General features: G+C 45.4%; 3 protein-coding genes across 6 annotated transcripts; 1 reads left to right on the top strand and 2 right to left on the bottom strand.

The window, feature by feature from the left end:
* Window positions 1-11,070: 11,070 nt before the first annotated feature.
* COPS7B (COP9 signalosome subunit 7B) lies at window positions 11,071-34,644 on the bottom strand. Of its 3 annotated transcripts, none has more exons than XM_043578164.1 (7): window positions 34,429-34,644; window positions 27,815-27,992; window positions 24,014-24,089; window positions 22,581-22,669; window positions 20,717-20,919; window positions 18,547-18,652; window positions 11,071-12,503 (listed from the first exon to the last, which is right to left on the bottom strand). In XM_043578164.1, the coding sequence occupies exons 2-7, from the start codon at window positions 27,974-27,976 to the stop codon at window positions 12,345-12,347; spliced, it is 795 nt and encodes a 264-aa protein (XP_043434099.1). In that variant the 5' UTR covers window positions 27,977-27,992; window positions 34,429-34,644; the 3' UTR covers window positions 11,071-12,344. The 3 variants fall into 3 exon arrangements, with proteins under 3 accessions (XP_043434099.1, XP_043434098.1, XP_043434100.1); XM_043578163.1 differs by lacking the exon at window positions 34,429-34,644 and adding an exon at window positions 29,866-30,255; XM_043578165.1 differs by lacking the exon at window positions 27,815-27,992 and having other exon boundaries at window positions 34,429-34,643.
* Window positions 34,645-34,672: 28 nt separating this feature from the next.
* Window positions 34,673-92,482, top strand: PDE6D (phosphodiesterase 6D). The gene is made up of 6 exons (XM_043573377.1): window positions 34,673-34,769; window positions 34,967-35,258; window positions 83,820-83,908; window positions 84,519-84,644; window positions 85,369-85,474; window positions 87,369-92,482. The coding sequence occupies exons 1-6, from the start codon at window positions 34,673-34,675 to the stop codon at window positions 87,448-87,450; spliced, it is 792 nt and encodes a 263-aa protein (XP_043429312.1). The 3' UTR covers window positions 87,451-92,482.
* A 10,081-nt stretch (window positions 92,483-102,563) lies between these two features.
* Window positions 102,564-107,707, bottom strand: PTMA (prothymosin alpha). 2 transcript variants are annotated; one of them, XM_043578161.1, is made up of 5 exons: window positions 107,271-107,707; window positions 104,453-104,524; window positions 104,090-104,183; window positions 103,513-103,586; window positions 102,564-103,317 (listed from the first exon to the last, which is right to left on the bottom strand). In XM_043578161.1, exons 1-5 carry the CDS (start codon window positions 107,313-107,315, stop codon window positions 103,270-103,272), a joined length of 333 nt encoding a protein of 110 aa, XP_043434096.1. In that variant the 5' UTR covers window positions 107,316-107,707; the 3' UTR covers window positions 102,564-103,269. The 2 variants fall into 2 exon arrangements, with proteins under 2 accessions (XP_043434096.1, XP_043434095.1); XM_043578160.1 differs by having other exon boundaries at window positions 104,090-104,186; window positions 107,271-107,512.
* Window positions 107,708-113,797: the final 6,090 nt, after the last annotated feature.

Here is a 113,797-nt window from a genome sequence, read left to right as displayed (position 1 = left end):
GCAACATTCCACCTCTTGGGTTACAAAAGCATTTGGGGTGTTTGCCTTATACTTCATGAAGCTCTTTGTTTTGTGTATTTTTCTGTATCTCTATTCCAAAACAAATGTTGTAAGTACAAAGATTTAAAAAGGAATATTAAAAAATTGATGCACGTGTCACATAACACCATGGTACAAAATAGTGCGCTTTGAGAAATGTTGAGCTTTTCCATAAGCTCGGGTAATGAGAGGCACTAAAAGCCACCTTGCCACAGGAAAGTCTCTCTCAAAGATCTCTGTGCCCATCTGGACTGGGTGGACTTCATGGTGGGGGTAGGGAAGAGTACAGCAGGAAAGTGGCGTCCGTACTGGACAGCCTGGGCAGCTGTCCAGTGAACGCAGTGTAGATGGGGTGGGGCAGGGAGGGAGGGCTCCCACCTAAATACATCCTAAGCCGTGCCTAGCAGATGCAGCTGAAACCCAAGACCCTGTCTCAACCACAGCATCTCCTAAGCGGCCCACCGGGCTCCTGCAGACCTGACCAGGCCAGTGGGGACGGCCAGAGATGCCACCACCAGCTTAAAATCTTGAGGCACGTGGAGACCCACAGAACAGGGACTCGGAGGCATGGACCACTATTGTGGTAGAAACCTCCTAGGATATCTGTCCAGCTGTCATCCCCGTTTATGCAAGAACTGCATCCCCATCCCAGTAGACATGCCTGAACTATATGATCCTGTCCTCCCCATCACAGCTGATTTGACCAGAGAGGAACGCCCCATGCTGGAGGCAGTAGACCCCCTGTGGTTTTACTGTCCAGCATTTATTTCCCCTCCCACTCGCAGCAGCACCTCAATTCTTTTCAGACACCTCCTGTCTCCCATGTGGTCAGGGGATGGGATGGTCTTATCTCTAGTTTAAGTTTAAATAAAATATCCCTATATCCAAGTGTTCAAGGAGCATTTAGGAGTCCAGGAACAAGCCAATCAGTGAATGTCATTCCCTTGGCCCTGTGATTGGTTGAGGGATAGGCACTGAGGCTGGTCCAGTTAGAATGAACCTTACAACTCCTGTAGGAAATGATGAAATCCCCCCAGGCCCTCACTTCTGTGTCACATGCAGTGAGGATGAAAGGTCTAGGACTGCCGCAGCTTCTGTTGACCTTGAGGGAAGGTGCCTGAGAATAAAGCCAGAACTCAAAAGTATGCAGAGCCATGGACATTCCAGAGAAATGGAGCAAGATTTCTGATGGCACTTTGAGCCTCCGGGACCAGTTCAGTCATTCCTCTGGATTTTATTACATGAACCATTATTCCTCCCTTTTTTTTTTTTTTTTTTTTTTTTTGAGAAAGAGAGCATGAGAGTGGGGGAGAGGGAGCATGGGGTAGAGAGAGAGAGGGGGAGACAGAATCTCAGACTCCACACTCAGCACAGAACTCAACTTGGAGCTCGATCCCACGACCCTGGGGTCATAACCTGAGCTGAAATCAGGAGTTGGATGCTTGGGGCGCCTGGGTGGCTAAGTATCCCACTTCGGCTCAGGTCATGATCTTGCGGTTCGTGAGTTCAAGCCCCGCGTCGGTCTCTGTGCTGACAGCTCAGAGCCTGGAGCCTACTTCAGATTCTGTGCCTCCCTCTTTCTCTGCCCCTTGTCAGATGCTCAATGCCACCCACGCGCAAACTGGCCTGGTTTGCAACAGATTTTCTGCACTTTGCAATGGTGTGTATGATAGGAATGTTATGGCTGAAAGTAACAGAAAATGCTAACATATGACTTAAACAAATATAGGTATACTATTGCACAAAACAAGAAGTCCAAAAGATGGTGTCTAGGACTATTCATATAGCTCAGCAATGCCATGCACACACATGAATGCATGTAAAAGTCATGGCACCTGAATAAGGCCTGGATTGTACCAATATCAATTTCCTAGTTTAGATACTGTGCTAAAGTTATGGGCGATGCCAGCACTGGGGGCAACTGGGTGAAAGGTACATGGGGTCTCTACTTTTTGCAACTACTTCTACAGCGGTATTTGTAATTATCTCAAAATTAAATGTTTTTCAAAAGAAGACATGTAAGTGCATAGATAATTCTGCGTAAGATTTCAGGGCTTCCTATCTCCCGGAGGCTCATCTAGCTCCTGGAACAGCATTCACAAGTCCCCTGCCCTTCATAATCCCACTTTCCACAATCGTCACCAGGCCATCCCTATTATGCTGCTTCAATTTCTCAGTGAGACTAAGAACAAGACAGCTCAAAGAGAGTGCCTGGCATACACGACAGTGTATTCAACTACCTTTCTGGAGGTTGGGGTGGACATCTGTGCACGCGTGTGTGCATATACACACCCTTACTCTGGCAACAACCTGGGACTCACAGTGCCACAATGACAGGAAAAGTGCCTTCTGCCTAAGGGCTCCTGGAAGTCTCCTACCAGACAGAATTCATTTACCACTCTGGGACAGAGTCTTGGCCTTTAAAAGTCATCATCTTGTTCCAAACCCATCCATACACTTTCAGACAAATCATTCACTTTGGATAGAAAAGTAACCATCTTGTCTAAGTTCCCCCTGAACCCATTGACGCCAACACCCCAGGACCCAGGATCTGTCAAAAACAACACTGTTAAGGTTCAGGTTTCAACACCATGTCTTCAGCACCCTGGTGCACTGCTGCACTCTGCTGGTGACTTCTAGGTAGTACTTAGAAATCCTAAAAAAGCAATGGCCCCAGTGGAGAAATGAAATAAGGGACAAGAACAAGAAAGTCACAAAAGAAGAAATGCAATGGGATAATCAGCATATAAAAAATATTTACCTTCACTGGTAATTAAAGAAATTCAAACTATAACGTCAAAAAGATACTATTCCCCCTTAATCAGATTGGCTATAATGGAAAACAATGGCAAGGTCTAGTGCTGTTCAGGGCTTGTCCCACGAGGCACACACAGAAAAGTACTCAACACCAGCAGGGCACCCTCTGAAACCACCAGGGCTCGGGCACCCTGGCACCCTGTGGTGAAGCTCTGGCTCGCACAGCTGGACAGAGGTAAGTCGGCAAGGCCTTTTGGGGGAGTTTGGTTCTATGTACCAATGACCTTAAAAATTCCAACTACTCTCTCAAACATTTCACCTCTAGGAATTTCTCCTAAAGAAGTCATCAGACAATTGAGTGAAGAAATTATAACCAGAGGAGCCAGTCTTCATATTGCCATGTTCTCAGACAAGATGCCCTCATTCTTCTCCCAGAAGTGAACCAGGCAACCATTTCAAATGTAAACACTGCTCACCCAACCCACCCCCCCACACACACACAAAACTAGAACCAAGCCTGTGGTTCCTTTGAAGCCGACCCCCAAGAGGCTGTTGCGTGAAACCTTTCCCCACACTCACAGTAATGGGGCCGGTTTTTACCTCTTTTACTCCTTTACTGTCTATCTCTGCACGAGAACAAAAGCTCTGTGAAGTCAGATGTATCCTCTGGTTCCTTCACAGCACTCAGAACGTGCCTGACACACTGTAGACAAACAATACTTGTCGAATGAATGAATCTACAGGCATCAGGCACGGTCTGGAAGCAAGACGGTGAATAAAGGGGACTCGCTGCTCTTTAACAATGGCAAGTGCCACCCACCCTGGAATTGTGTTGAGTTTAGGGAATTCTTTTCTTTAACAGAGATCTAGGAAGGCAGTTCTACAGACCTGCTGAGAGCAGACACCGCACCATTTTCTAGCTGTATGACCTCAGGTCGTGTCACCTCTCTGACCTTCAGTTTCATCATCTTAATAAAAAAATAATGATGCATGCTTCAAAAAGTTAATGTCAGAATTGAATTATGTGATCCATGCAAAGTGCCAAACCAAGTGCCCTGAACAGAAAAGTTATTCAATAAATGTTATTTGTTAGTAGTCTTCCTTACTGCTGAGAATTTGTATTTTTCCTTGAGAGATGCGGAGAGAACAGCCAAGAAGATCGAGGCCTCAGCACTGTACTCAGGTAGGCAAGGCCAAGTTCTCTGCAGAGGGGTGAAGAAAAAGAGGGGATCATTGAATGTCCGAGGAAGAGGTCCCCAAGGAGAGCATTACCACGCGGATGAAGGCAGGCTAGGAGTTCCGTGGGGTAGGAGGGAGTGGAGGCCCAAGGGAGCCAAATCAGCATGGAGGAACTGACCCAGGCGGATATGAGCCAACACCCCACCACCCCGAAATGCTAGGTGAAGGGGACAATCATCAAAGACAAAGGGCTAGTATCTGTTACATGCCTATAAAACTCTACATGAATAGGGAGATTTTTCACATAAATACTGCATGACCAATTGTCCAATGGCTATACAAATTGATGCATTTACATCATGGACAAAACTAGGGCCTAGCACTATTCTTGCTCGTATCTCTTCCAATTAGCTAATGCTGAGTAACAAGCCACTCCCCAGCCAGAAGCCTAAACAATAGCAGCATTTACAGACAGTACTCGATACATGATAATTCAACTTACGATTCTTTTGATTTTACAATGGTGCAAAAACAATACACTCTCGGTGGAGTGTATTCCAAATTTTTGATTTGGATCTTTACCCACGGCTAGTGATGTGCACTATGATCCTCTCATAATGCTGAGCGGCGGCAGAGAGCTGCAGGCCCCAGTCAGCCACCCAATCAGAAGAGCTAAGGGGCGCCTGGGTGGCTCAGTTGGTTGGGTGACCAACTTCAGCTCAGGTCATGATCTCATGGTCTGTGGGTTCGAGCCCCCTATCAGACTCTGTGCTGACAGCTCAGAGCCTGGAGCCTGCTTCGGATTCTGTGTCTCCCTCTCTCTCTGCCCTTCCCCACCCCTTGTGTTCGGTCTATCAAAAATAAACAAACATTAAAAAAAATTAAAAAAAAAAAAAAGAAGAGCGAACAACTGATATATACAACCATTATGTTTGTCATTTTCACTACAGTATTTAATGAATTACATGACATAGTCAACACTTTATTATAAAATAGGCTTTGTGTCAGATGACTTTGCCTAACTACAGTTAATGTGAGTGTTCTGAGCACGTTCAAGGTACACTAGGCTAAGCTATGATGTTTGGTAGGTTAGGTTTTTTTTTTTTAATGTTTGTTTTTGAGAGAGAGAGACAGAGTGTGAGCAGGGGAGGAACACAGAGTGAGGGAGACACAGAATCCGAAGCAGGCTCCAGGCTCTGAGCTGTCAGCACACAGCCCAATACGGGGCTCGAACTCACCAACTGTGAGATCATGACCTGAGCCGAAGTCGGACGTTGAACCAACTGAGCCACCCAGGCGCCCCAGTAGGTCAGGTGTTTTAAATGCATTTTCAATTTATATTTTCAACTTACAATGGGTTTATCAGGACATAACCTCAATATAAGTCAAGAAAGATCTGTACCGTGTTTTCCTCACCAGTCTGCCATCTGTGAGGGCTTGGCAGGGACAGCCGGTCTCTGCTCCAGTTGACACGAGCCTCCAAAGTTAGGCACTGGAATTACCTGAAGACTTGCTCATTCTTAGGTAGCACCTGTACTATGCAGATGCCTTGGCGTCTTGCTCTCTCCCTTCTTCCCTCCCTCCTCCTGCTCCTGCCCCTAGGGGTGATCTCCTAGCAGGGCAGCATCAGCAAAGCCAAGGATTCCAAGGCATGCATCCCAAGAAAGAGCTAGGGGGAAGCTGTATTGCCTTTTCTCATCTAGCCTCAAAAGACACCCGGCCATCACTTCTGCCACAGTCTATTCAATAGCAATGTGTCACTGAGATGGACCCATTTTCAAGAGGAGGAAAATCAGGCTCCACCTTTTGTGGGAGGAGTAGCAAAGACTTTGTAGACATACTTTAAAACCACCACAACATGGAAAGATGTTTACAATACATTAAGAGAAAAAAGATTACAGAAGAATAGGAACAGCCTGGGAGAGCAAGAGCCCCTTTGCCGTCTATGTACACCCAGTCCTGGAGCCTGAAGCTGACCTCCCCCAGCCTCCCAGAGGTACAGCCATGCCTTAATTTCAGGCGCCGTCTGAGTGTCAGGTCTGGATTTATAAATCCCAGCTCTGCCACATGGGAACTCAGAGCTCTTTCCTCAGTAGTAAAACCAGAGTAAAACCAGTAAAACCAGAGTAGTAAAACCAGTAGTGCTCACCTTACAGTTCCTGTGAGGATCCAGTGAGCTACCCGTGAGGAGCGCTCACCTCAGCACCCAGAACACAGGCGCTAGCTGCCCCACCTGGACAAGCCTAGACTGACGCAGGCCTGTGCGCTGGGAGCCAAGATCCTGCTGAACGTTTTGGGGCAGCGACAGGATGCCATTCTACGTTCCACTAGCTCCCCGCGACAGTGCAGCGTGCCTCCACCTTCCGGGGCTCCAGGTAACCACAGCAGCCGCCTCCACCCACACCTGCCCGAGACCGTGCCTCTGCCAGTTCCTGTGGCACAAGCACCGCGGGCTGGGGAAGGCCTCTCTCTAACTGAGCCCCACGGAGGCATGAGAAGGGATTGTCCTTCTGCTCCGAAGAAGCTCATGGTCTAGTTGGGGGGGGGGGGGGGGGGGGGGGAAGGGACAAATCAATCACAAAGGACTATAATGCAGGAAATAGGTGGGAACACCAAAAAAGGAGTAGGGTACCAAATGGTGCAACTGGGGATTACCCCTGGCAATGGGAGCTTTCGTGGATGAGCGTTTGCCAGGTGGAGAGGGGCAGGGGAGGGAGGAAACCCAGACAGAGCAAACAGCACAAAGGTAAAGAGGTCCAACGGTGCAGACGGGCATGGTGCTTTCTGAGCCACAGAAGTTCAGGAAGACTGGAACATACTGGGTGAGGAGGGGAGGGACACGTGACAGGGTCTGGGTCCACAGCGTGAGGGGGCTTCTCAAGACCAGACAGAAACTTGGACTTTATGGAGGGGATGCCATGTAGTCTGCAACAGGGACTACTTACTTGAAAGATGACGAGGGAGGTGGCGAGAGGCTGCACTCATGGCAGGAGAAACTGCTGCCACAAACAGGGAAGGATGGAGAGGCTGAAATTTATGTTCTCCCCAAATCTGTGTTGAAGCCCTAACCCTAATGTGACTGTACTCAGGGATAGACTTTAAAGAGGTAATTAAGGTTAAATGAAGTCATAAAAGTGGGGCCCTAATCTGATATGACTCGTGTCCTTACAAGAAGAGACAGAGACAACAGGGATATACATGCACAGAGGAGAGGCCACATGAGGCCACAGTGAGAAGGGGCCCATCTGCAAGCTGAGGAGAGAGGCCTCAGGAGACGCCAAGTTTGCCAACACCTCGATCTTCGACTTCCAGCCTCCAGAACTGTGAGGGAATACATTTCTGTTCTTTTAGCCCCCAGTCTGTGGTATTCTGTGATGTCAGCCCTACAAAATAGTACACTTGGCAAATGGTAGGCACCATTTATGGCCTACCTGAGTAGAGCTGGAAAACGGCACGTACAGATGCCCACTTGGCCGCTGACCACACAGGTTGGCAGATGGAGTGGAAGTAGATTGGGGTGTTAGGCAATAGACATGGAACCATGGGAATGAGTCACAGAACTGATGGAGAACGTACAGAAGTAAAATAAGAAGGTCACCATGGAACCCTAGCAAACGCCTACAACTAAAACCAAAGGAAGAGATGCCCCTGAAAAACATTTAGAACAGGCAGGAAAACACAAGACAAATCTAGAGACAGGCCATGAACACTAAGAGAACACTTAAATAAGTGAGCTCAACAGTGTCAACTGTAACATAGAGATGAAGGCAGATAAAGACTGAAGTGATCAGGGAGCTGGAGATCAATGGTCTCCTTGACGAGAAATTCATCAGCAGGTGGTTCGCAGTAGACATCACGTGGCAAACAAATGTAGGTGTGAGGAAGGAAGTAGAGACAGGGTAGGCAACTCTCCAGCCTGACTGTCAAATAGAAAAAAGGTGGTGGCTGGGGACATCAGGTTCAGGGAGAGTCTCTGAAAGTATACAATTCCTCATCACACACAGCCATTAAGATGAAAGGCGACAGAGGCAGAAAACTCCAGGGACGAGAGAGGCGGGTCGATACAGCACAGGTGGACGAATTACACTCACATGGAAGGAGGGCCATCCTTTCCACTGCGGTAAGAACAAAGGATGTAAGGCTGGAAGGTGGGGAGACCCTAGTGTTTTCTTTCCACTACAAAGCCGGAAAATACAGTCACCCGCTGAGAGTGACGGGTGATGGAATAAGCTGCTTCAAGAGAATGGTGAAACTCGAACAGCTGTAGGCCATGAGCGTGTGCTGCCTAAGGACAGATGTTGTGATGGCCCAACAGCTCTGAGGACTCAGTTACATTTAGAAACAATAGTGCAGTGGCACCACCTTGCAGTCGTGGGACTTCTCCAGCAGCAATAGTAGGCGCTACATGAGTTCTCAATCTCTTCAGATTTTCCTGTGTTTCTCTGCCTGTGCTAAGATTTCTTCAGGGGCATCCCTCTCTTCCTTTAGTTTTTTGTTTTTTGTTTTTTTTTTTTTTTAACATTTTTAAAAGTTCTTAATTTATTATTTATTTTTGAGAAAGCGTATGTGAGCAGGGGCAGGGCAGAGAGAGAGGGAGAATCTCAAGCAGGCTCCGTGCTGTCAGTGCAGAGACCAATGTGGGTAGGGCTCGAATTCATGGACACTGTGAGATCATGACCTGAGCCAAAATCAAGAGCTGGACGCTTAAATGACTGAGCCACCTGGAAGCCCCTCTCTCTTCCTTTAGAGTCTAGCTGGGGGTGTTGCTAGGGTTCTGTGGTGACCTTCTTATTTACTTACATACCCTCTCCATAAGTCCTATGATTCACTCCCATGGCTCCATCCCAGTTCTTATGACTCGATAGTCTTGGAAGGTAACTAGATGAATGCATAGTGGGGTCTGGCTAGGGAAAAGCAGTATAAAGACAGGCATAAATGACCCCAAGAAGAGTTAGGCTGCACCCTATCTTTCCTTTCCCCATCACTTACCTCCTTGTGGGTTTCAACCTTAACTAAGAACAGTTCTTATCCCTAAAAGACCCAACATTCCCTTTTGATAATAAACAGTTACCACCCACCTTTACTGTCCTGAGGTCAAGTCATACACAACCTGCCTAACAAACATAAAGTTTAAAAGATCCTTTTTAAGGTCCTCAGGATAACGTAAAGGAGACGCAAAGTTAAATTTCTAGTAAAAAAATAGATTTCAATCTGTAAATCTCAAGCATAACTACAAGAAAAGACTTAATGAAGTAGTCAGATGCTCATAGCTGTATACAGAATCCCCAGGAAGATACCGGTATAATCACAGAATGACCAAAGTATGCTATGCTCAAAATTCAAAATACATGAGTATGCGACAGTCCTTCAGGTCCAGTAAAAATCAATCAATTTTCAAAAAAATGTTTGAAATCTCAGGCTGTTAGAATATGACTCTAATTCTAACAACCAGAAGATGGTTTGGTTTCCAGCAACCAGCACATCAGACAGAGAAGACAGCAAATACATCGTACATCACAAGCTGTTGATCATCTTAGTTCTTTGGTCATCACCCCATTTTCTAAGGCTCAGAAACATAGGGTGAAAAAGAAATCTACCATCAGTGGTGGCCATCTCAGACTTACAACATATGAACAGTCTATACTGGGGGCTTTGACCACCTCCCTACTGCTTCCCAAGTAGGAACCAGAATGTGTCTCGTTTGGACAGTAAAGACCAGAGGACTTCAGGAAGAAAGAGCTGAGGCTTAAAGAAGGTGGTTAGAGGCACTGCTGCCAAGCTGACTCTGCTTAATGCTGCAGCGTCTCCAGCCTAAGATGTTGCCCTGTTGATGACGACACTCCTTCTAACACTATACGTTAAAACCTTCTGGTTATTTCAGTCCAAAGCCCAAGCCTTCACAGCATGGCAAGTGGGAAACCCAACAGAGCAGTGAACATCCTAGCTCTTCCCACCATGCCTGAAGACCCACCACCATCCTCTCTGTGTCCTTGCAAAGTGGCTAAGTGGGTTTGGGAAGCAGAGGCTGTGGTGTGTGGGGTGTCACTTAAAACAAGATGAGCCCTCGGAGGAACAAGGAGGAAAAGGATGCCAAGGGTCTGTCTGGGGAGCGGACAAATTTTAGTACATGTGCTGCTGACACAAGCACTGGGGAGCAGACGCTAAATTAGAATGTACCAGAGAGAAGATGGCGGGATGTACGACTCAGATCTAGGAGTCTGTCTGCCACTTACATCAGGGTACTTCGAGTCTCTGAGTCGCCATTTTCTCATATGGAAAGTGAAGATGACTGTGGTAACACTTACTTACTTACCCTTTACCGGCCGGAGGAGACTGAGTGGAAAGTATTCAATGGCTTATTGTACATGGAGACACTTTACAGAGCACTTGACAAATGTGTTCTAAGTGCTGCTGTTACCATCTTTAAGTAAGCAAACAGCAGACTTGTGAAGATGAACCTAGAGCTCCTTAGGGCCCTGGGGCAAACATTTCACACAAGTCAAGCCAGCTTCCTGGTCTACTTGCCAGTGGGAAAGATAAGGATGAAAGACCACCTGCCAAGACGACAGTGCCTGTTTCAGGTATTGAAAGAATATCTGTAAAAACCTAAGAGGCTGGAAGGTGTTTCTGAGAAACAGATAATGTTTCCAAAGATTTCCTCAAAATGTGTTCCACTAGCTATTACCAAGAATTTGGAGAGATCAACGTGGGAATAGGTTTCCTCACTCAGGCCTCTTCTGAGACCTTAAAAATGAATTTCCAGTGTGGATGTGGGATAGAGGATGTGTCGTATTTATTTAATAACAGAACCCCTTTTCCACAGAGCATCTGTCAGGGGTTTCATGGAACATACTTTGAGAATTAAACTCTCCAGTCGGGCACAAGGTTAGGTGGGCACACAGACCAGCTGAAAAGGGAAACGAGAATACTTCGCTGACATTCAATCCAACAGTCAACACCTGCTGGACAGTTTGGAAAAAGGAGAAACCCATTTTTTCACCATGGTACTGAAACAGTGTCACATTTTCCCTGAACCACCCTAATTCCAGACCCTCAAGATCCACCAGCCATGCAACCCCGCACTCCACAGTCACATACGTTAAATCTACACTTTTATTTTTTGTTCTAAAATGTGCTTTTACTCTCAATGAACTTGAGTAAGTCAGTCCAGGACCACCACCTCCCCTTTAAAAACAACAACAACAACTACAACACACGCACACATACACACATGCCACCCTCCAACCAGGTGAAAAAATCCCCGGCGATTAGTCTGTAACAAATATTGACACGAAGGGGAAAAAAAGCATGTTGAAATGTATTAGAATCAGAACCTGTACAAAAAAAAAAAAAAAAATTAAAATATAACCTGAAACAGTCAAGTTCAGAAAGGCCAGTCAAGTCCTTTTCTCTTGCCAGGAGAATGCCGTCATCAGAGGGCTCTGGGTCATCAGCCAAGGAGGGGCAGAAAGAGAGAAACAGAAGCAGCAACAGGTCCTTCACCAGACAGAGGGGCCTGGGCACTGCCATCCCCAGCACGGACACAGCCGGGAGGGATTAAAGATCTCGGGAGGGCCAAGTGTCGGCAGACAGTCCCGGGTGGCAGCTGGGGCCTTCGCACCGAAAACCAGTCTGAGTGGTCAGGGGCAGCAGGAAGCGCGGCCAGCAGAGAACACCAACCCGGAAGAAACTTCTGCCACCCAGCAGACCCACAGCGCCCTCCACTGGTGCTCAGATTCCAGAGGTTAGTGCTCCCAATGGATGAGAGATTGGAGCTGGGCTTAAGAGGCTGAAAACCCGCAGGTTTAGTAAACATAGCCCAGCATCACATCCCTCCGTGGCCTGATCGGAGCTGCCAACAAGGGATAAGGCAGGAGAGGGGAAACAAAGCATTTGATACCTGGCTAGAGATCACCTGCACCAGTGTGGGAGCTGTGGTACATGGGCTGGAGAAGGCACACCCCCCTCCTCACGCAGAGGGGCCTCCTCCGCAGTCATCCCTGTGGGCCGGCTAAAGCTGCCTCCGGCTTATGACCAGCCTGACAAAATGACATGGAGCAAAAGAAAAACTGGGAGGGAGACAAGCCCTTACACAGAGACGAGAACCTCCTGGAGGAAAGCTGGGCAGTGTCTGACCCTGTTGGGATGGCATCAGTGGAGCCCCTGAGTCTGAAGGAACTGGGGGAGGAGGGAGTGGGTGAGGGAAGGATTAACGGTTCTTCTGGAACAGTACCAACAGGGTGGGAGGCGCTGGTGAGGGGACGGGCAGGTCTGGAACTCACTGAAGGTAGAGAGGGGAGGAAATAGGCCCTTGGTGTCCCCTCCCCACCTGACCCAGGCCTGGTGAGTGCCAGCTGCCCCAGCCGGCCCTAGTGGCGGCTGGAGACCAGACCTTTCACTTTGGACATCTTCTTGGTGGGCTGCCTCTGCTCAGCATGAGGGGGACACTCCCGTTCAGCCAACTGCTGCTCCATCTCCTGAGCCGAGGAGGAGGCGGTGGCTTTGAGTGTCTTCTTAATGTTGGTAACCTGGAGGGAGACACAGGATTAAGGTGCTCAGCCTCTAAGTGCCAGAAACTCACTGAAACCTGTTCTCATTGTACTGGGGGCCACCCAGGGAAGAAACCAGAATCCTCTGCAAGAAAATCTGAGATTACCTTCAGAAACCCAGATGAGGAGAAACAAGCAGGGGCCACTCATAGAAGATACGTGGAAATGAATCACGCAAAAAAAGGAACTAACACTTTCTTGGTTGAAAAGAGGGAATACGGGGCGCCTGGGCAGCTCACTCAGTTAAGCATCCGACTCTTGATTTTGGCTCAGGTCATGATCATGTGGACAGCATGGAGCCTGCTTGGCATTCTCTCTCTCCTGTCTTTCTGCCCCTCCCCCTGCTCACTCGCTCTCTCCAAATAAACAAACTTAAAAAAGACAATGAGAGAGGATAAGCCAGTGGAAGTGGACCATCTGACAAAGAGGTACAACACACCAGGTTAAAACGGCCTTAGAAACAAAAAGGAGGTCCCAAGAATGCAATAGTCAGCTCACCACTGGCTCATGTATGAAACTAAAAATACTTTCATAGGAACTCTGGGAATACAGCTCCATGAGCCTTCTGGAATAAACAACTAGTGGATGAAATTTAGCCAACCAAGTGACAAATGACGAAAACACAGCAAAAGGACTGACAGACAAGATTACACTAGGTTTCAGCATACCTTTCTTCACTTAACAAAGGAGGGCTCAAAAATATTTAAGCAACTTCTGAACATTTTCCACATCGGAATACATGTCCTTGGTAACATCTGCGTATTGTTATAACGAATGTGCTACAATTTTTAAATTAGTTCCCAGTTTGCTTTGCACTTAGGTATAGCGCTGCTATGAACAGTCTCCTATGTTTACCTGTTCGTACTTGTGTGACCAGCTCTGGAGGGCATATTCCTAGAAGTGAGCTTTCCAGATCAAAGGGTTGGCATATTTTACATTTTAACAACTATCGTTATCTTGTGGAAACTGATTGCACCACCCTGTACTTCTACCAACTGTGTCCTCCTGTGTCTGTTTATATACACATTCCCCAACAGCTGTTCTGAAAGATCTTTATGGGGCGCCTGGGTGGCTTGGTCGGTTAAGCGTCCGACTTCGGCTCAGGTCATGATCTCATGGTCTGTGAGTTCGAGCCCCGTGTCAGGCTCTGTGCTGACAGCTCAGAGCCTGGAGCCTGTTTCAGATTCTGTGTGTCTCTCTCTCTCTGCCCCTCCCCTGTTCGTGCTCTGTCTCTGTCTCAAAAATAAACGTTAAAAAAAAATTTTAAAAAAAAGATCTTTTATGCTTTTGCCCTTCAGCCAGATGAGAGGAAGAAAAACGGGAGGAAAAGCATTGGAAGGAAGAAGAGAAAGTAAAGATGTTTCCCCAGTTTGACGGCCCCCATGTTTTCTGGGAAGCAGGCCTGGCTTGCTATAAAGAAGGGAATTGTCGGGGTCAAAAGTTCTCAGCAGTTAGACTACCAGGAGCTGGAATAGGAGGCAGTTCAACCCAGAGACGAAACAATGCTGTGACTGAGGCCAACACCAGGCTCTTGCAGATCTATCATCTGCAGAATGAGCCTTGACTAGATTAAAGCTCATCATTTATTTTGGTTTTTGTTGTTGTTTTGTGATGAAGGAACAGCCACGCCCTAAACTGATGTCACCTTGATCAACATTATAACCTTTCTGAAAGGAGGGTGAACAGAGGGCTGTGGGCTGGGACACTGAAGACACAGGGCAGCCTAAGTCAAGTGTGGCTTCGTCCTGTGTCCAGTCAGTCCAAGACATGCCATCTCGAACCCCAGGCGGCACACCTCCCAGGGCGTCACTGCCTGCTTTGGGATCTCTTGTTCAGGAGAGTTACTTGGGGATAGAGTAGAAAAGAATCTGAAGCAAATGGATGGCCTGCCACTTTTATCTTGTAAAAGAGATATTTAGGTTTTGTTTGTTTTATTTCAAGGCGTATTTTGGCTGCCAAGGTAGGTCCACCAATTAAACCTGTTGTGGCCACGTGGAACAATCAGGACAAGTCCACTTCCTCTTTCACAGAGCCACCCTTCAAGTGATGGAAAACATCCCAATGACTTGTCTTTTTTGGCCTAAATGTCCCTGGCCCCTTCCAATTTTCTTTGAGTAGCTAGTTGGCAGGCCATCACATCTCATTTACCAGATGACCTGGAGTTTGTCAAGCCCTACAAACCATGGGCCTCAGAAACTTTCAAATGGGACTGTACCCGCTAACAAGACTACAGCCTAACTCCATCAGAGACCTTAAATATTCAAGCCAAAGGAGGGAGAAGAGCCTCCTGGGGAGGAAAACTTTTGGCTGTGGGGCAAAGGTGGACGAGAGGAAGCAGAGTCACAGCTGGGAAGGTCAAAGATGAGGAGAGTGGGGAGTGGTGAGAATGAACCTCCAGGAGGAAGCAGGGGCACCCTGTACTCTGGCAGCCGCCAGACTCAAGATCCATCACTAACTTAACCCCCTGGGATTCTCTACAGAATGGAAAGCAGCTTACTTTGCCAAGTTACGGTTTATCACCTACATGCCTAGAACACAGCCTATTTTGTGAATGTAGCAAGAGCTATACGCTGACATTCCATAGAACATCAGACATAAGCACATTCAAATATAAAGAAAGATACATTCCAAAAATCAAATATAAATGAAAAGGTGTTTCGTGTTGTTTCAACTAATCATTACCTCCCCTCCAGATTGTTGGCTGTGAGATAAGGAAATAGCTCACAATGTTAATGTTCTATCTCCCCCAGGTATGCTGGAATTGTAACTAATATGTATCACTTCTGTGAAAAGCAGAAAGGAGAGAAGATTCCTAAGCAGTTTATGATGGGACTGACTTCATTAATAGGGAAGGCTCTCAAAACTAATATTCACCAGAAAAAAGCTGCTGTTATAAGATTTGGGGGGGGGGGGGGGACATCAAGTTTTTCCCTCTGAGAACAAGCAATCTAATTTAAGGACAAATAAAAGATCAACTTAGTTGAAAAAAATGCCAAAAAAAGTTGGGTTAAGGGTAACAGAAGCATAAGTACAAGCAGAATATCACAGAATTACACATTCATTCTTAATAGATTTGTTTTCAAGTCAACAAACTGGGATGCCTGGGTGGCTCAGCGTCTGACTTTTGATTTTGGCTCAGGTCATGATCTCATGGCTCCTGGGATTGAGCCCTATCGGGCTCTGCACTGACAGCATGGAGCCTGCTTGGGATTCTCTCTCTCCCTCTCTCTGTCCTTCCTCTGCTCATTCTTGGATGTGCACGCTCGCTCCCTCTCTCTCTCAAAATAAAAACAAACAAACAAACAAAAAACAGCTAGCCTTCCATGTGCCTTAATCTGGGGAATGATCAGTAAGTATCCTACACAAATTATGCATTTACTGAATGGAAAACTGACAAGGCTCTGGGTTTTGACCATGTTCCTTCTCTCCTCATACTGGTCTGTTCCAGGTTTTCTAAAAGACTGTTAAGTCAGTAGACTGTTTTAATTGGTGGTGGAAGTGGCCTTGGTATTTTTCTCAAATTTCTTTCTCTCAAAATTTAATTAAATTATCACCGCCACCTGGTGGCAGCATCAGGCTCTGCCAGCAGGAGTAACCTCAGCTGTGGTTTTCCAACAAATCCATGTGCACAGGTCCTTTTTTTTTTTTAAAGTTTATTTATTTTGAGACAAAAACAGAACACATGAGTGGGAGAGAGCAGGGGGGAGAGGGGGGAGAATCCCAAGCAGGCTCCATGCTGCCAGTGCACATCCTGACGCGGGCTACATCTTTGCAAACCGTGAGATCGTAACCTGAGCCGGAATCAAGAGCCAGACGATTCACCTACCTAGCCACCCAGGCGCCCCTCTCTTTTTTGTTTTAATATCTGTAATTTAAGGAACCCACACTGTTCTCAAGTATTGGTCATGGCCCAACATTAGTCAGTGCCTTCTTTCATCAGATGCCATTTGTCACAGAAATAAACTTGAACCACTCAAAATTCTAAAATTAATATCATTCATTTTTGCTAGTGACCACACTCCAAGCCCACCACCTACCACACTATGAGCAACAGTCTGGGCACAATGGGGCAGCCAGCTACTAACCAGGTTACAATATGGTTTGCTTCACACAGGCCACCCCAAGTCAGGTGGGCACGGTTCACCTCCAAACCTCAAGTTTCCACGGTTTGATTTACAGAGAAGTATCAAAGATAGGAGAGAGTGCTCAGCCCTTCCTACTTTGCTGAGACATCAATCTCAGCTCAGAGAAGAGGTCACCATATTTAAGAGGGGAATTATACAGATTAGAGAAACAGCAGGCTTTCTATCCTAATTGTATATGTTGTTGGCTAGTGCTAAATTAAATGTAGTTCATACTTCTATGGCTAGAAGTAGGGTTAAAAATTAATGTACTGAACCAATTCACAGACTTGGTAGGTATGTACCTACAAGCATGTAGGGGGCTGTGTGTATCCAAAATAAATTTGTTCTAGTTCATGAAAAGTCTAGTTCAGCAGTCCACCGACACACAGGGTGTACCAGAAATATTCAGTACAACAAACATTTCAGCACCTACTACGGGTCAGGCATGTGACAAAGAGATGGTCTTACATAGACAAGAGAGGTTTTATTTTCAAGGAATACATATAACAGAGTAAGGGAAATCTTCAAATTCCACGAGTCCCCCTTTGAAACCTGACTGAGACTGGGTGGCTCAGTTGGTTAAGCATTCGACTTCGGCTCAGGTTCATGATCTCACACTTTGTGGGTTCAAGCCCCATGTCAGGCTCTGCGCTGACAGTACACAGCTTGCTTGGGATTCTCTCTCTCTCCTTCTCTGTCTGCCCCTCACCCACTCACACTTTCTCTCTCTCAAAATAAATAAATAAACTTACATTTAAAAAAAAAAAGAGGAGCGCCTGAGGGGGGCTCAGTCAGTTAAGGGTCCGACTTCTGCTCGGGTCATGATCTCACAGTCTATGAGTTCGAGACCCACATCATGCTATGTGCTAACAGCTCAGAGCCTGGATCCTACTTCGGATCTGTGTCTCCCTCTCTCTCTGCCCCTCCTCCGTCTGTGCTCTCTCTCTCTCAAAAATAATAAAAGAAAGAAAGAAAGAAAGAAAGAAAGAAAGAAAGAAAGAAAGAAAGAAAGAAAGAAAGAAAGAAAGAAAGAAAAGCACAACTACATATTTCTTATGTTTCTTAAGTACAACTCTGGGTCCCATTCTGCCATACTCTTGGCCACCTGATTTATAAAACCCATTAAATAACATTAACACTTCAAGCTCCATCACACTAGAAAAGGACTTTCAATGCTAAAATGTTTATCTTATGGGCTCCAAATTCTGAGGTCTCCCTACAGGTGTCCCGGCCACAGGCACACAAACTCCCATTAATCCAAAGGCTAGAGCCTATGTCTTTCGGACAGGTTAAAAGTGTCTGGAACAACCAGGTGTCACTAAAACCACAATCACACACTTTTAACTTCACTTGCTTCTCATCTGCCAAATGTTTTCCCTTTCTTCCTTTTTCAATATGAAATTTATCATGCATGTCAAAAGGTTATCACACGTATAGTTTAAAGAATAAAGTGGACACTAAAAAAAAAAAAAAAAAAAAAAGAATAAAGTGGACACTGTGAGCCTATCACACGGCTTTAAGAAGCAGAACAGAACCAGGGCCTTGAAGCTCCATGCGCCCCTGCCCCTGCCCCCTCCTCCACCCCGCCAGCTAACCACCATCCTCTCACCCATCTCGAAGACCTATCCCCAAACTCGTTTCTTTTACTCCACAGCTGCAGAATGCATGTGTACTGCGGAAGGACAGCATTCTCCACTCTCCAAGCCTGCTCACCCTCTGGTAACCAGGAATCAGAAAGGAGATAGAGAGCATCAAAAGCAGGGACCATGTCATACTCATCTCTACCCCACTAGCCCAGTGCCTATCTGTTGGTGACTGTTTCACCTACGCCAAGAATCGCAAGATGAAGGAGCAAACAGGGATACCCTGGAGCAAGTAACAAATGTTCTCTTCCTTACCTCGGCCTCTACCTGCTGCTGAGTTCGGCTATGGTTCTCCTTGTACTGGTTGGCTCTCAGAACTTGCTGCTCGATGCCCAGCAGAACTGCTTCGCAGCCATCACACCTACAAAGGAGATAACGGGCTCTGAGCCACAGAAAGGTCTGGGAGCTCTCCACCAGCCTCCAAAATCTCCCTCCCTAACCCCTTATGGGGACTTCCTTTAACACCCTGTCTGCCAAGGAGGGCTCTTGTGCTTCACGCCTTCCAAGACCAGTGTTTCTGAATACAAAACACAGGGCACCTGGAGACAAACACGGAGGATGTGGGATGGTTTCCTAGAACACAGCTTGAATTACAACCTTTGTCTCCAATGGGAAAGGTTTACAGAATGTGCCCTTAAAGAGATTAGGACAGCCCTTACAGGAAGAACAGATTCACCGCTTTTCTCAAAGGAAATAATGATTTTCTAAAAGCCTCCCATTTTAAAGATTGCCCCTCTCCTCAGAAGTTTGTTACTTCCTAATTGCCATCCCCCTTGTTTCATTCCCCAACTTTTTATTTTGAAAATGTTAAAACCTAAAAAAAAAAGTTGAAAGAACAGTACAATACCCATTTGCCCTCTACCTAAAAGTCAACAGGGGCAAACATTCTGCCATATTTGGGGTACTGTTCTACCTAACAATTTTAAATCTAACTCAGTGCTTTAACATAAGCTTTAAGAACCTGGACTGGCAAACATCTTGGGATGGGGTTAGGATGGCACCTCTAGGTGGAAACACAGTGAAGCCAGACTATGGATGTGAGAACGGTGTCAGCCATCTCAAAGATGGAGTAAGAGCCAACACCGGTAGGGCTAGAGGCCTGGATTGTACTCCAGCTAGAGCACTTCCACACAAGGGGCGTTTTCTAAGTTTTTTTCCCCATTTACTCTGATTGAAGACTTTTACCGTATTTTGAAAGTTCCTGCCTGTGTCAGGAAGGTGTTTGGGGTCATACCTGGGACAGAACCTGGGGTAAAGGGTGGACGACACATACCCTGGGTTCCAATAGTAGCTGAAGGAGGGAAACTTGGGGGGCTCTGAATGTGGGGTGGGGGTGGGGAGTCAAAGCTGAGCCATTCATGCCTGGAAAGTTTCAGTCTGTTTTAAAGAAGACAATTTCAGGGGTGCCTGCGTGGCTCAGTTGGTTAAGCATCCAACTTCAGCTCAGGTCACGATCTCACAGTTCATGAGTTCGAGCCCCATGTTAGGCTCTGTGCTGACAGTGTAGAGCCTGGAGCCTGCTTCAGATTCTGTGTCTTCCTCTCTCTCTGACCCTCTCTGGCTCGTGCTCTGTCTCTCTCTCTCTCATAAATAAATAAACATTAAAAAAAATTTTTTTTTTAAATGAACAAAAAAATAATAAAGAAGACAATTTCCCTACCCCTTGCACAAAGCTTGAGTGCTCTGCTTCATGATCTCCAACAACACCACATGCCTGCTTGGGGACATGCTCTCCTGACCTCCAACTACGCCCTAACCCTGCCCACCTTCAAAACTCAGCTAGAACCTCTTCTCCAACTAGTTCCATGTAGCTTTGTAAGCTCCAAATCATTTCAATAACTCCATAACAAATCCTTCTAGAACATGCAAAGCTATTGCAAACATCAAATCCTATTAACATAGAAAACATGCAAAAACAAAATAAAATACAGAACATGCAAACGCCCCCTTCTTTTTACATACCAGAAGTTATCAAACAGTCTATGTGTACATCTTGTGTTCCAACTTAGAATAACCCATTCCTTGTCCTCATGATCCCTCACAATGTTTTGCCAACACTAGCCCAAGGTTACTGATGCCGAACATGGGTTCTCTTATCCAAGGAATCTGATCAACACTAACTTCCTGAGCTTCATCAAGCTCAGAGGCTGAGTTTGCAAAGCACTGGATCCACGTCAGAAGCCAGGTCTCAGAGGCTCCAGCTGCCAAGACTACCATTCAATAGTCCCCCCACTGCAACAGGACAACCAAGGCCCTGGGAGGCCTGCAGTGACTCCTGCTGCCACACAGCTTTAGTCACAAATGCAGCCCAACCCCCTGGCTTACTGTCCCAAGGCTCCAGCTCCTGGGCAGCCCCAGCTGACACTGGAAGACATTTCCCCAAGCAGAGGCACGAATGGCACACCCCTGCTTCTTTCAGCCTCACCATTCATGCAAGGTCTTGACAATATTATTGATATCCTTCTTTCGGATGTCACGGCCAATGCAAAAATCCACTTCCAGCAGCTGGTTTCTCTGGTCCAGCTTGCCCTGGATGATGTCAGTATAGACAGCCTCAATGATGAGGTCTTCCAGTTCCCGGAGATTCCGCATCTCCAGGTCCTTCAGCAGCACGGAGTAGGGGATACACTGTAGATAAAGCCATGTGATATTTACAAAAACTGCTGACAAGCACTAAAGAAAATGCAGGTGTACACCTGCCTCGGGGCTTTGGGAAATGCAGTCTGGTTGTAATTATTAACATCTATGGCAATAAGACATGGATAAATGACCTGTGAGACCTATAGGATCCAAACAAGACCCAGAGCCTCTAGGATTGCATTCTCCTAGATTCTCTACCCCTGGACTTCACCCAGACTTTAGCTTTCATGTTGTGAAGCACTCTTAGAAAGTGTCCGAGACAAGAAAGGGAAATACTCGGTGGGTGCCACTCTGCCACCTTCTGGAAGCTTGCAGACTTGACATAAAATGCCAGATCATCAAAAAACTCCAAACAATTTCAGACACTGGAGAGAACTGGCTGCCTGCCCAGGAAAGCACAAGCAAAAAACATTTGCAAGCTAACATATCCACCTACAGGTAGCTAGTGGGTACTGCATCTGTTTTCTCAGACTTGCAACCAATGTCAGTGCCCCAACAACAGTCCCTTACTGGGGTACACCAACATCTTGCCTTTCTCCAAGACAACTGTGTATCTAAATATCCACTTTTGTGGACACATCACTACTAGTATGGAAATTAACACAGCAATCAAATCTGCAAAATCAGACAGGAGGAAGAGGTATATAAAAAAGAGAGTAACAGCAAACACTGCTAGGGAGATTTTTAATAACTAAAGGTATAGATGGGTTTATAATGACAGGTTGCAGAAATAGGAAAAAAAAAAGTTACTCCTAAAATTTGCTACACTTGGGAAGTCCATGATCAGGACAAAAAGAAAGATCAGGTCCTCATTTCCTAACAAAACAGCCATCCCACCTGAAATGCCAGGCTGAGAATCAGAAATTTGTGACTAGACCAGGGAAAATGATCTCAGCAACTGAAATGGCAATGCAAGAACAAATCTACATCTCTCAAGGTCAATCACAAAGGGGAAATGTAAAGGGCAAACCTCTTCTGATGGCAAAGCACTACAAAAACTTTGACAGTTATGCCAAGGTTGGGTAGGGAGCCAAAATCAACTATAAATTAATGGAATCTGGATCTTCTTTGTTAACGGCTATGAGAGCTGGCTGCAAGGCCTTTTCTAAATTGAGTGGGGCAGAGACCTCAGAGAGATGATGAAGTAGTTTTCTTACAGAAGGTTAGGGTCTAAAGATAGCATATAACGCAAAAATCCAGCTCAGTATAATTAACCTTGACAATCCCCAGAAGGCCACATATTAAAAACCTAGTCTCAGTAAGTCCAACAAAGCCAGTTTTTCCTCCAGCACTGGCACAATTCACTGTGCACTGAGCAACAGATGGAAGTGGTTAACCTGCCTTGAGATGTCCTGCTGTTTGAAAAACTACGTCTCCCTTTAGTACAGCAAAATGCTCACACGGAGTGAATCACCACAGCATGCCAGAACTGAGACCCGCTGATTCACAATGTCTCCTGGGCATACTTTTCCTGAATGAAACGGTGAGTAGTTGTCTAATTGTTATCTTTTCTTCTTTTGTCCTTTGCCAAGCAAATTTTATGCATTTATGACATGACTACTGTGCACAGCTGGCAGCTCGCACACTGATGCCAGTGCGACACCCGCCTAAGGGTGAGGAGCAAGACAGGAAGGAGTTCAGGACTGTACCTTCATTCTCGACGCCAAGCTCACGATGGTAAGGTGCTTCAGCTTGTTCTGCTGAGCTGTGCTCAATTCTGGCAGGCTCTCCTTGTTGGCTGCTCAGCCCCACCCACCACAAAAATCAAGACACAAAATAAAATTAGAATTTCTTTACCGAACAAGCTTACCAACTCCCCACATGAAATCTTACTATTGATTCACTGTCATGACTCTGCACTTATTCATGAGACAAATGTTCCACGAGCACCTCCTGTCTTCTTTGAAAGACCATGTGCTCCTGAAAAGCCAGGCATGAATGCACAAAATGACAGGACAATCATCTTAATCTATCTGTGCCCTTTGTGACATTCAACCAAGCTCAACATGTCTTCACTGGGAATCTGTTATGTGCAACGCACTGTCCTAAGTGATTCAGAGACGTCAAGGATAAATTAGATGGGCTTTGTCAGGGCTGCTGCACTATACAACCCCAGGGATAATAACCACCAGACTCGTGCAACTCAATGGCCTTGGACTTGTCCTCGGTCTTACAATCAAGTATTTCAACAGCTACAAGTCCAAGACAGAAATACTAGAAGAAAGGTACAAACCACCAGAAGAGAACCAGAGAGTGAGGAGGAGGAGGAGAGGCAGAAAGGGAGAGAGAGGGAGGCAGGGGAGAAAAGGAAAGAAACAGAAAGGGAGAGAGCAAGTGAGTACAATCACATTGAGGAGGTACAGGAAAGGAAAACAAAGATGGAATTTGAGATGAGCTTTGAAGACTGGGAAAAATTTTAGTAATAACAATAATAATAATAACAGCAGCAAAGGCAGCAGCAAAGACCATGTGTACACACACACATGCAGTTAATCCTTCACAACGACCTCGCAAGATAGATCCCAAATGCCTTCAATTCCTTATCTGTAATCCTGGATTCCAAAAAGGTGAATCCAAACTGATTTTTTTTTCTTGAGCATGGTGCTGAAATTCATCTGGTGGCAATTGCTGACCTGAATTGATGCAGGCTTTTAATCCTACTTGTTGTAAGTATCCATTTGTTTAGCTGAAAAACTGAATGTGTTTTGACTACAGGTGCTGTCCACGTCTTGAAGCGTGTTATATAAAAAGGTATATGTGTATCATATTACCTCTTTAGAGTCCCCAAAATTCTAAATTCTGAAACATCTAGCCCAAGGAGTGCATGTTCAATTGGATTTTTCCCCGATCTTTCAAATTATTAGTAATCCAATCTAATTTTACCCCAAGTTGAGATAAAAATATTGACTAGAAGGCGCCCAAGACACCATCCTTGCCCTCTTTCCCTCGCCCTCCCCCAACTTCCCATTCCTGCTCACCAGTGCACCTCACAAGCCCACAAAGCTTCGGCCCTGAAATTTCTTGGAAACCAAATAGAGTGACATAAGTAAGAAAAGTCTTTGGAAGATCTTAACCAACTCACCTATGTAATCTGGGTATGTTCCATAGGCAAACAGGTTCAGCAACTGCAAATATGCAGCATTAGCTCCTTCTGCAAGCTGAGGAAGAAAAAAAAAAAAAAGAGTTCACAGACGTCCACCAGTCACTGCAGGGTTCAAGCAAAGGGTGATGATCGTGTGCCTCAGTTGACGTTTCACTAGATGGTCCCTGAGGTTCCTTCCAACTCTGATTCTTTGGGAAAAAATAAAATTTAATTTTAAATTTAATTCTTCTCTCTTAACAATACATGTTTTATGCACTGCACAGCATGCCCAAGTAACTACTTCTGTCTGTCCCTCTCTCTCTCTCTCTCTCTCTCTCTCTCTCTCTCTCTCACATACACACACACACACACACACACACAGTAGTTAGTGCTGGAAGCAGTGCAGGTTTTCTCAGGATTTCCTTGCCATTAAAACAAAGAGTGGAGCAGCCTTGTCTACATACCAGGTTGGCGGGTACAACACTAGCCACTATCAGTCCAACCTGAACAAGGTGTAGGGCAGGTTCCGAGGTTCGGGACCACGCAAGTAGAAGGAGCGCTAGGAAAGATTAGCACAGCATGAAATGCAACACAAGAGCCCAGGCGGGACAGGAAACCACAATATCAGGCAGCTTCAAATAAAAACGTTCACTAAAATTACTTATTCCTCACTAAAATGGCAAAGAGTCATCTGTGGAAGTAAAACAGAGATACTAATCTGTCTGGAACTGCTCTGCTCTGTTGTTGGTTAACGGGGTGTTTCTTTTACTTACAAATGTGTACCTGTTACTCCATAAACTCCATATACCAAACTCCATAAAGTAGTACCCAAGGAGTATTCTGTGGACACTGACAGTAATACTACTTAATTTGACCTATCTTTTTATTGGGACACCTGGGTGGCTCAGTCAGTTAAGTGTGCGACGTTGGCTCAGGTCATGATCTCTCAGTTCTTGAGTTCAAGCCCCGCGTCGGGCTCTGTACTGATGACAGCTCAGAACCTGGAGCCTGCTTCAGATTCTGTGTCTCCATTCTCTCTGTTCCTCCCCAACTTGCTCTCTCTCTCAAAAATAAACATTAAAAAAAAATTAAAAAGAAAATAAACTATCTTTTTATTTTACTTTATTTTATTTTATTTTATAAGTTTATTTTGAGAGAGAAAGTACGAGCAGGGGAGGAAGAGAGACAGGGAGAGAAAGAATCCCAAGCAGGCTCCACACTGTCAGCACAGAGCCTGATGTGGGGCTCAAACTCACAAAACCGTGAGATCATGACCTGAGCCGAAATCAAGAGTCGGTCACCTAACCAACTGAGCCACTAAGGCGCCCCTAACCATCTTAAAAAAAAAAAAAAAGGTTCCAAGAACTACATCCATAATTTCAGATCACTGAAAAACTACTAGTGTTCCCAGCTCACATACAGAAAAACAAACAAACAAAAACCAAACTGTGGGGAGATAGAGGTGATTTGCTCAGCACCCGCATGAGAACTCTCACATCCTAATAACCTAGTCTACCCTATCAGGGTTATCAAGAACCTCTTGAGGTCCTGAATCAGAGGAGGAAGAGATCATCAAACCTAGCCCCTACTCTTCAGACAGATGATTACAAAACTAACCCTAAAAGACTATTTTCTCTAGAGTAGATACTCCAAAACTGCTCCCACTGGCCTAAATCAATGTCTGTCTCACTTTAATTTCCATCCATCTCCTCTTAGCCAATCTTCCTTAGTTACAAAACCACCACTTGACATATTCATTTAGGCTTTTCATGAACCTGAAGGAACATATTACCCCTTTGTCATCTCTTCTGTTGAAAAAATGATGAGCTATCAAACCATAAAAAGACACGGAAATTTAAGTGCATATCACTAAGTAAAAGAAGCCAATCTGAAACAGCTACATACTGTATGATTTCAACTCTACGACATTCTGGAAAAGTCAAAACTAGGAAGACAGTAGAAAGATCAATGGTTGCCAGGGATTAAGAGGGGAGGGAGGGATGAAGAGGCGGAAAAAGAGGATTTTTAGGGCAGAGAAATTACGCTGCATGACACTGTAACGGTGGACACATGTCATTACACATTTCTCCAAATCCACAGAATGTACAACATCAAAAGTGAACCCTAATGTAAACTACGGTGTTTGGGTGATAATGTGTCACTATAGGTTCCACACTGGCTGGGAATATTGGTAATGGAGGAAGCTATGCATGTATGAGGGCAGGGATATATTGAAAATCTCTATACTTTCCTCTCAATTTTGTTGTGAATCTAAAACTGCTCTAAAAAATAAAATCTATTAAAAAAGAAAAACAACCTAGCTTTAAAAAAATTTTCTTCACAGGATTCCTTTTACATCACTGGTAAATTAAAATTTGACTATAACCCAACTGTGTGTCAAGCTATATATTAAGTGCTAAGGAAACAATGAGGAGCACAAGAGACCTTACCCTTACTGAGTTCACAGTCCAGCAAGCAAGACTGACATTAAATAAAAATTCACAATTAAAAAATAAAAGCGGCTCTTTCGGTCTCCGGCTGCCATAGGGAGACAAGATGATGCAGGTCCATACATCAGCAATGGACAGCCACAGGGAACCCCTCCAGTTTCCCAATCAAGAGGAACAGCAGATGTGCAGCAGTGAGTCCCACAGCCTGACGGCCCACACCTCTCCTACGAGGGGCTGATTCACCACAAGGCTGTGGACACGGAGCCAGCAACTGCCAGCCAAGGTGTCCTAGTGGTCAGGAAGTGAAGAACCAGTCGGCAAGAACCCACTACCTCCTATATGTGGACCACCATCGACAAGAATGCCGCCCTCAGCAGCATGGTGCACACAGCAAGGCGCACGCAATCCACAAGAAGGAGCACCACACAGATCTGTGTACGGCGGCCATCCGTAGAGCCAGCAGGCCGTCCACAGAGCCAGTGGCCATTGGCAGCGCCAACACCATCCTAGGCAGCCAGAGGGAAGTTGTGATGGTGAAGAGCAAGCTCACCCGCCCTCCAAGAGCTTCTGAGCACAACCCCCAAAGTAATAAAGATGTCACCAGACTTTTCAATTAGTCAACACAAAATTATCAATCAATAAATGTAAAAGTATCCAAAGTGAGAAGCAGAGATTGAAAAGTATAGGTTGCTTCACAACTGTTTGTTCTACCTGGTCATTCTTCACCAGTCTTCTCATTTTTAAGGCACAATAACCAAAATTAGATACCCAAAGTTTTAAGGACAATCAAAAAAAAAAAAAGTAAACAAAGCAAAAAGGACTACTTCCCAGCTTTTCATGTCATATTTTTTTTACATACCAACTTAGCATAACATTGTCCTTTTCATCAGGATAATATATTCCTTCTACAATATATTCCTTCTTCATGCCCAGCTCATTCAACAGCAACCATCTTCTGGTACGTATGTACCTGACCAATCTTTGTCTATATTTGCCCTAGAGGTTTTTGATCCCTGCAAATGCCTGAAACAACCTCTGTTAAATATCAGCCGGTGCTTATACTCTACTTTTCTTATTTATCAGGTTCAAATGGATTTTTCCCCTACCTTTCAAATTATTAGTAACCCAATCTAATTTTACCCCAAGTTGAGATGAAAATATTGACCAGAAGGAGCTCAAGACATCATCCTTGCTCTCCTTTCCTCCCCGTCCCCCAAATTCCCATCTCTCCCTCAACAGTGCACCTCACAGGTCCACAGAGCTTCAGCCCCGAAATTCCTTGGAAACCTGGAGAATCACAGGAAGGTTTAGATCAAAGAAGACAGAGAAATTGTTTGGAAACTGCTCTTACCTCCTGCACATTGGCCAGCTCCAGCAGTTCTCCAAAGACATACACTCCAGGAGCCTCCAAGACTTGGCTTATGAGAGCAGTGAGGGCTGAGCCACTGGTACCTTTGGCTAGTAAAATAAACTGTTCTAGGAGGTTACTTGATGGTTTCTGTTCACCTGCCATTCTCTGGCCTTGAGATCTGTCCAAAAGAAAAGTGTTTCAGTCATTCTTCCTTCTCCTTTGCAAAGTCTATGCTTATTTAATGCCAGATCAGACATCAGTAATACTTTAATTTTATAGTATTCAAAAAGAGGGGCGCCTGGGTGGCTCAGTCGGTTGAGTGTCCAACTGCGGCTCAGGTCATGATCTCATGATTTGTAGGTTCGAGCCCCGCATTGGGCTCTGTGCTGACAGCTAGGAGCCTAGAGCCTGCTTCAGATTCTGTGTCTCCCTCTCTCTCTGCCCCTCCCCCACTTGCACTCTGTGTGTGTGTGTTTGTGTGTGTGTGTGTCTCAAAAATAAATAACTAAAAATTCAAAAAGAAAAACAGCTCCTGAGTCCATATGCTACAGCCACTTTGTGAGATGGACAGGGTTCCACCCAGAGTTAATGGGATTTTGTCCTTGCTCAAAGGTTTGAAACACGTTTAGGAAAAATCACTTCATCCCCATCTGGCCCTCTCCCAACAGCAAGCAGCACCTTCTAAGCCCTTAAACCTGACCAGACCCAAAGAAACACACAGGAGTTTCTCAGGAGCTGTTTTATCCACCTCACTTACAGACTCTAGTTAAGAGAGAATCTGGCCCGTACACAGAGGCAGCAGATGTAAGCAAAAGCAATCAGTTACAGCTTTCAGTGTATCAATGGAATCCCACCTACAGCCAGATACAAATGAGGAAAGCCACAAAAAGCAGACAAGACCTCTCATTAAGTCAAAGAAGTCATTTAAGCATAGAAAAAAGGGGGGAAATCATACTGAAAGATAAGCAACATATTCAAACTCAGAAAATACATGCTGTGTAAGTCCATAAGGAAAATCCCTCTATTTGACTTCCCACTGCCATATGATTTTACCAAATATGACTTCAGAATTTGTACAAAATCTCAAGAAAAAGGTTTGAGAAAACAATGAAGATACTGTACTGCAATCCTGAAGATATCAGGGAGGATGGCCCCTCAATTGTACAATCCAATTACATGCTGGGTGTATGTGAATACACACTGCATACCTACACTGCAGGAGTCCTGCATAAGAAAAGACTACCCCTCCAAGAATGACACATTTTGGGGGTACTAAGACAAAAAGAAGAGAACAATTCCAAGAACTGTTTGGTGCAAGAGAAACTAAGTTTTCCTGTGGAGGCAGGCATAGAGAGCAGCAGCCCTTTCAGAGTAGGACAGAAACAATGATGTCGCCTCACTTAGGGTTACGTAAGAACGTCTCGTCGGAAACAGAAAAAGTGAAGTGCTAAGGGAATAAAAGTTGCTGAGGAGAAAAGAGGAAAGAGGAGAGGGATGGGGTAGGGTGGGAGAAGTCGGGAGAGAGGTGATGGTTAGGAGAGTAAAGAAAGAAAACCTCCCCTCCAAGCGGACACGTGTGGAGGCTGAATGGAAAGGCCTGGGGTGGAGAGGGAGTGGAGAAAAGACAGAAACTTCAGTCCCTCAAAAAAATTTCGGCCTAAGGCGCAAAGCCCGTAGGGGCAAAGAGGTAAGAAGACGCAGAGTCGCTTTTTTGTGAAGTGGGAGGGGCGGAGGAGGAGGGGAGATGAATTCGCGTCGTGGGGGGGCGCTATTTTGATGGACAGCAGAGGGGCAAAGAGGCAGCCTGTGGGGGTGGGGAAGCGAAAGCAGCCGCGGGTTAGGAACTGAGGGTCGCAGGCTGGGGTGGACTTCAAGAAGGACGGCGTGCTCCAGGCAGGGCCGCGGGTGCGGAGTGAGGGGCCGCGGGGCGCGCTCCCCGGGGCGGGGCCGGAGCGGTGTGGCCGCGGGCTTTCCTGAGGGCTGGCGCTAAGCCAGACGGCTGGGACAAGGCTGGCGCGCCGGGCTCCGCCCTCTCGCCAGCCCCTACCTACCCTCGCCACCTCTCCGTCCTCTCGGTCGCTGGCTCGGCCTCCCGGCGCCTGTCCGCAGGTTGTCAAGCGTCCATGATCGGCCCGGCGTCCGACGCTTTTCTGCCTCCGCCGACCCGTTGCCCTTGCGGCTCCCCCGGAAGCCTCCTGCCGCTGCACTCGAGTTCCGCCCACACTACGTTCCCCCCGCGGCGTAGGCGGCCTCAGATCTCCCGAGCGGCCTGGGCCTGGGCGAGACCGTCAGAGGCGGCTCGTAGCCCAGGAACCGGGTGGAGAGGAGTCCGAGGAGCGCAGCCTAGGGCAGTACTGGGGCCCAAACCGTCGCCATCACCATCCTGGGCCCGAAATTCACCTCTTTGGCCGAGCTACCCCTCAGGAGCTCCCTATGGCGACTGCGGCTACCCAGGGGTACAAAGACCTATTAAGTCTAACAACAGCTACCGCTTATTGTGCCAGGCGCGTACATTGTCTTGTTGAGTTATCAAAACTCTATGGCCTGTAGCAGTAATCCGATTTTTCAGATGAGTTAACAAAGCTTAAAAATCCAAAAGCCAGTAAATAGCAAAGGTTGCTTTGGAACCCAGGCTTCGGAAGCCAATGACCATATTCGTGACCTCTTCAGAATACGTTTTAAAATAAGCAAGAGACGGGTTGAGCCAACAATGGTTCTGTGAGCAAAATGACAGAGGTTGCGTTGCATTTGGCACTCAGCAACTCTCCCGGAAGATGGCTAAGGGATGCTAGGCAGCTGAACACTTAAGCTGGTTCCTTTAAAGTGTATACCACAGACTTTCAAGACTTGAAGAGCCCTGTTTGCCTTTGGTGAAATAGAGTGCAGAAATCAGACAGATGCAAAGGAACCTAGCACCAACTCACTGATCTATTCAAAAGAGGTCTTGTTCTAATTTCTATGTTCTGGAAGATTTATATAAAAGAGAAGACAAGGTTCTTGCCCTCAAACGGCTTCAATGTGGGGGCGCCTGGCTGGCTCAGTAGGTACAGCATGTGACACTCAATGTCTGGTGGTGAGTTCAAGTCCCACGTTGGGCATGAAGCCTACTTATAAAAAAAAAAAATTCAATGTGTTATGAGTATGCTAGAGAAGAGAAAGGCATCTTCCAGGCAAAAAGGCAAAAAAAAAAAATTTATTTTAAGGCAAAAAGTTGGCAGACCATAGTCACAGAGGTTTGCTCTGTGTAGCATACACTAATGCAGGAAAGAAACACGGAGTGCCTGGAACCCAAGGTTCAGGGGTGAGAAATGAGGGCTACAGACCCGGAGTCAGGTCATCAAGGGTCTTCTAAACCATATGCAAGGCACTATACCCAGCAAAAACCTTAATACAGCAAAGTTCCTACCTGGGGGAGCCCACAGCCCCTGAGACAGACAGACCTGTCTGGCTATGACAAACAGTTGCCATAGGCACCCTAGTGATACAGATAAGGCTCTCCTGCCTCTGCTCTGGGAAGAGGTGATTTGAGGCAGGGTTCTAGAGATGAGGCTTGAGTTGAGCATGGAAAAATGAGCAAGAAAATCACAAAAAGGGTAAGCCACGGAAAGGAGTTTTTATTTTATCTTAAGGGCACTGGGGAACTATTTAGGAGTTTTAACCTGTGAAGTGTGAATGATTGCCACTTTAGAATGATCACACTAGCTGCTATAGGAATGGATTGGCTATGCAAAGAGCTGGAGGCCAGGAAACTCTTGAGGGGATACAGTCTAGATAAAAGATTGTGAGGTCTTGAACAAAGGCAGTGGCAGTTGGGCGTGAAAAAGAAGGGATGTTGCTGGAGACATTTAGACCATAGAATCTATTGGACTGGGTGACCAGCTGAATGCAGGTATAGGGGAGGAGGATATTACCCAGGATTCTGGCTGAGTAGGCCAGACAGAGCTGTCTTGGAGGTGGTGTTAAGTGAATAGGGCTGCAGAAAAGAAGAGGCAAATTTGGCAGTGGAAGGAAAACAACTAAGTTCTGTTTGAGTTCATAAATATTCTGGCAGTGCCTCCACTTCCTCCAGAATAATGTCCAGACTCCAAGGCTGCAGTGAAAGCCCTTCTCAGTATGCTTCCCTCAACATTTCCAGCTTTGTCTCACCCCACCTTCCTACAGCCCAAACTCCAGGCCTTCCCATGCCCATCACAAGAGGTGTACCTTCCCTCTGACACCAGGGTCTATGCTGAAACTTGCTCTCTCTCTTTTTTTAAAAAAGTTTTATTTATTTATTTTGAAAGAGAGAGAGAGCGAGAGCAAGAGCGAGCAGGGGCAGAGAGAGAGGGAGGGAGAGAATCCCAAGCAGGCTCTGCCCTGCCAGCGTGCCCAGATGCCCCAGCTCTCTCTTCTTTTTTGCAATGCTCTTCTTTCATATTTGCCTGTTAAAATCCTACCAACCCTGGCGTGCCTCGGTGGCTCAGTCAGTTAGGCGTCTGACTCTTGATTTTAGTTCAGGTCATGATGTCACCACTGTGGGATCGAGCCCAGCATCGGGCTCTGTGCTGACAGCGTGGAGCCTGCCTGGGATTCTCTCTCTTTCCCTCTTTCTCTGTCCCTCTCCAGCTCACACGCATGCTCTGTCACTCGCTCACGTTCTCTCTCAAAATAAGTAAATAAACATTTTAAAAAATCCTACCAACCCTGTAGGCAAAGATTTCTTAAACTCAATGCAAAAAGGCACTAGTCATAAAAGAAAACACTGAACTATTGCACTCCATTAAGAATTGCTGTTTACCAAAGACACCAGTGTGAAACTGAAAAGGCAAGCCACAGACTTGGAAAAGATATTTGCAAAGCCTGTATCAGACCAAGAACTCCATACCCAAACTTTATAAAGAACTACAAATAAATAAGACAAAAAGCCCAAACTAAAGAGTGGGCAAAAGACTTGAACAAGCACTTCACAAAAGAGGACATTCAAATGGTCAAAAAGCAAATTAAAAGGTGTTCAACACCGGAGACATGTAAGAAAAAACTATAAGAGACCATATTTAGCCAAAATAGCTAAAATTAGAAAGACTGACAAGACCCTGTTTTGACAAGGATGAAAGACAACTAGAATTTTTTTACATTGCTGGTGAAGGCAAAATGATACAAACCCTTAGGAAAACTGGCAATATCTAATGTTGCTGATCATATGCATACTGTACAAGCCAGCTACTCCTCTCCTAGAAATGAGTGCAGTCTACAAAAAGGAAACCTATAAGAATGAGCATTGCAGCTTTGTTAATAAAAGCCAAAAGCTGATAGCTGACAACCTAAATACCCATCAACAGAATAGATAAATATTGCTACATACATACAATGGAATACTAGTAAGCAATTTTTAAAAAAAGGCTGTTACATATAACATGGATGAATCTCACAAAAATAACTGCTGAACAAAAAATGCCACTTACTCTACATACTAAATGATTACATTTAAATGAAATTCAAGACAAAACTAATTTGTGGTAATAGAAGTCAGAAGAGTGGTTTTGGGGGTGGGAGGATGCAGTGCTGATTGCGGAGGGGCACAAGGGTGTTAGAAATCTTGATTTGGGGGATGGTGTATACATATGCAAAACCTGTGCCCTTCCTGCATATGCCATACCTCATTAACAACAACAAAAAAATTCAAGAGTAAGTTTTTCAGCAGAAAAAAAATCCACCCGTCCTTCAAATTCAAATGCCACCTCCTCCATCAAGTCTTGCCAGCTAGAATTAATCTTTCCACAGCACCCCTGTGGCATTCCGATGACCTTTCCCTTAAGACATTTATTGAAGCCCATCTTAAATCTCAGCAGAGTCTCCTTTTTTTCCTAACTAGATGGTTATCTTCCTTGTGGCAGTGACAATGCCTTTCACTCTTTACCGGAAACCTGAAAAGGCTTTTTGTTGAATTACATGGAAGGAAAAATTGGTGGGTGAAAAGGGGACAGGCAGAGGAAGGAAGGCCTAGGAAAAGAGATAGGAGATCTCTAAGGAAACCTTAGCTTACAGTACAATTTTACCTAGTTCCTGAACTGAAATCACATTAAATGTCACCTTGAGCAACAAAGAACAAATCAAAACACCAAGTCCTTCCTAGACTGAAGATAAACATCACACTCCTTCACTTGCAGGAAATTCACCAAATAAATGCTTACTTAACCTCTGGGTATTTCAACCTGGATGGGGAAAGTTCACCAAGCAGAATAATAATCACATAGCCATGCTGCTAAAAATATCGCCACCTTAGTGTGGTGTAAACAGCCCAGACTGCGGATCAGGAGACTTAGGGCCGAATTCTAACTCTATCCCAACTTGCTGTAGCCGGTGGACAATCTCTGAGCCTCTCTGGGCCTCAGTTTCCTCACATGTAAAACGACACGGGTTGAATTGGCAAATTTTCTTAATATCCCTTCCGGTATGGATATTCTGAGTATACAATCGATATCTCTCCCAGTCCAACGCAGTAGCACACCAGAAACCCCTGAAAAACAAGTAAAAAGCGCCCCAGACCAGCAAACAAGCACAATTTGAAGGAGTCATTTTGTTACATTATCTTGCATGGTTTAATCAGTGTTTTTGTTTGTTGTTTGCAGTCTTACCATGATTTGCAGGAGATTTCTGAGTTCCATGTAAACAGATGTTACCTCTCTGTGGGCTGTCATCTTCTTCTGAGAGTTAACGGGGTCTTCCCGCCTAGTTTCAAGTCTCCGAATTCAGAAACCCCCAAGGCAGAGACGGTTTATGAATTTGCGCACACTGCGCGGCACACTGGAGTCTAAGTTACAGAGGAACGGGGTGCAGGGAATGCTGGGATTTGTAGTCCCTGGGCCTCTTTGTTGCGTGATGGGATCTGTGGTCCCCCGAGCACTCTCCTGGAATGCTGGGAAATGTAGTCTCTTTCGCATCGCCCAGTGCAACCTGCTGTCATCCCAGAACCTTAGTGTGCCCAGCGGCGGGAGCGGGCCCCTCGAGCCTCTGCAGATTTGAAGCCAATCCTCCGCTGGGGCAAAGTCTAGGCAACAAGACCTAAGGAACGATTTGTCCTACGGGACTTCCCGGGGAGGGCCCTTCCCACTGACGCTCGTCGTCCCCCCCTCCCCTCCGCGAAGCCGCTGAGTATTTCTATTGGCTGGTCAGGTTGCCAGTCGGCGAGGCGGGCTTTCCATTGGCTTCGGGGCGGGCACTCCGAGGCTAGGGGGAAGGAGAAGAGATCAGGAGCGGGAGCTGAGGGGAGGGAGAGGCCGGTCCGGGTCTGGCCGCTGCCGCTGCTCGCCCGAGGTCTCCAGGCCGGGCTGCGGTTCCGTCCTCGGCTCCTGGGCACCGTCTGCGAGGCTCCGCCGGGCCAGCGTGGGAGAGCCGCGGGCGGCGGCCGCCGCATCATGTCAGCCAAGGACGAGCGGGCCAGGGAGATCCTGAGGGGCTTCAAACTGTATCCGCCCGGGAGCGGGGCGGGGCCGGGAGGACTGGGGAGGCGGTCGCTCTCTGAGGAGACTGGCGGGGGGCGAGGGTCGCGCCAGGTGGACACCGGACGGGAGTGCGGCGGGAGGCGAGGGAAAGAACGGCGTCCATGCCCCCGGCGGGACCGGGCGCTGGAGGCGGGGCAAGGGGCGTCCTGAGGGAGGAAGGGGACGTTGACGCGAGCCCCGGGGGCTGGAGGCGGAGGAGACCCGGAATTGGGCTGGGAGAAGCGCGGAGCGTCGGACCCGGGCGTCGGGGAGGCCAGCTTGGCTCCGAGCTTCGGCCCGCACCAGAGGCCGGGAAGGGGTTGCGGCCGGCAGGGGAGGGCCGAGGGGGCGCGGTGGGCTGGCCTCGGAGCCCAGCAGCCCATTTGGCGGGAAGCACCGGGGGAGCAGGAAAAAGTGACTTGGAGCGAGTGACCTTGTGTGGGACAAATGCAAATGCTTGTGTGAAACTCTCTCGGGTTCCCCCATCCCACCCCACCCCACCCCCGCCTTGTTTCCACAACTTCTCTGCCTCACTTGTGGCTCCTTCCAGGACTGGAGCCGAGGAAGGTGGGGAAAGAGAAGTCCGGGATCGACCTTATCTTAATTCTGGCTTGGCCTTCTGAGGCATTGGATGGTGGCTGCTGCTTTTCTCAGCTTTTCACTTTTCTGTCCAGCGAAACGAGGACCCTAAACTTGTGCGTGACATGCCTTCAGGTGTTTGGGTTTTGCACTGGGACTCCTGGCAAAGGTATCTGCTGGGTCGCGTCGGTGTGGTTAACGCGTAGACAGGGTGGAGCTGTCCAGCAATTATTTGATTACGTTGGGGACACGGTAGGATTTAGCAGGATGTAGAAATCATTGCCTCGGGCCTGTTGTGGTGCCGCTTGTGCAGCCTGTCTCCTTCACGTAGTGAGGAAGCCTCGTGTTTTAACGGAGTGTTGGTCGGTAACCGTATGATGCGGATGAAAAAATGCAATGCCGTACATTCCAATTTCACATTTTCCTGCTGACCTTAATCTCTTTTTTTACATCCTGTGCCTACAATATGGAACATTCTTAAATTCCTCTCTCAGCGAAACTGTAGTCGTCCCTTTAGGTCTCCTCCCCTAACAGATTTGGCGGAGACTGTTCTCTGAGCCGCCTGTGTGTTTTCACAATGCCCACTTCAGCCCTGCAGATTTTAGTTGCTTTGTCACAGTCAGAAACCAACTTGGTAGTACATGTGAGAACAAGAAATGCAAAAAAAGTTGCAGGATGTTTTGGATGTACAAATGAGAAGTTTCACATGGAAACTGACCTGCTGTGCTTCCTTTGAAAAAACAGAGGGCATCCTCACCTATGCGTACTGCCATGCGTTGTAAACTTTCATACTTTTTTACGTGGTGAAGTTTAGTGACAGCCTCTTTTATAGCTTCATGCACCTTGTTTCTCTTCATAATGGCACCTAGGAGTAAATCGGGATGGCTGACGTGTTAGAAGAACTCTGACACAGATTTTATTTTTCCCTTAAGGAATTTGTATTGTTACTTAACAGGTATGCTGTAGACAGTAAAGCCAGAGACTGTGGAGAATTGGGAGATTTCAGAAGCAACGTTTTTATCCGATAGGAATTCATGTATTGCCGAAAACAAGAAAGAATTTTTTAAATGGCTTTCAGACAAAGCAGAAGGGGAAAGTTTAACTTCTCACCTCATTCTGGGCTCTTGCAGCTGTGAGAAAGAGGCTAAGGGGCAAATAGGGAAGAGAGTAGAAAGAAGAACCTGCGACAGCCCACTAGGAGGGCAGGTGAATTAATCAGTTCAATGATGACGCTGGTGTGTCAAGAAACAGGCTTTCAGAGAAGGTTTGACCTGAGCTGATTAAATCTCAAGGGAAGCAGCCACATAAAAAAGTTAGCATAGGACCAATAAGATGCCATCGTCTGGTACCCTTTGTTGACATCCGAGGATTAAGAGAGAAAAGGAAAAGAGTTCTAATATTTGCTAGTACCTTCGAGGAAAACAACCAGTATTTTAGTAAAACAAACTACCTGTTGCCCACCTTTTATTGGGTAAATTGTGTTTCTAAACTTTCCTTGTATCTGTTTCTGTAAGAGTTTTTTCTACAAAAAGAAAGTGCGGAGATATTCTCCTACTGACCGTGTTGACAGTACTCATTTTTCACATTGACTATGTCTTTTTTATTTTTGCCAATTTAGACAAATGAAATCTTGTTTTAATTTGTTTTTAATTTGTATTTCCCTGGGTACCTAGATCCCTGGACAGGCAATATAGCATGGTGCTTAAGAGTGATTCCGAACTGTAGAGCTATATGCTGTCTGCGTTGGAATCCCAGCCTTGCACTCTTGGTTGTGTGTCCCTGAGCAACTCCTTTAACCTCTGCCTCAATTTCCTCATCTGTAATCAGGGATAAAAATAGTACTTATCTCTGGGGCGCCTGGGTGGCGCAGTCGGTTAAGCATCTGACTTCAGCCAGGTCACAATCTCGAGGTCCGTGAGTTCGAGCCCCGCGTCAGGCTCTGGGCTGATGGCTCAGAGCCTGGAGCCTGTTTCCGATTCTGTGTCTCCCTCTCTCTCTGCCCCTCCCCGTTCATGCTCTGTCTCTCTCTGTCCCAAAAATAAATAAACGTTGAAAAAAAATTAAAAAAAAAAATAGTACTTATCTCATAGGATTGTTGTGAAGATTGAATGAGTTGATAGCTAAAGCATTTAAAAAAACACCTGATCCCTAGTAAGCATTATGTATTAGCTATTGTTAGAGAAGTTGCAAAATCTTCTGTTTGGCAATTTCTTTTCTGTGAATTGCTTGTTAATTTTCCCTTTGCCCATTTTACTTTTGAATTTTTTACTTTTCTTATTGGTTTATAGGTGTTTTTATTTTAATATCAATCATTTGCCTGTTCTGTATATTGCAACTATTTTTTATCAATGTATTGCTCATCTCCTTTTTTGTTAAGCAAATTTTAAATTATCATTTCAAATTCATCAATATTTTGCACATGGCTTTTGCATTTTGTATCTTAACAAGACTTTCCTGACCTTGGGGTAGTCACTCAACTCTCATTTTGCATCCATTTTTTAAATATTCAAACTGATAAAAATCATACAGATTAAGTGAATTGTTATAACTAAACAGATAAAACGAGACCTTCCTTATCCCAAGATTAATTAAATACTCTTTATTTTCATCTTTTTTTTAATGTTTAGCTCTTTAATCCACCTGGAATGTATTTACACAGATGATATGTGGTAGAACTCTAAGTTCTTGTGCAGTTTTAAAATAGATTTAGGGGAGCGCCGGGGTGGCTGTGCATAGAGCCCACTTAAAAAAAAATATTTAGTGGGGGGCGCCTGGGTGGCTTAGTCGGTTAAGCATCCGACTTCGGCTCAGATCATGATCTCACAGTTCATGGGTTCAAGCCCCATGTGGGGCTCTGTGCTGACAGCTCAGAGCCTGGAGCCTGCTTCTGAATCTGTGCCTCTCTCTCTCTGCCCCTCCCCTGCTCACGCTCTGTCTCTGTCTTTCAAAACTAAATTTTTAAAAACTGTAAAAAAAAAAGAAAAAGAAAAGAAAAATATTTAGGGGCACCTGGCTGGCTCAGTTGATGGAGCATGCAACTCTTAATCTTGGGATTATGAGTTTGAGCCCCACATTGAGTGCAGAGATTACTTAATATATATATAATCTTTACAAAGTAAATAAAATGGTATTTAAATTTTCTATTACAAACTCCAGCCACCTAGAAATGACCTTTATTGATAATTTAATACAGCCTTCCAATGTAGCTAATGTAATGTATTTGCTTTTATAAAAATAGAATCACAAGCATTTTTTAACTTACTTTTTTCACTTAATAAATTTACCATGTTCGTAATTTCCAAAGATAATTACTTTTAATTGCTTTCCATGACAAACATATCACAGTCCTCTTATACTAGTTTTCTAGGGTAGTCTGTGTAATGCACTGTTCTACCTATTCAAACTGCTCCTCCTCAAAATAAATATAATTGGTCCTTGAACAACATGGGTTTGAACTATATGAGCTCACTTATGCGACAATTTTTTCAATAACTACAGTATACAGTATTGTAAATGTATTTTCCTTATTTTTTTGCATTTTCTCACAATTTTCCTTTTTTTAAAATTTTTTTTTAATGTTCGTTTATTCTTGAGAGAGACAGACAGAGCTTAAGTGGGGGAAGGGCAGAGAGCGAGAGACACACACACACACACACACAGAATCCAAAGCAGGCTCCAGGCTCTAGGCTCTGAGCTGTCAGCATAGAGCCCAATGCGGGGCTGTAACTCACCAACTGTGAGATCATGACCTGAGCCAAAGTCAGATCCTTAATTGACTGAGCCACCCAGGGGCCCCTCTTATGACTTTCTTTTTTTTTTGTTAAATTTTTTTAGTGTTTATTTATTTTTGAGGGAGGGGAGGGGCAGAGAAAGAATGAGAGACAGAATCCAAAGCAGGCTCTAGGCTCTGAGCTGTCAGCAAAGAGCCCTATGCGGGGCTTGAACTCACAGACCTTGAGATCATGACCTGAGTGGAAGTCAGACAGTTAACTGACTGAGCCACCCAGGCACCCCTCTTACAATTTTCTTAATAACATTTTTTCTTCTTGCCTTACTTTATTGTAAGAATATGGTATATATTCATATATATAAGAATGGGTATACAGTGTATATGCTGTGTGTGTGTGTATATATATATATATATATGAGTATATACCATATTCTTATATGTATATAAGAATATATGCCATATTATTATATATATATGTGTATATATATATGTATATATATAAACATATGAAGCACGCACTGTTTATGTTGTTAGTAAGGCTTCTAGCCAACAATAGACTATTAATAAGTTTTGAAGGGTCAAAACTTATATACAGATTTTTGACCGTGAGGAGAATTGATGCCTCAACCCCTGCATTGCTCAAGAATCAACTGTACAACTTTATTAATATCAAGAAACTGACAGACTACCATAAGAAAAATTATGCTTTTATGATTTTATTATTTTTACTCCATCTGGAATTTGCTGTGGTCTAAGGTATGAAGTAGTAATTTAACTTTTTCTTTGAAGATTAGCTAATCATTCCTATTTACTTATATTCCAGAAGTTAATATAATATCTAGAATATAAATGACTGCCTCCAAATCAAGAAGATATTTAACTGAAAATGGACAAAGGCTATGAACAGTTCACAGAAGAAAAATAGCCAATGAATAAATTAAGAGATATTCAACCTTAATAACTCAACAAACTATCCCTTTTTCCCAATTAATTGACAAAAATTTAAAAGGTTGTCAATAGGGGTGCCTATCTGGCTCAGTTGGTGGAGCCTGTGACTCTTGATTTTGGGGTCATGAGTTCAAGCCCCACATTGGAGTATTTTTAATAAATAAAAAAAATTTGTTTTAATGTTTATTTATTTTTGACACAGAGAGACAGAGCGTGAGCAGGGAAGGACAGAGAGAGAGAGAGAGAGAGACAGAATCCAAAGCAAGCTCCAGGCTCTGAGCTGTCTGCAGAGAGCTCGACGTGAGGCTTGAACTCCCAAACCATGAGATCATGACCTGAGCCAAAGTCAGACATTTAACCGACTAAGCCACCCAGAGAGCCCTATTAATTTTTTTAATGTTTATTTATTTTTGAGGAGAGTGAGAGAAAGAGAGACAGAGAGACAGAGCATGAGTGGGGGAGGGGCAGAGAGAGAGGGAGGGAGACAGAGTCCAAGCAGTCTCCAGGCTCTGAGCTGTCAGCACAGAGCCTGACGCAGGGCTCAAACCCACAATCCATGAGATCATGATCTGAGATGAATTTGAATGCTTAACCAACTGACCTCCCAGGTGCCCCACATTGGGCACGGAGTGTACAATAAATAAATGAATAAATAAATAAATAAATAACGATCAATTGATAATATTCAGTATTGGCAACTCTTGATGGAAAGGGACTTCGTTTGCTTCATATGCTGTGTGTGTATAGTTTTTATGGAGAATAATTGAGACCTACAAAAGTTTACACATAACTGAAGCAGAGCATAGAGCAGTGGTTAAGAGTGTGGACTCTGGGTTCAGACTTAATGCCTCCACTATTGTTACCCTAGACAGAGCATTCAAACTCGGAACCTCGGTATCCATTTAATTTCCTCAGAGGGTTGTTATGAGCCTTAAATGAGACTGCACATATAAAGTACTTAGTACAGTTCCTGGCACATAGTAATAAGTGTTAACTGTGTTATTTGTTTCATTAATAATTACTAACATTATGATAATAACCATGATGTTAGTGTTACTGGAAAGCCATATTTTTTTCCTGAGATAAACCAATGCCTTCATGCTGTTATTCTCCTTATTGAGAAACCATAATATTTCTGTTTTGCCTCTTTGAAGAAATGATTTAGTTAATAAGCAAATATGTATGCCTAGTGTTTTCTTGTTTTCTAGGAACTAATTACATTTCAATGTATGACAACAGAAAAAGAGCTAGTTTGGCTCAGAAGGTTTCTGAAAGTATTTTTCACTTGTGTTTTTGCATTTCCTGTCCATAGTTTGGTCCTGGATCCCCCATATCCTCTTTCTCATAGCACCTTGATCTTTGACTTTACTTCCAGTCAAAAATAGTTGGCTTTAGATCTTTTGTTCACTTAGATTTCCTTATTAAAAATAGTTGACTGGGGCACCTGGGTGGCTCAGTTGGTTAAGCATCCAACTCTTGATTTCAGCTCAGGTCTTGATCTCAGGGTCATGAGTTCAAGCCCCACGTTGGGCTCCACGCTGGGCATAGAGCCTACTTTAAAAAAAAAAAATAGTAGACCGTCAAACTTTTCCTGAATATTAGTATTCCCTAATAGATGCCTTTGCCAAGTGTTAAAAATGAGTTTGTGGTTTATGCTTTTCTAAAATACAGTTTTGTTTGTCAACTGAAGCTCTGGGAAAGCAACCAAAACATAGCATTCATATAGCCAGTGAACACTGTGGATCACACATTGTCTAGTCATAAATTTCAAGTAGATTGTGATTGGTAGTATGTTTTCCAGGATCCTCAAGCATGGACTCTGAGAAGTTGTTATTATTATCCTGAACGGATTAAATGAATATGATGTCCTATTGATCATGTTACTTAGAATTTTATTTTTTTTTTAATTTTTTTTTCAACGTTTATTTATTTTTGGGACAGAGAGAGACAGAGCATGAACGGGGGAGGGGCAGAGAGAGAGGGAGACACAGAATCGGAAACAGGCTCCAGGCTCTGAGCCATCAGCCCAGAGCCTGACGCGGGGCTCGAACTCCCGGACCGCGAGATCGTGACCTGGCTGAAGTCGGACGCTTAACCGACTGCGCCACCCAGGCGCCCCTGTTACTTAGAATTTTAACACGGGTATTCCTACTTTCACATTTTGGGGAAGATTTTGGAATATAATTAGATATTTATAGTCTTCTTCAGACCTTCTAAATTTCTTTCAGGATTCTATATATGGTTTATAGTGAAAATTATAGTAATTTCTGGAGAAATGGAACAGAACATGGTAAGACTCCCATGAAAAATTCTAGCTGTATTGTCAATGTATTTGATAAAGGGCTAGCAACAGTGCTGAGGTTTGGCAGCCCTAAGTTCTTATTAAACTTGACCTCACTTTTGGCTCACAAGCCTTCCTTGTCAGCATTCTGCATCCTCAAATCCCCATGACAGAGGAGAACTTGACTTCTGAATGTATGGACTTGTCCCTATTCCCGAGCTTTAGCATCATAGGAAGGTAGTTTAAAGGCCAGTCATTGCTTGAATACTTAAAATTTAATTTTTAAGATTTTTTTTTTTAATTTTTTTTTCAACGTTTATCTATCTTTGGGACAGAGAGAGACAGAGCATGAACGGGGTAGGGGCAGAGAGAGAGGGAGACACAGAATCGGAAACAGGCTCCAGGCTCCGAGCCATCAGCCCAGAGCCTGACGCGGGGCTCGAACTCCCGGACCGCGAGATCGTGACCTGGCTGAAGTCGGACGCTTAACCGACTGCGCCACCCAGGCGCCCCTAATTTTTAAGATTTTTAAGAGCAGTGTTCTTTATTTGCTTCTGACCTGCTGATAATTTTGGAGCTGAGAGGAAAAGCAAATCTATTTTCTTACAGTCCCATGTCCATAAAGATCACAGTGATTGGCAAAGAAGGTAATAGTCCCACACGTGAGGAATTTGTTTGGTCTACAATGAGGGGGTCATGGTTAAGTGGTGCTGTCCCAGAGGAGAGGCACTAGAAACATGTCATACATACAATGATCTGAGAAGTGGGAAGGTTTGACCTAAAGATGAAAAATGAGGCAAAGGATGTGAGTGTTCTCTCCCGAAGCTTAAGATACTGTTCCAAAGAGAAGTAAACATGTTCTATGTGGCTCTCAGAGAAGTATGAGACTCAAGGGTAGACATTATAGGGGACAAGGTTTACTTAGCCCAGTTTCTAACAATTAGAATTACCTTGAGGGGAAAAAGAAAAAAAAAAAAAAAAATACACACACACACACACACACACACACACACACACATATATTTTCCAGAAAGTATTTTCAGCAGCACATGGGTGCTCCTATCCATCAAGAGTGTTGCAGCAGGAGATTATACATACATCAGAGAAGGTGTTAGAGTAGATGTTCTCCAGAAGGACTCAAATCCTTTTCCAATACTGCATTTCTTTGATTTGGTGACAGTCATTCTTAATTAACAAGCATTCTTTTCAGCAAGTATTTCTATTCAGATATATGCTACACCTAAATTAGGCAAAACATTTTTTTGTAATTTGATATAATTAAACAAGATATCATTTCCATTTTACTTTTCAGACCACTCTTCCTAGATACTCAGTATTGATGAAGTATTCTGTTCAGTGCATTGTGGATCCACTGATTCAGAGTCATGGAGAGCAATTATTGTCTCTGAATTTAGATGCGGCCTACAGAACTAAACAAAATAGCTCTAATATAAATAACACTTTAACTATGACAAGAAGAAAAGGGGTGGCCTAATAATATCTGACCTTCCTATAGTCTTTTTCAGTTTTCAAAGTACTTTGATATATTATTACATTATGACAACAATTCTATACATTACTATCCTCACTTTATAGATGGGAAATTAAAGATTGATGAGGTTATCACTGAGATAAAGGCAGAACCTTAATTTAAACCTTGCTTTATCTTTGTATAAACTGGTTTTTTCTACAGTGTACCATGATGTCTCTCTAGAGAAATTTTTTCTGTATTAGTGATTTTGAGTTTAAAAACTTGCCTCAGTGTTTAAGTTACAGATTTATTTTTCACTTGAAAATTATTCTTTTCTATTGTGGTCTTCTTTGTTTTTCCTCAACTCTCAGTTACGGAGAGTAAGGTGTAGCTTGGGATTAGAGTTACTTGAAAAGGACATCTTCCAGAAAGTTTTAAGCAGCATGTATTAGTCTATTAGAGCTGCTATAACAAAATACCATAGACTAGGTAGCTTAAACAATGGACATTTATTTCTCAACAGTTCGGAGGCTGGAAAGTCCAAGATAAGATACTATCTCATTTGGTTTCTAGAGGGGTCTCTGCTCCTGGCTTGCAGATGGCCACCTTCTCCCTGTGTCCTCACATGGTGGCAAGAGAGTGGATGGGCAGATTGTAGGAGAGCACAACTATACCATATGTGGCACTGCTACCTGGGTGACAGTTCTACTTGGAAAGGGTGGTTCATGGACAGGTTGTTGCTAAATGGAAGGTTTTTTAAGAGAGACTAAATCTGAGAATCTAACCCGGCCACTTTCATGGAATAAGAAATAAGGAATTTAACTCTAAGCCTTTGCTTTTGAGCCATCTTCTGTGGAAAGAGCAAAAGCAGAGGAGCTCTGGCCTTAGGCTGCCACTTAACTGGCCATTCATTCAGACACTTGTTAGCGGGATCTATAAGTGCCATGTAAACTGTTAACCGAATGCAAAATGATAAACCAGTTTTCATATCCAAAGAAGTTGTATAAGGGAGAGAGGAAGGGACAGTAACAGGCAGAACACAATGTGATAAGTGCCTAGTAGCATAAAGTGCTGTGGAATCTCAGAGGAAGAATGGCTGCTGCTGGAGGTGTTGTGGAGGACTTCAGAATTGTCATTTGAATAGGATCTTGAAAGATGAGTAGGTGTTGAGCAGTTTAATTTTGAAGACATTGGAGAGTAACAGGAAGAAAAATGATGATGTGAAAAATTCAGAAAGAGAGTGTTTCAGCGGGGATTTGGGATCAAGAAGGAGGAGGAATGAGGGTTAAAAACAAGTCCTTGGAATTGCTGGAAACTATTCATTCACTGAATGAATATTTGAGACTCTACTGAACATCTGATGATCCCTTATGATCATTGGTGATCCTTTTGACAGTACCTGATATTTGGGGAAACAAATTAACTATAATCCGCCAAGATTTGAAAATGGATAATAGATGAGGAAATAAAGTCACCAAGCATAGATTACTCTTTTTTTTTAAAGTTTATTTATTTTGAGAGAGAGTGTGTGAGCAGGGGAGGGGCAGAGAGAGAGAGAAAGGGAAAAAGAGAGAATCCTAAGCAGGCTTTGTGCTGTCAGCACAGAGCCCAACACAGGACTCGAACTGACAAACCTTGAGATCATGACCTGAGCTGAAATCAAGAGTCAGATGCTTAACCAACTGAGCCACCCAAGCACCCCAAGAATAAATTACTTTATAAAGAATCTGATGACCTAGGAAAGCAGAGATTAGAGAAGTGGCTTTAAGAGCCTGGGTGGCTCAGTTGGTTAAATGTCCAGCTCTTGATTTTGGCTCAGGTCCCGATCCCAGGGTCATGAGATCAAGCCCCGTTTTGGGCTCCATGTTCAGCATGGGATTCTCTTTCCCTCTCCCTCCCCCTCCCCCTCCCCCTCTCCTTTCCCTCTTCCTCCCCCTGCCCCTCTCCCCTGCTCAAGCACACTCTTTCTCTTTCTCTAAAATAAATAAATGAATGATGGGTGGCTCAGTCAGTTAGGTCTCCGACTCTTGATCTTGGCTCAGGTCATGACCTCATGGTTTCATGAGATGGAGCCCCCTGTCAGGCTCTTTGCTGTCCTCCGAAGGGCCTGCTTGGGATCTCTCTCCCTCTCTTCCTCTCTCCCTAATCCCTCCCTCCCCCTTCCCCTCTCCTCCATTGCCCATGAGTGCTTTCTCTCTGTCAAGATAAACATTTTTTAAAAATTTTTAAATGAATAGCTGAATGAATGAGAAGTAGCTTTAGTAGATAGATCTTTATTAAAGAATGGAGGGGTGGAGTGCCTAGGTGGCTTAGTCAGTTAAGTGTCCAACTTCGGCTCAGGTCATGATCTTATGGTTCATGAGTTCCAGCCTCTTTTAGAGCTCTGTGCTGACAGCTCAGAGCCTGGAGCCTGCTTCGGATTCTGTGTCTCCCTCTCTCTCTGCCCCTCCCCTGCTAGCGCTCTCTCTCTCTCTCTCTATCTCTTTAAAAAATAAATAAACCTTAAAAAAAAAAAAAAAAAGGAGGGGCACTTGGGTAGCTCAGTCAGTTAAGCTTCCAACTTCAGCTCAGGTAGTGATCTCACCATTCGTGAATTTGAGCCCCGCATCAGGCTCTGGGCTGACAGCTTGGAGCCTGCTTCAAATTCTGTGTTTCCCCCTCTCTCTCTGCCCCTCCTCCACTGACACTCTGTCTCTCTCTCAAAAATAAACATTAAAAAAAAATTTTTTTAAATAAATAAAGTATGGAAATCACTATGGTGCCTGACTGGCTCAGTTGGTACAATATGAAACTCTTGATCTCAGGGCAGTGAGTTTAAGCCCCACATTGGGCATAAAGATTACTTAGTTTAAAAAAAATGGAAATCACTTATTTAAGCTATCTAACCTTGTGCAAGTTGCTTAACATCTATAAAACAAGGAAAATGCTTTGTCTGCTTTACAGAGATGTTAGGAAATTTGAGTGAAATAATACATGTCTACTCACTTTAAAAACCATAGCTCTACACATGCATTATGCTTACTATAGCATTGTTTCAATTATTTATTTTTGCTTTAAAGTTCAGGGTTGCTTTCTCTTTTGTAAATGTGTAGGTTTCATGTTTCAGGGTATTAATAAAAAGCCAGAGTCTTAGTGATTCTTTTTTACTCCAGCTTAGAAATCTGAAGCTTTGTTTTCACAGTTCTGGGAGGTAGTGAGTATTAGAGTGATAGCAAAGGAAGCCTTCTACATGACACTTATGTCCTATTTGAAAACCAAAATCATCTTTGCTTTTGCTTTTCTTTTTTTAAGAGGATTATAACTTGAAGAGGGTACCTGGCTGGCTCAGTCTATGGAGCATATAACTCTTGATCTCAGGATTGTGAGTTCTAGCCCCATATTGGGTGTAGAGATTACTTTAAAAAATAAAATCTTTAGAGGTACCTGGGTGGCTCAGTCCATTAAGTGTCTGACTTCGGTTCAGGTCATGATCTTGGGGTTTGTGAATTGAAGCCCTACATCGGGCTCTCTGCTATCAGTGCAAAGCCTGCTTCCAATCCTCTGTCTCCCTCTCTCTGTCTGCCCCTACCCCTCTCTCTCTCTCAAAACTAAATAAAACATTTTAAATAAAGTAAAATCTTAAAAAAAAAAAGAGGGTTATAACTTGAGGAAGTTGATTTCCCTCTTAATACTAGCATTTTTTAAAATCTAGGTAAAATTCACAGATCTCTGAATGTGGCTTTTGGTTAGATTCAAAGCAATATCCCTCTGCCTCCAAATAGTATATAAGAAATAGTGGCTGATACTTTCAGGAACATATCCTTGGGAAAGGACCTTGTATTATCTCTTCTTCAATCAGGAGGTTCTGGGAAGCAAATAAAAATGCAAAGTGGATCTCTAAGAATCTCTAGGGCTATGTCTATTCTAGCTTGTTTCTGACCAGTTTTAGGCACACAACTGCACACATCAGTAGAGTAATTGACCTGTTAGAATAAAAAGGGTTTGTTTCATTTGACTTTGCTAGTGAGAAGACTGTGTTATATTTCAAATAGTGATCTTTTTCTCATTACTAAATTACTTGCCTCCACTGTTTCCCAGGCCAGTTTGAATTTTGATTGTATGCTTTCCAAACACAGCGCCTTTGCCAGGGCTAGAGTATTATTTCACAGGGATATCATCACCACTGATTACAGTGCTGCATATTATGTTTCAAGGATACTGAAACCTGGTTTCTCAGGGATCCATTTATATTTTCTCACCTTGTCCCCCACAAACAGGAAAAAATGCCACAGGGAAAATCACTGGGAAATTTTGGGGCAGAGAAAGATGTGTAAATGTCTGTGAATTAGAATTGGTTCTTATAAATGTAAGGATATGTACAGATTGCTCTGTGTAACCAGTGCTAGTGCAGAAAAAGCCTACAAGAAGGGCTTTGAAAGAAGTGATATTTAAGAATTATTGAAGGTTCGGGGCGCCTGGATAGCTCAGTCAGTAAAGTGTCCAACTTCGGCTCAGGTCGTGAATTTGCAGTTCATTAGTTCGAACCCAGCTTTGGGTTCTGTGCTGACAGCTCAGAGCCTGGAGACTACTCCAGATCCTTTGTCTCCCTTTCTCCCTGTGCCCTTCCCTCACTCATGCTCTGTCTCTCTCTGCCTCTCAAAAATGAAAAAACGTTAAAAAAAAAAAAGAATTAACAAAGGTTTGGGGCACCTGGCCCACCCAGTCAGTAGAGCACGCGACTCTGGACCTCAGGGTTGTGATTTCAAGCCCCATGTTGGGTGTAGAGATTACTTTAAAAATAAATAAATAAATAAATAAATAAATAAATAAATAAATAAATAAATAAAAGTAAAAGTAAAAGAATGAAGGTGGGAGCAAGAAAAGGAAATGAGTTCAGAAAGTGAGCATGGAGAGAGTTTGAGTGGGGAGAGATCATAAAGGCAGAGTGTTAAAAGCAAGCACGAAGAAGAAAGAAAAAGAAAAAGCCACAACCCAAAACTAGGAAAGCAGAGCAAAGAAAGGCATTCCTATGATGAAAATGCTTAGGATACCACCAAATAGAAACTCCCTTTGTTTATTTCTGGTCATTGCAGCTGCTTCCAGCCCAGAGAAATGAGAAGAGAGAGGTTTTTCTTCATGCCTGTGACCTTGGTGTTGAAGCTTTGCCTCCTTTTGCTCTGGCCTGCCATGGTAGACATTAGCATATATCAGTATGTGCTGAGTCAGGCACTTTGCCTGGAAATTCTACTTACCTTGAAATTCCTCAAACTATAGGTAATGAACCACATGCCCATATATAATTTACAGATACTCTGCCAAGTCATGAATTCAACTTCAAGTAGAATGGGTTTTTAAATTCTAATGTGTTTTTACCTGCAATTTGGCGGCCTGACTTAGCTGTTCTCCTTAGGGAGAAGGGGGGTTTTTTGGTTAGTTGGTTTGCTTCTTGTTTTTGCCGAGCTCCAGTTCTAAGTAGTCCTTTCGACAGCCTTCTGAATCCTCAGTGAACAGTTCTCCATGTTTGGCTCCTGGATACTCTTCACTGAGCCTTGCTTTCTGGTTGCTCAGCCTGAGAGAGAGAATTCTAGTCAACCCCTCTGACTTGCTCTCTGATACTCATTGTGGTTCAATACGTATTTGAGTGCCAATTATGGGCTGAGCACTGAGAAGGGGTAAATAATATTGTGCCAGTGGAATTTAGCTTGCATTCTGGTAAGTACTGTGATGCAGGTGTAAACAAGTGTACAGGTGCAGTGAGAAGGGATCAAATAGCCTTGCCTCAGGGTGTATCAGGGACCACAGTTAGGAAGCTGGCGTAGCACTGTGGCTTTAAGGAGCATGCTGGGAGTGGGATGCATGTTGTAGGCGGAGTAGAGCAGCATGTGCTAAGCGCTGAAGCACAAGAATATACCGTCTTTGGGAAATGTAGCAACTAACCATGGCTGGAGAATAGGGTGCATCTGGGGGCTCAAGAATGGAATGAAAGGCAGAGACCAGACTCAGTGTCTTTCTTCCCCCAACAAACCTTAATTTACCCTCTTAACTTCATTATCCCAGGGTTATAGCACTTTATTATACCTGCTACCCTCTGAGTTCTTGTTCTTTATCAAATTGTCCTTTCTACTTGACACTACCTTCCTATCTCACCCCTCTCTGTTGTTCTTTTAACCTACTATTAACTCCTAACCCTTTAAAAAGAAAATCGGGCGGCTGGGTGGTTCAGTCAGTTGACTTTGGCTCAGGTCATGATCTTGGAGTTTGTGAGTTCAAGCCCTGCATCAGGCTTGCTGCTGTCAGCACAGAGCCTGCTTCAGATCCTTTGTCCCCCTCTCTGTCTGCTCCACCCCCGCTCATACTTTCTCTCTCTCTCTCTCTCAAAAATGAATAAACATTAAAAAAATAGTTTCAAAAAAAAATCAACATTCCCCAACCCTGTTTTTTACAAAACCTGAACTTTATATGCCCCTTGGAAAGGTTTATGTCTGAAAATGGAAGGACTTTTTTTTATTGGACATTGACATAGGATTATACTGAGACCATGTCAGGACCAGAGGTCTTATCTTTGTATCTAGAACAGTCCTTAAACTATTACTGGTAAAAATCCAGGCTTTTACTTCTAATCCTTCACAGACCAATATTTTCATAAAATAAATAAAAATGAGTTATTAGAAAAATGACATACAAAATAAAAGCTGAAAAATTTTATTAGAATCAACAAATTACTCTGCTTAATGGTTTTAAAGTTTTTAAACATTTAACCTTGCCACAGACTGGTAACAGACCATTCACAAACCAGCTTCACTGGTCTGTGGATCACATTTTCGGCAGCACAGCTGTAGAATCCTCAATACAGCTTGTGGGTACACAGTAGGACCTCAGTGCATGTTTTGATTTCTAATGAGATGGCTACATGATTACAGTAGAAAAGAGAAAATAGCAGTAGCAGCTCTCCTTGGAGGGTTGGGGGAAATGATAAAGGGAGAAAGAATGCTGCATGTTACTCTCCATATAAAACAAACTCTTTCTCATCACTCCCTCTGAACATTGTCGTTCCTTTGTTTCTGTAGCAAGAAGAAACATATTAGTAAATCACTTGTGTAGATTTCTGAGAAAGAATAGTTTGATCTTGCCGATTATGCAAAACTTAACTCAGTGTTTGCAGATGTCAACCCATGTCTCTGAACTAGCTCTCATGAGCAAGCCTTCAGTTGGCTAGGATTGATTTCAAATACTAACCCCTGCTCTTTGAATCAAAGCATTATTTCTCCATTTTGTAATACAGACCATACTGCCAAATGCTTTCCCTGCCTCAGATTTTCGCTTCCTTTGGTATCTTCTGAATAGGGTAAGAAGTCTTTTTTTTCTTTCTTTTTTTTTTTTTTTTTTTTAAAGTACACCAGGCATGGAGCCCAATGTGGGGCTTGAGCTCATGAATGACTCTGAGAGCAGACTGGAGCTGAGATCAGGCATGGGATGCATAACCAGCTGAGCCACCCAGGCACCCCAAAAGGTCTTTTTATCAAAAACTTTGTAACAAATTAGCCTTCAATGTCAATTAACATAATTTTAGCTTGCTTACAACACTGCAAATTCTCAATTCTTAAAAGCCAATTGTAAGGTCTTGAATCTCCTTCGAATAACAGGGATTCATGGTAGCATTCAGAAGATAGAAAAGCAGGTCTGTTTTTTAATATTCAGACATTTGGCTGCCTTTGAAGGATATTGTTATTTTGAAATATTCAAACTCAGTATTTGAATGTAACTTACAATAGGGGAGTTTTATTATCATAAGTAGAATTTTGTATCCATCATGGATCAGTACAGCATCAATAACTCAGTACATCATCCTCATTCTCTGCTAAACATACCCCAGGAGAACATTGTTAGCAGACCAAAAAGATCACTTCCATGGCATATTTGGGGATCTGGCTGCCTTTCGCACCCTCTTATCAATTCCCTCAGCTCTTCCAGCTCTGGATACCTGTCCTCACAAAAAAATACCTAGGACCCTGCAGCTGCCTGAAGCCACTGTCTTTCTAAGAGTATATAGTGTAGACATATCTCTGAATGCTAGCTATGTTATTTACTAGCTGTGGGTTGCTTAGAAAGGTATTTAACTTTTGAGAGCACCACTGTTTCATGTGAATGTGAGTATTAAATAAGATTGGAAAATTTAAAAGAAAAAGAGTTCTTCCTACTGTGCTTGAGATATATATATATTGAATGTAGGTACTCAAATATTAGTTCTTTTACCCTGCCTCATCTTTCTTTGAGTACTAGCTTTAAGCAATGAATGTAGCCAGCTGCCAGATAAGGCTGGAGGTACTGTTTACCTTTTCCCTGGCCTTACACTGTCAGCAATTACTAAGTTAAACAAGACTGTTAGGAAGCCAGCTCTGAGAAATGCAAAAGAGTTAGGACTTCGTCTGCATTAGTAATGAAGCACTGATTAAGAACCGTTGACTTTGAGACATCTGGTTGGCTCAGTGGGAAGAACATGTGACTCTTGATCTCTGGGTGGTGAGTTTGAGCCCTACTGTGGGTGTAGAGATTACTTAAATAAGTAAAACTTAAAAAGAATTCTTAACCTTTTTAGCCATCCTTAGGCTAATGCAGTGAGTGAGGTTTTCCTTACCCTTGGAAGACTTTATAGAAACTCAGAAGAGAGACCAGAACCTTAATCTTAGACTGATCTGTTTTCCCAATCTTAACTAGGCCACACGCCTTAGCATTTGAACGTGGAAGAGACCAACCCTCAACTGGTGCTAGATCTGTTACTTGGACATTGTGGCTTTATCAATTTTATATAGTTTGATGTGGTTCGATAATTTCCAAAAAGTTTGACTAAGCTAGAATATGGTGTCTCTAGTCACACAAAGTGTCCTTTTTGTAAATATATTTTTTACCCGTCAAAGATATATAAAAGATCAAGAATCAGGGACCCCAGGGGTGCTTGGGTGGCTTAGCCTGTTGAGCTTCCTGACTCTTGATTTCAGCTAAGGTCATGATCCCAGGGTCATGGGATTGGGCCTTGCATCAGGCTCTGCACTGAACATGGAGCCTGCTTAAGATTCTCTCTCTTTCCCCCTGCCCCTCTCCCCCACTCACGTTCGCTCTCCCTTAAAAAAAAAAAAAGAGAGAGAGAGAATCAGGGACCCCAAGAGTAAATGAATTCTGACCTGGGGAAAACACTAGCAAGCATAATCCGAGCTGGCATTCTATGATACCAAAGACAGCTGTATCCCACAGTGTTTCGAACTGCCTTTCTAGCCTCTGGTCCTGGAAGGACTGCTTACCCTGTACCATGAGCTTAAGGATCATGACTTACTCATCTTCTGTCCCCCTGTCTTATGTATAGTCTCTCCCTGATACAAACTGGGCATGCAGGATAGCTGATCTTGTCATAAATGTTAAGAATATAGACATTAAATCAGGTGGTCAAAAACTAACTTTACTGCTTACTGGCTTGCTGACCTTTGAGCAAGGTACTTGCCATCCCTAAACCATAGATTCCTCATTCATATACCAACTCTAATAATCAATGCCTATTTCATAGCATTGTGAGGATTGATTTAGATATGGATAAGGCACTTAGCCCCATATCTGGCACTCAGTAAATGTTAGCCATTGTCATTATACAATAAATAAGTGCTGAATGTAAAGATCAGCGGTACTGTTATGATTGTCTATGTTTCTGCCAAAGATCCTTACACTCAAGAAATGTGTAACATGAATTATCTGGCAACAGAATTCTTTCCATTTCTTAGTAAAATCTTCCCCTTTCATTTCTTCTGTTCATTTAAACAGAAATTTACTTAGAAATGGCCCCCTTTAGGGGCACCTGGATGGCTCAGTCATTTAAGCATCTGACTTCAGCTCAGGTCATGATCTCACGGTTCCTGAGTTCGAGCCCCGTGTCGGATTCTGTGCTGCCAGATCAGAGCCTAGAGCCTGCTTTGGATTCTGTGTCTCCCTCTCTCTCTGCTCCTCACCTACTCACATTCTGTCTCTCTCAAAAATAAATAGACATTACAAAAAAATGGCCCATTTAATAAGGAATGTCTGATAAAGTATACTAACTGATTCTTATAACTGCTCCAGGTAATCTTATATGAAAGTTTTCATATTTTATTGTTTTTAAAATTACTTTGGAAAAAATAACAGCATGGTAGTGACATGAATATTTTTATATTAAGTATTTATTAACTTTGTCATGCTAAAAAAATATCCTAAACATTTCCAATTTCCATGGGAAAGTCCTCAGGGAGAAGAAATTTTTCCCTTTTTTTTTTTTTTTTTAATACCTCTAGTGACGTTTAGAAATTCAAAGGGTATTGTGGAGAAGCCACAAAGAGACCCCACGTTTGAGTTTCTTGATGTTCTTTCTGTGCACAAAGAGAAACATTTGGGCAAATAGTCCACTGTTTGTTGTTGGTTCCCAAAGCACTGCCAAGGGAGACTTAATACTCTTGGGGTCTCTTCTTAGGCTCCCAGGAGGGAGTTGATGGAAGACGGTTTTAATGTACACCACCTTCAGTTTATTAGCTGTAGTGGCTCCCAAACATGTTTTTGGCAGAGAAATGAACTCTGCAGGTCTCCTTGCAGTGTTTCTCTGTCCCTTTCTAGCACTGCAGCCAAGGGTTTTATTTTTTCCGTAACAGTTTTTTAGACATTTGATCTTTTTTCTCACTGCCCACCTCTCTTCTTCCCCCTGCTTGTTTGTCCTCCTTTGTGCACACAAAATAGATAAGCTTCAGTGACTGGTTTTCCTCTGAAAAATGTATTATTGCGAACTTTTTTCCAGTTCTCTAAAATCTTAACTTCCTAGAAACATCTTTTAACAAACGGCGTCAGTTCCTTGTTCATCCCCTGTTGATCACCACTCCCTGTCTTATGGTGTAAAAATGGGCTTCAGGGGCTACAAGTTGTTCTTTCCATTCTTAAAAGAAAGGTTCTTTCCCAGAACCCTAAATCTCTAAGTATAGTCCCTGAGCCAGTAGTCTTGGCATAACCTGAGAGCTAGTTAGCAAAGCAGCATCTCAGGTCCTACCCAGACCTACTGAACTGGAATGTATATTTTAACAAGGTCCCCAGAGGATTTGTATGCACATGCCAGTTTAAGAAAGCACTGCTATCAACCATGATGTGTTCAAAGCAGGGGAAACTGTCATGTAGTTCTCAACCCTGGCTGTTCAGTGGAATCACCTGAGGAACTTTGAAAAATACCAATACCTGGACTCCATCTCCAGAAATTCTTTATTTTCTTAATTTTTTAAATGTTGATTTTAGAGAGAGAGAGAGCGCGAGTGAGCGTGAGGGGGGAGGCACAGAGAGGGAGGGAGACGCAGAATCTGAAACAGGCTCCAGGCTCCAAGCTGTCAGCACAGAGCCTGACACAGGACCCGAACTCAAAAGCTGTGAGATCCCTGAGGCAAAGTCAGATGCTTAACCAACTGAACCACCCAGGCACCTCAGTCCATCTCCAGAAATTCTGATTTAATTGGTCTGGGAAAGGTCCCATTGGGAGTTTTAAATGTTCCCCAGGTCAATTCTAATATGTATCCAAGGTTGAGAACCACTGTTGTACATGAATCTTATAATTTGTCCTAGATTTTTAGAATAGCGTGTATATGTAAATCAATGCAAAACTAATGAATAAAAAAAAACAAAAAAACCTATATTTTTTAAAGTCACATCTATTGGGAGGAAGTGTATATGCATAGAAAAAATATTGGAAATACGTACACCAAAATATTAAACAGTAATCTCTGGGTTGTAAGATTTATACCTTTCTTATTTTTTGTCTTATATTTTTCAAACTTTTTAAAAAAAAATTTTATTAATGTTTATTTTTGAGAGAGAGACAGAGCATGAGCAGGGAAGGGGCAGAGAGAGAGGGAGACACAGAATCTGAAGCAGGCTCCGGGCTCTGAGCTGTCAGCACAGAGCCTGACGTGGGGCTCAAACTCACGAACCGCAAGATTGTGACCTGAGTCAAAGTCGGATGCTTAACCAACTGAGCCACCCAGGCGCCCCTAATTTATTTTTGAAAGAGCATGCACAAGCAGGGGAGGGGCAGAGAGAGAGAGAGGGAGGCAGAGGATCCAAAGCAGGCTCTGTGCTGAGAGCAGAGAGCCCAATGCAGGGCTCAAACCCAAGAACTGTGAGATCATGACCTGAGCCGAAGTCTGACTTAACCAACTGAGCCACCCAGGTGCCCCATCTGTTTTGTTTTTTAAATTCCACATGATTGGAATCATATGGTATTTGTCTTTTTTTGACTGACTTATTTCGCTTAGCACAGTATACTCCAGCTCCATCCTCATTGTTGCAAATGGCAAGATTTCACTCCTATTAATGGCTGAGTAATATTCCAGTGTGTGTGTGTGTGTGTGTGTGTGTGTGTGTGTGTGTGTATACATACATACATACCACATCCTTATCCATCCATCAGCCAATGGACATTTGGGCTGTTTCCATAGTTTGGCTATTGTTGATAATGCTGCTATAAACATCAGGGTACACGTACCCCTGCAAATCTGTATTTTTGTATCTTTTGGGTAAATACCTAGTAGTGCTATTGCTGGATCATAGGGTGGTTCTGTTTTAACTTTTTGAGGAACCTCCGTACTGCTTTCTAAGTGGCTGCATAGTTTGCATTCCCACCAACAGTGCAAGAGGGCTCCCCTTTCTCTGCATTCCCGCCAACATTTGTTGTCTCTTGTGTTAATTTTAGCCATTCTGACGGGTGGCTCTTATCGTGGTTTTAATTTGTACTTCCCTGATGATGAGTGATGTTTAGCATCTTTTCATGTGTTAACCATCTAGATGTCTTCTTTGGAAAAACGTCTATTCATGTCTTCTGCCTATTTCTTCACTGGATTCTTTGCTTTGGGTGTTTGATAAGTTCTTTATAGATTTTGGATACTAACCCTTTATCAGATATGTCATTTGCAAATATCTTCTCCCATTCTGTAGGCTGCATTTTAGTTTTGTTGAGCTCTGAAACCCAATAAATAGAACTTGACTTTACTCTTGCAGAATATGCTGCTCCCAGGGAATTCTTAATGATGTTTGGATTGCAACCTGTGTGTCCTATTGGAGGGAATTATATTTCTAAACTTCCTTTTTAGGTTAGTTGGAATTGTGCTTCAGGACAATATCTCTTATAGTTTGAATTTCCTGTTTATTAATATGTACTTTATGATATGGAAAGCTGGCAAATTCTTAGAGCAACATCTTGAAACCTCAGTGGTGTGGAATTGGCCAAGCTATGTAATCAAAGAAAGTCAAGTACATCCTCTTTCCCAAACCTTAGGAATAAAAACTGGTTTTACAACTTCAAAACAATGATCTACCTCTCAAACTGTTCTGTCCTTAACCCAGTTAAGTTGTATCATATGGGAAGAGAATAATTTTGCTAGTGGTCTCTGCACGAAAGGAGACAGTCTGCATTTGGGGAAACTTTCAAAGATGCACAGTAGCTTGAGCTGCAGGAGAAAAGCTCTATTTGGCATCTTCTTTACCTTATAACCTTTTCTCTACCAAAATCTGTATATGAAACGTTCAGAAATGTGCAGTTTTGGAAAAATAGGCTTAATATTTATTCACAGAATTGAAGTTCTGACTAATAGAGCTTTTAAACTTTGGGGCGCCTGGGTGGCGCAGTCGGTTAAGCGTCCGACTTCAGCCAGGTCACGATCTCGCGGTCCGTGAGTTCGAGCCCCGCATCAGGCTCTGGGCTGATGGCTCGGAGCCTGGAGCCTGTTTCCGATTCTGTGTCTCCCTCTCTTTCTGCCCCTCCCCCGTTCATGCTCTGTCTCTCTCTGTCCCAAAAATAAATAAAAACGTTGAAAAAAAAATTTTAAAAAAATAAAAATAAAAAAATAAACTTAGCATTTGTTCTGAAGAGAAAGATTCCCAAGCACTTCATAACCTAAAGACTTCAGGAGCTGTACCTGTTTACTGAGGTCATGACATGATGTATATTCTTTAAAGTACTTAATGTTTGATCTGAGTTTTACCCTTAACCTGAGATGGTAGCACACTATCAACCTTGGCTATCTTATCTGAATATGCAAATCAGGAAGAGACAAGATAGCACAGGGACAGGGTATAACACTGTATCGCAAGGTGATACAGGTTAGCGAGTGTGTGTTCAGCTTTGGAGTCATGTTTTAGACACTGATATTTATCTTATCTAACAAGACGTGATCACAAGTAAGCTGAAGATGGTACTTTGTACAAGCTTCCCTTATAGACAGTCCTTCTCACATGGCACTGTAATTATTATTTTACCTGGTGGTTTTCCCTTCCTGGAGGAGAAGCTCCAGGGAATATGTACAGGTATTATGTATTATTAATCATAGTATATCCTGGCCCTGAGCCCGACACTTATAAATCTTCAGTAAATGTTAGACAATTGGAATGTCCAGTTCAGCCTTGTTATAATCCAAAACCCTCTGATCGTATTCAAATCTGAGTTAGCTTTGGGCACCTGGGTGGCTCAGTCGGTTAAGCATCTGACTTTGGCTCAGGTCATGATCTCGTGGTCTGTGAGTTTGAGCCCCACGTCAGGCTCTGTGCTGACAGCTCAGAGCCTAGAGCCTGCTTCAGAGTCTGTGTCTCCCTCTCTCTCTCTGCCCCTTCTCTTCTCATGCTCGGTCTCTAAAAAATAAATGTTAAACAAATTTTTTTTTTAATCTGGGTTAGCTTTATTTTTTATTTTTTCACCAGTTATGCCAGTGAGTATTAACAACTGTAAAGTTGATGACTATTCTGGACATTCTGGAAGCAAATAATTATGAAACCTTTTATCTAAAATTACATCAATATTGGGGCTTTGGGGGCACCTATCTGGCTCAGTCGGGGGAGCATGCAACTCTTGATCTTAGGGTTGTGGGTTGAAGCCCTATGTTGGGTGTAGAGATTACTTAAAATCTTTATTTAGAAAAAAACTTTTTTTAATGTTTATTTTTAAGAGAGAGAGACAGAGTGCAAGCAGGGGAGGGGCAGAGAGAGAGGGAGACAGAATCTGAAGCAGGCTGCAGGCTCCGAGCTGTCAGCACAGAATCTGACGTAGGGCTCGAACTCACTGACCACGAGATCACAACCTAAGCTGAAGTCAGACACTTAACTGACTGAGCCACTGAGGCGCCCCTAAAATAAGATCTTCCCCCAAAATTGGGGAATTTAAATTTTAGACCACATTTGTGTCCAGAATGAACATGTGTTGGAGTATGTGTGTATAGTGCACTGTCCTCATAGTGCTTTACCTCTTAAATAAGATGAAAACACAAAAAAAATGATTTCTGTGACTACTGATGTTAATATATTAGGTAAATTGAATGTTTGATATTTGGATGCCTAGCAAAGTTATTGCCTGAGAGCATTATTTTGACCTCTTAAGCATTAGTATCTGTGGTAGTCAGCTTGGAATTTGTTCAGCCTGATAGTTTTTTATTTTTATTTTTAAGAAATGAAATATATATGATTGAGATTAGAATATATATTATACTGTATTTTTAACTGTGTTTTAGTATATACCAAATTACTATTTATACTGAGTTCTCAATATTGTATGTAAGAGAAAATTCATCAAGAAAAACCTGTAGTAAAATAAAGGAATATTCTTGGGGCACCTGGCTGACTTAGTCAGTAGAGCATCCGACTCTTGATCTTGGGGTTGTGAATTTGAGCCCCACATTGGGTATAGAAATCACTTAAATAAAGTTTAAAAATAAAGGAATATTCTGTATAAAAGAGCATTTCTTCATAAGCTTAAAAGGTGGCTTAGTAGAGGTAAGACCTGGGTTCTAATGTAGTTCTACCTCTCACTAGCTATGAGGCTTTGAGTCTGTTAATGTCTCTGAGGCTGTTTTTTAATCTTTATTAATTTTTTTTTGAGAGAGAGAGAGAGTGCATGCCCATATGCGCACAAGTGGGGGAGGGGCAGAGGGAGAGGGAGAGAGAGAATCCCAAGCAGGCTCCCCACTGTTAGTGCAGAGCCTGATGCAGGACTCCAACTCAAGAACCGTGAGATCATGACCTGAGCCGAAACCAAGAGTTGGACACTTAACCAACTGAGTGACCCAGGGACCCCTGTATTTTAATCTTTAATATGGGAATGATACCTACTTTAAGAGGGTCAGCTGAGAAAATATGTTTAAAAATGATTTATAAACTTTAAGGTGCTATACAAATGAATGATGGGTTTCATTAATGGCCTTAGGTTTGATAAACCAATTCTGTATCTTTTTATTATTGCATAATCATAATAAATCTAGTAAAACAATGGTTTGGAAAACATTTGGTTGGAAGGTTTTCTTGGTCATAAAAAATAATTACCACTAAGCTTTTTGTATATCTACAGAGTCTATATGCAGACTAGACTCTTTTTTGTAATTTATACAATAATACTGCAAAGAAAGGTAGAACAGGTTATGTTAGACTCTCCCTAGTTTTTCTTTTAATATTTTTCCAGTTTTATCACAATATAATCAACATGTTTTTTCTTTTTCTTTTTCTTTTTTTTTTTTTCAGAACAAATCCAGACCAAGAATGTGTTCTTTGTTCTAGACCCTTTCCATTCCTATAGATCCCTTTTTCACATGCTTGCCAAGTGTCTCTCTGTTCTTTATTGGATTTTTGCTTTTGAAACATTTTATGACCCTTTTATTAATTTTGAAAGTCCTTTTTTTAATATTTCTGTAATTTTTTTAAAAAATAATTATATGTTGTTGATGAACATTTGGGTTGTTTCCACTTTTTTGATTATTATCTATAATGCTGCTATATTATTATCTATAATGCTGCATACGAGTTTTTGCGTGAACGTATGTTTTTATCTCCCTTGGGCATATACCAAGGAGTGGAATAGCTGGGCCATATGGTAACTCCATGTTTAACTTTTTGAAGAACGCCAGGTTCTTTTCCAAAGCGGGTGCCCCATTTTACATTTCCAGCAGTAGTGGATAAGGGTTCTAATTTCACTACATCCTCATCAATACTTATGTCTTTTTGATAATACCCCTCCTAGAGGGTATAAAATGGTATCTCTTTGTGGTTATAATTTGCCTTTCCCTAATAACTAATGATGTTCAGCTTCTTTTTATGTGTTTATTGGCCATCTTTGGAGAAATGTCCAGATTCTTGCTCACTTTTTAATTGGGTTATTTGGCTTATTATCGAGTTATAAGAATTCTTTATATATTCTGGATACAATTTCCTTGTCAGATCTATGATTTGCAAATATTTTCTCCCATTCTGTGGATTGTCTTTCTACTTTCTTGATAGTATCCTTTGAAGCTTAAGAGTTTTTAATTTTGAATAAGTCCAATTGGTGGGATTTTTTTTTTTTTGGTCACTTATGTTTTTTTTTATCATATTTAAGAAGACTATGCCTAACTCTAGATCACAAAGAGTTACTCCTGTATTTTTTCTAACAGATTCATAATTTTTAACTCTTACATATGGATCTGTGATCCATTTTGAGTTCATTCTTATGTATGGGAGAGTTGGGAATCCAGTTTGTTTTTGCATGTAGGTATCTGTGGTCTCAGCACCATTTGTTGAAGACTCTTCTCCCATTGAATTATCTTGGCAACCTTAGCAAAAATCAATTGACCATATATGTGAGGTTTATCTGTGTATTCTCAATTCCATTCCATTGATCTATATGTCTGTCATTATGCCAGTACCACACTATCTTGATTACTGTAGCTTATAGTGAGTTTTGAAATCAGGAAATCTGAGTTGCCCAACTTTGTTCTCTTTCTTGGGATTGATTGGCTGCTATGAGACCCTTGATTTCTATATGATTTTAGTATCAGTTTGTAAATTTTCGTAAAAAAATCCACCTGGGATTTTGATAAGGATTAAGCTGAATCTGTAGATGAATTTGGGAAGTATTGCCATTTTAACAGTATTAATTTGTGCCATCCATGTAATTCTTTTTTGATCTACAGGAGAGAATAACAAAAAGCATCATGGAAGAAGTTCTTGCTCTCCTCCCACAAGTAAAAAGCCTCCAGGGAGAATCCAACAAGTGGATGGATAAAGGAAAAAAACCCTCAGAACCCTATTAGTCATCCATCTTTCCCAGTTTCCTAGCTCAGGAAGTTATATAACACTAAGCCTTGGAGAATCCACACCTAGGGTTTCCATAGGCTGACAGTGGGCCTCTCCCCTACTGATGGGGAGGTATATTTTGCTCCTTCTGACCTCTAAAGTATCCTAAGTGATCAGACACAGTAGAGCAGGGGAGACATGTTTGTTTCCTAAGTAGATGAACCCGTTGGTTTTGTCTCCTTCAGAACTTTCACTTTCCTGAACATGAGAAGATTGCTTTTCGTTGTTGCCATTTTGTCTTATGGCTGTTAGTTTCTTTTGCTTGTCTTTTTGGAGGAGTTCTTTAAACTTTATCAACCAAAACATTTTGGGAGTTAGCAAGATAAAATTTGCAGGTTTAGCTTAGACGCCATGCTTCTTCACTCTATAAACTGTAGGCTTCTAAAGAAGCAATGTGTAATGATTCCATTGGAAATCAGTTTGTAAACCTAAATACAATATCAGTTAATGGCTCATTTTTATGTTCCTTCAGTTCTTACCCCCGCCCCCCGCCCTGCCAAATTCTACTTGTATGTAGTTGCACTCTCATGTAATAGATCAGAGTAAAGAATACACAGTGGTAGGGTTTGTCCTTCCCATGCCCTTGAGGGTTTTGTCTTTCTTACTCTTAAGACTCACACTCTTTTAAATGTTACCTTTGGGAAAATTTGGCCTCTTCTGTGCTCAGGAGGCTTGGCTCTTTGTATTAAGAGCCTCTTTTTTATCCTCAAAAAACTAAAGGAGGATAAAGGATGCCTTTTGCTGATGGAAACCTGGTTTTTGTTCTTGATCCCTGATGGCATGATTTCTGACTCTGGAAATGATCTTCCTCTCTTCTAACAAAACATGGTGCTTCTAGTATATTCTCTGTCTGAAAGTCAAAGGGTAACAAGCAGTCCCTGGAGGAAAGCATGGGCTCTGACTGTTTGCTGAGTGATGTTGAAGCCAGATCTAGTGACAATGCTCAGTTCTCCCTGGGGAAATCTCTAGGTAAGTGAAGAATGACAGAACTGGCTCATTAGGACTGCCCAGTGATCATTTGTAGAAATCCTAGGCAATTTTTATCTTAAAAAGAAGTCAATCAAAAAAAATCACTTGCGTCTTTATCCCACTGTTTGCTAGCTGTTTAATATTGGGTAAGGTTTTAATATCTCCAAAACTTCATTTTCCCATCCAGAAAGTGAAGTAATAGAGGTAACGATACCTAAATCATGGGGTTTTGTATCTGTAAAGCCCCTAATGGACGGCTTGGCACACCGAATGTTAATGAGATGAAGTCTATAGTATAGGAAGCAAGACCTAAGTATAAAAAGTTTAAGTGGGAGATGAAATAACAATGCACACAAGCTATTACCAGCTAGTGAAACAGACTTGACACTCAGAGAAAAGAGTGTATTTGGACAATAATATTAATACTGATCTAGTGAGTACTTACTATGTTCTAGGCACTGTCATTTAATTCTCATCAAATCTTCAGAAAAATCATGTAAGTACATATTACATTTTGGCTGGCAGAGCCATGGTTACAACCTTGGCTGTGAGACTCCACACCTGTGCTTTAACCACATGTACACTGATGGTAAGAGAGGGAATGGAACCAAATATGAGAGAATGCTAGAATATGGAGAAGTAAAAGGGAAAGAAAACAGGATTTCAGGTGCAGTGTCGGGCATAGGAAGACATAGAAAAGGTTTCAGGGGGTGGTGTCACATATAGAGATAGGTCAGTGATTGAACCAGTAGACTGGAGCAGATATTTTTTGAGGCAAACTGGAGGCATCTCAGAGTTAAGGGTGTTGGATGAGGGCTGTATTTATACTTGATCCAGTGACTGTAGAAAGCACTGAAAGGTTTTGAAGCAGAGAGCTGGCAGGATCCAAGTGAAATTTTGGAAACAATAGTCTGGCAAGTAGTGTGCAGATTGGGTTGAAAAAACGTGCAAATGCATTTCAACGGGAGAAATAGCAGGGCTTGGTGACTGACTACAAAGGAAGGTCAGGAGGTCGTGAAGGTCAGTGCCCAAAGAGACAGAGCCCTCAGGCAATTTTGACACCAAAATAGCTTTGTCAAATTTGGAAACCTTGAGAATAGGCTATAAATGTCTCCCTGACTCTCATTCCTGTAAACTTCCTGTACTTCCAAAATGCAGGCTCCTCCGGGCCTCAGCCCCTTGTGGTGGCCTCATCCTTTTGCTTATACTCCACCCATTTCTCTCCAACAGCACCCTGTCTGAATGCCCTTTTCCATTCTAAACAAAACCCTTCCCTCCTGGGGCTCTTCACAGAGTCCTCCCTCCCATTCCTGCCTCCCTGACCCTGCCTCCCTGACACCTGACCCTTCCCCAGGAGGCCACGTCCTTGGGAGGGCTAAGGAGGACAGCTCTTCCCCACCCACGAGGGCCAGGCTCAGGGTGCCAGTTTGACAGGTGAAAATTTGCATTTCCCCCATGTTTTGCCTAATGTTCTTTTGAAACATTATTTTTTTTCTTGTATAAATGCTCCTTGTATAGTAAAGACCCTGTCCCTTTGCTTGTCATAATACAAATATTTTTCTAGTTTTTCATTTGACTTGATTTATGATGGCTTTGAGGTGTAGAAGGTGTTCTGTTTTTACTTTCAGAAATACTTTCAGAACTAAATTTAATTAATTCAGGGAATACACAAATATATTTAACTTGTAAAAACTTAACAACAATTTGAATAAACTTGTCTCTTTTTGTCTGTATGTACCCAATCCTAGTCCTCTTTCCTTTCTACTGAAACCACTCAGGTTCTAAACTTTTTCTGTGGAATCATATATATTTAGTTTTGTTTTGTTTTTTTTTTTGTTTTTATGATTCTTCTTTTGTTTTTCTGTTCGGGGAGGCCTTCTTTATCCTTAGTTCATATAAAATATTCACCTCTATTTTCTTTATATCTAACTCTTGAGGCCACCTGGGTTAAGGGATCCCCTGCTTTTCAAAAGTTCGTGTTTGGCCACTTCACTTTTATGAAAGACCTTCATCAGTACTTGTTTTCACTAACTGAAAGAAATCCAAAGAGAATCTTCACTTCTATGGGAAAAGGTAAAAAGCAACAATAGCGTTGAGCGTTTTTGTCCAGCCGTGAGCCATTATGGAAGCAGTACACCCCCCGAGCTGCGAGCACAGCACCATCCAGCTTCTACCTTGGAAACTACACCCACCATAGCTTTGAACTGTGTCTGTGAGAATCTGTGCTTTATCTGGATTTACTTTGCGCATCTGTTGGCAAGATGTGTTCTATGGTATCAGAAAAGCCTAAGAGAGATGGTTTTATAGGTGTAGAAACACTCAGAACTTTTTCCACATAAACTCTAATTACTTCTTTGCTTTTTGCCATTTCGGCTTACGAAAGGTTTTATAGGAACGCTGTACTTTTGGATAGTGGGGGAAACTTGTCTATTACAGTAAGCAGTGTGAGATAATTAACTGTTTTTTCACTGATTTGGAATTTAGCATATATAAAAGTCAGTATATGCTAGGGTCACAGCTAAGTTTTTTGGTATATCAATCTGCCTATTTTTATGCTAGTACCACACTAATTGTAGTTTGGAAAAGTATACTTTAAGTGTACTTCCCGCCACTACCACCTACGCGTTCTACATTACCTTTTTCCCCCCATTCTTAAGGTTTGTGGAGGGCCTTCCTGTTAGCCTCCTTCTTTACCAACCCTTTCCAAAACCCTCCTCTCTAAAGTAAAATCCGTTTTCTCTCTTGAATTCCTTGTTTGTTTGTTTTTCAAGTAGGCTCCATGCCAACGTGGGGCTTGTACTCACGACCCTGAGATTGAGTCCAGTTCTCTACTGACTGAGCCAGCCAGCTGCCCCATTGAATTCCTTAAGTTTTAGAAAGTTTCCTTATTTTTCTAGCTACCCTGGTTCCAAACCACCACCAGCTGTTTACAACTATTAACTTTTCTTAATTTTTCTCCCACCCTGAAACCTGTAATTGTCAGGCAGAGAAATGAACCCCAGTCAAAGGAGGACAAAAAACAAAACAAAACAAAACCCTCCTCCCAGCCTTTTCCGTAGTTTCCCTTTAATTTCACTTGGACTATACTCCTGGCCTCTCTTTGCCTTTTTTCCCTATTGAAATTTTTGTTATACTACTGGAATATCATTTACTCTGATGTTACTAAGGAATAAAAAAACTAAGTGATAAGGTTTAAAACATAAGTAAAGTAAAACAACAATGGGGTATTGAAGGCCATAAAGAAAAGCACAGCTGTAAAGTCTTGAGTGTTTTAGAAACTAGCAATGTGGGTGTACATGTGGGTGTCTTTGTTAATTTTTTTATTTTTAAGCTTCATTTTGAAATAATTTTAGCTTACAAGAAGTTGTAAAAATAGTACAGTGAATTCCCATAAACCCTTTATCCAGTATCCCTCAATGATAACATCTTATATAGCCATAGTATATTATCAAAACCAGGAAATGGACAGTGGTAGAATACCATTAACTGCTGTTTTACCTAGATAACAGACATTCTAGAATTACCCTGAGAGTTCACTTGGCAAATAACCATGCAAAACAGTCATGGAACCGGCAGCTTTTCAAGTATCTTATTTACATTCAGGTTTGGTGATGTACATCAAAAGAAGTGAGAAGTTGAACAAAGAAGCAAAGGGTAATAACTGGACTTTGTTGTCAAAGCCAGGTCTTCAGAATTTCCTCCTGATCCTCCTCTGACAGACATTTCCATGTTCCCCAAGTAGTCAACCAGAAGTTTCATGGAATAGCAGATTACTCGTCCTGTTTGGTATGTTCTGTCTCCAGCTCTATCCTGTTTCCAGGGGAGGAGCCAGGAGTCAAGTTAGGCAGGGGAGGGAATCCATAGCCTCTGCTGTTGTTACAAGTCAAAAGCAAACCCCGTAGCCCTCCCCTGTGGCTTCTGACTGAGACAAAGGAAAATAATATGACAGGAACAAGTTGACAATGGCCGCATCTGCCAGCAGTTACTAATATAGCCTAGATGTCAGGTTCTTTTGGTCACACAAAGTTTGTGCTGCCCTGGATGTTTCCCATAGATAGTTTGGTCTTCGCCCTTGCTTGAGGCAATATTGGAAGTGTATGCTTATCATAGAGTGTCATCGGTATATATGACAGTGCTACATTTCAGGTTCTTTGGGGAAAAAAAAACAACTAACTTTATGAAGACATCAAAGGAAATTTGTTTTTTTGGTTTTTTTTTTGAGAGGTCCTGTGTGGCAAGGAAAGGTGTATTACAGTGGTATGACAAATTAAGGTCTGGCTTTTTAGGGGACTCAGTATCTGCAATGTGATTAGATAACTCATTTGGTACTTTTAATTTTTTTTTTTTTTTTTAAGTAGGTTCTACGCCCAGTGTGGAGCCCAAAACAAAGCCTGACACAGGGCCCAAACTCAACACTTTGAGATCAAGACCTGAGCTGAGATCAAGAGTCAGGCACTTAACTGATTGAACCACCCAGCAGTCCCCATTTGGTACTTTTAAAACAGAGCTTTTTAAATTGTTTAATTTACGAAAACAAAAACAAAAACAAACTTCATTTTCACTGTTTCTTTTTTCTTTTCCCACCAACTGTTTTTTAATGTCTTAGGGGTTTTGGGTTGTTTTGTTTTTGTTTTTGTCCTTGTTTTTAAGAAAGAGAACATGGGAGGGGCAGAGAGAGAGGGAGACAGAGGATCCAAAGCAGGCTCTGTGCTGAAAGTTGCAGAGCTCAATGTGGGGCTCGAACCCACGAACTGTGAGATCATGCCCTGAGCTGAGGGAGATGCTTAATCAACTGAGCCACCCAAGCACCCCTCCCACCAACTGTTTTAAGTTGCTAAAATTCGCCTGTATAAAAAATCATTCTTTCTGTGTTCCTCTTTTTTTTTTTTTTAATGTTTTTATTTATCTTTGAGAGGGAGAAAGACAGTGCATGAGTGGGGGAGGGGCAGACACACACACACACACACACACACACACACACACACAGAATCCGAAGCAGGCTCCAGGCTGTGAGCTGTCAGCACAGAGACCGACAAGGGGCTTAAACTCCTGAACCACGAGATCATGACCTGAACCAAAGTCCGACACTTAACTGCCTGAGCTACCCAGGCAGCCCTCTGTGTTCTCATATTAAGGCATCTCACAGGCTCTTAGATGCGGTATCTTTTTCTACTTAAAAGTGTGCATTCACATGACCAGCGAGCAGACGTACCTGTTTATTTTTAAAAGCTAACAAATCTCCTGTGATCCTTGATTTTGGCTCAGGTCATGAGCTAACTAACAGTTGTGAGATTGAGCCTCTCATCAGGCTCCTGTGCTGAGCACGGAGCCTACTTAAGATTCTCTCTTCTCCCTCTGTCCCTACCTGCCTCCCCCCTTGCAACCATGCACATGAACTTGTGTGTGTGTCTCTCTCAATTAAAAAAAAAAACAAAAAACAAAAACAAAAACCTTTAAAAATAAATAAATAAAAACTAAAAAATCTCCAAAAATAGTATGGAAATCTACAAAGACTGTTATTTATTTAGAACAGTACCCATTTTAAAAAGATCCCTTTGTTGTGTGTCAACTATACTTCAGTGATAAAAAAAATTGTAAGTAAATAAAAATACAAAAAAATTTTCAGCGTAAAATCCTGTGGAATATTTATGTCAGCAAAATTCAAGGACTTCCAAATGGATGTGCCTATTATTTGAAAGTGAATTGAAGACATTTATAAGATAAAGATTGTGTGTTTATGATTTCTACACTTCATGGGAAAAATCATTCTAAATGAGATTTATTCAATAAAAGCATTTAAAACCAAAATAATGATTTATTTATGCTTGTTCCAGATTTATGCTAGTAGAGGGAGGGGTACCTTGGTGGCTCAGTTGGCTAAGCGTGTGCCTCTTGGTTTCAGCTCAGCTCATGACCTCAGGGTTTGTGAGATGGCCTCCCCACGTCCCTGCTGTCAGCACACGGCTGCTTGGGATTCTTGCTCTCTCCCTCTCTCTTTGCCCCTCCCCTGCTCATACGCACGTTCATGGCTTGCTCTCTCTCTCTCTCAAAATAAATAAACTTTAACAAAAAAATATTTATGCTAGTTGAGCTAGTGATCTTTGTTTTTCTGGCGTAGCTTTAGGAATGTGCCCCTGTTTTGACTTTGGTAGTGTCTTTAAGAGATTTCATTTTCCAAAGTTTATAATTCTAAACTGTCCTTAAAATGACAGGAAAGGATTATTTCTAGAATCTGATTATTTTTTAAATAGACTAAAAATAAGAACTGTACAACAACTCTAAGATACCTGTTAATAAGTGCCATAAGAAGGAGATCATTTGGACTTTACAAAGTAGAATAAAAATAAAATACTGATTGGGGCACCTGGATGGCTCGGCCTATTAAGCGTCCAGCTTGGCTTCGGCGAAGGTTATGATCTCATGGTTCGTGGGTTTGGTCCCCAAGTGGGCCTCTGGGCTGACGGTGTGGAACCTGCTTGGGATTCTGTCTGCCCCTCCCCCACTCATGCTTTTTCTCTCTCTCTCTCTCTCTCTCTCTCTCTCTCTCTCTCTCTCAAAATAATAAACTTAAAAAATAATAATAATTAAGGGTGCCTGAGTGGCTCAGTTAAGAGTCCAATTTCGGCTCAGGCCATGATCTTGCAGTTTGTCAGTTCCAGCCCAGCGTTCAGCTCTCTCTGTCAGCACACAGCCCACTTCAGATCCTCTGTCCCCACTCTCTCTGCCCCTACCCAACTCGTTCTCTCTCTCTTTCTCTCTCTCTCAAAAATAAATATTTAGGGGCGCCTGGGTGGCTCATTTGGTTAAGCGTCCAACTTCAGCTCAGGTCATGATCTCACACTTCTTGAGTTCAAGCCCCACATCCTGCTCTCTGCTGTCAACACAGGACTGGATCCTCAGTCCCCTTCTCTCTCTGCCCCTCCCCTACTTGTTCTCCCTCCCTCCCTCCCTCCCTCTCTCTCTCTCTCTCAAAATAAATAAATTTAAAAAACTAAAATTAAAAAAAATTTTAATACCGATTAAGAAATCAGTCCCCTTTTTGCCTTAATTCAAACATAATTCTAAAATGAAAAGCTTTCATTAAAAAAATAAAATAAAAATGAATAAAATGAAAGGCTTTCCTAAGAAAATGTACCCTGGAAAAAACTGATACTGACTATTCTTATACAGAGTGCCCTAAACCTAATAACCTAAAAATAGTTTCTCTATCATTTGTCCTTCCTAGCCATATTATCCAAAAGAAAAATAAAATCTTTGGTAAGTACCTTCGTACACCAGAAAGTTACTGATTGACGTAGCTAAATGCCAGAAACTCATGGTCAAAGATTTCCCTGCTTTTGCTGTCAGCTCAACGAGAGGAAACACCTCTGCCCTCAAGAAGCACCTGGTCAAATTAGGGAGACAGTAACTAGTACACAAAACCCCCACTGAAAGCACTATGAGTGTTGAGAAGTGTAAGAGGGAGCAAGTACTAGAAAATCACAGAGGAAGAGAAGAAACAGGCACTGAGGAGGGGCCATTTGGCAAGTAGAAGCTGATTTTTAAGTGTTGATTAGTTCAGAGATGTAGAATTATAATGTCTTAGCTGGGAAGTACATGTATATGGCCTGATAATTCTGCCCCTCTCTTTAGAGAGGCTGCACACCTCTGCCTTCAGTGAAGTGACACCAGTGACTCCAGAGTTGACATGGTAGAAGGTGCACAGGGTAATCGGATCAAATTCAGTGGACCCTGCTGGACTCTTCTCCTTCCAAAAGAAGTTGGTGTATATTAGACTGATTAGAAATCCAGACCCAAATCATCACTAAAAAGAAAATGAAAGAAATTTAAGTGACCTAATGTTAAGAAAGGACTAAAAGCTGTATTTTAGGGGCACCTGGGTGGCTCAGTCGGTTGAGAGTCTTACTCTTGATTTCAGCACAGGTCGTGGTACCAGAATCGTGGGATTGAGCCCTGCATTGGGCTCCATGCTAAGCATGGAGTCTGCTTGGGATTCTCTTTCTCTCCCTCTGTCCCTCTCCCCCACTTGCACTCACTCTGTCTCTCTAAAATAAAAAAAATAAAAAACAAGAACTTTATTTTTTTATTAAGTTTTTTTTTAAGTTTATTTAAAGAGAGAGAGCATGTGTGGGGGTGTGGGGAGGTGTGCAGACAGAGAGGGAGAGATAATCCAAGCAGGCTCCGCACTATAAGTGGTAGGAACCCAGTACGGGGCTTGACCTCACCAACCTGTAAGATCATGACCTGAGCCAAAATCTAGAGTCTGATGCTTAACTGACTGAGCCACCCAGGCACCCCTCAAAAAACAAGAACTTTAAACACTAAGACGTTAGGACTTTACTCAGTGAAAATCTTTTGAAAGTTTTTGAAGGGGAAGTATTGATATGATTCAGCTTGGATTTTAGGAGCGTTACTCTAGTCACTGTGTATTAGATTATAAAGGCTAGATGAGTGGTACTTCAACTTTACTGCACATAAAAATTGCTTTTTACAATGGCACTCCCAGGGCGCCTGGGCAGCTCAGTCAGAAGAGCATGTGGCTCTTGATCTCTCGTAAGTTCAAGCCCCACGTTGGGCATAGAGATTACATACAAACATACATACATACATACATACATATATACATACATACATTTTTAAATGAGCATTCCCAGACCTTACTTGGGGAGACTCTAATTAAGTAGGTTTGAGATGAAGCCCTAGAAACAGCATTTTTAACAAGATCATCAAACTATGCTTTGAGAAACAATGGACTAGAGATTGAAGGAGATAAGCTAGTTGAAAGGCTATTGTATCAACAATAGGGACACGTGGGTGGCTCAGTCGGTTGAACTTCCGACTTTCGACTTAGGTCATGATCTCGAGGTTCATGGGTTTGAGCCCCACATCAGGCTCTGTGCTGACAGCTCAGAGCCTACTTCAGATTCTGTGTCTCCCTCTCTCTGTCCCTCCCCGGCTCGCACTCTGTCTCTCTCAAAAATAAACAAACATTAAAACAATTGTTAAAAAACTAAGAGAAAAAATACCTTAAGACAACTAGCTAAACTACAAGTGCCAACTCTGGGGGGAAATCATTCTTCTCTAGTCCTTTTTCTCAAAGAAATCTACTTAAGTCTCTATTTTAGTTAATACATATCAATCCTGATTTCTACGTGAAATTGGGTAAAGTAGAAAATCAGGACTTAAAGTTAGATTTTATTGGAAATGCTAAAACTAGGGAGCATCCCTACCTTTAAATTGTTTTATGGTTAAGATAACTCAAACCCCTCAAATGCAGTTTTTTTCTCTATATCTGATATGTAGAATATAAGTTTTTACAAACATAAAAGTAGAATTAGGTCTTATGTGTACTCAGAACAGATGAAGGGATGCAGATTAATATATGAGCAACACAAAGGACTGCAGCATATTTTCTGGGAATTAGAAGATTTTGAGTGAATAAAACCAAAGTCAAATATTCATACAACTAAGTTTTTGGTGACTTTTCCCTTATTGAAAATTATAGAGTATCTAAGATAATATGTTCCTTTCTTTTTTCTTTTCTTTTTTTTGTGGGAGAGAGCCCAAGCAGGGGAGTGGGGGTAGAGGGAGAGAGAAAAAATCCCAAGCATCCTTCATGCTCAGTTCAGAACCCTACATGGGGCTTGATCCCACCACCCTGGGATTATGACCCAAGCTGACATCAAGAATCAGATGCTCAACCGACTGAGCCATCCTGGTGCCCCAAGATAATATGTGCTTTTATTAGAGAATTTGAGATAGCTCGTAAAAAGTTACTTCATCAGGTTTTTTTGCTTTTTCCAGTCCTGAATAATAATGATATAATAATGTCCAACATTTGCATCTTGTTTTACAATGTATAAACCATTTTTGTAGGCATTTCATATAATGCTGCAGTAACCTTAAGGCTTTGGTATTATCTGTGGTTTATAAACTAAAACTCTTGTAAGTTAAAAGACTTATCTAAGATCACAGCTATTATGCAATAGAAACAACTCCAACCCAGGTGTTTTGCTCCAAACCAATTTTTATTTTCCCCTCTCTCAGCCTTGCCTTATGACTATATGCTAATATATCCTGTGGTCTCTCTCTTCCTCCCACAGCCCAAATGAATCCCTGAGACTTATAAGTGAGCTTTTTTTTTAAATTTTTTTATGTTTGTTTATTTTTGAGAGAGCACATGCATGCTTACACAAGTGAGCAAGGGAGGGGCAGAGGGAGGGAGACAGAGGTTCCAAAGCAGGCTCCACACTGACAGCAGAGAGCCCAACATGGGGTTCAAACTCATGAACCTGAGCCGAAGTCAGATGCTCAACCTGCTGAGCCACCCAGGCACCTGTATAGATGAGCATCTTAACTAAATATTCTTAAGCAGATTGCTTAGTGTTGAAATATTTTCATGTTGGGAGATAAAAATTTAGGGATCAGAGCACAGTCATTTGATAATAAACAAATGGCCTGATATAAATAAATAATTGAATCAAAAATGGGAGGGGTGACTCAGTCAGCTAAGTGACTCAGTCTCAGCTCAGGTCTTCGTCTCAGGGTCATGAGTTCAAGCCCCACGTTGGGCTCCACAATGGGCGTGAAGCCTACTTTAAAAAATAGAAGAGACCGATCTCTACTGCAAAATTCCAAATAACTCATATAGTCATTCTTACCTCAAGGAGATGGAGAACTCCCCACTCATTAGTTTGGGCTGCATATAGTGACTTCCTTCCAAGAATACAACATGGAAAGGAGGGGAAAAGTATATTTACAGTGGAGAAACGACCTCAGCCAGGTGATCAAGATCAACATCAACAGTAATAAGTCACGTGGATAGTACGTAGGCATGATGTGATGGGATGAAGATAGCATTTTACCTCAGTGGTCTTCCTCCTGAAAACCCACAACTCCAGCCTCATCAGGAGAAAAACATCAGACAAACCCTGATTGACAGACACCCAGAAAATACCTGACCAGTACCAAACACTGTCAAGGTCATCAAAAACAAAGGAAGTCTGAGAAACTCTCATAGCCCAGAGGAGCTTCAGGAGACATGACAACTAAATGTAATGTGGGATCCTGGACCAGATCCTGGGACAGAAAAAGGACATTAGATTAAAACTAAGGAAATCTGAACAAACTGTAGACTTTAGTTACTGATAATGTATCCATATTAGCTCATTAGTTGTGGCAAATCTGTCTCTAATAGGGGAACTAGGTGGTATATGAGAACGGTGCTATTTTATAACCTTTCTGTAAATCTAAAACAGTTTACTTCTTAAAAAGAGCTAGAACAGAGTAACACTTGATAAACCAGTTCCCTTCCTGGTGAATTGTTAGGAATTGAAATGATATAGATCTTCCATCCCTAGATTAGTAATCAGGATCTGAGTTAATATCATTAGAGAGTTATCTCAGTATCACTGGGAATTATCCAGCTTGAGTATGAGTTGTTTTGAAGGGCATGAATAAATAAGTTTTTTGGCCATATATAGAGAGGAAATCCACAAAATTAGTAGAATAATGCCCAAATATAAGGTGATCGTGAATATAAGGCAATCTTTTACCATTCCAATGAAAAAATATTTTTAAAGTGATGTGAGTGGAATAGGCAAATATATATTTTACTTCTCTAACACCATACATTTATAAAATAATGTATAGATATAAAAATATTGTGCTTTATATGTCTGTCACTTTTTATGAAACCGTATTGCCCAAATTTTTTACATGCAACTTTGATGTCAATACCTGGCACATAGGAGGTTGTTAATAAGTACTTAGCGAATGAATGATAGTTTGAGGGGCACCTTGGTGGCTCTTTGAAGCATCCAACTCCTGACTTCGGCTCAGGTCATGATCTCATGGTTTGTGAGATGGAGCCCCAAGTAGGGCTCCACGCTGACAGCACAGAGCCTTCTTGGGACTCTCTCTTTCCCATTCTCTCTGTCCTGCTTATGTGCTCGCTCGCTCTCGCTCTCTCTCTCTCTCTCTCAAAATAAATAAAAAGGGGGGGGGGATGCCTGGGTGGCTCAGTCGTTTGGGCGTCTGACTTCGGCTCAGGTCATGATCTCACAGTTCATGAGTTCGAGCCCCGCGTCGGGCTCTATGCGGACAGCTTGGAGCCTGCTTCGGATTCTGTCTCCCTCTCTCTCTCCCTGCCCCTCCCCGGCTTACACTCTCTTTCTCTCTAAAAAATAAACACTAAAAAAAAAAAAGAAGAAGAATAGTTTGAAATCAGATATATGGAGAGACCTGGATCAGTCTGTGAGGATCCTTTGAAGGTCTTTGACCAGGAAAGTAATACAGCAAAGGTGAAGTGGTATTTAGTCTCCTCTCAGGGGAAATGGAGATAGCACAAACTGCTCAGGGGAAGCCAGGTTGTGGTCAGGGTTGGCATAGGGGCACAGAAGGAGCCCCAACTCAGGAGGCAGCAAATCTAGGTTCAGAGATCACTGTAGACTGACTGAGTGGTCCCAAGAGTGTGGGGGTGTGAAGAGTAAGGGCAAGAGCACTCAGGTGACATCGTGAGCAGAAGACACTAGCGTGTTGAAGAAAGGAGACTTATGGGTGGAACATAGTAACTGGGGAACTTGCAAACCATGGAAAGGACTTGCGTTTTGTTTTTAAATGCAAAGGAAAACAAGGGATTGCCATCTAATTCACAGTTTTTAAGAAACTGCCTTCTGTGAGGAGTATGGATTGAAAGAGGAGGCAAGAATGGAAGCAAGGAAAACCATCAGGAGACTAGGTAGGAGATGATAATTTGTAACAACACTCTGTTCACTAAATGCCCGGGCACTGTTCTAAGCACCTTACATGAACCAACTCATTTAAGTGTGCTGTCCAGTTAGCACCCTCTTTCATTCTCAAAAGTACAAGTTTGGATGACAAATTACAGGAAACTATGAATCAGCCAATTAACATTTTCAGGGAGGCAGTCTTCCTACCCATCAATTTCAAATCATTCTATGAAAGCCACTAACCAAGACAACTCTACAATACACGATTCAAGCAGGAAAAACTAGAATCTCATCTCTGAACTTCTTCCTTATTGTTCCCATCTGTTCTGGGCCTGTCTCTTGGTTATCAGTTACATGTGGGCATTTCTATTTGTCTCTTTCTCAGTATCTTTTTTCTTTCACTCCATCTGTTGTGTATGCCTCTCTGTGTGTTTATGTGTTCTATGTTTCTTTCCTCTTTCCCCTTTTTGCCTTCCCCATTCCTCCTCTCTCCTTCTCCCCCTCCCCTAATCTCCCTCTTGTCTCTCCTCTCAACTGGCCAGTGAGGTACTGCCATGTATCTGTTCTGTTTAATATGTAAAAATTGAGGTTGACCATTTCCATTTAAAACTAAGCAAGAGCCAGTACTCATTCCAAAATGCTTCTAGATGATTGTCACTAAATATTTTAAATTCTTTTATCCCAGTTCCTTCATTCACATCTCAAGGAAATTTACCTAGTACCTCATCCACCTGACTAGTTTCTTCCAGCCCCCAAGCCTTCACTTCCCACTCCACCACCACCTCCCTGGCTGTCTTCTCTACCTCAGGTCTGTCCTCAGCTCCCACACTGGATCGAAATCATACCAGGTCACAGCTATTTAAAACATAAGAGGACTTATGTAACCTTCTGTGTTGAGCCAAGTGACTCTCACTCTTCCATGTTTATCTTAGTTTATACTTCCTTTTTTACCTTTCCTAAAAGGCTGGACACTTTACCATCTATTGATTTTTTTTTTTTTTTCTGGAGCTTATTGTTTCCAGGCCGAAGCTTATTTTTAAGATGCTCTTACATATGAGAGTGCTACTTTTTTCTGCCTGGTTCCAAATAAGCTACCAGGAACAGCTCTCTGAGAGAGGCTTCCCATAGTAAAGGAGTGTTCCTTTGTGCTCATCTTGGGTATAAATCACCTGGGAGCTTTTAAATGAGAAAAGACCTGGCTGACCCAGAAGGTGGTATTTATAAATAGTCCTCCAGCCCCCCTCCTTAAAGCCTGTCTGCCTAATCCTCTCCTCTCTCAAGATTGGAAGTGACTTGACCTTTGAGTCTTAAAACTCAGGCTCTTTTTCTCTGAAAAATCTAGTTAGCAAAAAGCTGTTAAAAATGTTTTCAGCCAGATGATCAGCCATCAAAGCTTGCCTTTCATTTCCAGCATTTTTAGCCAAATATGCTGCTTCTTTTGAGGACCATCTTTTCTCATTGTTATTATTTTAAGACACCTACCTTAATAATTTTTATTTCTGGGGCACCTGGGTGGCTCAGTCCGTTGAGCTTCTGACTTCAGCTCAGGTCATGATCTCGCTCTTCATGAGTTCAGGCCCCGCATCAGGCTCTGCTCTCAGTTCAGATTCTGTCTCTCTCTCTCTCTCTCTCTCTCTCTCTCTCTCTCTCTCTGCCCCTCCCCTATTTGTGCTCTCTCTCTTTCAAAAGTAGATCAACATTAAATAATAATAATAATTTTTATTTCTTTTTGCTATTGGGCTGTTATGGATTTGTATTTTTATGATTTATAAAGCTGTTCCCAAATGGCTGCATCTCTGCCATGAATTAAAGAGTATTCCTTTGTACCTCTGACTTACAGAACTTGGAGGGGTTCTAAGCAGCCTCCACCCCAACATCACTGGATGGAACTCTGTATGTATTTCTCTCATTTTGTGTTACTTATTGAGGGTAACGTCTTACAGGTTTTCTTAGGATTATAAAATGAAGCACATGACATAGACACTGATAGGTGTCCAGACTAAGGTACATGTAGGAAATGCCTAGTTGTTGAAGCCAAAATATTTTTTTAATCTATTTCCCAAAAAGATAATTAAAGTTCTTAAATTGATTATTTATAAAGAGAAGAGGTGCTTATGTTAGGGAGATAAGCCATATATTTTTAGCAGCTTATCTCCCTTGCTATAAAATGGAGGAAGCTTAAATTCACTATCCACTAATTACTGGAGAGAACACTCATTTTCTTTCTATCCTCTAATAGACTGAAGAGTAAGTTCTGGTGCCAGGCTTTTCTTTGCTGACCTGGGCAAGCAGCAATAATGCTTTTTCTGAAAACTGCTAGGTCTGATCTAGCTGTTGCTTTATGAAGGGAGCCCCTTTTCCCAGGCTTTTCTTGCAGTAGTTTTGCTAGAAAGCTCCACTTGTGTGTGAGCCTGAAACTTGAAGAATAATTTTAGTATTGTTGTTTAATTTAAGAAAATCTGGGGGCGCCTGGGTGGCGCAGTCGGTTAAGCGTCCGACTTCAGCCAGGTCACGATCTCGCGGTCCGTGAGTTTGAGCCCCGCGTCAGGCTCTGGGCTGATGGCTCAGAGCCTGGAGCCTGTTTCCGATTCTGTGTCTCCCTCTCTCTCTCTGCCCCTCCCCCGTTCATGCTCTGTCTCTCTCTGTCCCAAAAATAAATAAATGTTGAAAAAAAAAAAATGCGGGTTAAGAAAATCTGGTGTCCAACGTAGCTATATTGGTACATGTGTCTATCTGAAGAGAAAGAATGAAAAGCACGTATAGGATAGGTTAAATGAGTACCGTGTCTTCTGAAAACCTTGGGCTTAAATGTCTAAGGCAGTTCTGTTTAGATCTGAGCTCAAGAGTGGACCTGCTGGACAGAGCGATAGTATGCATTGTTTCATTTCTCCAGTTGGGGAAGCTTTCTCTTAATATATGGAGACCCCAGAATACATAAGTGTATTTGTAGTAATTGGAATTTTAATACATGATCTAGGGGCATCTGGCTGGCTCAGTTAGTAGACCATTTGACTCTTGATCTTGGGATGGTGAGGTCAAGCCCCACATTGGGTGTAGGACCTACTTTAAAAAAAAAAAAAAACAACAAAGTGATCTAATAAGTATGTATACTTTTGACTCGCTTTTGAATTTAGTTGTTTTAAAAAAAAGTGGAATTTCACGGATGCCTGGATGGCTCGGTCAGTTAAGCATCCGACTCTTGGTTTTGGCTCAGGTCATGAACTCAGCGTCCCTGAGACCTAGCTCTGTATTGGACTTAGTGCTGACAGCACAGAGCCTACTTGGGACTCTCTCTCTGCCCTTCCCCCCCACCCCCACTCTCTCACTCTCCTCCCCAAATAAACATATAAACATTAAAAATAAAGTGGAATTTCAAAATATGAAGCAGGGAAGAGAACACCACATAGGTGTATAAGAGCAGCAGTATCTGATGATACAATGAGCATACAAGGAGACGTGGTTAGGATTGCACACACCGAGAGGAGAGTAGCACAGCAGTGGTAGGTTCACGTGGGAGGGTGGGGATATAGTGCACAAGCAAATGGAGGGCCCCGGAGGCTTGGGTACCCCTCACATTCAAGGCACTCTACTGGATAACCTTGCCTACCTTTTGTGACTTTTCTCTTACCGCAGCAAAACCTAGAAAGAATCTCTCCAGAGGGTTAAATGTACCATGACGTGCATAGTGATGCTAACCAGCTGTGCCGCTTGGGGTTCAACACCGCAAGCTGCCCAAACAGTGGGAAAGGCCAAAGGCTCCCTGGGGTTTCAGAACTGACTGGCAGTCGGACCAGAACCTGCAGCAACAGCCACACTGCAGGAAAGGTTGGCTTAGCACTGCCTGCTGCCCCGTTCTGAAGAACGGCCGCCTTTTCCTCAAGCCCTTGTGTGACTGGGCCCTCGAACTGGTGGTGCCCAGGCGTCCAAGCCTAGGCCATGTGCTTGCCTCCCGCTGTTCCAGGCTCCCGAGAGAAGGATTTGGGTCTGCTAGTTACAGTACCGCCGAGCAGTGGCTGTCTCCCACGAGGGCATGGAGGCTGCAGGGTGCTGTTGGGAAGAGGGTTTGGTTGCTAGACGGCAGAAAGAGAAAACACAAGACCTGCAAACCAAACCGTATCACCTGTATTTATCTGAAGCTCAGTCTCTTTACAAATATGAACGATTTTTCTCAGACTTAGCCTCTATGGATAGGTAATACTAATTTTCTTTTTCTGTAATTATTTGTCCATTGTTAAAAAAAACACCACCTCAGGACTATCTTCGTAAGTTTAGCCCATCTTTGTCACAGTTGTGTGTGTGCATTGCTCAGTGTCCTAGTGCTACCTGGTTTTGCATGATGAGCAGAGTTCTGTGCCCTCCGACTCCTGTTTTCTACTCCCCAGAGAAAACTGTTTTCAATTTCTGGCTGATTTATTTGGTATTTGTCTTCACATTTCTGGGTTGCACACTGTAGCTATGTCTTAATGTTTCCATTTTCGACATTGTTTATCAACTTCCCACTCTGGAAAATGAGTTTTACTCTTTCCCAGCACTTCTGCCTGAGCACACATACATGCTCTCCTTCCCCCATCCTCGTGGGATAGCGGTATTGGGTCCGCAGCCTGTGCCTTTATTATTATGACTATGTGAACATTTTTGCGATGAAGCCGTGTAGTCAACTATAACTACTCTTTTCTTCCAATACTACCTTTGGTTTTTCCCTGGTGATAATTACTGCCTTGGTTTCTTATTTATTTGCTTAGATTTTCTGTGCTTCTCACAAATTTAACCTCCAAATCTCCCCTAATTGTAGGAATCTTCCCATATAAACACATTAGATATTCAATGAATTTCTTAATCTCTCCCTAGGCATTCTTTTTTTTTTTTTTTACACGTATATTTATTTTTGAGAGGGCAGAGTCAGAGCATGAGTGGGGGAGGGGCAGAGAGCGAGGGAGACATAGAATCTGAAGTAGGCTCCAGTCTCTGAGCTGTCAGCACAGAGCCCAACACAGGGCTTGAGCCCATGAACCATGAGATCATGACCTGAGCCAAAGTCAGATGCTTTACCGACTGAGCCACCCAGGCACCCCTCTCCCTAACCATTCTGACCTGTTCTTGTCTGGACCCTTGACCAGTTGCCCTCCAGACCCACTAAGGAGCTGTTGTTCTGGGGTCTCTTTCACAATCATTTGAGGACCTTCACCTGTATCTTGTTTCAGATCCCTTGCTTCCTGGATTCAATATTGTTCTCTTCCTTAGTCTTCACCTGTTACTTTGAAATAGCAGATTACCATTAGTTTCTTGAGAAAGTAAATCTTTTTTTAGTTCCAGGAATTTCCCTGAGAATTTAAAATTTTTTTTTCAACGTTTATTTATTTTTGCGACAGAGAGAGACAGAGCATGAACGGGGGAGGGGCAGAGAGAGAGGGAGACACAGAATCAGAAACAGGCTCCAGGCTCCGAGCCATCAGCCCAGAGCCCGACGCGGGGCTTGAACTCCCGGACCGCGAGATCGTGACCTGGCTGAAGTCGGACGCTTAACCGACTGCGCCACCCAGGCGCCCCTCCCTGAGAATTTTAAAGTCACTGCTTCATTTTTTTTTTTCTCTATCCTTCAGAGTCCCTGTTGAAAAGTGTAATTCATTCTGATTCTTTTTTTCCCATTCTGATTCTGACCTTTTATGTGACAGCTTGTTTTCCCTCTGAAAGCTTCTCTAACATTGATGTTCTGCAGATTCTCTCTGATGTGACTTGGGCACTTGCTGGACCCTTTCAATCTGGGACATTTTTGTGAATTAACTCATTCATGACTTTCTCTCCTTGGTCTTTCTCTTCTGTCTTTCTTGAACTGCTGTTATTTAGATGTTGGACCTCTTAGACTGATACCCAGTTTTTGTATCTTTACTCTCCTGTGTTCTATCATTGTGGCTTTTTATTTTTCTTTCTGAAAGAGTTCCTCAACTTTGTCTTCCAACCCTTACATTGAGTTGTTTGGTTCTGCTATCAAAATGTGTATTTTTCTGGGGCGCCTGGGTGGCTTGAAGTTGAAGTCAGACACTTCAACCCAGGTCATGATCTTGTGGTTTGTGAATTCAAGCTCCATGTCGAGCTCTCTGCTGTCAGTGCAGAGCCCGCTCCGGATCCTCTTTCTCCCTCTCTTTGCCCTTCCCCCCACTCATGCTTTCTCTCTCTCTCTCAAAAAGAAACATTTTTAAATGTGAATGAATAAACAAAATATTTTTTTCTAACATTATTTCTAACATTTTTCTGAATGGTCTTTTTTTCATTGCTATTTATTACTGACTCATTTATTGTATGATGAACAATACAGAAACTAGAAAATATAATTACTTGAAGGCATTTTATGACAAAAAGAGATTGTCAATCAACTAACCTCAAAATTTGTAAGCTTGAGGTGCCTGGGTAGCTCAGTTGGTTAAGGGTCTGGCTCTGTTTCGGCTCAGGTCATGATCTCACGGTTCGTGAGTTCTAGCCTGTGCTTGGGATTCTCTCTCTTTCTCCATCCCTGCAGTGCTCTCTCTCTCTTGCTCTCTTTCAAAATAAATAAATTTAAGGGGCGCCTGGGTGGCGCAGTCGGTTAAGCGTCCGACTTCAGCCAGGTCACGATCTCGAGGTTGGCGAGTTCGAGCCCCGCGTCGGGCTCTGGGCTGATGGCTCAGAGCCTGGAGCCTGTTTCCGATTCTGTGTCTCCCTCTCTCTCTGCCCCTCCCCCATTCACGTTCTGTCTCTCTCTGTCCCAAAAATAAATAAACGTTGAAAAAATAAATAAATAAATAAATAAATAAATAAATAAATAAATAAATAAATTTAAAAAAAAATTGTAAGCTTGAGCCAGAGAAAATCACCTAAAATATACAAAATTCTATTGTATATAATTTTTAGCGACCGTAAGGGTTATGTTATCTCTGGCTGTTTTGTTTGTTTTTAATGTATCTTTTTAAAAGTTTGTATCTTCCTGTATATTCTCTTTTTTCCTCTGAGTTGCTTTTTTTCTCCCTATTTTGGTCTATCTTTCATAGTAAATGCTTTCCTCAATTTCTGGTGATCCTTGGCTATTTTCTGATATTTAAGAGCAGGCCACTCAACAGGTGCGTGAGAGCTCTGGACTTGTGAGTAAAACTTACAGGCTGTGAGCCTCACTGTGGGGTGGGGTGGTCTGCATGTGTACTGGTATACCTGTCTTACCTTTTTCTTTAGGTCTGTTTATTTATTTATTGAGACCACACAAGCAGGGGAGAAGGGCAGGGAGAGAAGGTGCAGAGAGAGAACGAATCTCGAGCAACTTCTACGCTTAGTGCGAAGCTCAGTCCCACCATCCCAGGATTGTGACCTGAGCTGAAATCAAGAGTCAGACCCTTAACTGACTGAGCCACTCAGGCACCCCTCTTTAGGTCTTTTATCTTGGCTGGTCTGATTCTGTTGGAAATTTTCTAACTTTGCACTATTTATTTTCTACCACTTCCTTGCAATTTCTAGGTGTATATGGTCTTTGGTTCTTACGTTGTAGATAAAAATATCTCCACTGGGTCTCTGCTAAAATCTTTCTTTAGATGTCCTTTAGACCCTCCTGTACTCTTATTTGCTTCCATGGCACTTAGCAGATAGGCCAACTTGCTAAACAGTAAACAGGAGTCAGTAGGAACAGATCTGAGAGCTAGAACACGTCTAGAGTACAAAGTAAGAGTCACTTTCAGTGCATTATTTTTCCTTAGTATATTTGATCAGAAATTGGATGAACCTCCGGGATGCTGAGACAGGGAAGATACTATGGCAAGGAACAGAAGACCTGTCAGTCCCCGGTGTGGAGCATGAAGGTACTCTCCAACCCTTTATCTGCACAGGGCTCTCATGTTTCGGGAGCAGGGCCCAAGCATCAGGGAGCTGAATTAATGCAGACCCTAATGGGGGGCAAGCCCCTGCAGGCACAGCACATGTTGTTGAACTTCCTAGTTCCTTTCCTATCGTTCTTTCTCTCACTTCCCAAAGTCCACTTTGTGCTGAAATTTTAGCATCAGAACATACCTAAAGATACAAACTAAGATCTCAACTTTGTTGTTTTTTTTTTTCCAAAAGAAAATTTGCCTTTTTATCCCCCTGAAATAAAAGAAAAACTAAGGGATTAAAACTGACAGAACACAGTAGAGAAGGTGCCTGTTCAGCCCACTTCCTGATGACAGCAGCTAGGGAAGGCCCTTAGATGCACTATATCTTGTGTTTCTTGATGATCTTTCAGTCAGATGCACTTGACCAATTGGGGACCTCTGCCTAAATTAAAAAGTATAATTCTGTTACCAAGGTATCCTCTGAAATTTAACATAGATAATGTGTTCTCTAAATCAGCTCTAAAAAGCTCCCAGAAACTTGAAGCACCATAGTATGTGATTTTCGTTGAGGGTGGCTTCAATATTTCTTTTTCTTTACCAGCCCGTGTTCCCAAGAAAATCCTCAAGTGCAAGGCAGTGTCTCGAGAATTGAACTTCTCTTCAGCAGAGCAAATGGAAAAATTCCGCCTGGAGCAAAAAGTTTACTTCAAAGGGCAATGCCTAGAAGGTATTCTGTGGCCTTTGTGCCTAGAAGCCACACTTAGGGTGACAGGGGAAAAAAGGCAAGATCCAGAGAACTAAAGCACTGCTTTGGTAACATTCATTTCGCAACTCAATTTGTGATAGGATTCCTACACCCTGCGAGACTGGGGGCCCCCAGCAAAAAGAAACAAAAACAAAGCTGATGACAAGGGGCACTGAGCCCGACAAAAGGGTTTCTGACCCTGGTGGGCCTGGGGTTGGTGTCTACTTTGTCACTGGTGAATTGTAACGAGGTCACGAGGAAGCAGCCGATTGGGGCCTGGTACAGTGCTCTCCATACAGTCTCAGGCAGATCTGACTGGCAAGGCCACTCTGCACTGATTTTCTAACCATGGACTGTAAGAGTGCACGTATGTGTGTTAGAGCTGAAATTCCAAGTAGAAGGCCTATTCTGTCCTTCTCTTTATCATTTACATATTGCCTACTTCTAAGAAAGCCTTGCTTATGCTGTATCTGCCCACTGGTCCTAGTGCTTTAGACCCTGGAGCATAGGCAGCAAGCCTCTGGTGGGTTCAGAGGACAGCCTGAGGGGGCTTCCATGTCCTTTCTTATGGCTCTGGCTCCAGAGGTTTCTGACGGCTGCATTTATGGTTCTTGGGGTAAGAAGAGGCTCGCTCCAAAGGGGGGTGGACAAAGAGTCCTGAGACTGTCTGGGACGCCCACTCACCCGCTTTTCCTTCTTCCTTCAGAATGGTTCTTCGAGTTTGGCTTTGTGATCCCTAACTCCACAAACACCTGGCAGTCCCTGATAGAGGCAGCGCCCGAGTCCCAGATGATGCCTGCCAGCGTGCTAACGTGAGTGAGCAGACCACAGGGATTGTGGAGTGTGTCTAGAAGCAGGCGTTCCAGGCAGTGGGGGGACTGGTCAGCAGGCAACCTAGGTTGAAAATAAGGGTAAAGAGTATCCAGAGATACTCAGATTTACAGGTTACTGACTTCTGTCATATGAAAAAGATAGTGTGATCAAATGGAAAAAATACACAACTTTAGATTAGACTAAACAACTTTAGATTTAGACTAAATTCCTGATTAACCCTGACTAGCTGTGCAATCTTGGACAATACCTCTGGCCTTATTTTTCTCCTCTCTAAACATATAATTAATAATTCTGTCTCACAGAGGTGTAGTCAGGACAAAATGAGATGATATGGAAGGACACTGGTGTGTGCTATATATTAAATCTATGCTACTTTGCTCACTTTCCTGACTACCAAACGTCTGATACTCTGTACGTTTCTTGAATAGCCTTTAATGGAGTCTGTCAAAGGTCTAATTTTGTTTTAGAGGATAATCTTTGGTTTCAGTTTTTCAGAGACTAGCTTACCATTTTTAATAGCTATGCTTCCTGCTCAAAGAATAATTAGTTTGTCCTTTGTCCAAAACCACTGTCAGTAACAACCCACTTACCATTCTCTCTTGGAAAAAGGTATTAGTCTTTCAAAGGTTTTAGTAATACTGTGTTGTAGTGGGTTATTCACACAGATAATCGTGTAATATTGGATTGTCCCTTTAAACAGATCCTTGATGAAAGCCACACTGAATATAGAGGCTGTTTATAAGTCCTTAATAGATTTTTAATTACAATAGTATGTGTTTTTATATTCTATTAGCCATTTAAATCTTGAGTTTCTTATGTACCTACTTTATAATTAATTACCAGCAAAAATGTATCTGCTGGCTATTAATTACCCTGGAAAAGTACAGGGTAGTATACAGAGGGCGTTTTTTATATTTTATTAGCCTTCATTTGACTCCTCCTTGACCAGGCCCAAGTTTTTTCAGGTACTAAAACCAGTAAGTATATGATGACATATCTAGGTTATTTCAGTCATATTTTACTTTTTGGAACCTAAAATCAGTTCCTCTGTTGCCCTTAACTTAGTTCAAGAGTGCTTTGGTTTGGAAACACTGAGATACCCACCAAGAAAAATGAAATTCCACTCTGTGCAGCGATACAGGTGTATCATTTGGGGTTCTTTGGCTGCAAGCCGTAGAAACTGACTCCAGCTAATAGGACAGAGCTGAAAGGTGTGGGGTGTCCTGAGACCTGGGCAGCTCAAAAGATGCAGATGGCAGGAATCCGTGGGTGATTTCCTTCAGGAGCAGCCATAGGAAGTATCCTGCTCTAGGGAGAGAGTCTGACTGGCCCAAATTATGTCCTCTGCCCACCTCTTTGCCAGGTGAAGCGGGGGCTACTTGACTGACACAGACTGGAGATGGTGTGGGTCCCCAAAAGAAGAGCAGAGTGCTATACCCAAAGTGATGAGAACAGATGCAGCAAAGGCCAACCCTCAGCTGTCCACCAGAGTAGGTGTTGTAGGGCAAGATACCACCCCTGAGGCCTGTAGGCTTCAAAATGCCTGCAGGCGTATCAAAAAGTCAGTTATTTAAAAAAAAAAAAAAAAAAGTCACATTTTATAAGCACCCCTGTGTGCAAAGTCCTCTACTAAGGGCTTTATATATATCAAGGATTAAGATATGCTCTCTCTTCTGTTTTCTGAACTTGCAGAAAGTTAAATGTCACATTAGACTTCTAACCCCATTTAGACATAGATTTTAGTGTCCCCAAGCCAAGGTTCTAGGTGGGTGCATGTCCTTGAGCCCGGCAGACCCAAACTGAAACCACTTGGTGAGAATGAAATCTGTTGCCTAACACATTCACTCTTTTGCCCTCTTTTCTTACTTATAGTGGGAATGTTATCATAGAGACAAAGTTTTTTGACGACGATCTTCTTGTAAGCACATCCAGAGTGAGACTTTTCTACGTTTGAGAGAAGAATGTGTGTGCATTTCAAGAATTTGGGGTTTTGGGGGGAAAGGAGGAAACTGTTTACTTTTTTCCTCCACACATTTGGTTTTTGACACTTTCACCCCTAATTCCCTCTATGGCAAAACCCACCTGCAGCCACCAGGGGACCAGTTCTGTGTAGGTAACCAGATGGCTGTTTCCTCCCAAGCTGCCATCTTCCACTGACCAGACTAAACTCCCAACCCCAGACCAGGGTAGAAGGCGAGCCTTGAGTCCTTCCCACGGTGACACAGGGACAAACGCTTACCACGAGAGTGGATGCTCTTCCCACCCCCTCCCTGCCTCCTCCTTGGGCCCTGCAGGCAACACATCTTCCTTTGGCCCCTGGTTTTGGAAAAATTCATATTCCTGACTTATGTTTAGTTTTTTTCCTACCATTTCTATTTCATACATTCTCATACACCTAACTTGTAAAATAGACTGATATTATTATTACATAATGAATTAAAACATACGAATTAAAATATTCCTACAGTCTTTAGCATGGCACTGCTTTCATCTCTACTTTTTCTGGAACATGAACTCGGCCCCATGATGGGAAGAAAGACATTTATCAGACCATAGGATCACCACTATGTTTTACTCCAGAGATCGACTGATAGATCTTGCGGTTCCTGTTGCTTCAGTTGCTGCTTTCCAAGAATGTTACAACGTACCCAGACAAGACCCGTGACCTTAACATTTGTCTTTTAGACGTGATATTTAGCGGTTCTCTTCCAGAACATAGATGCGCCCGTTGTTTGTTTGTTGTTAACTTTTTTCATACCTTTATGATGTACATTTGTTCAAGAGATTTCCTTGGCAGAGTAGGGATTCTTATATTCCTAAGTGAGAGAACAGAGGTTACAGAATGGAGGGAAAAAATCTCCTTCGAGTCATGTGGAGAACGATGGGAATGCATCTGGGATGGGGTGGGGTGCTGGGAGGCCTCAAAACCCAGTCAAATGGTGGTGTGACCGGTGTGGTGTGGGAGAGAGCGATCATATCTGCAGTGCCTGCAAGTCCGACATGAGAGAGAGAAGGGATCTTTTTTAGGAACTTACCTCTGACCTCCCAGTAGCTTTCACTATCCTTTATAAAATACCAACAATTAAAAGTTTTGCGGTTCCCACAGTAGTAAGGTCTGAGGCCAGAGGGGAGGAGACTACACCAAAAGATGGGCCCTCTGTGGTGTAGCCCCTGCTCCCAGATTCCTCCTCTCCTTCTGTCTGTTGCCGAAGGGTCTGTTTGCATCTGTGGATGGGGAGAGAAGTACATTTTTAGTATACTATTGCCCTGTTTCAGTGGTAATTCTATTCTTCACATTAGGGCTGTTGTCTTCAAAAGCCAATTTTTAAATTCCAAGGTTGGATTAAAACAACAACAACAAAGTTCAAATGAATCCAGGTTTCCTTTTACTTTCTGGAAATACCATCTCTTTTCTCAGAGTGAGAGCTCGTCTCCTTTCCTTTTCCTAAACTGTATCTGCTCCCCATCAAGGAAGGCTCTCAGGGGACTGGACACCTCCCAGTGGAGAAAAGAGCATCTCCAGGGAAGCTTCTCCACCTGCTTAGAGCCTCCTTCACTGTCAGGGACACACTTCTTTGCCAGCTGCTCTTAGAAAAAAAGTTACAGCCCAGTCCTCCTTCGACTCTTACCATCTCCTCAGGCAACAGCGCATATGCTCAGGCAATGTGGATCATCTTATCGTGAAACAACTAAGGCCAAAAAAGTGTGTACTCCAGGGACAGTGTGATAGAGGCACCGTGCAGGAGGGACCGGAGCAGGCCCAGAGGGGGGCTGCAGCTGTGGTGGACTAGGAGAAGGGGGGAGGAGCACGGGCAGCGGGGAGCACAAGCAGAAGGAGAGGACAGAGCTGCGGGGACGAGGCCCTCGTAGGTTAAAGTCCGCCTTGGTAGAGTGGGTGCAGATCCGAATGCCTGCAGAGCTGGGCCGTCCGTGGATACATCGAAGGCCACAGAACGTTATGAAAGAGAGCATACAGCCCGGGCATAGCACAGCGTACAGCCACTCGTTCTCAAACATTTACAAGTACCTGCCAGAGACTCTGATTCAGTAGGCGCGGGGCCTAGAAATCCACCTGTTAAAACACCCCAGGTGATTCTGATGCAGGTGGTCTGTGGACCATACTTTGAGAAGTACTGGTGGAGACATTGAGGAAAAGTTAGAGAAGTGAATATGTACAGCCACACAGGTGGCTGTAAGATAAACTAAAGTCTCCGGGCAGCATGCTTGATGAACAAAGGGTGCTCCCAGTTCGGACTTGTGCAGGCAGAGGGTAAGCATTCAGATGCTGCGGGCAATCAAGAGGACCTGAAGAGTCTGTGTAGGTAGGGGAGGAGAAGACAGATGACCTTGGAGAAAGATGTGGGAGAACTTAGAAGACCCTTTCAAACATAGATTTCTATGTAGAAAACTCTGGTTGAGGTTCGCTGCGTTCCTTGCCGGTGTTTTTGGACTTCTGTGGTGGGCGTGTGGTGAAGCACTGAGTCTGGCCCCAGTTGGGCAAAAGCAGGGGTTGCAGGCAGTCAAGTCTACCAAAGGCCACATTAGGTCACACTCACACTCTTACTATCTATGTGTGTGTGAGGCACAGGCCTGCCTTTCACGTGCCTCTAGTAGAGGGACGTGACGAGTACAAGTGCCATAAGGGAAGCACGGGTGAACTTAAAGGAAGAAGAGATCGGGGCGCCTGGCTGGCTCAGCCGGAAGAGCGTGCAACTCCTGACCTCGAGGTTGTGAGTTTGAGCCCCTTAAAAAAAAAATACAACTTTAGGGGCACCTGGGTGGCTCAGTCGGTTGGGCGTCCGACTTCGGCTCGGCTCATGATCTCGCGGTCCGTGAGTTTGAGCCCCGCTTCGGGCTCTGTGCTGACAGCTCAGAGCCTGGAGCCTGCTTCGGATTCTGTGTCTCCCTCTCTCTCTCTGACCCTCCCCCATTCATGCTCTCTCTCTGTCTCAAAAATAAATGAACGTTAAAAAAATTTTTTTTTAATACAACTTTAAAAGAAATGAAGGAGAGATAAAAAAAATAAATGAATAAGATGAAAATTTAAAAAGGAAGAAGAGATGACACACAATTCGGAAAAATCAGCAAAGCCCTCTTCCCTGAGTCCTTCAGTTCTTAACCTCAAAATGTATTCGAGTCACCCTAAAAACCAAGTTTTTAAAAATAACGTTTTCCCTCAGTCCTGCTGCATCCTTCTCTTTCTCTGCAGATGCAAACTCCTTGGAATTGTCTCCACTCCTTCTTTCCACTCCCTGCCTCTCATTCACTCCTCAGCCACTGCTGTCTGGCCCCGGTCCCGGCCTCCTCTCCTCCAGTGCATACTCGAACGCCACTGATCCACTGCCCCCTTCTGGTCCTTCCTGTTCTGTCTCCTGCCTTTAATCCTTTTGACATCTGGAGATTCTTCTGGATTCTGGGAGCCCCTTTTCTGGGAGTTCAGCTCCTTTCAGACTCTTGATTTGCTTCCAACCACCTTGTCCCTAAAATGTTTGTTAGTGGATTTTTTTCTTTTCTTTTCCTTTCTTTTCTTTTCTCTTGTTTTCTTTCTTTCTTTTTTAGCTCTTGAATATCGAGAATATACGATATGCAAACCCTTTAAGCATTATACATTCACTCCACGCATGTGTATCGAGCACTTTTTATATACCAACCACTGTTCTAAATGGTGGAGGTACTTGCTGGACAAGACTAGGGAAGTCCCTACCATTAGATTCTAATGAGAGGAGACAGGAAGCAAATAATTTCAGATAGTGATCAATGCTCTGAAGAAATAGGACAGCTCTGAAGAAATGGCAGCATCAGTCTGGTGTGAAAAGGAACAGAAGACGGCGTTCAGCTTTTGACCACCAAAACAGGCTGGATGAGTCCCCAGCAAGCCAACAGCCTTTGACAGCCAGGCTTTTACTCGAAAAGATGTTTTAAGTCCCCTAAACACTCAACAAAGCAAGAACCCGGTATGGTACCCACGATTCTCTAATTTACTACAAGGGACTCCTCCTTGTGAGAGGCATGAACCGGCCCCATGCAGCCTGGTGCAGGGTGGAGAGGAGAACTGAGGAGAAAACGGCCACAGAGGTCCCTGCTTTCCTTCACCACCACCCCCCAGGCTCGGGTGGGACTGGCAGGCAGAAACATCTGCCCAGGTCAGGGAAGGAGGAGAACTTCAGAGCTGATGACCCCTCCCTGGAGGTCAGTGGGGAGAATGGGCCGCCCCACAATTCAGACCAGCCTGTTGACCAGCTTCACAGACATCTTTTCCAGCCCTGCTCCCCGTGCTGTGGTTCCTACAACCACCTGGGGCCTGTGGGGCCAACTGCATCGCCTCCCCTTCTGATTTATCCTTCGCATCACGGCCAAAAAGAGCCCCAAAATGTTCGTCTGGTTGCCAATCCCTCTGTATTGAATGGTTTATTTTTAGAATTTCTTGCTGGTGAGCAGGCAATTGTTTTGGCAGCTTTCAAAATACACTGTTAAAATAGTCCTCACAGTGAAGACATAATCTGCTTAGCAGTTTTTTTGGTGCTTTTATTGGGTCTGAAACGAGCATCTTTGGCTGTAGTTTTGAATAAAACGGGGGTGAAGTGGAATGGAGCGAAAAGTAGAGATTTGGTTCCCAAACTGTGCACCGAGGCACCCCAGGGCACTTCAGCAAATTCACAAGGGTGCCAAAGGATATTTTAATTTTCAAAGGAAACGCAACAATTTGGGACATATGTCGCACACTGGTCACTAGGAACTCAAGGCAGTTCGGTTTCAACATCACATTACAGCACGTTACATTCTTTTTGAGGAGGTATCTTTAAGAAACCGAGTTTTGGGAAGTTTGGGTGATAAGCACCCCTTAAAAATCAATGTGAATAGGAAATGAGGGTGGTTGTGTCCAATCTGATTCCAAAGTTTGAGAAGCTGTGCGGTGCTCAGCAGGCACATAGCCCATCAGTAAGTCATTGTGATTACAAATAAAATAAAAATATTTTTTCTCGCAATTTATGTGGCTTTTCTTTTTCCCAGATAATATAACAGCTACTAACTAGGTTAGGATATAAATATTTAATATACTACATAATAAAGAGAAGTGTTGTTTATTTTGGTTTAGTTGCATTATGAAAAAACTACTGAGACACTGAGGATGCTGTGAACAGAGACAGTTTAAAGACTTTCTAGTAAGCCCTTAGGTGTTCTGTTGTTGTTGTTTTCAGATTTATTTTCGAGTAATTTCCACACCCAGTGTGAGGCTCAGACTCACCACTCTGAGATCAAAGAGTCACATTCTCTACCAACAGCCAGCCAGGTGCCCTAAGCCTTTAGTTTAACATATGCTTTTCAGGGAGCTCAGTGGGTTAAGCGTCTGACTTCCACTAAGGTCATGATCTCGCAGTTTGTGAGTTCCAGCCCCATGTCGGGCTCCGTGCTGACAGCTCAGAGCCTGGAGCCTGCTTCAAATTCTGTGTCTCCCTCTCTCTCTGCTCCTCCCCTGATCATGTTCTGTCTCTGTCTCTCTCACACAAAAATAAATAAACATTCAGGGAAAAAATCTCTAAAAAAATATGTCTTTCAGGAGCACCTGGCTGGCTCAGTCGGTAGAGTATGCAACTCTTGATCTTGGGGTCATTAGTTTGAGCCCAACATCAGGTGTAGAGATTACTTAAAATAAAATGAAATCCACCTTTCAGATGGCAAGAAACACATGCACATAAAACCTTCAATGGCAGCTAGCAAAACTGGGTATTGACCACCCCCTCCCCACCCCATCTCCCGAACTCAGACAGCTCTTGGTTCCATGGGATGCTTTTGAATTCTTGTACTTATTAGAGGAAATGTTTTCAAGGGAAAAGAAGGCATTTATTCAAATTTCTTAGAGTGGCTTTTTAAGTGACTTGATTTATTCAAATCATCCTCCAAATAGCTCTTCTCAATTATAAGAGGATAAGCAAGATTATTATCACATGAATGTTTTATGTATAATTATTATTTTCATCTGGGGCTAACATATGTGTATTAAAGCCATACAATATGGTATTTGAATATTTTATGGTGCACAGGGAACCCCTATGTCATCAGGGGTTCTATTTACAGAACTTGGAATTTCATTCCACTCTTTTATGTTGTTAGAGATTGATAATGGTCATTTCTTTTCTTTCATGGTATATTATTGGCCATATATATACTGTTTACTCAGGGCTCAGCCCTTGGTCAGGATTGGGATCCAAATCCCTTCTTCTGGCAGATTGTCTAATTGTTACCCTCTTTTAATTGGCTTGTATTCAGCAGTGATCAGCAATACATTTGGTACAATTAGGTTAAGGTTTTTCTTGAGGGGTTTACATCTACTTAAAAGTAGACACTTTATTTATTTTGAGAGAGTGCACGAGCACACGTGCGTGTGAGTGGGGGAGAGGCAGAGAGCGAGGGAGAGAGAGAATCCCAAGCAGGCCCTGCATTGCCAGTGCAAGTCCAACGTGGGGCTGGAACCCACGAACCGGGAGATGGTGACCTGAGCCAAAAGCAAGAGTCGGAGGCTTAACCGACTGAACCACCCAGGCACCCCAAAAGTAGACACCTTATATGATATTCAGGTGGTTTTATGGCCACAGTGATCCTCAAACATTTCCAGGCTCAGATGATATCATTCTGGCACAGAATTCTGAGACCTCACTGTGGATTTGGTGGCGTTTTGAAGAAGACACACAATCATTTGCTGAAAAAAACCTTGCCCCTGCCCACAGGCACCTCCTTGGCCTCCTTGCAGAGGCAAGTGGCCACTGGGAGTGCCACATCTAAAAAATGTCATGGCATTACAGGAGACAAACCGTTTATAACTTTTTTTTAATGTTTATTTTTGAGAGAGAGAGAGCAGGAGTGGGGGGAGGGGCAGAGAGAGAGGGAGACACAGAATCCAAAACAGGCTTCAGGCTCTGAGCTGTCAGCACAGAGCCCCACACGGGGCTCGAATTCTGGAATGGCGAGATCATGACCTAGGCCAAAGTCAGACACTTAACCAACTGAGCCATCCAGGCGCCCCACAAGAGACTACCATTTAAAAGCTAAGTCATTGTGATTTTGGCAAGCCCCTGAGCAGACCAGGAAAATAATATAAAGCCCGCCTACCTAATAATGGGACTCATTTAATGCCAAGGTCTTTAAAATGCATCCAGGGGAGCCTGGGTGGCTCAGTCGGTTAAGCGTCCGACTTCGGCTCAGGTCACTATCTCGTGTTTCATGAGCTCAAGCCCTGCATCGGGCTCTGTGCTGACAGCTCAGAGCCTGGAGCCTGCTTCGGATTCTGCGTCTCCCCCTCTCTCTGCCCCTCCTCTGCTTGTGCTCTCTGTCTCTCAAAAAATGAGTAAATGTTAAAAAAATTTTTTTTAATAAATCAATAAAATGAAATGCGTCCAGACCACACTGTCTCCAAGGAAAGAAATGAGCATCTCCTGGAGAGAGATATTTCCTGAGAGGTTGACCAGTAGAGAGACCAGCGGCCCCTCAAAGCTGGCTAGGGACAATGTTGACAAAGGGATCGGAATTGTAGAATCCACTGTCACCTCCCCCCTGGTGCTGGAACCCATCCAGCCTCAGTATCTTCAAGACTAGATGTCTGCCCATCATCAGTCTCCAACAGGCCACAGCCCCCAGCTCTAGTGGGACATTGTGGGGAGATTGGTGAGAAGGACCCAGAGAATACCTGTGGGAAGTGGTAGCAATTTTCCTAGGGTACAGAATGGAGTTGCAGATGAATTCCTAAGACAAAAGAATATGTGCACATTTTTTTTTTTTAATTTGATATACAGGGTCAAATGCTTTCCAGAAAGATTTGTACCACTTTCCACTTTTTGCTCCACCCAAACCTACTGATACCAACCACCTCTTGGGCCGTGTTGACAAGGGTCACAGGGCCCCAGACTACCGGCAGCTGAGAGAGCCTGCATGAGGCCCATGCAGGGTTCTGTGAGCCAGACTATGGAACCAGCTCCCAAAGGAATCCTTTCCTATCATCTGTTTAGTTCAGCAAACATTCCCTGAGCCCTGGTGGGGGTCCTTGTACAAGGTCAGCTTTTTCTGGACACTAATGTCCTTCAATATGTTAATAGGCTTTCTATTAAAAAAAAAAAAAATCCAGGTCGAATTTGGAATGAGCTGCACATGTGAAATTTTCCTCTTAGAGACTCCATTGTGTATTAAAGACCCAGTGAGACCCTGTTCTGCAGAAAGAAAACCCTTCAACCTTGCTTACCTCAGCACTTTGGCAAACTGGATGGATCTCACCTCTCAGGCACACCTTGGAGCAGAGAAACATTGGGAGGTGCCAGGCTGCATGAAGACGGGGGGGGGGGGGGCGGGGGGGGCTCTCCCCTTATTCAGGAGTCGCACAGCGACTGAGTCCAGTGAGACTGTGTTTGGCTGTGAGGCATAGGTGGGAAGACCGTAAGTTCAGTGAGTTGCTGGGAGGCCAGAGGACCAGAGAGCACCGACGGCTGGAGAAGAGGGAAAGGGCAACTCCAAGCAGTGGAATTAAGGTGGGCAGCTCGGGTGGCTGGGCCTTGCCCCCACCCCCAACCCAGCTGGGAATGAGTCAAGCAGTACTCCGATCCCACTGAGAGATGAACGATGAGCATCGCGGTATCTTCTGAGGTTGACTCACCTCCCTCTGCTCCCCCTCAACCTAGAAAACACACCACGAAAGCAATGCCCACACCTCTTCGTTCCTCCCTCCTCAAGCTGTCTTTGTTGTTCATGGAGGCCTGGTTGGCTTTGGAGATTGGAGCCTGGAGCCCCCTATTCTCCTGTCTGCTAATATGACTCAGTTACAGACGACGGAAAACCCAACCTTAACCAGCCTAAACTAGGAGGAAATTTACAGACTTGCGTAACTGAAAAGTCCAGAGATTGGTACGGCATTTAGGCACAGCTCAACCCAGAGACTCAAGCACTGTCATCAGAACTTAGAGTTCCTCTGGGCACCCGGGTGGCTCAGTCGGTTGAGCATCTGACTTTGGATCAGGTCATGATCTCGTGGTTTGTGAGTTCTGTGAGTTCGAGTCCCACATCAGTCTGTCAGCACAGAGCCCGCTTCGGGATCCTCTATCACCTTCTCTCTCCACTTCCCCCACTTGCGCTGTCCCAAAAATAAATATAAAAAAAAAAAAATAGAACTTAGAGTTCCTCTGCCTCTTGGCTCAACTCTGCTTCTATCTGTATGGGCTGCAGTCTCCATCGATCTAAGTTCAAGGCTTACCTCCCAGGTCCAAGTTTCTTCCCTTTTCAACAACTCAATAAAAAAATCCCAGATTTTGAGTACCTGGCTGGCTGAGCTGGTGGAGTACGTGACTCTTGATCTCAGAGTCATGAATTCAAGCCCCCTGTTGGGCTAGAGCTTACTTAAAAAACAAACAAACAATCCCAGGGTGCCTGGGTGGCTCAGTCAGCTAAGTGTCTGACTTTGGCACAGGTCATGATCTCACGGTTTGTGAGTTCAAGCCCCACATCGGCTCACTGCTGTCAGCACAGAGCATGGTTTGGATCCTCTGTCCTCCTCTCTCTCTGTCCCTCCCCTACTTGTGCTCTCTCTGTCTCTCTCAAAAATAAACATTTAGGGGCACCTGGGTGGCTCAGTCGGTTGGGCGTCCGACTTCGGCTCAGGTCATGATCTTGCAGTCAGTGAGTTCGAGCCCCGCGACGGGCTCTGGGCTGATGGCTCAGAGCCCGGAGCCTGCTTCCGATTCTGTGCCTCTCTCTCTCTCTGCCCCTCCCCCGTTCATGCTCTGTCTCTCTCTGTCTCAAAAATAAATAAACGTTAAAAAAAAATAAACATTTAAGGAGTGCCTCAGTAGCTGAGTCGGTTGAGTGTCCGACTCTTGACTTCAGCTCGGGTCATGATCTCAGGGTTGGTGGGTTTGAGCCCCGTGTCCAGCTCTGTGCTGGTGGCACAGCATGGAGCCTGCATGGGATTCTCCTTCTCCCTCTCTCTGCCCCTCCCCTGCTGGCTGGCTCTCCCTCTCTCTCTCTCAAAATAAATAAACGTGCATGAATAAATACATAAATTATTTTTTGAAAATCCCAAGGCTCACTCCGATTGGACCAGCTAGGGTCATGGGCCAACCCTGAGCCAATCAGTACAGCCAGGGGTTCCTGGGCACTGATTGGTCAAGACCAAGTCACGTACTCTGCGGTGGAATTTGAGAGTACCCGGGCTGAAGTTCTTTAAGAGGCAAACTGGACGCCATTTCAGGAGATTATTGCCAAGAGAAGGACGATGGGATGGCTGCTGGTGACAAAAACGACATATGTCCCCTGGTACCTTATGGAATCCTCACCAGCAGCTCCTTCCTGCCAGAGATCTGCTCTCTGCCAAGAGCCTCACAGCTGGGCCCCAGCATGGGTGCATGTGAAATGAGGTTGTCTCGAGTGACCACCTGGCTCTTGTTGCTGCATTTCTGCTGCCAAAGGCAGCAGCCTTGACAAAGAGCTCACGAGCGCGTACACCCTCCAAGCTGGGTCCCTTGGCTATGCTCAGGACCTCACGGAATCCCGGCCAGCCACAGGCTGCTAGGCCTTCTCGGTAAATTGCACACACGCACTAGGTACCATTCCCCTAGTATATAAGGTCCGTGTTGCAGGCAGCCTTAGAATGTTTCGGCTGTTTCCTAATTCGAGCTCTCATCGCCTCTCTGAACTCAGACCAGACCCTGTGAGCAGAGGCTGAGGTCTCTGAAGAGGCAGGCCTGAGGAGAGCACTGCCCCCTTTCCTGGCTGGCCCCACCCTTGCCTTCAAGGGCTTGGAGCTAGGGGTTGGCAAGCGGCTACACTGCAAAATTGTACTACCCCAAGGAGAGCTGGGACCAGAATTTCCATCCCCATGAAGCAGCTTTCACCAGGCAGGGACCACACAATGGCCAGGGCCTGAGGCGGGCAGGGACGGCCCGTATCCAGGACATAGGAGGCCTCAGAGGAAGCATGGCAGAAGGCTGGGCACTGGGGATGTAGGCCGTCTTTGGACCCGTGGGCCGGCGTTGGCAGCCGAGAAGAGGTGGGACCAGATCCTGGCACTCAGGCCTGGGGCAGCCTGGCAGGCAGCTCAGAGCACCAGGGAGTGCCTCTGGGAGCCTCGGACCTCCAGCCCCCAATTCCAAGGAGCAGAGGCTCCTGGGACTGTGACTTAGGTCAGCAGTCACTGTGAATAGCGAGCAGAGATGACCAAGAGCTGGACCTGCCCTAGAAGGGTGCTGTGTACACCAAGCATTTGACCGGAGTTAAGCAAGAGGGAGCTCGGGGGACCGGAACTCAAGGCAGACACAGGAGGAACTGCCCCTGACCTCAGCTCGACTCTGGAGGGTTCTGGGGTCTCCCCTTGAGGAAAATAAGGACCAGATTCCTGGGCCATCAGCTGCCCAGAGGAAAGGCTTGCGAAATGACCACTGACTCTCAGGTCTGACTGGGGCTCCAGAAACAGAGAGGGAGGAAGGTCTTTCTGTGGGATGGCCGTGGCTGAAGTTGCGCTCCCCGAGGCCAGGGCCCCTGAAAGGCTCTTTCCCGGACTGAGCAGAATCCAGCAGAGCCCCCTGCAGTTCCTCTGTGTCCACCAGAGGGAGCCCGTCCCTTGCAAATCTTCCAATTTGGGCCTTGCGGGCAGCCTGGCCCACGGAGGGGACTTTGGGAGGAAGATGGATGTGTAGAACAGGTTGTCTGAGAACAGGTCCCCAGGGAGTGACAAATAGTGTAGCGGCCTTTAGAAGGACTAGTGCCAAAGTGCCAAAGGTAGCAAAGGGCTATTCCAGGCCAAACTTCGGGGGGCGAAGCGATGCGGTGAGGCCATGTGGCTGGGACAGAGGGTGCCGGGAGCTAGGTGCAGACATGGGACATTAAGAAAGAAAGCCCTGGGTCTGGCTTATGACTCACACTCTTGTTCCCATTGTGCAGAGGAGGACAGGGAGGCCCAGCAAGGTTCAGTTACTTGCCCATTAACACAGCTGTCAAATCTGCGTCTGGATGGGGCTAAGCCTCTTACCTCTTTTCTAGAAGTTTTGAGGATAGTAGTTCCTTCCAAGACCGAGGGAGCCTGGGAGCCTGATGCCAGCCCCATGCGTTGCCTTCTATGTTCCTTCTTTGCCCCTTGGGCTAGAGACCCAGCCTGGGCTATGGGCCTTGGGAACATCTGCAGGACCGAGCTGCCCTGGAGCTGGTCAGTCTTGCCTCGAGAAGCCACCAGCCCAGCCTATGCGGGACACATGGGGTGGGTGCTCAGGGCTAGAAGTTCCTTCCTACTGAAGCCTTGATCCATCCCCGACCCTGGCAGCAGTTTGGGTGCAGTTCAGTGGGCGACAGGCAGCCTGGGGCTTGAGCAGCCCAGGACTCTCCACGCTTGTCTTCACACGCTCCAACACCTGTGCAGGGCAAGCCCCCCACCCCCCGCCAGAATGGGGTGCCCAGCAGAATCCACGAACGAGGGTGGGGGAGACAAAGGTGTGGAATGCTCTCTCACAACCCGGAGGTGCCCTGTGGTGTCCGGAGAGCACTGGGCGCACATGTAAATGAACGAATGAACGAACGAACGAACGAATGAATGAATGGAATCGACAGAATACTGTGTGCAGGGAAACGTGGTAAACAAAGCACGGGGGACAGCCAAGAAACACACAAACCGATAAAATATACGAGCTCACATTGTGAGACCTGCTTTGTGGTTGAGGGACAGAACCGGGGAAGGCCTTCTTTAAGTCAGGGACAGGGACGGCCTGTCTGGGGAGGTAACACTGGCACTGAGACCTAACATGGATCGAGTCATGAGAAGTTTGGGAATCAGACATCCCTGGGGCAGGAGTGGCAAGTGCAGAGTCCCTGCGGGAGGACCAAGCTTGCCTTGGACACAAGGAGGCTAATGTGCTGGTGAGCGAGGGAGGCGGGGCCTGGGATGAAGGGAGAGGTGGCCCTGGGCTCAGAGCTTTCACTTACTGAGAGGGACAGCATCTAGCTCTGTGTTCCCCGGTGTGACTTAATGCCCTGTGTCTTCTTGCCGGGCCCTCGTCCTGGCCTATCTTGTTCGTACCTCGGCCTCGGTTACTTTGGCCCAGCCCAGGCCTCTCTTCTGCCCCCAGACCTGTGCACCCAACAGCCTCTGACAATTCACCTCAAACACAGCAAGGTTTCCGTGCAGGTCTAGACCTTCATCTCCAGCCCCTTCCACGTGGCAAATGGCTCCTCCCTGTGCCGAAGGGCTCAGGCCCCAGCCTGGGGTCGGGGATCCTGGCCTCCAACACCCAACCTATCCCGGAGTCTTGACACTTGACCCCATGTTGTATCTCAAAATCACCTGTTTCTCTTCCACTCAGGACTTCTTCTTAATCCAGGACCCCTGCCTCGGCAGATGTCACTTCAGTGCTTTCCAGGGAGTTTTCCTACTAAAGCCATTCCATGGCTTCCCCAGAAATCCTACCTCAGCACCTGGGGCAGACTGCCCGCCCCCTTTGCCTGTGCGCTCTCAGCACCCTCCTGCATCAGGGCCTGGCCGCGCACCGCTGCTGACCCCCCGAACTGTCCCGCATCTCCTTTTTCATCCTCCTGGCCTTTCCAGTCTCAGCTTCAGTGCTGCCTCCCCAGGGAGGCCCTCCCTGCTGTCGGGACCCCTTGTCCTGGTGCTCAGAGTCCCCTTGTCCCAGATTCTCCTTAAAGAGTTGTGGATGGGTACCTCAGCTAACATCCCCCTCCCCCCAACCCCTCACTGCCCACGGGTGTTTTGAAGACTCCTTAATGCAGAGCAGGGCCTGAGGTGGAGGGAGGGCAGAGGGAGACGGGAGCGATTGTCAGGAGAGGGTTGTCTCTTTGGATAAAGCAGTGGGTAAGTCAGCTCAAGTGCGAGGCAAGAACTCCCACATGCCGTGTTGGGAGGTAGGGGGGGTGCATGGTTTTTCTGTCCCCACCTCCTCCTCTGCCCACTCCTGCCTGTGGCATAGGCTCGGGCACACCGACCTGAGACGTATCCCTCCTGAGGATGGATCTGTGCACCACCCCCTTCCAGCCCCTTTTCCCTCTCAGTCCTTCGTATCTAAGAGCAAGGCCCGCATTCGGGAGGGACAAAGGAGGCCCAGGGTCCCCCCAGCGGGTGGCAGAGCCCCTACATTTACATGCTCAGTGAACAAGCCCCTCACAGTGGGTCCTGCAGCCAGTTTGCCAGTAGGATTTCAATCTCGCTGACAGCCTAGAGAATGGGTACCACCACGATTCGGGGGCACACACTAGGGATGCCTGTAGGGGGCTTCTGCTTGTGAAGCTCATCTTCAGGCCTCAGGCAGCTTAGGGGGCTCCAATGGCTCCCTCTCCCTGAGGGCTTGAGCTTGAGGTCACCGTTGCTTCACTCAGCTTTCCTCACTGCTCACAACCTGTGTCTGAAAATCCGAAGTGCCCACCTACCACCTTCAACTGTGCTCAAGGGTCAGGCTGGCCTGCCCTTCTAACCAAGGTCCTACTTCCTTCTCCAGGCTGGAGCTTGGAAAATTAGGGCAAGGCTGCATTAGCGCCCTGAAAAGTTTAAAGGGACCAGAAGGTGGCATATGCCACATGCCACCACCAGGGGGAGCCACTGTGGCCACACTAATTGGGAGAGGCCCCAGCAGGAAAGGCCAAAGTTGTCAGTTATCCTACCGGGAGGCGGGAGGCAGCCTGGCTGGGGTCTTGGCCCCGGGCTCACATCTGGCCAGTGCAGACCCCAACCCTAGGGCCTGTTCCTCTGGAGTCCCTGGGGCTGCGGCCATCGCTTTCCAGGATACCCAATGAGGTAGTCGTGGGACGACCCTATGAGGTAAGCAGACCGACCCAGGTTAAGCAGCTCCCCCTTCAACCCGGAACTCCAGGGTCCTTCCCCATGTCTTGGTGGCCTGTCGTGGCTCAGTCGCTGACCACCATGGCCACCCACCATGCAGCCCAACGGGCACATCCATCCTCCTTGCAAACTGGGGGTTTTGGCCGACTATCCCCAGGAAACGTAGCTGGGCTTGATCTCAAGACCCTCCCCCTCCCATCTTCACCCCCTCAAGTCTAAAGAGAAATGAAACACAGAAAAAACAGGCTTGAGACAGCTTTGTTAGAACAACTCAGCAAAATAAAATTCCGGTTTATTGTTGGACAACATTGTTTCACACATACATCAAACAGGCCAAAAAAAATAAACAGCAACTTCATAGACAAAAAAGGAAAAAAAAGAAACCTTTTATCTTTGGCCTTTTTAACCATCTCATACAAACCAACTACTTATAGTACAGCTAAGTACATACACAAAAAAAGTTACTGGAATGCTCGGAATAAGATTGTTTTTTTGTTGTTGTTTTTTGCTTTTTTTACAAGGTTTTTTTTTCTCCTTTGAGATTATAATGAACATGGTCACACCACAAGTAAAGTCAGAAGTAGGACAGAGAACGCTCCGAAGGCTGGTTTGGTCATCCGAGATCATTAAAAATGGCTGACCCCTAACAATATGTACAAAAATATAAAATGTAAATAAAAAATACAAACAAATTTTCCTTTTTAAAGTACTTTTAAGAAAAAAAGCAGGGCCTTGGAAGTTTTGGTTCTTTTTTCCTCCCCTGTTGCAAATTCACGTTGTGGTTTTGGTTGGGTGGCGGAGAGCGTGTGTCATCTGCGGGTGGCGCTGCCCGCGTGGGGCGGGCGGGCGGGACTCTCTACTCGAAGGTGACCACGTTTAGATTCTGAGACGGGAAGTGGAGGGTGAATAGGTCACGGTGGCCTTTTTTTGTTTTGTTAAGTTTAACTTTTCCTTTTTTGCTGTCTAGTCATCCTCGTCGGTCTTCTGCTTCTTGGTGTCGACATCGTCATCCTGGGCAGAGAAAAGACAGTCAAGGCCCCTGCAGAGGCTTCCAGGGCTCTGGGAAGGCAGGCCTAGATTCCTTCCTATTCCTGCTCAAGACAAGGGAGCCTGCCTTTCAGGACCACTCACCACCCCAGACTCCAATCGGCGGCCCCTCGGGCGGTAACACCTTAGCCCCCAAGCCACACCCAAGCCAGGACCCACCTCATCATCTTCAGCTGCCCGTTTGCCCGTGGCTGCCTCAGCCTCCTCATCTTCGTCTCCATCCTCTTCCTCCCCTGCAGAACCAAACCCCAGGGTAAACCATGCTGCCTCCTCAACTAAGGGAAGAATCTTGGTACCCTGCCCACCCAGTGACAGCCAGAACTTGGCGGGGGGAGAGACACACAACACCACAGCGCCTCAGGGGATCTGCCAGTAACAGAATCGCCAGGACAAGAGACCCCCGATCTCTGCAGCCCGACAAACCGGGCAGCCAGGGTACCACACCAGCCACACGGGCACAAGTCTACGGAGGAAGAAAAAGGGCCCACATAGCCGGCTGCACCCCAAGAGGACAGACGAACAGATCAGTGCGCGGAAGGCACCAAAGGGAGTCAGTGTGGGTGCATAGGGCACAGCTTCGCCTCACTAGCCTACAACAAAGTCCTAACTCCACAGTACAAACCCGGCTGCAGGGGGTCCACCGGTCTCCAACCCCAGAAACCCCCAATTCCTGCGCCTTTTCTAGACAAAGCAAGGGAAAGGAACCCCAAAAGGGGAGATGAACAAGGCTACTCACCATCACCTTCCTCCTCCTCCTCTTCTTCCTCTCCCCCTTCTTCCTCTTCTTCATCTACCTCATTGTCAGCCTCCTGCTCCCCATTTTCCTCATTCTCCTCGACAGAAAACATAACCAGGTTGTTAATGAGAACAGGCCATCGGTCCTGCTCCATCCCTTCCCCGGGACCCCACCAGTGCATCTACAGTCCCAGACCAGCTAAGAGAACTCATCAATTCATCTTCCTAAAGCTCCACCAGGGGACCACCATGCAGGAACTGCCCGAGGGCTCGGCCTCCTCCCCTAACCAGGATTAAACCCAAGCTGGAGTGAGAACTTCCTGGCCCAGAGCAGTTAGGGGTGATGGGGAAGGTGGACACTCACAGCGTTCCCATTAGCAGGGGCGTCTCTTCCATTCTCCGCCTCCTCCACAACTTCCTTCTTCTCCTTTAAGTCCTTCAAAAAGTAAGAGGGAACCAGTAAGTCTTTTTGAGAAACCCAGGGCTGGCAAAGAGGCCCAGGGCTCAAGGCACGTATGTACCGCTGATGTGGGTGTCCTAACAGCCCCGTATTACACTTGGAAATACTGCAAGGAAGGGCCACAGGATACCCAGGGTGTCTGTGGTCAAGGTTTCCTCCGATTTCTCAACCCTTAAGAAACACACCAAAAACAGTCCCCTACAGTTGTTCCCACCGTCCCTTACTCATGCTCCTTAGGAAAAGAGCCACTGTGGCACCACAGCCTTAAACCCGTCTGGCTGGGCAGACGAGCCCGGGAACACTTCACTCTCACACACCCATCACAGACTGGTTTCCAACCAGAGGGAGCTCCGCCTCTCACAAATCCTCCTTGGAAGACAGCAGGTATGCGCCATAAATAAATAAGGTAATGGAGGGAGGGCCCGGGCGCTGCGGGGAGAACTCCCGTGGGCGGGTTAGCCTGGGAAGGGAATGGGAGGAAGCAAACAGGCAGAACTGGGAAGGCCGCCTTAGAGCCGAGCTTAAGCTCCAAGCCCACGGTAGCCCAGGACCTGCAAGGGCAGGTCTTTGGAAAAAAACCCGAACCCACCAATCCCCTATATGTGACAGCTGTCCCAGGAAGTCCCAGACTGTTGCCGGGAAATGCACCCCAGCTTGGGTGACTCGACCCTTGTTCAGATGCGCGCGGCCCGGAGCTCCCCATCTCCCTCCCAGCTTCTCGCTGTCCGCGCGGCGGCTCTCAGTGTTCGGCCGCACCTCGAGGAGTGGACACGGTCCAAAGGGCAACGCCGTCGGGGGCGCCCCAAAGCCTCGTAACTTTTTCCACCTGGCACTGCCGAACCGGCTGCCAACACAAACAGGCGTCGGGACGGGCGCCGGTGCAGCTCGGCCTCCATCCAGTGAGCGGCCCCGGGGCACCTGTCGGCCCCATTACCCCGGGCCGACGGGCCGCGAACCCAGGCACCGCCCGCTCCCGCCCCCTGGCGGCCGAAGCCCCGGGGAGCGGGTGGGGGCGGGGAGAACGCGGCGCGCAGGCGCGCAGCCCCCGCCCGGCGGGCTTTGCGCGCGGACCTCGGCACGCACCGCGCGCGCGGAGCACGTGGCCCAGGGCCGCCGAGTGCGCCCCTGACCCTGGAGACCCGGGGCGTGCGGGCTGCGCTGGCCCAGCCACTGCGCGACTTGCGCGCCGGTCTTTCCGGGTCTCTCGACGCCCCCACCACAGGCCTCGACGCGTGGGCCTGCGTCTCGCATTTGGCGGGCAAAGTCCCGCGGGAGGCCGCCCCGAAGTCCACAGGGCTTTCTCAGACCGGCAGCCCGAGGCCGTCGGGGACGCGCTCCACGCGCTATTTATTCCCGGCGGGAAATTGCCTAGAAGGAAAGCGAACGCGGACGTCCGCACCGGGAAGGGCCGACCCTTCCACCCCCGACTAGTTCCCGGGCTGGGCCCAGAGGGGGCCGGGCTGAAGCCCTTGCGGAGATCCCAGTCGCCAGCTCCACTCCGCAGGGGGAGTCACCCCTGGGAGAGAGCCAGAGGTGACGCCAGGGGCACAGAGGTTAAGGAGACGCCAAGGTGACTCGTACCCGTCCCCGTAGGGGCACGAGAGAGGCGCGGACAAGAGCCTCCGGGTAAAAACGCCGATGTGCCTTAAAGTGCCGCGCTCCCGCTGAGGGCGGAGACGCTGGCCGCGCGGGCCGCGGAAACTACCCGGCGCGCAGGACCAGAACTGCGCCAAACACCCAAGACCTCAAAACCGAGGGCAGTGAACCCGCAGCACCAGTCTCCCAAACACCTCTGGCGCCCGGCTTGACCCCGCAACGGGGCAGCCGCGGCCACAGCTTTTGTTCGTCCGCGTCGCCTCCGGAGCGGCCGCGCACACGGTGCTTCCCGGGCAGCCGCGGGGGGCGCCCATCGTCGCCGCGGCGCGCCGTTCCTTCACTTTCCGTTTCCTCCCCAACGGCGCGTGGGCTCGCCTCCTCCACAGCCAAACCCGGCACCGCTGAATTATTGAAGCTGGGCGGCTGCTCCCGGAGCACTCTCCCCGGAGAACGCCTACCCCCGCCCTCCCTGAGGGCCCCCAGGGTGGAGGAGACCTTCACACCTCCGCGGAGACAATCGACGTAGCGGCCGGCTGACCCGCTGCCCCACTCCGCCTTATCAGAGCTTAGTCCCGATAAACCTCCTCGGACCCACTGCAAGGCGCGAAACGAGGCAGCCCGGCTCCGAACAAAGAGCAGCGCCGCCGGCGGGCGCTCGCTGCGGAGCCGCCACTTCCCGCAGCCGACCCGCGCCTGCAACGCGCACCCCCCCCCAGCACTTCCGATTCCAAACGCGCTCGAGTTTCAAAGTTATTTCCGTGTGCCCTGCGGGCTGACGACCCCCAGCCCGGCCCCTCTCCTCCCGCCACTGTTCAGACGAGTCACAAACAAGTTTCAGGAGCTGTGCGACACCCATCAGCCGAGCCCCTCAGCCCCCGCACCCGCCCTCGGGACCCCGAGGGCACCCCGGCCCACTCCTCGACGGGCATCACGTCTGCCCGCAGCGCTTCCCGCCCCCTCCCCCGCACACAAAAGACTGGGCTGCCGGGGGGCCTAGGCCGGGGGCGAGCAGTCTCTCCACAGGAAGAAACGACAGCGAGATTGGGGCAGCCCAGCCGTCGCGCGCCAAACACCGCTCCGGCGGCAGCCTTCGGACCCCGAAGGGGCGGGCGGCGTCCAGCCTCACCTTGGTGGTGATCTCGGAGCTGGTGTCCACGGCCGCGTCTGACATGATGGGGCACGCCGGTGATCCGATGCAGCGGATTAAAAAGAGAGCGAGAGTTCGAGGACTCTGGCGACAAAGCTGCCGGAGTCCGGGGTGGCGGAGGAGGCGCGCGGCGGAGGTGGTTGCGGCGAACGGGAAGCCGGACGCAGGAACAATGCAAAGATGGCTTTTCAGAGCAGCCAGTGGGGAACTCACGCGGCGCCAGAACCTTTAATATAGATTAGTGGGCGGCGCTCGGCCTCCTCTGCCCGAATGCTATTGGCTGAGCACAGGGAGCGGGCGCTCGCTCATTGGCTCGATTCCGAACAATGGGCAAGCGTGCTTAAAGCGGCAGTGCCTTGGTGCGTCCCGCGCTGCGCAGTCGCCGGCCGCACTGTCATTCAGGGCCTTAGTTTGCCGGGTCTCGGCGGCGCCGGCGCCGTGGGGGAGGGGCGCGCGAGCGCGCTCTGGGCGCGCGCTCCCGCAGCTGTTTTGCTGGGGCTGCTGACGCAGAAAGCCAAAGCGCGGCAAAGCTGCCCGCCCAGCCCCCCCCCCCCCCGTCTTCCCCTCCCCGCTGCTGCTCGGAAGGAGGGGGAGGGAAGAGGAGGCGGCGACCGGCGCGCACGACGGCTGCCAGCGAGGGGGAGGGGAGGGCCGGGTGCTGGGCTGCGCTCGCCCGGGGCGGTGCCCTGTGCAGTGCCCGGGAAGGTGCCCGCCCCCCGCTCCTGGGCACCTTCAACCAAGAATTGTCCCATGGCAAGTGGGCGGTAGCCCTAAGACGATCATTGAGGGCGCGAGGCCGAGACCCGCGCTCCTAGGCCGCCCCGTCTTTACGTCGTCAACATCCTCTGCCCAGCCCCAGACGCCCCAGTCTTTGAAGAGGTGACCCCTTTGCCCACCACCAGCCCCGGCGTTGGCCGCCTGAGCCACCCGACGAGCGGGCTCCGTGCCAAGCACACTCTCTGGGATTCGTGCTTCGAGGGGAGCCGTGGGCCGGTGCAGGCTCCTGCCTTCGAACAGGACAATCCCACGGGCGTCGCACCACACAGCGGTCTCCGCACCCCAGGGCATTGGACAGCGCCTGCTCCGGACCGTCACTGCCGTCGTGACAGCCTCTGGGAGCCTCCTTCCACGGCCCGGCCATCGAGTCTACCCTCTCTCACCGTCCTTAAGGGGCTGCGAGGGGCACATGAGCTTATACACTGAGAGCTTACTGGGGGAAATAAACGTCCTTTAGACCAGTTGGGCTAGTCCTTGGGGACTCCTTGAAGTTTGGGGCGCCATTTAGGGAACCACGCGGAGCCCTGAGAAGAGAACCATCAAGGCGCCACACTCAAGATGGCGTTGGGCTCGGTAAGCGTGGCGTGACGTGGCGATCAGATCACGCAGACGATCCGAAAACCGCAGGCTACATCCTCCTTATTGCAACCGCGCTTGGCTGTCGAAGTAAGAGGCCAGCCGTGTGGGAAGAAAGATTAGAATCGATGGGAAAATGTTCCAGAAAAAAAAATAAATAAACTCTCTGTGCCGCACTCAACATGGCGACAGATAGGGTTCATCCCCGTGTTGCCAGAAGGGGGCGCCCGACACGGAAGGCGGGACTCCGGAGAAACGGGCGCACACTGGCTGAGAGTGGCGGGCGAACACAAAGTTGACGCTTTGCGTCCTGCCATTGGCAGGTTCCGCTGTCTGTCTCTTGGGGCCGCCGATCTGGGAATGGAGAAAACCCGGAGTCTTAAGTCGTGGAGGAGGGACGGATGCCAAATCCAGTAGAGCTTAAAGTGAGGAACGGGAGGAGAGACTGAGTCGCCCTTCTTGTTTCTCTTAGGTCAGGGGCTCGCTGACCCCATTCCCACCTCGAGACTCCCTTTGCTGAGCTTACCACGCATCCGCCTGGCTGCCTCCTATGTCCCGGGACTCCCGCCGGGAGGAGGCGCGGAGAGTGCAGGGGCGCCACCTGGGTCTGGGCCCCCTCCCCGCTTCCCCTGTCCCGCACGCGTCAGGCCCGCATCCTGGTTCACATCTGTCAGTCTGGCCGTTGGGGCTTTTCCCAAGCGACTTGTCCTCTGGGAAGAGAGAAGCCCGGGCTCCCTGTCCTTTGCCCGGGAGAAACGTAGGACAGGTGCTGGAAAGGGCGGGAGCATCGCGCCACCTCCTGCTGCCTGGCGGTCGCCATCCCGTCCCGGGTACGCGGCAGCGGAGGGGGCGTCTGCGGGTCTCCGTCCTGCCCCCAGGCACCCCAATGGCTGGAAGTGGGATTTTCGGCAGAGTGGGCGCGCGTCAGTCCAAGGGACTCGCAATAGTATCCCCAAGGACCACGCGTCCCAACTCTTTGTTCGGTCCCTTCCTCCCCCGGCCAGCTGCCTTTATTGCGGCGTGGACCTGGGGCGGTTCTTCGCCCCAGAGGAGGAAGGGGCTTGTTGTCCGCCGCCGTTGTGATCTCCTCTTTTGTGCCACAGTCTCCAAGAACTGGAGGGATTGTGCGGCATCGTAAATGAGGCAGGACAGCGCCTTCTACCTTCCTTGCATCCATTAATCTCTGGTTTACCCTAGAAGGAATTGTTCAGTCCACAAAACCCAGATGCAGCGAGAGCTTGGTCTGTGCCACATCTAAGCAATTGGGGCTTCTAACCTCCCTGGATGGTGACCTTGGGCAGTCTGTATATCCAAGCTGAAAACTGGACATGCCTTCTGGATTATGGCTCAGGGACAGGGGCAGGGGTAGGGGCGGGGTGCGGGGGGGGGGGCGGTGAGGGCGTAGGGGAGTGGTTCTGGGCAATGCTGCAGACGTTTGGGAGGAGCTGGGTGAGCGTGAATTTCCCTCGAAGAACTGCTTTGCCTGACCCTGTCCCCCTCCCCACCCCCTGTCCCCCAAGCTGTTGGCTCTGCTAGAAGCAGTAAGGAAGGCTCCTGCGCACCTGGTTCTGGAACCAGTATTTACATTCAGCAAGCATTCACTGAGCGCTTGCTGTGTACATAGCAGGGAGTCTTTGGCTCACCCCTCAAGCATTTTCATTTATCCTCTGCATCTTGCAAGGTAGACAGGACAATTATAGGGTTGAATCGTATGAAAACTGATGTTTTTGTAGGTCAAAACCAATTGAAAATCAGCAAATTTGTACGTTCAGCCTCCAATATGGTATCACTTTACTTGTAACAAGTCAAAAGAGCAGACCAAGGATTATAGCAAGGAACTTGAAGTAACCAAGTGAATCAGTGACCAAGCTGGGGCTAAAATCCTAAAATGAAAGACTCTGCCTTGTTAGATGTGTCCTGGAGCAGAAGTGGCCTCCTTGGACCTCCTTGGACTCATAAGTGATGGAGTTATTTAGGCTATCAAGAGCCTCCGTTCCTCCAGGGACAGGCCACTCACATCATCTTTGCTGTTTCTGAATGGCTGTTCTTCCTGTCCTCTGTCACTTCCACTCACTGATACATCTCTGTCCTTTGCTGCTTCTGTGGCCTTTGAAACCTCCCAAGATGAGCTGGTATGCCCTGTTAGACCACATTTCCACGTGCATGTCAGAGGTGCCCTGGGCTTAGGTTAGAGCTTCTCTAAGGCAGGGGCCCCAAGTGGCCCCCAGGCAAGTTTTGTTTTTAAGGAATTTGTATAAGGACACCTCTGGGTTACCTACACATTCTCCAGTTGGGACCACAGGCCTCTCGCTGCCAGGCCTGAGTCACACTTTTTTCACCTGTCTGGCCCTGTAGGCACTTATGTTTGCAACCCTGGCTCCTAAGCCATTTCCAATGTATTCCTAATTGGTTGTCTCACAAGTCTGCTTGGTTCCCAAAAGACCAAAAAGGTTATAAACGCTGGTAAAGCTGCCTGGGTTCATATCCCAGTCTTGCCACATGCGAGCTGTGTGAAACTAGGCAAGTCATTTCCTCACCTCTAAAAAAATGGAGATGATAATAACAGTTGCCTACCTTCTGGGGTTATGGTGGGAATTGAACTGGTTAATATTCAGAAAGTGCTTAGAAGAGTATCTGGCACATCCATCCAGGAAAACCATCGGGCTTCTCAGGGCCCCATTTTCCAGCTGCTTTCTGCCCCTAAGTGGATAGGTTTCGGTGTCTGCAGATCTCTGGGCAAAGGAACAATGTCTTCAGCAAATTCTTCCCATATTCAGTGGGAAATGAGGGCACCAGCCTAGCGGAGTTTCCGGAAGCCGATGATTCGGTGCCCGACATGCTCGGCAGCCCCTCTGGCCTCAGAGGAATGACAGAGTCTGGGAGGCAGCCTGAGTGGAGCAGGCCTCAAAAACTCCCGCCTTCCCGCCCTTCAGAAACCCAGGCGTTTCAGGCTGTGGTTTCCTTGCCCGGGCAGAAGGGCCTGGGGAGCTGCCAGGGGCCTTTCAACTCTCCCGCCTTGCCGGGCCCGGATGGGATTGTGTAAGAGCCACCCCCCACACGCCTGCTCCCCTGTGCAGCACGTCCGGGCCTGCCCTTTCTCCCGGGGAGCGGTGCCAGAAAGCCCTGGTACCTACACAGGTCTGGCAGCCCCAAGAGGCTCCTGCCTGGCAGGGGGAGGGTGGGGGGCATCTCTTGATGTTCAGGGCCTGCCCCCAAACATGCCAAACTGGAGCTCTGGTTGGAGACTAGATAAGGAGGCTGGGGGAGGTGTGTGTGCTGTGTCCATGGCCACCGCCGCCTCCTGAGCACGCTCGCGCCATGGTGCCCGTTCTGGACTCCCGTGCACATGCCCCCCCCCCCATGCTGTCTCCAGGAATCTTCTGCCTGCCCATGCCGTTTCCCAGCCCCTCTTCCCTGCATCCATCTGTGTGTGTGTGTGTGTGCACGCCTATTTGCATAGCTCAATCTCCGTGGGTGTTTTGCTTAAGCTCTGGTTACCGTTCGTGAGTGCGTGGGCCTGGCATCATGCTGGCAGGTGAAGGTGCTGGTTGGGGGGGGGGGGTGCACGTGTGCCAGCACATCGGTCTCCCTGCCCCGTGAATGCCTGTGAGGGCGGCGCATCCAAGGAAAGGTTAAACACCTATATGTGACATGAGGAGGCATTGAACTGGACATCTCCACACCTGTCCCTTCTTGCCACCTGGCCCCACACAGGAACCCAGCAAGACAGGAGTCTCCAGTGGGTCCTAGATAAGGGTCTGTGTGCCCCCTCCAGGTCAGAAGTAAGCTCGAAGTTGGGGAGAGGTAGCTTGGAATGTCTGCTTTCCTCATCTCTGTTAATCTCAAACGGGTCTTCCCTTCACCCCTGGCAGAGAAGCCACCTCCAGCCATGTTTACGGGGAGAGGGTGTAAGGTGTGGAGGACGCACCACCAGCCAGAATTTACTCATTCTCTCACACCAAAGTGGAGTACGGACAGAGTGACCAACTCTCCAGGTTGTTCTAGGACACGGGGCTTCTCAGTGTTACAACCAGGAAACTCCCAGGCACCCTGGGACACGCTGGTCACACTGGCTCAGTCCTTGTCCACAAGCGGGTGAGAATGGCGTTTCTGAAGAAATCTATAAGCACCGCCAAGAAGGGTCCTGTGGCCCCTGATGCAAAAACAGCCCCCCACTTGGATTCTGCTTGTCTTTGCCGTGGAGGATCCAGGGTGACGCTGGGAGCATTTGGTTTGCACATGGCAGAGCAGAAGGATTGAGGGGCTTAGCGAAGATCACAGAGCAAGCTGGCGGCGCCCGGATCAGGACCTCCCGCACCCTCCCGAGAGGGCTCTCAGCTGCCATGTGCCGGGAAGGCTGACATGCGCAGTGACAGTCACGAGCACGGGAATCTTTTTCTAGATCCAGGTGGGAGCCAGGGCCTCTAGAGCAGGGGGAGAAGTCTCAGACTCCTTTCAGAAACACTCTCTCCAGAGCACCTGGGTGGCTCAGTCAGTTGCTCGTCCAACTTCTGCTCAGGTCATGATTTCACGACTTGTGGGTTCCAGCCCCGCGTCCGACTCTGTGCTGACAGCTCAGAGCCTGGAGCCTGCTTCTGGTTCTGTGTCTCCCTCTCTCTCTGCCCCTCCCTGGCTCTTGCTCAGTCTCTCTCTCTCTCTCTCTCTCAAAAAGTAAAACAAAAACATTAAAAAAAATTTTTTTTAATAAAAAAATGTCCTCTCCACTTAGGGGAGCCTGGGTGTCTCAGTTAGTTGAGTGTCTGTCCAACTTCGGCTCAGGTTATGATCTCACAGTTCGTGAGTTCGAGCCCTACATCTGACTCACTGCTGTCAGCACAGAGCCCACTTCGGATCCTTTGTCCCCGTCTCTCTCTGCCCCTCCCGTGCTCACACTTTCTCTCTCTCTCTCTCTCTCTCAAAAAGAAATAATAAGGAAGGAAGGAAGGAAGGAAGGAAGGAAGCAAGAGAGAGGGAGAAAGAAAGAAAGAAAGAAAGAAAGAAAGAAAGAAAGAAAGAAAGAAAGAAGGAAAAGAAAGAAAGGGGAAAAAAGAAAGAAATACTCCCTCCAAGAGGTTTTCTGAGAATCTCACAGGAGAGAAAAAGCATGGCTCTCACTGGGACGATTCTGCAGGAAAATCTCAAAGCAGGATGAA

This window comes from Prionailurus bengalensis, chromosome C1 (genome assembly GCF_016509475.1).
Source record: "Prionailurus bengalensis isolate Pbe53 chromosome C1, Fcat_Pben_1.1_paternal_pri, whole genome shotgun sequence".
Taxonomy (NCBI): Eukaryota; Metazoa; Chordata; class Mammalia; order Carnivora; family Felidae; genus Prionailurus; species Prionailurus bengalensis.
Note: the sequence above shows the minus strand (reverse complement) of the source record. Positions and strands in the feature narration are given on the sequence as shown.

Coding starts and splice junctions, on each gene's coding strand:
- COPS7B (XM_043578164.1), bottom strand. CDS start 27,976: ATGGCAGGTGAACAGAAACCATCAAGTAACCTCCTAGAACAGTTTATT. Junction 20,920..22,580: donor GCTTGGCGTCGAGAATGAAG/GTACAGTCCTGA, acceptor CTTTATCTACAG/TGTATCCCCTACTCCGTGCT. Junction 18,653..20,716: donor GTCAAGACCTTGCATGAATG/GTGAGGCTGAAA, acceptor TCTCCTTTGTAG/GTGTGATGGCTGCGAAGCAG.
- PDE6D (XM_043573377.1), top strand. CDS start 34,673: ATGGGATCTGTGGTCCCCCGAGCACTCTCCTGGAATGCTGGGAAATGT. Junction 35,259..83,819: donor ATCCTGAGGGGCTTCAAACT/GTATCCGCCCGG, acceptor ATATTTGATCAG/AAATTGGATGAACCTCCGGG. Junction 84,645..85,368: donor CAAAGGGCAATGCCTAGAAG/GTATTCTGTGGC, acceptor TTCTTCCTTCAG/AATGGTTCTTCGAGTTTGGC.
- PTMA (XM_043578160.1), bottom strand. CDS start 107,315: ATGTCAGACGCGGCCGTGGACACCAGCTCCGAGATCACCACCAAG. Junction 104,525..107,270: donor GCTCCGAGATCACCACCAAG/GTGAGGCTGGAC, acceptor TACTTTTTGAAG/GACTTAAAGGAGAAGAAGGA. Junction 103,587..104,089: donor GGAGGAGGAGGAAGGTGATG/GTGAGTAGCCTT, acceptor TTGGTTCTGCAG/GGGAGGAAGAGGATGGAGAC.